Source organism: Salminus brasiliensis, chromosome 5 (genome assembly GCF_030463535.1).
Source record: "Salminus brasiliensis chromosome 5, fSalBra1.hap2, whole genome shotgun sequence".
In the NCBI taxonomy this organism is placed as follows: domain Eukaryota; kingdom Metazoa; phylum Chordata; class Actinopteri; order Characiformes; family Bryconidae; genus Salminus; species Salminus brasiliensis.
In genome coordinates this window covers 19808098-19943379 of record NC_132882.1, presented here as the reverse complement: position 1 = coordinate 19943379, position 135282 = coordinate 19808098, and the positions used below count along the sequence as shown (strand labels likewise).

At 41.2% G+C, this 135282-nt stretch overlaps 4 protein-coding genes across 11 annotated transcripts; 3 read left to right on the top strand and 1 right to left on the bottom strand.

Annotated features, from left to right (window-relative positions):
• Nucleotides 1-2708: 2708 nt before the first annotated feature.
• cited4b (Cbp/p300-interacting transactivator, with Glu/Asp-rich carboxy-terminal domain, 4b) lies at nucleotides 2709-5166 on the top strand. Its single transcript, XM_072679776.1, has 2 exons — nucleotides 2709-2878; nucleotides 3724-5166. The coding sequence occupies exon 2, from the start codon at nucleotides 3733-3735 to the stop codon at nucleotides 4477-4479; it is 747 nt and encodes a 248-aa protein (XP_072535877.1). The 5' UTR covers nucleotides 2709-2878; nucleotides 3724-3732; the 3' UTR covers nucleotides 4480-5166.
• Nucleotides 5167-14206: 9040 nt separating this feature from the next.
• Nucleotides 14207-29376, bottom strand: scmh1 (Scm polycomb group protein homolog 1). Of its 3 annotated transcripts, none has more exons than XM_072679773.1 (17): nucleotides 29298-29376; nucleotides 28524-28665; nucleotides 27611-27660; nucleotides 27369-27446; nucleotides 26958-27028; nucleotides 26513-26747; nucleotides 25696-25784; nucleotides 24275-24521; nucleotides 20428-20681; nucleotides 20156-20314; nucleotides 19876-20002; nucleotides 19330-19530; nucleotides 18113-18280; nucleotides 17428-17544; nucleotides 17152-17286; nucleotides 15162-15304; nucleotides 14207-15057 (listed from the first exon to the last, which is right to left on the bottom strand). In XM_072679773.1, exons 3-17 carry the CDS (start codon nucleotides 27633-27635, stop codon nucleotides 14935-14937), a joined length of 2172 nt encoding a protein of 723 aa, XP_072535874.1. In that variant the 5' UTR covers nucleotides 27636-27660; nucleotides 28524-28665; nucleotides 29298-29376; the 3' UTR covers nucleotides 14207-14934. The 3 variants fall into 3 exon arrangements, with proteins under 3 accessions (XP_072535874.1, XP_072535876.1, XP_072535875.1); XM_072679775.1 differs by having other exon boundaries at nucleotides 24275-24518; XM_072679774.1 differs by having other exon boundaries at nucleotides 28524-29365.
• Nucleotides 29377-31858: 2482 nt separating this feature from the next.
• Nucleotides 31859-52874, top strand: LOC140556169 (mitogen-activated protein kinase kinase kinase 5). 3 transcript variants are annotated; one of them, XM_072679772.1, is made up of 28 exons: nucleotides 31859-32334; nucleotides 32431-32570; nucleotides 33800-33987; nucleotides 34524-34692; nucleotides 35075-35181; nucleotides 35409-35579; nucleotides 36665-36777; nucleotides 37112-37271; nucleotides 37693-37843; nucleotides 39112-39216; nucleotides 40389-40438; nucleotides 41375-41392; nucleotides 41764-41848; nucleotides 42921-43054; nucleotides 43912-44039; nucleotides 44353-44489; nucleotides 44591-44696; nucleotides 45887-46044; nucleotides 46170-46371; nucleotides 46514-46670; nucleotides 46780-46945; nucleotides 47048-47230; nucleotides 47590-47695; nucleotides 47784-48024; nucleotides 48639-48757; nucleotides 49799-49887; nucleotides 50009-50085; nucleotides 50899-52874. In XM_072679772.1, the coding sequence occupies exons 1-28, from the start codon at nucleotides 32004-32006 to the stop codon at nucleotides 50993-50995; spliced, it is 3888 nt and encodes a 1295-aa protein (XP_072535873.1). In that variant the 5' UTR covers nucleotides 31859-32003; the 3' UTR covers nucleotides 50996-52874. The 3 variants fall into 3 exon arrangements, with proteins under 3 accessions (XP_072535873.1, XP_072535872.1, XP_072535871.1); XM_072679771.1 differs by having other exon boundaries at nucleotides 41297-41392; nucleotides 46517-46670; XM_072679770.1 differs by having other exon boundaries at nucleotides 41297-41392.
• An 11122-nt stretch (nucleotides 52875-63996) lies between these two features.
• map7d1a (MAP7 domain containing 1a) lies at nucleotides 63997-103004 on the top strand. 4 transcript variants are annotated; one of them, XM_072679765.1, is made up of 19 exons: nucleotides 63997-64384; nucleotides 79430-79630; nucleotides 82978-83046; nucleotides 85347-85367; nucleotides 88289-88452; nucleotides 88582-88693; nucleotides 89810-89914; nucleotides 91611-91733; nucleotides 92087-92229; nucleotides 92351-92481; nucleotides 93089-93336; nucleotides 93872-94151; nucleotides 95413-95593; nucleotides 97411-97515; nucleotides 98357-98407; nucleotides 98498-98570; nucleotides 99484-99547; nucleotides 99923-100158; nucleotides 102467-103004. In XM_072679765.1, the coding sequence occupies exons 1-19, from the start codon at nucleotides 64324-64326 to the stop codon at nucleotides 102475-102477; spliced, it is 2379 nt and encodes a 792-aa protein (XP_072535866.1). In that variant the 5' UTR covers nucleotides 63997-64323; the 3' UTR covers nucleotides 102478-103004. The 4 variants fall into 4 exon arrangements, with proteins under 4 accessions (XP_072535866.1, XP_072535867.1, XP_072535868.1 ...); XM_072679766.1 differs by lacking the exon at nucleotides 85347-85367; XM_072679767.1 differs by lacking the exon at nucleotides 89810-89914.
• Nucleotides 103005-135282: the final 32278 nt, after the last annotated feature.

Below are 135282 nucleotides of genomic sequence, written 5' to 3'. Positions count from 1 at the left end.
AGGCAATCAAATGTTGAAATTATTTATATCAATAGACACTGGGCCTGATCTTCCTTATATATGCCTATATCCCTGTAGGGGACTGAAATATTAGGTAAATAAAGAACGCCTATTGTTTAATTTCCCATGGACCAGGCCCATGTCCTTAGAAGTAACACGTCCAATGTCATAACACTGCAGAAAACGCCTTTTTTATGATGCTTAAGTCCTAGTTTGACAACTGAGCAGGGCAGGAGTTATACGTCTTAAGAGAGCTAGCAATGTTTTACTATGTCTCTTTGGAAAATGGTTGTAACTAAACACAGTTTTACTTGCAGAGCTGTGAACACTAAAATAGGCATAGCACTGTAAATGCCTATATTACCTTTTGTGTTTGACTGTTGCTTGCTTTAGCTTGCCTCAGCATGGTTTGAAAAAGTGCTGGGGGTTAGCCTGATCTGGTTGATAATAAACCTGTGACTTCTTTTTGAAAATCCGCCGCATGATGAGATTACAAAAAAAAAAACAAATGCTGACTGTGTTAGAACATGACTCGACAGCAGCAGACCTGCTGTATGGGATGGTTTTCACCAAGGGCCGAACACACTGTCATGCAAATTAGGGCACAAGCCTGCAGAATGCAGATGCTAATTTGTGTGAGACATAATGCACTTTGGAGGAGGCGGCACTCCTTTAACCAGCGTTGAGCTTTCAGTAAACACCGAGCCATCAAGCCCACACAGAGGATGTTGATTCCTTGTGGTCCCAAACAGACAGGCTGAACAACTTACTAAATGCCTCTCTAATGGAGGCTATTCTCACTGTTTTAATCCAACATGCTCAAGAGCATCGGGCAGAAAGTTTGATCCAGTCATCTCAGTTTGTTTTGTTTTGTGTTGGTTGGAGCACTGGTTTCTAGAGTTGCTGCTAAATTGCACGTGCAGCCGCTGCCTACACAGTTAGTCCTACCACTGCAGCCGGTGGCCCAGAATAGCACCAGCACTCCACCCCCTTCCCTCCCCTCTCCCCCTCATCCCTTCCCCACATCACACACACATATACACACTGCACAACACAGCCCTGGGTCACATGGACTTCCACTGAGCTGCCAAATTTTTCTCTCTCGCTCTCTCAAACTCAAAAATACGCACAGTCGTTCTTGATAAATGGAAAACAAAAGGGCTGAAGCATACATGAACACGTCTAGAGACTGCTGAGACACTGCTGAGCCTGTCACTCAAATCTAATCCTCTACCTTAGCAATGTGGGCAGGCTGGTTCTTTGTTAATTAAACTTCATGCACTTTTTTCTTAGTTCTTTGTTTCACAACTTTCTAAAAGGTTAGAAGATTATTGGACTAAATTCTGGATCGGATGTCAGAAGGAAAAAAAAGAATGACTCTGATACAATCTTGCCTGACGCAGCACACACTCTCATACTGTGTGATGTGATGTTGTTAGCTGTGTGTTTCTTCCTGTGGGGTACTAGAGTGTAAAAGTAGTGTAAATACACTTGCACATATTTGTCTTAAGTGGTAAAGTTCTCCAATTAAAAGTAGCTCCGTTTTAAGCTTAGTTGTTCTGTACACTCTTAAAAATGGTGATTTCTTGGCATCAAGAATCACTTTTGCTTGACTCTATTACAAACATGGTTCTTTATGGAATCAAAAGTGCTTCTTCTATGAAATCACTCAATAAACAGTTAAAACACATATTTTAAAGTGTGTAAGCATCTATAATGTGAATCAAAATGTTGAGTATTGATATTGGCTGATACTCAATATTTTGGTATCTATCTATCTACGGAAGACAAGCATTCAGGCTTTTTTCTGTCCTGGCACCGAAGTGGTGTAACAAACTTCCCCTGGGAGTCGCTCACTGAATTCAAATGTCAACTGAAGACCCTTCTCTTCCAAGAGTATTTGGGCAAAGTCTAGAGTCGAGTGTTGTGGTCTTCACACTTACTTTTGTGTTTAGTAGTATCTAAGCTCAGGTATTTTTCTGAGTAAACAGTAAAGCACTTTTGTAAGTTGCTCTGGATCTATCTATCTAGGTAGCTATCTTTCTATCTACATAACTATATATCTATATATATATATATATACCTATCTATCTACCTATCAATCTATCCATCTATCTATCTACCTATCTATCTATCTATCTATCTATCTATCTATGCAGCCTTCTTTCTATCTACATATCTAGCTATATTTCTATCTAGCTATATAGTTCTATGTATAGATCTATTGTTCTTTCTAGGTATCTAGCTATATTTCTATCTAGCTATATTTCTATCTATCTACTGATATATCTGTTGATCTATCGGTCTATCTATGTAGCAATCTTTCTATCTGCATATCTATCTGTCTATCTGTCTATGTAGCTATCTATCTATCTGCATATCTATCTAGCTATATATATATATATATATCTATCTATAGATCTACTGTTCTTTCTAGGTAGTTATCTATTTATCTTTCTTTCTATCTAAGCTTTCTATGTTAGTAATGTTACTAAATGTTACTTAGAAAACCGTAGAAAAAAACTACAACTGCCTGCAGTGAGAAACAATCCACTGGTTCGTGGTTTTTAATTGGGTCTCTCTCGGCACACAAACACTATTCGGAGCCAATCATAATCCTGGTTTGAGCGTTGTTGCACCGGTCCCTCCTCCCCTCCCCTCCCCTGCTGAGCTCTCCATAAAACCTCCACACTCCTCCACTGCACACACACACACGCACGCACACGATCTCCTAGAGCGCCGCGGATTCAGCATGCAGCTCAGCCCTCTGGAATATAAACTGTAATCTCGCCGAGGCTCGTCGTCGCGCTGCTGAAGTAAACCTGGTTGTGTCTTGACACGGGCAAGTTGCAGAGTTTGGAGAGCCTCAGGACTCAGGGTAAGGATGAATTGTGACTATGAAGCGTTGTGCGGCTCTGGGCTGCTGGCTCCATTGTTCCTCTCGCTGCTACTTTCTTACCCTTCCAGGCTAGCATAACGTTAGCGTCAGTTCAGAGGTGTAACGGGGACGCTTCTGTGCGGCTAACCTCGGTTCAAGTGGGCTCGCGCTGCTGTTCTCTTTGTTGCCGCGGCCGCTTTGAGCACAGCGCGCGCTGTAAAGCAGCGGACTTATTGTTTTGATGGGCAGTTGTGTAATCTTAATCAGGGCAACTGCAAAGAGGTCTGGATTTGCATCAGTGATATTTTTCAGTGGTGGTGGCACTTGAGTGGCAATCATGGGTAACCAGCTGGATTAAAAGAAAAGAGAGAAAGAAGGCGAGAGAGAGAGAGAGAGAGAGAGAGAGAGAGAGAAGGGGGGAGAGACACCATGGCTATACTCCTGTGGTAAAAGTCAATGCTTATTGAGGAGGAACCTTGCAGATCTTTGTGTTGCCACAAGCAGGCGTCTCGGAGGACTGAGTTTGTTTAACCGCAGCCCTGACTGTTAAAGCAACTGAGCAATATCCGCCTGTCCAAACTGTAGCCTTCAGTCGTCCATATTGAAGCCTAACATCTGTCAACAGCTTAGCATTATTTGTCGTCTCACGTCTTAAATGCCCGTTAGTGTCACCTACTCTAGCCTGGCAGTGGTGCATTCTGGTGTTTGCTTGGTATTCTTGGTCTTGCTTGCATGCTCAGCACATTCTGAGTAGGTTTAAATGGTCCTTAATAGCTGCAGGTGTGGTAGCAAACCAACAGTGATTGTTCTGAATCTAATGCCGTCTTGCCTTGTTTTAAATAAAGGGAGAAGCCATGGCAGAGCACATGATGATGCCCATGAGCCACGGCCAGGCCAACAACGGCCTCCACGGGTACCGGATGGGCATGAATAGCCAGCAACACGGACCCCAGCCTGGCCTAAGAGCTATGCCCAATGGACAGATGATGCACTACGGCCCTCAGGGAGCCATGGAGGCCGGCCCAACATGGCAGCAGCGGGCCAACATGGTGGGCCCTATGAACGGGCAGATGAATGGAGCACCGATGGGTCACCACCAGATGCAGTCAGCCAACATGATGTACAGTAACCAGGGCCAGCATCAGCAGCAGCATCAGCAGCAGCAGCAGCATCAGCATCAGAATCATCACATGCACCAGCAGCAGCAGGGACAGCACCAGCATCCAGGCCAGCAGCAGCAGCAGTACATGGCTGGAGGCCTAACTTCACAGCAGCTGATGGCCAGCATGCACCTGCAGAAACTCAACACCCAGTACCACGGACACCCACTCGGAGTCATGAACGGGAACCACATGGGGAATGGAGCACAGTTCCGCATGGGTCCTGCTCAGCTGGCCAATAGGCAGCATATGGCTGGCCCTGCGCTCAGTCTCAATGGCATGGACACTGACCTGATCGACGAGGAGGTTCTCACGTCATTGGTCATGGAGTTGGGACTAGACAGGGTGCAGGAGCTTCCTGAACTGTTCTTGGGACAGAATGAGTTTGACTTCATACCAGACTTTGTCAGCAAACAGCAGCCCAGCACAGTCAGTTGCTGAGATGCGGACAGTGAGAAACACTGAAAGGGTGGACATGTGGCAACCAGGTGATGATTACCCTGTTCTTGGTCCTGGAGAGCAAAGACGAACAGCCAGATGTTTCTCTGGTCCACTGCTGAAAGAATGGTGGAGCTCCAGCCAGAGTTGTATCTCTGTGTGAGGAGGGAGTACTAAATAATGCTCCTGGCCCCTCCAGACATGAATGTAATGACCTTGCAGAACATCATTTGAGCTCGGTGCAATGTGAAGTGCTCACGGCCCTTCAGGCAGTTCACCTATAACTTATGATGTTTCCTCAAAAACCAATGTAGATCACATGAACAGTGTAAAAACCTCATTAGGGACAGTTTCATGTTGCAGTTGCGATAGAGGGAGAGAATTTCTGAAATTTGTTACTGTCTGATGGTTTGGTCTCAATGTCCATTTGGGATGGACTTCTCAGCGACTGCATGTTGATATCTTCAGCTCTGTATGTTGTGCTGAGCTACAGAAACCAAGCAAACTCATTTAGATATCTTCCAATATCTACTGTGGAGTATGCCATCACAGCTGTTCTGCTTAAGCTGTAGAACTGCCTTAAATCACAGCTTTTATTTATTTGTTCCTAGTTGTCAAGGAGGGTTAAATGTGTGACAGACCTCTATTGTTTAATAAAGATGGCCGGGTTTTAACTGTGGCCTGATTTAATGTTTTCATCTCTGAATTTACTGGACCAACAAAGAATGCTGCTCAACAAATGGGTCATGGGTTTCCATCTTGCATAATCGTGGGTAGAGCTTAAATTAATTATTATTTATTTTTAGACCAGGCAAGATTATAAAAATGATAAAGCTATTAAAAGAGAAGGCTCGAGTCAACAAGGGTAAAAGGAGCTCTCTTGTTCAGATGGTTACAGGCCAACACCAGCAAACACAGTGTGGCAGCGACTTCCACCTCCCATGATCCTCTTCCAGGCTAGTCTAATTTAAAAAGCTTAAACCTGAAGGGTCAACCTTGCCCATGTGTCTTTGCTATGGTACGCTGTTCGTAATCAAAGAGGGTTGGCTTGTTTATTAGCTGTCTTCACTTCATGCCCAATACCCAAACAGATTGCAGCAGATGTAATGCCTTTTTAGTGTTGAACAAGTGGTGAGTGTGTGTTTTGTTGGGTGGGGGTGGGGTTGGTGGATACAGGCCAGGTTAATCTCTGCTTACCTTGACAACCTAGGAGTCTTCAAGCCTGCCGGTTTTGTGCCTGGGAACCGAAAGCTTGGGCCCCATTTATGGACACAGGCTTGCTGGGCTTCTGAAGGGGGGTTGCAATGGCAAGCCGTTAACGCTTCATTGTCATTTCCTCTTGCTCAGAGAGGGCGGAGGAAGGGCAGGGGGGTCAGCAGGACAGGAGGTAATGTAGATGGCTACCAAGACCATGGTTCTGTAAGGAGACCATGTGAGCAAACTAAAGCTGGTGTCTCTAAGAACCTCATGTTTTTGGAGTGCGCCCTCTGTTTACTCTGCTCAGGGCCTGTTGGTCAGCCTTTTTACGCTGTGCTGGAAGACCGAGCAGTAGTCCTGTCATACTGCACATGTACATATAGTCATTTTTACCAGTGTCTACTTTTTACTTTCCCTGTCTTGATGATTGTAGTTTCTGCTTGGATGGCTTTTGGAAGCTGAGCTGACCCCCCCCCCCTCTCTTGGCTACCCAGATGTCGGGGTGGACACGTTTCCTCATCTTTCCTTTTCTCTCTGGCTTCTATTTGAAGAAAAATGTATTTATTTTAAGCAATAATAAACTATTTTATTTATGGAGCAAAACTTGGAGTTGTGTTTTGTTTTACTTGCAGCTTTACAGATTGAATTTCTGAAAAGAAACCAGAGCCTCTTAAACATCATTAAAAGAAGTGTAGTTGTAATGACTGTTGTTCAGGACAGAGTTTCATTAATTAGGCTCCTGAGGTCTGCACTAGACTGAGGAACTCAAGAACTGAATGGAGGGGGTTTTTCTACACAAAGCTGCATCACCAATTTCAGCACCCTCTGGGGATTTCAGCTGGCGCTTCTTTTTTTTTTTGGCTTAGATCTGCAATTTGAAGCGTGTGTGTGTGTATGCGTGTCTAGTGAAACGTGCAGCAAGGGTGTGTGAGAAGGAGCTGGCTGGGCAGGGCTTTGTAACGGCTGTTTGTGTTTTTGCTCAAATCTAAGACGACCCCCCCCCCCCTGCCCCTGCCTCCCCAATCAAAAACACAGATTGTCTGCTAGATAGGAAATGGGCGTGAACAATTCCGACACTTTGCACTAGTTTGCACAGTGTAATGCTTGGGTAACACTGCTGAGACCAGTATGAATGCAGTGGCTATAATCCTTATCCACCCTTTAGAGGCATCATCTGACTGTCTGACTGCCCCATCTGAAAGGGCTCTATTGCTATTGCCTGTTCCTGAATGTGTCGTTTTTCCACGCAGGAGCCAGACTAGACATACGCTAAGCAGGGTGTGACAAGATATTTACACTTAACCAGTGTCTGTTTTTCTCTTTCTCCTTCTCTCTCAGGCCACCCACAACAACCACTACACACATGCACAGTTCTTCCTGTCTGAGCGTTCAGCTTTCTCAGTCGAAATCAGCAGCCTTAAACCCACCACAGCGAGACACGCCGAGGCCTTTGAGAACAGTGAGAAAGCTCTCGATCATGGAGGAAAGCTGAAAAGTGAAATCACAAATGACTGACATAAACATCAGAAGGTCTCTTTTTCTCTTTCTCTGGGGATTTCTCCTTGGGGTTTACCCAGGAGTTTCACAGGATCCCAGAGAGACCACCCCTTAAAGGCCACTGTAGTTTTACAAGCACACAGCAGTCACTTCCTCTCACTGTGCTCGATTTCCAGGCAGTACAGCCGATGCTGCTGCTTGGTCTGATGTACGTCTGGTAAGTGAGGTCAGCCTGTTTTCCCGTCTGCCCACTCGTCTCTACGTACGAAGGAAGGCTGACCACTACCATTACACAAAATGTGCACTAGCAATTACGACAGAGTGTGATGTTGGATCTCCCCAGCAATAGCAACATGAGTGCTCTTTTTAAAAGCTTATTCAGTCTTTGAGTATCACTGTTATTTACATCCACAAAACATCTGTACTTAGGTGAAAAGGGAGACTATTGGTCAGACAATACAGGAGTACAAATAGGAGCTATCTGCCTACATTTCTACTTGGGTTGACTGTTGAATGTACTTACAAGCCAAAAGTAATTATGTACTGCAGCTGTCCAAATGATAAATATGATTTTCACTGAACTAAGACACAGTAGACACACATAGAAGACTTTTCTGAAGTAATATTTTATTAAGAGTGTTTCTACTTTCACTAGAGTACCCTAGGTTTGTACTCTGTCCACCACTGATGGAATGAACTGCAGTCTATCCCAATTGGTTCTATCACTTTTCCAAATTGCTATCCCAGCATTATCCAGAAAAGCACAGCTCTTGATTAATGTGTTGAAACCAATAAAAATAAATCATTTAGAAGGTTTAAATATAACTACACTATATGGACAAATGTTTTAGGACACTTGCTCGTTTTATTCTTCTGAAATCAAGGGAACTGAAAAAAGCATTTATCCTGCTTTTGTTGGAGTAACTGTCTCTACTGTCCAGGGACGGCTTTCTACTATATTCTGGAGCATTGCTGTGAGAATGTGATTGCATTCAGCCCAAAGAGCATCAGTGAGGAAGTTGAAGGATCACCACCACCCCTCATCCCTAACCCCCCAACTCATTCCAGAGGAGCATGGTGTGGGGGGGGGGGGGTTATACCCCTCTAGCCCACACCTGGCATTAGGCATGGTGCCAATGGGTTCATGTTTATCTGCTCCAGAGAGTCCTATTCTATTAGCAGTACTATCTCTACAGGGACTAGACTCTGTGTGAGCAATGGGTGCAACTTTAAGAAGTGAAATGTATTCATTAGAAGGGTAAAAAAGTAGTGTATTTCAATTCTCACTGTCCTTGATGAACATAATCTTTGTTTTTTTTTACATAATTCAGATCATATCTTTAAGTGAGCTTTTTAAGACATTCATTCCTATAGCCTGTCTAGTCTATCCAGTCACAACAATTTTTGATTATAGGGATGAACACATAAAGTATTATAAAAACATTCTTAAAATGGATTATAATATTGCACTGAAAGATCTTACATGTGCTTCAATCTTATATACATCATATGTATATAAGATTCTAAATATAACATACGATCTTGGTCCTAGAGGCACCCTGTCTTACACGTTTACACGTCTGTAGAATAGAATAGCAGCGAGTGTGTTAAAGCAGGGGGTTCACTATGCGTGCAGAGCAAGGTGCCTCCTGGACCAGGATTGGGAAACACTCCACTCTATACATAGAGACTAACATACCCTCTTAATGTGACACATATATGGGTTATTGTCACATACGTTGAATTGGCATTTTCCCTGTTTAGTCTGAGAACCTTCAGCAGCTTCTGATAACAACACTGAACAGCTTCTACAAGAGGCTTTGTCTTCCCAAGAGTGTCATGTAGTGTAGGTCGTGTTTAGAGCTTCACTCTCACATACTGGAAAAGTGTTTGCTGTTAACGCATGTAAAGGCATGGCCTGGGTACATGTATCAACATGTTTCACCTTTTGCTTGTGAAAAACGTGTTCTGCACTGGGAATAGACAGATGTCTGTACCCCTCATCCTCCGTTCATGCACAGATGGAAGGAATTGATTTTGAGTGATCTGCACTTCCTGATCTTTTTGCCTGGGTGCAACAGTGCATCTTTAGTCATATGGATCACCAGCCAGCTGAATGACGGATGAACATGTTCAGATCCTGCTATCAGCAAAGCCTCCCATCCATCAGGCAGCATTGTAGCCTATTCTGCCACATTCGGAGCAGTTACATAATGAGCAGCAGTGATGGACAACATAAGATTACAGCTTTTAAATATGTATATCTATGTAGTGTTGTAATAGTTATGCACATGGAATATTGTTTTGCATGTGGAATGCATAAATTGCTTAGCAGTGCATCCAGGGACACGTCGGCTGCTTGTGAAATTTTATATTCTAAAGCTTTCTATAGCTTTCAGTTAAGCAAAAAACAAACGTACAGTCAGGTCCCTCAGTACCGGCCTTTCTGCCTTTGTACATCACCTCAATAGATCTGAAATGAAGATGTACTGTGAAGCACCATCGCATCAAATGAATAGCTCTAGACTTCAAATTTAATCCTTCTGCTTCTATCAATAGTCACATCATCAATAAACACCAGTGATCCAATTCTATTGACAGCCATACACCAATCAGTCATAAAATTAGCACCACTGACAGGTGTAGTGAAAAATATATTGATCATCTTCATCTACAGGGCCATCTGTCCCGGGGTGGATACGCTAGGCAGCAAGCAAACAGTCAGTTCTCAAAGGTGATGTGTTAAAAGCTGGAGAAATGGGCAAGCACTAGGACCTCAGCCACTAAGACAAGGGACAGTTTTTGTTGACTAGACGACTGGGTCAGAGCATCTCTAAAACATCAGGCAGGTCTTGTGGGGTGTTCCTGGTATGCAGTGGTCAGTAGTACTTAAAAGTGGTGAACCGGTAACAGGGTCATAGGCACCCAAGGCTTATCAATGCGATCCACGGAAGCCCATCCTCACAACTTACAGGACTTAAAGGATCTGCTGTAAAGTCGTCTTAGTGCCCTATACCACATAATACCTTCAGAGGTCTATGCCTTGAATGGTCAGATCTGTTATGGCAGCACAAGGGGGACCTACTCAATATTTGGCAGACATTCCTAATCTTATGGCTGAATGTTGTTCTCTGCCATTTTATATTGGTGACTGAAAATGTAGTGCCAAATTTTCTGTGCACTGTAACGATCCCACAACGCATCATAATACATAGTATACAAACCATAAACACTAAACGGACATGGAATACCCATAATCCACGTGCAGTTTCTCTGAGAAAGACCGACGCTTATACAACACAATCTGCTGCAGTGAGCTTACGCACATGAAACGGCATGTCCGGAATAGTTTTACCACCTTGCCGAATCCTGTTTCCTGTATTAGTGCCCTGCATATTGATTTTGATTATTTTCATGTAGGAGACACAGCGATGGTGTTGCTGAGCTTGTCAGTGCATTCCTAAATAGTGTACCAAATTGTTGATTAGGCGACTGAACATGTCTGCTCTCTCTCTGATTGGTTTGTTTTGGGGGTTGTTTCAGCCTCTTTCATTTACATCTTTACCTCTTTGGACTACATAGTGAGAGTTCCCATGAGCAAATGCAAAACACTTGGAATCAACTCCAAACCTTTTATCTCCTTAATGTGTCATGAAATAATGAGGGAACAGGCCACACCTGGTTATTAAACTGTTTATCAGGCAATTGTACAAGTACTTTTGAGCCTGTGAAAACAAAGGAACTGTAATTCCTAAACAAATAATGCAATGTTTGTTAAACCCCTTAAATAAAAGCTGAATATCGATCGCTTCATTTCTAATCCATTGAGGTAGAAATTGCAAAAACTGTCTCTCTGTATAAATCCTCATAAACCTGACAATATCCTAAAATACTTTGGATAGTACTCTATTGGCTTTATGTTATGTGTCTTCTTTAGAATAAAGAGCAAGTTTTGTCTAAGTAATGATGACTGATGCAACAGTTTTCTGCTTAAAACACATGTTGCAGGTCTTCCATCCCAAACTGCTTGGGAAAAATGTGCTCATTTGCTTTTAAAACATATTAGAAAGCCAGGCGTCCCCAAAACATTTGATGGGCAGAATATGAAGATGTGTCACTTACATAGGAAGGCCATGGTACAAAGAGAGTGTTTGTGGAGGCTTTTTTTCCCCACCAGAGACCCCCCTTCCACGTTTATTGCTGCAGGCCTTTGATGTTAAGGGCAATGTGTAAATTATTCATTTTCCTGTGTGAAGCGTAGCCCATGGCCAGCTAGAACAGGTTGAGGCAGGAGAGGCAAGGTTTGTTGCTGTTTATATATGTGTGTGTGTGTGTGTATGTGTGTGCATGTCACTCCACTGTCTTGATAGGGCACGCTCTAAGCTTCTGTGTGGCTTAATCTGATCAGCACATGGCTGCAGAGAGCCAGCTCCAAGTGTGGTCAACTCTTGGCTTCTGGGCTTTGTTCTAAGAGTCATTTGCTGTATGTGTCCAGCAAGCAGGAACAATCCAAGTCAGGTCAGCAGAAATGAGCACACTCCAAATGTCTCCCAAACACTATTTTGGCAGGCTAAGGCAGAGCAGATTGAGTGGGCTTGATTTCACCTGTCGGAGATAACTATCACGCTGACATATGACGTGCAGTGCCATCATTTCTGCAACGTCATGGCAAGCTCTCGCAGGGCCATCTGTGGATGAAATCTGCAGCAGTGCTAGTATGTGGGACATGCTGCCATAGCTTATGGAAGTGGCTCTACACAGCAGAAATTACCCCAGTTCCTTGCTGCATGATGAACGTGCTGCCAGTCAATGCAGGCACAGAACTGTGGCTTAGGGAGGCTCGTAAGGACACGTCGTATTGGTTGACTGACACTGGGCCTAGCCATCCTCCCTGCAGGATTCCACTTAGTCCTGAATTAATCAGAAATGGAGCTGGCAATGAATATCTGAACAATTCTGAGCACTACTTTAGGTGGCTGGAAACACTCTCCGAAGTGGATTTTCTTGGGAAGAAGTTTTCAGTGTTTTTCGTGTGGACAGGCAAAAGACAGCTTTTTAAAAAACATCACTATGTTAACATACCCATGGTTGGTGCCAACGAATGACTAGATTTACTTCTTTATTTACTGTTTTCTGTGAGAGAGTCTGGGTTAGGGAGGGCTGTTGTTTGAACAACACAGCAATAAAGTAGGTAGAATTCATGCTTCATCCTTGCCAGGTCTATTATGTGCACTATGCTTTCTTCTTTAAGGAATTTGGCATCAAATTTCACAAATATAACCAGATACGTGTTGACAGGGCCTGACTTTTCAAACCTGCTAAACCCAGCAACCATGGGCTCATTTATGCAGCTGGCTGAGAATCTTAAAATGAAACAGGACAGGCTATCGAGGTGCTTCCAGCTCAGAATGTCCACTGTCCAGAATGTCATTAAGACACTGCAGTTAAGGGGAACTCTGAAAGTCAAGGCAGCATCTGGAAAACCAAGAAAACTCTCAGACAGACCTGCTCATATGCTGACTAGAAAGGCAAAGCAAATCCTCACATGACAGCAAATGGCACGCAGAAAGGTTTAACTGGAGTAAATCTTAAAAATGCTGTGCATGCAAGACAACCTAACAAATACTGCAGAACTAGGAGCATTCTCAGAGCTTTCAAAAGGGTCGATTGAACCTGATACCTGATACAATAATAATTCATTCATATTTTTATTAAAATATAAAGTAACTGTGGATTAACTTAATCAAATATTGTTTGAAATGGCTTGTTGAAGAGTTTGTGCTTTTTTACTGCAAAAATCAACAAAAAAAGGGGTGCTTAAACAGATTCTGTTTCGTTCTGTATTAAAGACCTGTATCAGAATTTTAAATGTGGATCATCATACAAAATTGCATCTAAGCATTACCAATTCACAAGTGGTTCTATTTAAATTTTTTTTGGTATCAAATAATCAGGTTTAATCAAGTAATCCTGACCGCCCTGAATACATAATTGCTCTACAAATTTAATACACGCTACTGAAAGGATTGCAGCGGAGATGTGTGTTAGGAGATGCAACAGTATGTATTCAGATGACTTCCCCTATTACTCTTGATTATTTCCACTGGCAGAATGTAAATGACTCCCACACGTCTCATGTCTCAAGTTTTGGCTCAGACTTGTCTAAATTTTTGAGCTAATTACATTAGAAAAATAGAGTAATACAATATGGCCTTGTATCAGTATAGAACAGGATACTGTGGAACATTTCTGGTCAGAGGGCTTTCCCAGTGGATCCACTGCTGAAAGACGAAAGTGCATCATGTGACAGACTTGCACAAGTTACTATGGAGTACATACACATACACACACTCTGTGGGTTAGGTCAGTTAACTGATCTCTTAGCAGTTCCTTCCTGTTTGCCGTGAGGATGTGGTAAGATTTACAATATGTTGCATCTCTCTTTGCAGTCTACATGCACATTTGCCACCAAGTGAAGGTCACGTGCCAACACAGAGTACACAAGTTCAGATGAAGATCTGGTGAAATTGTAAACAGGCTGATTATTACTGAGGACGTATCTAGCGGTTCAGAAATGCCTCATCATGCAAGGCTAGATGCCTAATGACTGATATTGGCACTTGATGTTTGGGTTTCAGCCATTAAGAAACAATGAGTTTCTAACAACAGTGTTTGAAAATGCTTCTATGCAAGTGTGGATTTGGTAAAAACGACCAACCCAGGTTAAGTTGTATAGAACAAATGTAATCACACCTAAGTTTGTGTGAGTGTTCTCTATTAACACACTGTCTCCGGACTGCTGATGTTCAGAGTTAGGAAGTGTCATTATTTCAACACATCGCTAAACAGCCTCATAGACCCAATCCCTGAGATACATAACCAAACGATTTGGTGCCCCCTAGTGTTGATTTGAGACTAACGCCCAGGTTGAGACCTCTGGGCAGTTTTGGGGTATTAAAAGGCTGGTTCAGTCCTGAATGAATCACAGAGCCTAAACAAAGCAACAAAAATGAAAGAAAATACTGCAGAAGACTTGTTATTTTATTACAGTCTTACTGAGTATAATGTTCACAATGTATGAACTCTAACAAATATAGTATAAAACTTTTTAAAAGTACAAATAACAAACACCATGTAAACATCAAGACAATACAAAAGACACAGTTTATCATGGCAGTAATTGCAAGGTATGTGTTATGTATAAAGTACAGTATTAAGTATGAAAAACAGTCTCTGATGGAGACATCAGTCAGAGCCAATCCCAAAGTTTGTTGGGAGAGATCTAGTGTTGAACTGAAGTTTATCAAAGAAAATTGATTTGTATAGAAAAACGAAATCCAAGTCCTTGTGGACTGAGGCTGTCATCCATGAAAAATATAAACATGTTTAAGAAACTGAGGCCCGAAATTGGCCTAGATACTGTCCACAAGGCTCTGATCCTGCATAACTTTAAGACCTTGGCAGAAACTTGAAAACATGTAACATTCAGGATGGAACAGCGTGAACAGAACTGTGCGTGAGTCAGCTGACCCTAGCATGAGACAGGGGCAAAGTGTGCTACATGTAATAGGCACCAAAACGTACAAGAAAGACAAAGAGAAACGTAGGCAACAACAGACAAAGGGAAACAAGCTCAGAAACGGCCAGGCTTTCAGCCTGCTGAGCGCTGCTACAATTTGCTTCAGTATGCTTTCTTTGGGCATGGGTTTCCAGAATGCCCTGTGCTTTCTAGGATTTAGGAGACCGCCCTGATGCCTCTCAAGATCAGCGAACCTGTTTGAGTTTGTCGATATGGAAGGTGAGCTTGAGGGCAGGACCAAGCTTCAAGCCCATGTATTTCATCATCATGTCGCTGCGTAGAAGGAGGAGAGCCTTCCCATCAATCTCCTAGACCATGGCAATAGCAATGGATAAGAAAGCAGCACAAAATCAGCATCACAATAAAATTGTGTAGAAGTGTTAGCATCTGCACTATGCACTCCTATACATACATGTTTGCGGAACAGGTCTGCATGCGGGCCCAGCTGAGGGTCCACATCCCTGATAAACTGCATGACGTCCTCCACTGTCCACAGGTTTGGGTCCTGGCCACTGGGTCGGGGGCTTTCCCTGGAGTTCAGGAAACGCTCTGAACCTGCACACAGTATAGGTAAAAGTTATTGAATAATTTGCATACTTGTATAATGGCGAACCAAGTAGCACAAAGGTTTGTGCAGACTGTAGCTAAAAGTTTGCTATGGTATTTCGCAAGCACTTGGTGAAGATACTCAGATAGGGGGCAAATCATTCTAATGTGCCCACATGTATGTGCATAAGCACTTGTGAAAAATATTGGACACTTTACAGAGTCATCCACTTTGAAAGAAATCACAGCTTCCAAACACCAGGAGCATTTCAGTTCTTGTAGACAGATTTTTCCTTTTTTAAAATACAATACATGTCTAAATGTGGACACCCCTTCTAATGAATGCATTCAGCTACCAAGGGCCCTATCCTACATCCTGCGCAAGGCACATCACAATGCTCATTGCTATCTTATACCCCACCAACTATTTTCATGCCTTCTGCCTGCGTTAATTTAATAGCAACGGTGCTTGCGAATATATGTACGCCGATTGGTGTGGTGGTTTCAAAATGAGATGTGTTTAGGTAAATTTCTGGCGTATTGCTATCTTGGCGAAAACACAGGTGCGCCACTGACTGAAAACAATCTAGCTAGACGTCAGCAGTCAGACGTTCATTGCTATCTTGGCAGTGAATTTTCAACATAGGCACGTGCCCAACGTAAGTACACCCCTGCTTGTTATGCACACATGGACACGCAAATCCATAGTGCGTACCAGTTGGCAGCTATGCAAACTTTTACATCCACATTATATTCCTGCTCTTCCCATAAATGACCTGCTCACCACACCTTCCCAGCATAAATGAGCAGGTCAGTTTCCTCTGCTGAGAAGTGTTATACAAGTCCAGGTAGCTGCGCCATGGAAATAGCAATCCGCCAAAGTCAGACAGCATCTGGCTCTTAATGTCAGATGACATGCTGATTGGTTTATTAAACACTACACCCAAAACACACATGATTAATTAAGAGACTTAGTACATGCCTTTGCACATTTGCAAGGCACATTGAAAGGCGTACTTTTCACGTCCTTACGAAAGCAAAGACACACTGACTTGCCCAAACCAACAGTGTGCGGTTGACGGCTCACCTAAAATGATCACTAAAATAAGGCCCTTTGAGTTGTACTTATTACTGCCAATAGAATTAAACTCTCTGAAGCAGATAAACATGAACCTATTGCCGCCATTCCTAATGCCAGAAGTGGACTAGAGGGGCCCCCAGCACTGAACTGTGGAGCAGTGGAACTGTATTCTCTGTAATGATGTTGCTCCATTCAATACTTCTGGAATGGTTTGGGAAGTTGTGAATGAAGTGGGGTGGTGATCGACCAACATCCTGACCTCACTAATGCCATGGTCAATAAATGCAAATTCTCACAGCAATGCTCCAACATATAGTAGAAAACCTTCCCTGGACAGTAGAGACAGTTACTCCTGGGTTTGCTGATATTTTGTGGAATCAATTTTTTCATCCACCCATGCCATAATGCCAGTGCCACTGGTGTGCTAACCCAAAAACATTATGGATCCATCCCCATGCTTAACAGTTGGCAAGGCATGTCTTTCCAGATTGTGGTTAAGGAGTTTTTTTTACCACCACTCTTGATTTAGCTTATCTATCATGCAGGTTCTCGGCAGCCATATAAGGGTTTAATTTGTCTTATTATATTACTAGCAGTTTTCTCAGAAAACTGTTTTTGGCGACAGAAAGGAGGGGGTTGTGCTCGGAGTCATTTGTCAAACAAAGTGGAAGCAATGTATTAATTGTGTGACTTCCAAATACAACAATTAGTACAAGTACACTAAGAAGAACAAAAAAGTAAGTAATGCAAAATCTGAAATATTTTTTGCACCCACCTGCAGAGCCTAAGCGGTGAAGCCGGCTGGGGGAGCTTCTGCTTTGTGGATGATGATGCAGACCCAGATTCTTACCAGGGGACAGTGGAGTTTTTTCCAAGTGCTCTGAACCTCCATTCTCCAATGTAAAAAGATCTGCCCACAAACACACATAAATTGATATTGTGTGTAAAACTGAGATAATGAGAGTGTGTGTACAGTGCGTGTATTGCCCTGCATACCCTGGAATGAACATAAGAAATAATGGCAAGAACATCCAGCTAATGAGGGGAGTACCTTCAGAGGAGAGGCGATGGCTTTTTGCAATTTTGTTGGGCAGTAGGCTGCTGTTGAATGATTCCTGAAGAAATCTTTTAGAGCCTCGACCAGGTCCTGAATTTAGGTCCCTCCTCTCTGACAAACAAGGGGCATGAGAACACACATTAACATTTACTCATATATGTGCAACATACAGTACTCACTATGCTCCATTTGATTTGGCCAGCCAGAAAGGTACTATAAGCACACCCCTCACCCAATGACAGAAAAATATGCACTATATGGACAAAAGTATCGGGACACCTGCACATTCAATGTTTCAATCAAAGGTCAATCAAGGGTATTTATAAAAAAACAAACAAAAAAAATCCAAACAAACAAAAAAAACCTAACTGTCCAGGGATGGCTTTGCACTACATTTTGGAGCACTGCTGTGAGGATTTGATTGCACTGAGGTCAGGATAACCAACTCATTCCCATACTCCCCAACTCATCCCAAAAATACTTAATGGAGCACCATCCAATGCTCAATGCTGGGGGGCTTTAATTTCCGCTAGCACACACCTGACATTAGGCATTGTGCTAGTCATATTTGTCAGCAATGGGTGCAACTTCAAGTAGCTGAATGCATTCATTAGAAGGGGTGTCCACAAACATTTGGGCATATAGTGTAGCATCTGTATGTGTGTATAGGAGAGCACACCTGTGTAGGTATGGCTATCATAGTGGACGCCTCCGAGAGGCACAGGCTGGCTGCCAAACAGCGGGTCGCAGTGCAGGTTGTGGCAGAGCTTCTCTAGGAAGCGCAGCACATAAGTCACGCTGTTCACTGCTGGCAAGGTCAATGTGTGCTGCTGCTGGTCAAAGTGGGCTGCAGAGCAAATGGCCAGAGGTCAGAGAAAAACAGTCAAGTCATTTAAAAAATCACTTTGTGACTCTGATTGTACTGTGTGTATCACTTCTGACTTTTTCCTTCTGTTTTAATAAAAAAAGACAAAACAGCAAAAATGAATTCAGCATGTGATCGACTGAAGTTCACAATCAATAGTTTGTTTAATGAGAGCTGGTGAGTGACAATGAATAAAAAATATAACATTTAATTTAAAACTGTGGTGTATCATTTTTATTGTGGTGTATTTTAGTTGTTAGTAGCCATGCAGCCTAACAAGCGTGCTAACTAACTAACTAAAGCTGGCACAGAAGAGTAATTAAGCTATATCAGCGGCTCCTTACACAGAGAAGTTTCCAACCTAAAGCCCAGAAAAATGTTTTTTTTATTATTAAGCTTTTAAAAGCATTTATGGCTTATAAACCCCTACCAGCATTTGTCTGAAAAGAGAAATGCGAAAATGATCAGCTAGTAATGAAATGGCCCTTAAGGCTTGTCCTGACCTATTCATGGATGCGGACGTGCCATAGTGACGTAATTGCAGACGTGCCATAGTGATGTAATTGTGGACGAAACAGACAGGCACAGAGAAGTTGTCCTTGTGACTTCACCTTTATCCAGTTATATACACAATCTTAAAATTCCTTTACAAATAAGCATTTGTTTCCTTTGTTCCTTTGGTACTGTGCGGGAGGAAATTTGTAAAGGAATTTTGAGATTGCATTTATAACTGGATCATAGCTGATCACTGTCGCATTTTTCTCACAGGTTTTCAGCTTCGTGCTTCAACATCTTTGCACTACAGTGCTACACCAGTTCTGGCACCACAGTACGTTGCTACCAGGGATGGTGGCACACGAGGTATGAACATCAAGCAAAACTAGGTGGACAGCATCAGGACGGTATAAGGGACTCCACGAAGGGCAAACAGAGAGGCTAAGTGGAAGAGGGAATGTAAAAACACTATTGGATGAAAAGACACTGAGAAACTAGGAAAGCTACAGTGCAGACCTGTGTGTCTATATACCAACCTGAGATGAGCTCTCCTCCATGCCCTGGTTTAAGGCAGTTGAAGACGATACTCTGATTGTGGGCACAGTCCACACAAGCCTGTACACACTGCTGCAGCACTGAGGATGCCCGGCCAGGACCAAAGTGATCAGGCAGAGTCTGCACCCGTCGTGCATCCAGGTGAGGACCAACTTTCCCATGCTTGTTCAGGTACACACACACTAAAATGCACACACAGTCAGAACAAGAGGAGGAGACATTAGACAGCATTACATAGCTGTTTAATCAGCAATTTATTAATCAAAGTTGATTCTCTTTTTTTGATTGTGAAATGTAAAGAACCAAATCAACAACATGATAGTAGTACTGAAGACATCTACACTACTTGGACAAAAGTATTGGGACACCTGCAAATTCATAGTTTCTTCTAAAATCAAGAGTATTAGCAATAATGTATCCAGCTTTGGGGGGGGGGGGGAAATCCCATCAAGCATTTTAAATGCTTGATGGGATTTCCACAAACATTTGGGCATATAGAGGACATTATAAAATTAAGCTTTTAGTACCTGTTGGAGCCTGCAGGGCAGCGCTGGGAATGGTGGCATTATCCAACGGCACAGAACTGGTGTCTGGCTCTGGAGTGCTGCTTGTTGGGGAGGTGGGCACTGGGTCAGGTACCACACGTGGTTTCCTCTGTTTAATAGGAAGGATTACACACATATGAATACGGCACATCCAATCAGTCATTAATATTCATAGAACTATTTAAATCTGGATGCCACAGATGATGAAGGACACAGGTTAAGGTGACATTATTAAATGCTGCATTATAGAAGTTAGAGAGACCTTGCTGCCAGGTTTTGGACCTCTCTTTTTTGGAATCTTGATGGGCTCCATCTCCCGCTGTTGCAGTCTCTGAGCCCAGCTGGCTGGCAGTCGGCCTCTGGGTCTACCAGGACCTGCCATTGCTCCCTCTAGCCATGCAGACTGCTTAGCCCAGCCCAGCTACATCACACACACACAAAAAAGAGATAGATATAATAGGCAGACCTAAGCCAAACAAGAAAGATTCAAATCTAAAAAATGCTTGTGTCCCAGTACCCTTGTCCCTGGTGTACCTTGCTCCCAGGCTTGGGGCCTCTCTTCTTGGGGACTTTCACTGGTTCCAGTCCTTTTTCAGACTGATCTACCGGAATCCCCACAGTGGCTGTAGTTCCCTTCTGGCTCCAGGGGTTGGTCAGCTTACTTTTCCTGCGGCCAGGCTTTCGTCCCTTCTGGGCTGGAGGCCTGGCGGGCGTTGGGGGCATGCCTGTGCCTTCCACACCACCGTCAGGCAGGGAGCTTAAAGCACCCAGCTGCTTCTGTAACCCCACTGAGAGGAGAGAAGAAGACGCAAGTAAATTGTGGATTAATCGAAAGTTATTTCATAACAGTGGGGAATGCAGCCGTACTGCCACTGTTACTTTTAACAGCTGCAGTGAAAACTTACAGACCGTGCAGCTGTTGGTCACATGAACGAAGTGTGTGGGGGAAAAAACTACAGTTTGTAAATACTGAGCTACAAAAGCTATAAGGCAACACACAGAGAAAGGCCACACATCTGCAGCAACATCACTCTGGTGTGTGAGTGGAGATCACAGGCAAGGTAGTCAGATATGGACTCCACTCCCAACTTATTTAATGTGCAAAGACAGAGGCAATTGCTTTAGTCAACTGCTACATCCCAAACCGTGTCAAAATAAAAGTCACTGATACAAACAAACAAACAGGCTGTGTCAAACTAAGCCATCAAACAGGCAGGGTCAAAATAAAAGTCACTAATACAAACATAGCAGTAGGACAAAACTTTCAAACTATAAAGGTAAGATTACTTTCTGAAAAAGAAGATTTCTGAAAAAAGATCCAGGACTCAAAAAACAGTCCAAACCGTGAGTTTTGTGATGCATTACACCACTAGGTGTTTAGGTGCTGTACCAAGTACAATACTTCATTACTAAAGTTAAGACACAGATTTTAGACAGACAAGATAAAAGCGTATGTCCACTGCAAACGATTTTAGTATGATACACCAGACATTTCATTGACAAGACAAGCATCTCAGCAATGGCCAAAACAAACATACAGCAGACAGCACTGCAGGGCTTTTGTTTTCAAAGCCAGTGACCCATTTTGCTTTGAGCCACTGAACAAAGCCACGAGTTGTGTTACACTTTCCTGATGCCAGTACCCCCTTTAACACAGGGTGAATGAGTTTGAGAGAGAGCGAGAAAGAGACATAAATGAGGAAGAACTACTCACAAAGCAAGGTTACCACACAGACAGAAAATGATATCAATGCCTAATGTTAAAAATATGAAAAACACTCAATCAAGGAACATAGGTAACACTAAAAACACAAACACATATACACATCCTTCAGCTTACACAGTGCAGGAGCTGTACGCACCTGTACAGGCAGCCAGTTCTGCAGTTTACACCACGCTGAGGAGCACCGGAGAGCTTTACACACCGCTCAACTCAAAGTGAGAGAGACAGACAGAGAGACAGACAGACAGACAGACACACACACACACACACACTGTCTGCAGAACGGCCTGACCTAAAGTTGGTGTGTATGTGCGAGTGCAAATGTGTGATTGGGGTGTTACAGGCTCTACTTACTTCCTTCCTGCCCTCAGTTTCGATCTACTTGTGAAGACCTTGCAAAACAAACCTGGGAGAAGGTGATGGCCTTAGGGTTACTGATTTTCCCCTTTAGTCCTGGGAGAGATTCATACCCACCAGCAGTGTGCTAATATATGTCAATGCAGAGATGCAAAGCAATAGATACAGTGCCTTTCAAACAGCTGGCACAACTGCTTGTTTTCTTTCTCCACCATCTATACCTCACAGGGGCCCCTTCACTTACACACCCAATTTGCATGCCACCCACACCATCTACTTACAAGGTACAACTCTGAAGCTTTGTATGGTCATACACACTTAAGACAAAAAGTGTCTGATCTGGTCTTATCTGCTAATCAGAGTTTTTTTAAGAGCAATGGATTCAAATGAACTTCAACATGCAACGCTTGGCTCCCAGGGCAGAGACATCTAAGCGCTGACCCTATGATCATCATGATGTGGCGATGCCACAGCCATCCATAGCTGGGAGTCCCAGAGAGCATAAATTGCCTCACTTTCTCCCACCTTCTCCCTCCATTAATCTGCACATTGCTAGTCACTGTTAGCTTATGCAACAGTAACTGGCAGTCAGTGTTCTACTCCAAGCGTGTTCAGCTGTTGCACTAGCAGCAGTTTAAAAAGATGGCTGGCATCCTCCCAGCATTGGTAGCATTGTGTTATGGGGGGAGTCCTAGTCACTGGGTGGATATGGGAAATTAAATTGAAAAATATATATTTTTAGAAAAAATATCCTGCAACATTTTTCAAAGACTCTTTGAGTAGCCAATAATCAGCAAGAATGTTTACAATTATTGCCATTATGTGTCCATAAAAATGCATAAAAGTTCTGTTTTTTCCTTTATGAGAAGGGTTTCATTTAATGTCATTCAAATTGTTACAATTACATATTCATATATATATATATATATATATATATATATATATATATATATATATATATATATTCATACATATAGTTACTTTAATTAATAATTACTAGTTTCTTCAATTGGATTGTAATTGAGTAATTGTTATTACACTATACAGTCAGTCAGTCAGTCAGTCAGTCTCTCTCTCTCTCTCTTTCTCTCTCTCTCTCTCTCTCTCTCTCTCTCTCACACACACACACACACACACACACACACACACACACACACACACACACACACACACACACAGCTTCTAATGGCTCTAAATCTTTAAATCTGCAGTGTCATGCATTCAATGTGTCTTGACCAAGCAACAAAACCAGCACACAGCTTACCACAGCTAGGTCCGTTCCAGAGTGATGTGAGGTCCTTGGCTTGCTTTTCATGAGCCTAATGGAGTCTCTCTCCCTCTCTCTCAGCTGAAACTTGATGGCCCCATGGCCTCTCTTTCACCCTCTTATCCACAGTCCCACCCAAAAAGTTGTGCCACTCCTTCCTTCACTTCCTTCCTTCTCTGACGTGACACAGTACACCCACATAATCAGTAACCCTCTCACTCTCTCTTCCTTTTATGCTCCTCTTAACTCTATTCTCCCAGTGTCTGGGAAGACCCCGGGAGCAGGTGCCAAGGTGAGGCCCACTGCTGGGTATTGAGTGTCAAATTAGGGCTTTGGTGCCAGCTGGGCAGATGCCAAGAGTTTATAAGGCACAAAACAAACAAAAATAGAAAATAAAAATAAAAAAGGTCTACAAAAAGTACCTGTTCACTGGAAACAAGCTTCTTTCTGTTAAGCTTTAACAGCCTTAATTTCTTGCTCCAAACAACTACAGCAGAGGCAGTCTGCCACTGAACTGTTACAGCACTACTACAGCACTGTTTTGGTTTTCATGCCGTCCCAAAAAACAAAAGTGAAAGTCTGTTCCAAACAAAGCTAGGGGGAGGACAGTGTGTGGGAGCAGTAGCTACATTCCCAGTCTAGCCCATATAGAGCTAACCAGCTGGCCAACATGAAGTTGCTCTGTGACACACATACAAAATGCAAGCAATTTTTGTAATGTTCATATCAAACAAAAGCAGATTATTTTTAGCTGTCTGGCTGGCTACCCATCAGCACAAGCTGTGCTGTGACATTTTAATCATGGTTTTCTCTGTCAGGTGTTTGTGGTGTGGGAGTGCCAGACACTGATGAGAGTAGGTTACTGATTTCAGTGCTCTCGTTTCTTGGTTACGAATTCTACTTTTTAAAACATTGGGCCTTAATTGGATGCAACAGAGTCTGAATGCTAGCAAAAGGACCAAGCGCTTAATCAGATGCCACAAATTCACAGTGGAACAGACAGACAGACTGACTAGACAGAGACAGACAGAAACCTTTAGTGCCAGGTGGCTGCAGATTGTCTCCAGTAAGTGCACACCAGCCCACTGGAAAGATGTCTCTGGAGTCGTAACGGCAATAGTAGTCGAAGGCGCCCCTCCAGCCGTCGAAGGTGACCAGCACCTCCACGCCTCGCAGCGCCCCCACTGTGGCGGGGCAGATGAAGTGCGGGTTCTTCCTATCCACTGCTTCCAGCTTCATACCCACCTGGAAACAATTCTGCTCTGGAGAGGGAGGCTCCTGCTGAGGAAGCAGAGGTGGTGTAAGGAAAGACAGAGGACACAGAACGAAAATCACCATGAGAAATAGAGCCAGCCCACCCTAAAGAGATTAACTTTAGATCTTCTCTGTTTTTTACTGAATTCAACTGTGGTAAATTCAGTTGGTAATTCAGTCTTCAGATTTAAACAATGCAGTCCCTTCTTTCCTAAATAAAAATACAGTATTTATCAACAGTATCTGAAAGCTTCAGCAGCCACTAATACCAGCAATAAAATTCTCCATAACACTGGTCATATGTGTATCATTAATAGGAGTGGGAGGAGCAAAAATCTCTACAGAGGGAAATGCAACATGAACGTTTCATGTGGTCTTTAGGTTGTTGTAGTTTCAAGTTGAACATTATTTTGGGCATCTTCTCATATTTCCAAAGCAATGTCATTTGAGAATGTTCTCAGTAATCAGACATATTTCATAAGATTCACCTTGTAGACCAGAGGTCACTAATAGACAAATTGTGGTCCTGACTCAAACACTGTCCAATCTAGACCTACAACCAAACAAACGATCAAGAAATATTTCATTTTGATGGAGTATTTATTTTAAGCGGTACCACCTTTCTAGCCTTTACAATACAGGTTTAGCGGTGACAAAATAGTCCATACCCTACTCTCTCCTACCTAAAATTGATAAAACACTGAACAATTTATTTAGCACGCTAGTATGGTATCACTGACCCTAGTTTTTAAACACAAGACCAGTACCAAGCCAAAAAAAGTCACCAAGTAGTTCACCAAGTAGTGCTGGAAACAAACAAATTTGGACACTTCCTCATCAACATTTTCAGCACTAGTTGTATAAGAACACTCGTGAGTGGCTGAGCGGTGTTAAAAATCATTGTATAACATGTCCTTATACACATGAATTCAATTCTGAGTCAAAAGTTAGTAAAGCTTTATCCTGTTCAGGGAGTAAACAACTGTTTACGGCTCTTCTACGTAAGCCTACTATTAACAACTACATGGGAAAATGTCTAAAATTCACAGTGTCTTGTAACAATCACGTGGTCATATGAGCAAATGTTGGCTCCTTCTTTCATTCCTCTTTTGGTATAGTAGTTTCATTGTATATTAGGCACTCATGCAAGGAGTATCTCTGACAAAAAACATGTTTGTTGTTTGGAATTTCCGACAGGTACCTTATGAAAGATGCGTGTTGGTGCCATCTCAGCACCGTTGAGTGTTTTTAGTAAGAACATGGGCCAGGACGATGCATTCAGGCGGAACCCTAGAAGACATCATTCACACTGAGAAATCATTCAATAGCAGCGTATTTCCTCACTTCAAAGGTAGATGTTAATGCACTGAGGCAGCATTACTAAGCACATAAAAAAGGCAGAGTACAAGGCAACTTCTAATCAACTGAACCAAATTACCATGTGGCTAGCAATGACTGCCTGACATGGATAAAATTCCATATTGCAATTACAGTGTTAGGTTGCAACATGCCTTACAATACATTAATAACATAGTAGCACATGAATAGGATTGGCCTCCGTTATGGTGACATAGATTTGTTCCTCGGGTTTATTTGCAGACAGCAGCCTTCTGCAATATCAGTACTGCCATGCAATAAAGAAAAATCGAATCTTGGTCTGTCATCTAGGTAAGTAGAGACAGCCAGAGAACGGGCTTTACTAAAGGCTTCAAACACAAGACTACTGCACTAAAGCTGATAAAACTTGCAGATGTTTTTGTTTTAAGAGACAAAAAAGCAAAACAAACTATTTCTACTCTCACCACCATCTGCAAAAGATCACCAAAAAAAAAAAAAAAAAGAGATAAATACAACACTACAATGAACTCCAATGTCTTATTCCCACTGTTTCTTAGACTGCAAGTAAAAACATGTGCACAACATATTTATTGACTGTAATTGTGCATCTGATCAGAATTTTGTGCTGATTAATTAAATACTGTAAACCTGGAAATTTGAAAACTGTGTGTTCTGCTCACCTAACGGTGGCTGCAACATTCCTCCGCTCTTCTCACAGCTGCCGATGGGCTGGATCTCGGACGAGTCCACCAGCCGCCAGAAGTCATTCTTGTTGTCACTCCCGTCCAGGCGTAGCCGAAGGCGTGATCCGGTCAGTCCCACAACCGTGGCGATGCAGGTTGACGTGGTGTTTCTGGGATCCTGGGCCTCCAGCTTCATTCCTGCCTTGAACTCATTTGCTGGGGGTGTAGTGCTCTGTGGAAGATGAAAAGTACTGCATTCGTACTCTTACAATGATTACAACAGCAATACTATCACTTTCACATGATGATGAGAAATGGTATTACACAATCCACCACGACAGTCAGTGCAAGCTGTTCAATACACACCAGGTGTGCTATCCAACTAAGCTGCTAAACATATTCATTGTTTCAAAGTTGTGTCTGTAAATAAGAGAACACTCACTTGTTTGAAGCAGTGGGCAGGAGCAGCTATAGAACCAGTCTCTTTCAGATACTTCTCCCAGCTGAAGTGCCCTGAAAGAGGAACAGTTAGAAAACATTCCCACCTGCTGTGTGCTTTCTATGATACAGCAGTAGTACACATGCAGTCTTATGTTTAACCCCTCAGCAGAGGGTCTGGCTGTACCCTATATGTCGCACACATGGGTAATAAAGTTTAAAATAGAAAATCTAAATGCCAGCTTTCACCCTCCCGTCGAATTTCTGAAGATTGTAGCCTCATGGGCAAGAATTTAGTTTTCTGAATTTTCTGAAATTCTTCTCATTAGGTGCACTGCAGATGTCAGCGCTAATTAAGGGAGGGAAACCTTAAGATGAGTCGTGAAGTTCAACCAAATATAAACTAAATAGGTACCTTGATACTGTGATGGAACACGCGACGGCCGCCCACTGCGAGGGTGCTTGATACGCTTTGCATCTTTCCATTCAATAGCTAAAGGAGAAAGAAGCACATCATATACCGTTCTGCTTGCTGAGGAAAATCAACAGCTTACTGAGCAAAGCTATATCAGAGAAAGGACAGAGTACAGAGATTTGATAAAATAGTGTTATTCCTTAAATTGCACACAGCTCCAAAGACACATGGCATCACCATACCTTTGTGTAGCACAGGTTTTCTCATGATCCTGCTGTATTTCGAGCTCCCTCTTTAGAAGAACACACAATGTTTTACAGAGTATTAGTGGAATTTAAGCACCTGCTAGGCATACAGTAACCCTGACCTTGAACTACAAGATTCAGAAAAACAGGCTGAGATTGTTTTTACTTAATAATACATGCATCCAGTAAAGGATGGGCCATCTTCCTTGGGGAGACACCAATGGATCATCCCAAGTATCACGGTAGAAAAATAAAGCGTTAAAACATGATTTTAAATTCTTTGATTTAATACAGATCAGTCCCACAATTGAATGCATTTTGTCTAAAAAAAAAAAAAAAGTTATAAAAAAATCCATTCTCTATATTTAATAAATTAGTCCCTCGTTTTAACTAAAGTGTCCCCTCTACACTTAGGGAGCAACTTATTCTAATGAGAAAACGGATTATGTCCAAATATTATTTTTCTACCTTAATGCTCCATGCTCATCAACTTAGGACTGAGCAAAATGTTTCTAAGGAGCAAACAAAGCTGTCAATTACACGTTGTCGTTTTGTGTGGACCGTTAACTATGATCCAAGACCAATATGCCCCAGGACTTTCCTCAAAGACACTTCACCTGAGGGTCGCAGGGTCAGAGGACGAGGTCAGAGTGAAGTGGGAAACGGTTACATCAGGCACTTAGAGAAGTAGCTAGTAGGTTAACGGTAGTGCTAAATAAAGCTGAGAGGCTTGGGAAAAAGGCACCTCTGGCTAAAATAACGCCCATGGTTTCAGCATATGTTTAACGACACTGATATCTGATCCGTTTCTAGTAGCTCCCGCTGATTACTACAATGTAGAGAGTTGAAAACATGTAGTTTAGCTAAAATACTGCAGAGTCCGAGAAACAGCAATAACATGCACGTTTACCTTAGGTCTGCATTAGTGTCCTGGAAAACTGGCTCCTTCAGTTAGACTGCTGTTTTCTTCTTTCTTTCAAAAGAAGTGCGCCTTTTTGCGCCAAGAGGATGGCGTGAAAAAGCAGGCGACCAGTCCCTCCTCCTTCCCCTGCCTTCGCAAAATGACAGCAGCAACGTTATTTTCCCGGGACACACAGCGAGCTAGCAGCAGCACACGCTCTGGGAGAGAGCTGGTATAGCTAGCTAGCAAAGTTACCTGCTCGCTACCTGACCACTTCACGAAAACCAAAAACCGCCACCAGTAAAAGCTGACCACAGAGCCTGACCTATGGTCAGACCACAGCGATCGATAAATAAATAAGCCAGCTCTGTGGCGAGGCGAGCAGCTAGCTACCGTGAACGTTCCCCGTGTCTAACCGTAATAAGGCACGGCTTGCTTTTAGGGCACTTCTGCTCAGCGCTAGCTGCCTAACACGTGGGTCTTCAATAGCTGCTCCTTTCACCTCAACGGCAAGCTCCAGCATTAAACACGCGTGGCAGTGGTGTCCAGCTGAATGGTGGTGTGAGTGAGTGGCAGTGGATGTGTGCTGGTCCACGGCAGGCTAGCCAGGCTAACAACAACAACAGCGTCTATCAGCTTAGCTTAGCAACCGAGAATAGCAACGTGGAGACAGTTCAGTCAGCCCTCTTTCCACCAGCTCACTAAAGCTGTGTTCACAGACCGAGTCCTTGTTCTGAAACAGCGAGGAAATCTGAGCGTATGCGTGTAAACATGGCTGTTTACCTTGTTCGGAAAGGTTTGTGTTAATGTCTCAAACGTGATGTTAGTCCGCCATGTTTTCTAGTGCGCATGTTACATTAGTCTGGTTTTAGTGAGGGGCGGGTGAGAGTGGAGTGGAGCTGGACGGAGGAGACCCTCACACACACGCACACACACACACACGCACGCACAGCAGAAACTGCCTCTACTAGAAAGATGTGTAGTAATGCTATAATAAACATCTATACGATTCCTGTTTGAGTATGTCCTGCAGTACTGCGATGGGAAGCTGAAATCCTCATGTGGTAAACTGTTGTTCACACTGATTACTAAACCAAAAGCTGTGGATTTGTTTAGCATTGCTATTTATCTGTTTTTATTTAGGTCTGGGGGAACAACAAGACCACCTTCCTTCAAGCTATATTAATAAACATTAAACTGATTTTTTTTTTTTTATCAGTTTACCATTACATCAAAAGAAAATAGGTGAACTCATAAGATCATATTTTTTCAGGTAAAAAAAGATAAATTAGAAAGCTTATTAGGGCAGTTATATACATATACATGATACGGACAAAAGTACTTGGACACATACACATAGTACACCTATTGGAGCTTTTATTACATCCCAATTCTAAATTTATGGGCAAAAAAAAGGGGTTGGTCCCCCCTTCCGCCTTTGCAGGCCAGCCAAGTTCCTCCACACCAAACTCACGTAACCATAATTTAATGGACATTGCTTCGTGCACTGGAGCACAGTCATGATGGCATGCTTCTTCAAATTGTTTCCATACATTTTGAAGCATACAATTGTCCAAAATATCTTGGTTTGCTAAAGCAAATTAAGTTTTCTCTTCATTTAGGAGCCTAGGCCAAGCCCTGATATACAACCCCATAGCATTATCCCTCCTCCACCAAATGTTGCAATTGGCACAATGCGATCAGGCAGGTAACATTCTGACAGATACAGAAGCGTGATTCTTCACTCCACACGCTCCAGAGTCCACTGGCTGTGTGTTTTACACCACTACATCCGACCGGTGCTTTGTGGTGTAAGGCCTGCGTGCAGCTGCTCGGCCATAGGAATGCCATGAAGCTCCTGGTGGACAGTTGTGGTGCTGAAGTTAATGCCTGAAGAGGTTTGGAACTCAGCAGTCATTAAGTCAGCAGAGCATTGGTGACTTGTGTCCCCTATGTTCCTCAGCACTCTGTGACCCCAACCCCATAACGTTATGTGGCCTGTCGCTTTATGGTCTGAGTTGCTGTGATTCCTAAATGCTTCTGCATTTCAATAATACCACTCACAGTTGATCATGGAATATCTGAGAGAGAAGATGTGTCACCCAACTGGCTGATTGTATCTGTATCTTTCTATTACAGTACCATGCTATAATTCAATGAACTCAATGTTCAATTCAATGATTTTATACACCCGTGCCAACAGGGCTGAATTCAGTGATGAAGAGGTGTGTCCCAGTAATTTTGTCCATATAGTGTATGTTTGTTGACTACTTGTTTTAAGCTCAGTAAGATAAAACATATAGATCTGATGATAATCTTCTGGCATGGATTTTTATTATTACAGTCATAGCCAAAAATATTGCACCATTGTCACAATCACAAATGCTTTAGTATTTAAATGTTCATTTCTTTTGTTTGCATTGAAACAACATAGAAAAGCTCAGGAAAACAGATTGGTATCTGTTATTATTTCACACTGAACTCAGAAACACAGAAATGAACAGGACTGGAATATTGTCACATTTTCTAAATTGCAAGAAAAGATTTTTAATTATGTAATGTTTCATGATAACATCAAACTGTGATACAATAATAATAATAATAATAACAATACAAAAATGTGTGTTTTTATTTTTAAGCTGCAGAAGAAATGAGAGAAATAAAAAGTAATCTTGCTTAAAATAATAAAGAAATGTAATCTTTAACTTTACACATGTTTTGTAAATCAGTTCATCATGTTCTTGCTATTACCTGTTTACAGTAGCAGATATTTGGACCAGCAGTATCCAGACTTTATCATGCATTTCTATTGGTCCAATCATCATGAATATTTGACACAATGTAAAGAACAACTGTTAGATTCACATTATGTCGAAAAGTAACAATAAAATGCAAAAATATGGAGATTTCTTGGAGCAAGGTTTTGCGTAACACTGACGATGTGCTCTTAAACAGATCAGTAGCCAAAGTAGCCTCTAATGTTGGGACCTCGGTATTCTCAGCCCGGAGAACAAGCCTTTTTAGGCCACCATGGGATGTTTGAGCAACGGTGTGAGACAGTTTTACAATCGATATTCATAACAATTTTCAAACAAACAGAGATTATATATATGTGTGTGTCTGTGTGTCTGTGTGTGTGTGTGTGTGCGCGCGTGTCGGTGTGTTTCCGTCAGAACGCTACAGAAAGCCGTTGCGGCGGTCAGGGTGGGCGTGGCCATGGTGCAGCCAATAGGCTTCAGAGCACGCGCCCACTTCTCTCACCTGGGAAATTCCTGAAGGCGAGTTTCGCCACAGTTTGACAGAAGCCGCAGGGCGGTCTGCTCTCTCCCTTCTCTCACCACAAACACAAAAGAAAGAGGAGGAGAAGGAGGAGCTTCTCTCCACTACACTCTCCACAGAGAGAGGCTAGTTCCTCCGCACTCTCCGCAGAGGAAGTTTCTCCACGTTTTTTTCCACAGAGAAAGTTTCTGACCAGTGACTCTGAACGCGATGTACACGACGGAGCGCAGGCGCATGAGCCTGCACGAAGTCAAGCGGAAAGACCCTGTCCGAGTTTCGGCTGGATGTTTATGGCAGGACCCTCTGGCTATCGAGTTGAGCTCTACGAGTAAAACCTCGGTTTCGCCCCGCAGCCGGAGCCGAGCCCTGTCGGTGGTGTATATCGCCGTGGAGGACTCGTCATTGGCCCAAACGGAGGAGAACCTGTCCCTGCGCTGCCTGAGGGAAGCCTGCGCAGACTCGCACGCGCTCCTGCACACACTCCCCTTTGCCTGCATAGCACTGGGCACCACGGACACACTGGATGATTTCTACAACGCAGGCAAGTGCAAACATGCTGGGAGCTTCCCATCTGTCCCTGTTAAGGCCTTCTCTGGACTGTAGGTCCGCTAAAAGTCTCTTCACTTGTGTGTTCCAGATGTTGCAGTTGTTGAAATGAGTGACTCTTTTCGGCAGCCTTCACTCTTCTATCACCTCGGCGTGAGAGAGAGTTTCAGCATGACCAATAACATAATACTGTACTGCAACAAGCAAGAGAACGACCTTCAAGTGCTTAAGGTGGGTGGTTTGAAACTTTCTTGGTGCCGTGCTGAACTGACATGGATAAGAACAGTTTTTTAAAAAGAGTTTCAGCACCTTCTTAGTGTGTGTGTGTGTGTGTGTGTGTGTACTTTCACAGATATGAGACTGGATTCTGGATTTCTTTTCTAAGTCCACTCAGTAAATATCTCTAGGTAGTGTGAATAGACTAGCGTCCTGAGAAACTTTTGAGCGCAGACACTGCAAAATACAAAGTCAGTATGATTAGATTGCAAAAGAGGAACAATACCCAACAGCTAGATACACACAATGCACTACACCCAAATATCATATGAATAAAAACAATCACAAGGCTTTAATAACTGCAGAATCAGGGCTGAGTGTAGCACTCCTGAAACAGATGGGTTTCCAGCCAGTGCTTAAACTGAGCTGAGCTGAGCTGGGGAGGTTTAAATACAGGGGAGGTTCATCCCACCACTTTTGCACCAGGACGAAAAAAAAAACCCTGGATGCTTGTCTTACGTTCATCTTGAAGGATTGTGTGTCAAGCCAAGACATATTGAAGCTCAAAGGGCTCTACGTACATTTTGTTACTGTCATGCCAAAACCTTGTATCTCCAAAACAGCAATTTTACAAAGGAAGTTTACAGTTGACATAATGTAAAGAACAACTGCCAGATTCACATTATGTCAAAAAGTAAACAATTAAAAAAATGGAGATACAGAATTTTTTCTAACATGGCAATATGAGGATTTCTGGGCCGTTTGTGGGCCAGCATCAGTGTTATGACTGATGCAGTTAGCTACAGGAAGCCAGTGAAGAAAATGCAGTAAAGGACTGGTATTGCAAAACGTAGGAAGTCATAAGACATGCTGCTCGGTTCTGGATCAGTTGCAAGGGCCTGACGGCACACATAGGAGAGACTTGCAGTTGTCAAACCTTGACAGGGGCTTGAACAGGCACTTGAGCACCCTTCTTATAGAGAAAGGGTTAAATTCTCCATATTTTGCAGAGGGGAATGATAACTGGTCATCCACAACTATGCCAAGGCTTTGTGCTTCTGAAGCTGTAGTGACCAGGAAGTTTATGTGGGGAAATGGCTTGATCAAGCTCAGTCTTGTTGAGGTTGAGCTTCAGGTGACTCACTGACTGTAATTCATGAGATCATGCTAAGCTTCGAGTAGAAACCTTTTTTTCCACACAATTCAATAGAAATTGATTGATTTAATCAACCATGTTCCAACAGGAGCAGTGTGGGAGCTATACCTTCATCCCATACATGGTGTCTCCTCAAGGAAAGGTGTTTGCTTGTGATGCAAATCTTATGCGGGGGATCAAGGAGCTTTTGCAGCCAAGCTTTACCATCGAACCCCTGCTGACCCCTTTAGTGGACCGCTTGGTAAAGCTATTGGAGAGCGTGCATATCCACGCAAGGTTAGTAGTTGTCTATGTGCATTCCTCTTTCATTCGTCGGGTGACTGACACAAAACAATCTGATTCCTGATCTGTGGATGGGAGAATGCTTCCTGGCCCACTTCTTTCCATCCACTGTTCATTCGTTTTTGAACAATGCCCCCAACTAAGACTTTTCAGAGTCAAATAAACCTCAAAATAAAGTGAAACTAAAGGGTAAAAAATTTGACCATACAGCTCAACATTAGTTTGCACGTAAATGGAAGCGCTTATGTTACTATTTGAGAATGTTCCATATGTTCCATATGTGGTTGGTGTGGCACAACAGATAACACCACTACCTGCCAGTGAGCTACCACACCATGTGGGAGACTGGGGTTCGAGTCCTGATCTGGGTGACTATGCTGCGCTACACCAATAAGAGTCCTTGGGCAAGACTCCTAACACTACATTGGCCCACCTCTGTATTACCAGTAACATTGTAAGTCGCTTTGGATATGAGTGTCAGCTAAATGCCATAAATGTAAATGAATTGAAAGACTGGGCTTTTTTTGCAGCGAGTACTTCCATGAGTCTATCCGACGGGACATCCGCATGGCACGGGAGCGTTTCAGTGGGCAGGCCCTGAGCCAAGAGCTTGGACGTATCCAGAAGCGTCTGGACACTGTAGAGCTCCTCAGCGCGGACGTTGTCATGAGCCTTCTGCTGTCGTACCGTGACATCCAGGTGAGAGTGTAAAATATGGCCAAACAGGACGTGGGACCGCTACACTGCTAATTTAATTGCCTCTTGCTAGCAGACACTTTCCTAGTAATAAATCAGTTGAGACTCTCGCCACGCTGACATGTCATGTTATGATGTAATAAATGTGCATTGTGTACATATCCTCACTGTGAGTTAGACATACACTTACTTGTGCCTGCACTGGTGCTGTTTTTGTTGGGTTTGTTGCTATGATTGAGAAAAAAACAACAACCTGATTTATGAACTCATGCAGAATTATATTAAATTCTGTTATCTTGTTATCAAGTGGTAAACATATCAGTGTCTACGTCCTTCGCTTGTAGAACATGTAAATAATGAAATGTAATTTAATCCCTCACCGCAGGACTACGAGTCTATAATTAATCTGGTGGAAACCCTGAATAACCTGCCAATGTGCATGGTGGCAGCACAGCCAAACATCAAATTTCAGTACATATTTGCTCTGAACAGGTAACCTTTTTCTATTGACTGATTCATTGAAGTTACAGTTGTAGCTAGGACTGTGGACTGTTTTTTAACTGGCAATGGGCAGTGTGTTCTGGAGCTTCATAGTGTTTTGTAGGTTTACAGTGTAGTTCATCTTTGTAGATTTTTATACATTCTGATTAAAATGTGGTTATTATAAACACTGTAAACATGTGATCCTGCATCCTGTTTACTGTGACTAATCTTTCCAGGAGAAATTGCCCTGGAGACCGTGCCAAAGCCTTATCAGTCATTCTGCCCTTAGTCGAGTCAGGAGAACAGGTGGCATCAGATGTGTACTGCCTCTGTGGACGCATTTACAAGGACATGTTTATGAGTTCTGGCTTCTTGGACATACACAGCCGTGACCAGGCCTGCTACTGGTGAGATACCACACTCTTGTGCTCACTGTCCCTGGTCTCTCTTCTCAAAAGGGAAATGCAGAAATCAAGTAGAATCGTACAAAATCTTTCATAAGGCTCAAACAAACAACATATCTATTGTGTACAAAAAAAAGGATATAATTGCTTTCAGAACGATCCCCTTGTTTCTCCAACATGTTAAGTTTACATGATAGGAATGAAATCCCAATGATATTTATGTATTAGCTTATTATGGATCATGAGATATTGACAAAATGTAAACATTTACATTTACATTTATGGCATTTAGCTGACACTCTTATTCAAAACGACTTCCAGGGTTACTCATGTAACCCTGAAAACGATAAACAATAGCTTATCGTTTCAAATAATGAGAAAAATGTTAGAAAGACAAATAGGGATACAAGGTTTAGTTCCCACAGAGATCATGTGTTTTACCTAACAGAGCCATGCAGGCATTCTCTTCTTCCCCTGGCCCATTGTTTGTAAGTCTGTAGAGTGACTTCTTGTTTTGCCTGCACCCTTGTCACCCAGTATGTTTTCTTCAAGACAGTCTCTTAGTACTGTTACAGAAGGTGACCTGGGATCCTCTAGAATGGCCTGGGCAATGTATGAGTTCTTTTTGGAAAGGAACTACGCTAGCAAACTAGAGTTTTCTGCTGGTGCTCATGATCAGGGACTGGCTGTATTTTCTCCTTTTATAGAAATAATGTAAATGAGTACATTAAAGACAAGGTGACTCTGCTGTAAAAGATAAAAGCACTGTAAAACCACAAATGGGCTCATGATTACAGAATAAATGCACTGCCATAATGACTTCTGCATAATGAGGACTTGAGTTGGTTGTCAGATAGTAGATAAGTATCATTGAGTTCTGTCTGTTAATGTGAGGTGAAAAAGGGTGGCTGAGGGAGTCCAGTTGATTGATGTTTTATATGTTCTGTTGGTAGAGAAGCTACCAGTGACAGACTGTAGTAGTAGAAGTCAGTAACGTTTCTATTGAACGTCTTGAAAGAAAGTTTCTTTTTGACACAAAGATGCAAACTGGAATCACGTCTTGTTTATATTAATGTATTTTGTCCCAGGTATGGTAAAGCCTTTGAGATGGAGCCTGCTCTTCACTCAGGCATCAACATTGTTGTCATCCTCATGGCTGCCGGCCATGAATTTGATACCTCTATTGAGCTGCGCAAGATCGGTATGTTTGTGTAATTCTTACCCTACACGTCAATTCCCTGCCCTATATATTCAAGGAAACGACACCAGTTTTGGTTGAATTGTTATTGTTCCCCTTTATCTGCGCATGTTGTGAAGTTATATTGTCAGCCTTATACACTCATGCCCTACTCTTGCATCACGTAGCTCTCAGCAGATTTTCTTGTTCAGTTAATACAGGGGTGATACAGTGAGTGAGTGAGTGAGTAGTGTTTAAGTTCTCAGGTTAACTAATGCTGTAATTAAACTGGCTTGTGTGATTTCGGTATTAGCTAACCTCACTGTTTTTGTTGTCTTTGTTTTGTCCATGGAGTCAGGCGTCACTCTAAGTAGTCTGCTTGGCCGGAAAGGCAGCTTGGAGAAGATGCAAGACTACTGGGATGTTGGCTTCTACCTCGGGGCTGGGATTCTGGCCAATGAGCACAAGAAGGTCATAGAGGCCTCTGAGAAACTCTACCGACTCAATGCCCCAATGTGGTGAGTGTTCCAGTTTACATGATGGCCCTTATTCATCACCGTTATGTAGATACCAGCCCATGTTCCAAGGAAGACTAAGTTTGACATATTGTGTGCTAGAACTGTTTATCAATGTATTTATACAACTCAGCCGAAGGGCAAAATCTCATGAGCTAATAAACATACATCTTCCACATTCTTTTTACTTCAGAACCTACAATTTTTGCTTAAATATTCAAACTAAATGATCTTCAGTTTTACTGATGTTAATGATTTTGATGACAAAAAAACAAAAAAACTAAAGCATGTTTTAAAAAAAAACTGCTCAGATTTCCTCACACTTAGACCACCTGAAATCGTACAGGAAACCCTTCATCTATTTAAGACTTATTTAGTTTTGCTTTACTTGGCCTTGATTTCTTCAGTGTGGGCATTGTTTTAGGTATCTGGGTTCGGTCATGGAGACGTATATCCTGTACAAGCAGTTTGCCAAACCACCAGAAGTAAGGCACCCCAAGCAGGACATGGTGGACTTTTGGATGGAGCTAATGGTTCAAGCATGCAAGCCTACTGTGTCCACCGCCCACTGCCCTGTAAGTGAGTGTAAAGATGAGAATCTACAGATGAGAAGCTACAGCATTACCATAGAGCACTGGTCAGCAACCTGTATCGTGTGGATTTACACTTTGTGTATTTTCATTTCTACCTATTTTTTGTGTACTACTTAGACTTTTTCTTTAGCTCAGTCAGTTTAGACAGGTGTGGTCACTCCTCTGTGCATGGCACTGCTGTACTGTTTTAACATTTGACTCTTGTTTGACAGCACAAATGAATAATAATTAATAAAATAATAGTGAAAAACATTGTATTTTGGCACATGTACCAAGAACATATTTTTCTCAACCCTGGTACTGGAGACACCCTGCCCTGAACATGTATTGATTACCCTTTGAGACACCTGAGTCAACTAACCGGTTAATTAAGTCTTTTCAAAGTTGCAGTGGGTGTGTTAAGGCAGGGAAACCACTAAAATGTGCAGGACAGGGAGCCTCTAGGACTGGGCCTAAGAGTAAGAATAGGAAAACGGGTCTTTTTTGTCTCTTTTGGAAGCAATCTTAGAAGTAAAAGCGCTTGTATCCCTGACAAATGTATGACCAGATGATCAGAAAACATCCACCTGAATGATTTGCTGCTCTTTAGCTAATGCAATGTTATGAAAGTCTAATCTTTGGTATAGATTTGATATATAGCAAACAACCTATGTGTGAAAACTGCTTTAAGCTACGTTCACACGGCAGATAAAAGTGACCTGAATTTGATCTTTTTCATAAATGACCCACATTTGTTACTTGCATGGCAGTGTGAACAACAAAAAACACACTGACATTTTTTACAATATGACATTTTTGATTCAAATTTGAACTACTTTATATGCAGTACTGAAATCCAGTTCAACCACGTTCAATTCATTCTTACTCTACAAAAATGCTGCTTTTTCACTTAGTTTAAGACCTTTTTCAGTATGCTGCTTACATACGTCTCATTCAGTATGTATCTCTGTTCTCTTAGAGCTTTGTGTCTTTGCTAGAATTCTTCATGGCAGGTAAAAGAAAGAAATGGAGATTCGGTTCTCTGTTTGATCATCTTCCCCAGTTAAACATAGAAACCTCCTTTTTTGTCTTATAGTTTTGGGTTTTAGCTACTCTTGCCCTAATCAGTGTTTTTACTACCAGGTGTTATTTGATTGAATTTGACAGAAAGATCAACAAAAAAGATCAACAAAAAGGAGGGTTGGTGAGCACTGGAATTAGTGTGCATTGGAGTCAATAATAAGTAGCGTATCTACTATCTGTGATTCCAGGTCCTAATCTTGGAGCCTACTAAGGTATTCCAGCCCAGTATTGTAAGTGTGAATGAGGAGGATCAAAGCCGCACAGTGCAACTGAGACATGTTGCTCCATTGAAGGTACGCAACAGTGTTTCTGCTCTGCTCTTGTCTACTTTTGCTCTTAATACTATCTCCGATCTACACTGTTGTCTCATACACTGCCCACTGCCCCTGGGTTGTGGTTTCCAGCTAAATAACGCTGGTGATGTCACTGCTGGGCATTTCTTCAATGCATTGCTGAATTATTAATATGGCGCTTATCTATTAAACGATAGGGAGGATTGTCTGAGTCAATGTGTAATGCTTGTTCAGCTTGGGTTTGGTTTCACAGTTTCACAGCACTGTAATTTGATGCAACGGTGTGAAGTTTACACACTGTTGTGTACTGAAGCAGAACCAGCACTGTGGCTGAAGGTTGTTTTGCTGCAGTAGATTTGCATTGAGTTTCAGTAAGGTAGGACAAAGCTTCAGTGTTCACAGGCCAGCACACAATTCCAATTATCACAGTTTTGGTTGTAGAGGGATGTTGATCTTGTTTAACTTTGCTAAAACCATATCACTATGTAGACAGTATTTGTGCATGTGTATTAGTGGTGCATGATTCAGTCGGCCAAGATCAAGATGCTTAATTTATTTTTTGATTCTAAGTTGCAGTTGTTTATTACTTATAGCTCTTTTATTACATGCTTTTGTTTACTTCATTATTTTTGCTGTGACTTTGACTAATAGGACTGCAAATGTGCTAGTGTGTTTAATGTCTCCTTATTCATATCATCAAGTGTCAGGTTGAAAAGAAAAAGGCTAATAAAAGTCTATTTCATTGTGAAGAAATTAGAATTGTGATTGTATTTGCATTCATTGGTACACTGTTTGGTGATTTCCCTCCTTCTAGTGTTTTTTGTTTTTGTTTTTAAATTTCTATAATAACCTAAGCCCAAACCTGTCTAATAGGACATGAGTTAAAGGCTATCAACTTAAATTGAACAGTCTTCAACTTTGAGCTTAAGCTCTTTAGTTAACTGAGGAATCCTGCTTTGTGAAATACTCCCCTGGTTTTACCTTACCTTACCTCTATTTTTTATGAAAATGAAAATCCCTTTGATCCCGTTCCCTTTTTCCCCTTCTCCACCCACTTTACCTAGTTTTGATCTCTGACCATGGTTTTCACAAAAACCACAAAAAGCAAGACCCTTGGCAATTGTTTTTTCCGCCTCTAATGGTCATATTTTGTTTTGTCTTGACTCATGTAGAAAGGTCTCCATAAGTGGACTTTCCCTGCATCAGCGATTCGTGGAGTGAGGTATGAAGAATGCCACATCTCTCTCTCTCTCTTTCTTTCTCTCTCTCTCTCTCTCTCTCTCTCTCTCTCTCTCTCTCTCTCTCTCTCTCTCTCTCTCTCTCTCTCTCTCTCTGCCCAATAGAGATGACAGGATTATGCAGAAGTGTATGTCCAGATGCCTACTGTGTCTTTTCCTGATTCCATCGCCTTTTTCTCTGTTATTTTTACAACTTCCTCCTTTGCCTCCTTTGGGCATGGCTTCAGTCGTGACTGCTGCATTGGCTTCAGCAATTTTGGCTGCACGCCGAAGGCACAGTGTACTTTCCCCTTGTCTTCACTTCAGACCACTTCAGTGGGCGACTTGTTTTCCGAGCATATGTTAGCAAAATGAATCACTTACTGAATTTGGTGGCGTGTTGCCACAGATCAGATCTGATCAGCACATTCTGCAAAATAGGGCTGTTGGTTACTCTTCATTCATATCCAGCCTTATTTGTTTATTTATTTATTTATTTATTTATTATTGTCCTAGCACTTATATGTACAATGACATCATTGTCTTGACTTTTTAAATGACTGCTTACTGCATATGTTTGCTTCGGTGGAAATATTGTATAACTGTTATTTGGCCGGATACACTTCTCTCTCTCCCACATAAAAATAACACAAAACAACAGAGACGTATTGTGTAGTAATGTGAACAAACCTTATTGAACACTACGAGGATTTGTATAGATAGGTTTGGTTTATGCCTCTGGATGACACATATTCAGACAGACCTGGAAGTTTAGATTGCTTGTTGTATAATAGGTAGATAAGATAAGTATCAGCCTATGTTCTGTCTTTGTCTGCTGAATGTTGTGTAACAATCTCCATTAGCATTTCGAAATTTGATGAGCGGAGCTGCTTCCTATATGTCCTTTACAACTCTGATGATTTCCAGCTGTGCTTTCCCAGTGATCTGCACTGCAATGGGTGAGTGATGCACACTTGCCACACATTCAGCTGGCCAAATAGAAAAAGGTGTGGTGTGGAAATGTCTTGTTACGTGTATGCTATAACCGAGATAAAAAAGGGGGTTATTTTTTTATTTTTTTATTTTTTTTAAGCTAGCAGCTAGCTGCATTTGCTCTTCACTGACTGTTCAATCTGTTCAGATTTTAATTTAGATCTGTTTGTTTAGGATTTTAAATAATGATTATAAAAGAACTGTTGTACGTTTGACTCATGGCTGGTCTGTTGTTATGGTTATCTCCTTTATCTGTGTGTGGGCTTTTAAATACAAAATGAATACAAAATTTTCCATTCCACCCATCACTCATGTGAATGTAACACTGTTCCCTTAGATTCTGTGAGCTAGTGAGTTCTCTGATAGGTCAGAGTGAAGCTTCAGTGGATGACCCTGGCCCTGACAGTGGAGGGGTGTTAGAGGTAAGTGCACTGAGGACAGAGGTCATTAGGACAGAAACAGATTACATAATCCCATTTACATGATGTCATTGCTGAGAACTCAATACATTAACACTGACAAAATGATTGGGTAAGCCAGTGCTACGAACCCCATAACCAGTCGAGTCACCTCTAGAGACGTTACCTTTGAGATAGTAACACATTTACTTAATGAACACAGAGAATACTTACCTGAGATCCATCCTGTGGCCGTGGGTGGGGTGGCGCAGAGAGCAGGTGCCGTTCTAAACTCTGTTGGGAGGATCCACCGACTGGGGGATGGGAGGGTTTTAGTAGCGAAGGAGATGTAATGACGATGATGTTATACCATGGTGTATACAGTATACAGTACACAGTATACAGTACCGGGGCTTACTGTTCCAATGCCCTGGGGAGCTAGTTGTTGGAGGAACACCTGAACTCTCTGAACTATCTGTCTATAGTAGTGAGAGTGTCAGTGTGTGATTGTGATAGTGAGGTTTCAGTTTTGCAGCTGCACCTCTGTCCTAAGTTTCTGCTTGAGCCAGGATGTGTTGTAAATAGTGTATATACTTCTCCTTATCGTTGCACCTTACCTTTACAGTTGTTTCCAAATTAATGCTCGACTCACACTCTGAGTCCCTGTCTACTTCGCCTCACGTAAATCCATCTAACCATCTAACAATTGGTCAAACGGTTTCCACCCATTGAAGAAGGTTAAATCAAAGTTTAACCCCTGACTGTATCTCCATTACAATCTCTCAGTTTGTTTCCTGGGAATAAACATTTCTCGAGTTGTCAGCAATGCATAGAAGAATTAATTGGGGGTGTAAAGGGTTCAAAATATAGTTAGTTGAGGAATTATTATAGAATGCCGTAATGTGGCCATGTGTAAATCATTCCATCATATGTACTGTCACATTTGTTCTCCTTGGTTTTCTTCTCTGTCACTGTGTCCTAGATGAAAGCTCTTTTTGGGTTTCTCACTGAAGATATGTTTGAGGGTGATACCTTCCACCACTAAAACACAGATCTCTGGGGTCTAGTCTCTGATGTGTCTCTGTAATTCTTTCAGTACATATATGAAAAAGGGGAGAATGGAGAGAAGGTGGTGCTCGGGAGAGGCACTTACGGAGTTGTGTATGCTGGGAGAGACCCGAACAATCAAGTGCGCATTGCCATCAAGGAGATCCCAGAGAAGGACAGCACGTATGGACACCTTTTTGCTTTGATTCTCTGTCCATCTTTCCTATTCTTTGTGTTTCATTGTGTTTCATGTGTTTTAGAGTTGGCTTTTCCTATTTGATGCTGTAACATCCACAACAAAAACATAGCTTTGGATTTATGACCCTCTTCCAGTCAACTCATCCTGAACACACCAGAGCAGCCTTCCTGCAAGGTCTCTGCAAGGGATGTAGACTGTATAGACTTTATAGTCCATGTTTGTTGTAAACGCATGCTGCAACTGCTGCCTCGGCTGCATGTGAGCTGCCAAACTTCATCTTGGCCATAAATGATCAAAACAATAATTGTAATTTGAGATGTACAATTTAGGAGAATAACATACATCTAACTGATCTTTTGCAGTTTTATATTGTGAATATCTTGTAATATTAATGCATCTTCAAAGTAGCCAAAGTTACCAGGCATATCATTAGCTATTCAATAATTTTTTAATCTGAAAGCAGTCAGAGATCCAGAACTGTTGTTTGAAAAACACTGTTCTAATACACTACACTGAACCATGGCTGATTTAGTCTATGCTCACACAAGCTGATCTATGTTTTTTTTTCCAAAGATGTTTACTCTTTTCTGTTAAACTGGAAGAAGCATTCAGCTCACTGGATATATTTAGAGGTCCCAAGGGCATGAAAGTGTTCATCCTCTAGAGAGACTGTTTAGACATTTTCCACTCTGCATTTACTAGTCTCTCTACTTTAGGTTATTTCTGTCAACACAAATGGCTTAAGAACCTTAAAACATGCAACATAATTGCATCATTGATCATTTCACTCGAGTAGAATTACAGTACAAAGATTTTACAAGTTTCTGTCTTTGAATTGTAGGTACTCCCAGCCGCTTCATGAAGAGATAGCCTTACACAAGAGGCTGAAACACCGCAACATTGTCCAGTACCTGGGTTCGGTCAGCGAAGGTGGCTTCATCAAGATTTTCATGGAGGAAGTGCCTGGAGGTGTGCTGCAGTACTGCCCTACATCTTTGTCTAACTCTGCCCCATTTGTTCAACTGTACAAGCAGTGCCACTTGTATTTTCCACACAGTATGGTGTAGAAAACCTCTCATCATTCTCTTATTGTCTTCAGTCCTTTATGGCTGGAAGTGTGTATGTGGATGGATGTGTGATAGATAGCTTTTGGATGAATGCTCATTATCCACCTAGGCAACACCAGTAAAAGTTTGCCTGATAGAATAATGCCAATGCTTGTTCTTGTTATCTTAACTGTGCCAAAAGAACATTGAGCCACGTGGCTATATTCTTTCCACAGGAAGCCTGTCCTCACTCTTAAGGTCACAGTGGGGTCCTCTGAAGGATAATGAGCCCACTATTGTCTTCTACACCAAGCAGATCCTGGAAGGACTGAAATACCTCCATGATAATCAGATTGTTCACAGAGATATCAAGGTACGGCTCGATCATTTCATTCAGCTGTAGTACCTAGCCATAATAAATCTGAATAAACATTTTTGTTTTGTTTATTCTTATTGCTTTACATATCTCTCCAGGGTGACAATGTCCTGATTAACACATACAGTGGCGTACTCAAGATATCTGACTTTGGAACATCTAAAAGACTAGCAGGAATCAACCCTTGTACAGAGACGTTCACAGGTGAACTTTGTCCTAAAGTGACTTTATTAGCACTTCTCACGCTCACTGATTTTGTGTGTTTGTGTGTGATGGGTGTCAATAAAGCTGTTTTTTTCTCTTGGACAAATTTACTTGCATGCTCACGCCTCATTTGACATTAATCTGGTCTGTCTGTACATGCCAGGTTTGTGTAATTACAGTTAACAAATACAAGAGTGGGCAGTGGGCAGTGGTGGCTCAGTGGTTAGAGCACTGGGCTATTGATTACAGGGTTGTGGGTTCAACACCCGGGCTCTGCAAGCTGCCACTGTTGTGCCCATGAGCAAGGCCCTTAACACTCTCTGCTTCCTCTCTCCTCACACACACCACTCTCGGTGTGTGTGTTTGCTCACTGCCCCTAGTTCACTAGTGTGTGTGTGTGTGTGTGTGTGTGTGTGTGTTCACTACCCACTACAGATGGGTAAAATGTAAAGGACACATTTGCTGTACATAGTACAGTGACAAATATGTGCACCTTTGTCTCTTTCTTTCTGTTTCTGTTGGTTTCTTACTCTCTTTAGTATGGATGTTATTACCAGAATACCAAATCATTTTCAGTATCAGTATCAGTTTGTTTTTTATTTGGGGAAAAACAAACACAGTTTTTGGAATGAAGTCTTTTGTTATTTCACTTCTAGGTAGTTGGACATACCTTTATTCACCAAAAAATGACAAAATGTTACAGGAGGCTGTAACACGTTATATTCAGGAGATCCTAGGTTACTAAACTTACTAACCTAGTACTAACTAACTAACTAACTTACTTAATCTCTTCTTTTGAGATGTACATATTAACATAATTAGTTAATTCTAGTTTTGTTTGCTTGTAAAGATTATAAAAAATAGTTAACATCCCATTAATCTTGTTAGAAATTGATAATATGAGTGTTTTTAAGCTTATTATTTATTATATAAAAGTTATTTGTATGATGGTTGATGTTTGACAAGCATAATTATAATTAGTTTTTCCCTTATTATTAATTTTGGTATCTACTTATTAGTGTTATTTTCTGAGCCAAGTACCGTCCTCTTTTGGAATGGAGTTGGTACCGGAGTATTGTTTTTTATGACCTCCATATTCTTTAGTATGTTTCACTTTTTGAAAAAAGTGGGAGAATGCTACTTACACAGATCACACGTTTTAATGATTTTTATCACTGGTGTGTGTGAAGGTACTCTGCAGTACATGGCTCCAGAGATTATAGACCAGGGCCCACGGGGATACGGAAAGCCAGCTGATATCTGGTCTTTGGGCTGTACGATTATTGAGATGGCCACTGGGAAAACCCCCTTTCATGAGTTGGGAAGCCCACAGGCTGCAATGTTTAAGGTACTGCTCTTAAACAGGGCTATTCATGTCTAAATGCTGTTGCTTTCTGATAAACTGTAAAAACATTTACATTACACACATTAGCAATGTCTAATGACTAAGCCTATATTGTGAATATATTGCAGGTGGGCATGTTTAAGATCCACCCCAGTGTGCCAGAGTCCATGTCGGTGGAGGCCAAAACTTTCATAATGTGCTGCTTCGAGCCTAACCCAGACAAGAGGGCCACAGCCTCTGAGCTGCTGAAGAATGCCTTCCTTAAGGGCAGTCCCAGGAAAAGGACCAAGCTCATGCCAGACTCAGCTGGGTCTGAGACTATCTCATCTGGTAAACTAGCAGACCTTACTGATGCTACAACACAGATGGCTCTGTTATTTGTATATCTTAGCGTTTCTCACTAACTGTTAATATGAATCATTATATGCAAGTATAGAACTTATATAAACTAATTTGGTTTTGTTGCTCATAGTAGAGTACCAGAGGAGCATGTCTGTGCCAATAGTGGTGCAAGACATGGACAACACCAGGACTGACCTGTCCAGCTCCCTTGACCTGAGGAGAACCACGTCCCATGTCAGAGGAGGTGACATCTCAGAGAGCCCTCCCAGCAGCAACAGCTTTTTGGCGTGAGCTTCAGTGCTACTAAACCACCACACATCTTTTTTACACAGGCAGTAGAGAGTGGAATTGAAGTGATAGTGTCTGTGTGTTTGTGTTTGTGTATATGTCCACCAGTGTGCCAGAGGAGCCTCCGGCGGATACAGCGAGTTCTGCTGTGTCGGGAGAGAACCTAGGCCTTTTCTTGCTGAGGAAGGACAGTGAGAGGAGAGACACTCTGCACAGGGTCCTTACTGACCACATCAGCCTTGTAGTGGGCCACATGCAGGAGTCATTGCCGCAGGTATGTATACATCTGTATGTGTCGCTGTATTGTGCAGTATGGAATATGTTGCCTTGAAATTAGGTCTACTGCCTGAATGTTTTTAACTATTCCCTCCTGCAGACTGAAGAACCTTCTATTACCTCAGAGCACATCAAACAACTGATTGGCTGTCTTAGAGAGAATATCCGATCGCCAGACAAAAAACAGCTCACCAACAGACTCCTGAAACTGCGCTCCAGTCTGCATACTGACGCAGTGCCTCTCAGCAGCCTGCAGGCAGCGCTCTTCAGCTTCCAGGATGCTGTATGTGGTACAGTTTGTGCAATGAGCACTGTGGGGGAGATGTAAAAATGTGGCAAAGCAGAGCACAAAGCTCTTATCCCAATGCACACCCTGAAATCCCAACAGCTTTTCAGATGCTGACATTTTAACAGACAAAGAATTGTGGAAAACTATTTGGGTTGTTATATATGTTTTCTTCATAATCTTCAAGCTTTTTCAGCCAGAAAACATCATATTGGAGCCTGTAACTTACTATAAACATATTGTTGAAAAATAACTAATACAGTAATGCAGCTGTAGAAGGATAATATGCAATCAGCACCTGTATTTTGTTTATTTAATTGTGTCATAACGAGAGCTGTGCTGTGGTCTCTTTGTAGGTAAAGAAGGTGCTGCGACAGCGGCAGGTGAAGCCTCATTGGATGTTTGCTCTGGATAACCTTCTCAGACAGGCTGTGCATGATGCTATCAATGTGCTGCTGCCAGGTATACTCCATCCACAGTCACCATGCTCATACTGTCCACCATCTAGCCACTTTCCATCATCCTCACACCTCTCTGTTGTGTTTCTCAGAGCTAAAACTGCAGCTGCAGTCATCTTTTGAGATGGAGGAGGGATCTCCTGATTCAGAAAAACCCAGAAAGAGCACTCAGGAACCAGCTGGAGGGTCCCACCACACTGAGGGCAAGGACCTGTCCAAGCACCCAGAGAAGCAGGGAGTGGAGGCCACAAGTCCCAGTCTGTCCAATGGCCTCCTCAGCAGTTGCAGCCCACTCGTACAAGAATTTACCCAGTTATGCCAGGAGACCAGAAGGTACCCAGAGCAGAGCTCAGTGCTCATTGTTGGTCTGTGGGTAGAGTTTTTATTATCTACATTTATTATACCATCTGAAATTAAGGAGGGCTGCTCAAAGAATACATTTTGATTCGTCCTGCCCAAAAGTTATCCTAACCCCAGCCTCTCCCTCAGTGAGAGAGTATTATATGTGCTTTTTTTTATTTTTTTATTTATTAATAACATAATGTAATTTATTATTATATACACAATTGTAAATTACCTTCTTTATTTGTATTGTAATGTATTTGTCATTTGTTGCCTTTGTGGCACCACAAACATTGCCTTTTGGTTCCACAAGACAAAAAGTACCACCCAAAAGAATACTTCAGCTTTTGTCAAAGAAATCTTTACATGCCCTATTTTACAGTTCATTACTACAGGCTGTAATTGTCTATGTAATTATCTAGTATCTATGTTTTTGATGTATTAACCTTTAGAAAACAGGCACAAATGCACAATTAGCAGCTCATAGCTCATGTTTCCTTAGACAGTTATTCTCTCGGTTCTTTATAAATGGCCAGAAGGTGGCAGTGTCTGAATAAGGAAGTCCTGAATGAACCTTCAAGCCTTGCTTTATTTTTGTTTTACAGGTTGCTGACTCAGCTGAGCGAGAAGGAGAAAGAATACCAGGAGCTTCTGAGGAACTCCATGCAAAGTAAACAGGAGGAGATAGATGCCCTAAAGGTCAAGGCTGCATTAGAGAGCAATGGTAACATCATCTTTTTCTTGTCTCCTTGGCTGTGTGGCATATTCCTTTCCCAAAATCTTCATTCTTTCATTTAATGGCCACACTTTTGTTCAGACTATTTAAATTCTACATTCTACATGTTGATGTCTGATTTGTCTGTGTGTCAATGAAAGCTCTTGCCTGAGTCAGCTGAAGGGTGTGACAGAGGTGTGGTGCTATCACCCTCACTTGCTGATGCATGTCTACAATACTGACTTGTACAGCTGTGGGAAAAGTGTGGGGTTTTGCCATAATCATTAGACAGTCACACCTAGTCAAGATCCAAGCCAAACCCTTAGGGTTTGCGTTTTCTGCCATCGGTGATTAGAGTTGTTGAAACAGCCCTGTGTCACTGTTGGGTGTAACCCATGACTGTAGGATTATTTGCTTTGATTAGTATGGCGGAATGTCTAACAGTTTAGGAGGCAATCATATAACTACGAAGATTCTGCATTTTTGCTGTTGTACTACATCTTACATCCTGAAATCCATTCATGAAATGTTCACAAAAGAAGGGTTTAACTGAGGGCTCTGTCCAGCAAACGGTCTTGTAGGAGAATACTTTGCCTGCATTGCATTCAAAACATCACCTTTTCCTCCTGATCTGATCTGTAATGTCGCTCAGCTTGTCACCACTCTATTAAACAAATAATAAAAATACCACCAGATTCATCTTGCACAGTTGGCTAGCATTTTAGATTTTGACCTTCTGATTTGGTGGCTTGTTTACATTGCCATTTTGATTCCACTGCCATCTGATTTGATTCATCAGCTTTATTATATAAATGTATATTGAATATACCAGTGGTAAATGCTTATTCTATGGCATATCTTTTTGGACATTAATATTAGTATAGTAAAATAATCTGCTTGTTGATATGATGTTATAAAATAGATATGGTTTCTGTCTGTGTAAATCTGTCAATTCAAGTCAGCATCCTGTGATGCAGAACAGTGATAGACCCCACCTAGTCAAGAGAAGACCGTGTTAATGTGTTTTACTGTGTCATTATTACCCCATAGGTAATAAGCTTGTGTGCCAGAATGCTCAGACCCTGCCCATGGTGCGCTGGCTGAGAGCAGTACCAGTGGATGAGCACACCATAAGCACAGTAAGTGCAGATGTGTTGCATTACACTCAGCACTGACATGCTGTATATACAGAGGTTTTAACAGGGCTTATAGATCTCATCATTACTGTCTGAAGATGAAACCATGTATATTGTCCTGCAGCTTCTGGCTCATGGGTTCACCCTGGACAGCCTGCTGCACATGGCCTGCAAAGATGATCTGAGATACTGTGGCATCAAGTAAGCATGTGTTTACACTATCAGTCATATTTTCTAAGATAATTACTTTTTCCAAAATCAAGGGTATTCAAAAATAGTCTATCCTGCTTTTGTTGGAATAACTGTCTCTAGAGAAGGCTTTCTGCAAGCTTTTGGAGCATTGCTGTGAGGTTCTGATTGCATTTACTGACAAGAGCTTTAGTGAGGCCACCTCACCCCACCTCATCCCCAACTCTCCAGCTCATCCCAAATGAATTAGATTAAGCACCATCATTCCAGAAAACACAGTTCCATTGCTACACAGCTCAGTGCTGGGGGGCTTTATAACCATCTAGCCCATGCCTGGCATTAGGCATTGTTAAAATAGGTTCATGTTTATCTGCTCCAGAGAGTCCTATGCTATTGATAATACTTCTATACAGGTACTAGACAAGTTATAGTTCTTATATAATTCTTGCTCTAAAATCTGATTGACTGAGTGACATTCAAAGCCTTTAAAACATTGATAAACAGATGACTACACAGATCAGTTTCAATCTGTGATATGTCAAGTTTTTAAGAAAATAAAGTAATAATGGTATAATCTGTAACCATTAGTAGGCCAAACCCAAGCCATTTGTTTATGAATTACGTTACTTTGTGAAGAATTGTTCATTTTGATTACTAATAGGAAGTACATTTTTCTATTGATTGTGTTTGTTATTGTTGTATATATTTAACCATATTGTGTTTGATTGTTTTTTTTTTTTATAAAATATCACAGTCAAAAAAAACATTAAAGGAGTATAACCTCTGGCAAATCATGATGATAATAATCTTAAACTGTTCTCACAGAGGCGGGATGTTGTGTCGTTTATGGAGAACCATCTCCACACAGAGGACGTCTCACCTGAGCTCGGTGTCTGAGGAAAGTGAAGAAACCATATTGTAACAGCAGAAAAAAACATAGCTGATCATATGAGCTCAATGAGCTTACAATATTTGCGCCTTTTATCTGGCACAGTTATTTATTTCTTCCATTTCTTTTGAGACAGGTATTTATTTCTTCCATTTCTTTTGAGACAGTTATTTATTTCTTGTTGGGACAGCAGTTATTAAGATAAACTTATTGACTTCTGAAAAATATTCTCCTATTCATGTGAATTTTTAACCCAGCACAGTTTCAGTCATAATTTCACAAGTTCATTTTTATGTTAAACTTGTGTATACAGTCAATTCCAGCATTATTGGCAGGCATATATATTGATTCAGACCTTCCTCATAAATGTAAAATCCTTAGCATTTATATCATATACATTATAATATTCTTACACAAATGGTGTTTAATTTAAACAATAATATATTTTTTTACATAACATATGGGGCAATGTCATCAGCAACACTAAGGAAATTGTGGATCTGCACAGATTAGAAAAATTAAAAAATTGGTTAAAAGTTAAAATTAGGGTTGCAGCGGTATACCGTTGTTAGGTGAAAATGAATGGTTATCATACTATGTAAATGTTTCTTAGTACTGTTATTGGGGAAAATAATCAGCACATTAAATCATAATGAAAATAATCACTAACTGGAAACCAAATAGTTGTAGTGCAGTTTTTTTTTAACGAAAGGGAGACATTTTACATATGCTTTATACCTTCATTAATAAATTGTCTTTAACTACAGTAATATGTAACTATAGTTCAACCAAAAAATATCCCTTTATTCCTAAAAGTCACTGTATAATAAGAGGATGAATTGTGATACTGTGATGGTTTCTGAGACAGTTATCATACCATGAAAAACCCACACCATTGCAACCCTAGTTAATAACCCTAGATCCATTACACAAAGGATTGCCAGGAAGAGGACACATGAGAACACTAGTAAAGAGAGGCAAAGATAAAGCCAAAGATCAATTTCAGAACTACACAGTTTAGTTTAATCTTGTTTTTGTTTTGTTTTTTGAAGTTTCCAAATCCAGACACACACACACCCCTTCATGCTTAAAAGCTTTTTCAAACAGCTCCCGAAACAAAGCCTTTCCAAAGGAGCAAGCCGCAAAAATGCAGCAGCTGAACTTCATTGGAACTATAGATGGAATTGTGTGATGTGGTCAGATGTGTTTGGACATGCACACTATAGTCATGTGCCATGATAAAAAGGGACTGCATGGAAAAAAACACTATAAATATGGTGGATCATTTATGCTTTGGGTGTGTTTTGCTGCTAGTAGTTCCAGGGGCTCTTGTGAAACTCACTGACAATGAAAATAAGTCCTTTAAACACTAGGAGATCAGAAAGCTGAAACTTTGCTGTGGGTGGACCTTTCAGCTAGATATTGACCCCGAACACAATGCAATGACCCTCTCAGTGTCCAAATTTGAACTGAAAAGGAAAACATTTACTGAAGGGAGCAGTTCAGAAGACTCAAAAAAACAATTCTACATAGTGGTCCAAGAGCCCTCAAGTTAACAGACTTGCTCTAAATGCATTGCGTAACAAGTGCCATCTCCCCAAATAATGGAGATCTAGTTTTAGAACCTATACCTCCTCTCTCCTGCAAAACATTACCCAGTTTAATATTCTGATTTCAACTTTTCATAAAGGGCACCAATAACTCTGGAGCTGATCAAGTTTAGCAAACTGCCATGTTCTTATGTCCCCCAACAATCCCAGTCAACGAAAAACAAATTTACCCATCAACAACCATTTCAGCATGGTCTCGCCCCACTTGAGGTCCTACTTTTGCTGAACACACTCTTCTCTGTAATGAGTATGTGTAAATGTTTGTTCAATAACATGGTCATTAAAACATGCAATCTGTGTGATTCATCCTTTTGTTTTTACATGCCGCATAACCTGGTGTGAGGGTCACAAACCCCACCTGTGGTTTGGGGTACTGTTGGAACATGTGGCATTATTTGTTTGGAAGAGTGTGAGGAGCAGAAAAGCATTTATTAAAAAGAGCTATAGCATTAAAACCTCACGCAAAAAGCCATGTTAACTAATACCAGAGAGTCAAACCAAAGTAGTCAGCACCAAAGAAAGGAACAGAACAGAACCATGCTCTCCTGCTCAGAGACTGTATATACTTCACTAGTTGCTAGCTGGTTAATAATCCAAAATGTGTGTTCCTCTAATCTAGAAAACTAAAACTGAACACAGCAGAGTCCCACATGAGGTGAATATATAGGTACTCTTATCTTACCTGTTTAATACCCAGGTGGCTCAAATAATCAAATCTCGCTTTTAAGAACAGAGTTGAGGTGTGTTTAAAATTTGCTAGACATAAGCACACCCAACACGAGTTGCAATCTACTGTAAAACTAAACTAATATTGTTTTACTGGAATTATACTTAATAATCTTTTTATTTTAGGTATTTTACCAATAATTTAGGTTTTTAAGTGATTTCCTCTTGTGTTGGAGTGTGCTTTAGTTTGGGTACATTATCAGCAACACACTCCAACACAAGAGGACATAAAAAAAAACCTGACTTATTGGTAAAATACCTAAAAAAGATGTAAAACAACATTACAGAATGGGCAAGAAAAAACACACAGACTAAAAGGGTCCCAGCATAAGAGCCTAAACCCACAGCATATAACAAACTACTCCCTTAAGCCTACTTGGCTCCTGCCTTTAAAGAGTATGCTTTCCCCCCCAATTACTCTAGCCAGGACTCTCATTGGTCAGTGGTCATCGTGTCTGTGTGATTTAGGTGGCTAAGCAGGTACATGTCTGAAAGAGAAGCCTGAGGAATACATACACAAATGCCAAACCTATGTGGTTCATGTTAACAGGGGTAGCTATTGCATTTGTAGGGTATTGATTAGAACCCATTGGGTGCTCTGCCTCTCACTGCTGACTAAGTAACACTTCTGACACACCCATTGAACAAGAGAAAACACCTCAGATCCTGTTGCACATCGTTTTGCTCCATTTTGACGAAACATTTCATTCAAGCTGAAAACCGTAGCAAAGTGTTGCACAACAGTTTATGATAGAACTTTTTAGATTTTTTTTTTTCAGTTAAACTAAAATAGACATACATTTATGATACAACTTTAATATTGTGAAATGTAATATGTCCTCTTCATAGTTGCTGTTTTAGGTAACCCCCCCCCCCCCGATGTAAAGGTATTTTATCATCTTAAAATGTGCTTCACACTGAAATCTCTATCACAAACATGGTTCTTCATGGAACCAAACTGACACATTATACCTTTAGTACTGTGAGAAAAGCTTTAATTGAACTCTAACATTAACTGAAGTACATATGAAACATTACAATCCAAATAACCAAACAAGATACACCTGTCATCAGTGATACTTAATTCACAATATGTATGTCTTAATATGGCATTGTTCTCCTCCACAATATGATAGTGGTCTCCAAACCTTCCTGTAGGTCAACTCCCCATTCAGCCAGTGAAGGACATCTGATGGCAGTAATTAGCTAGATCAGAAAGGCTGATTACTAGGGTTGGGTCCAAAATCTGTGAGTAACTGTCCATGACCAAGGTTGTAGACCACTGCAACATGGCATATAGTTCATTCAGAGCTTGATAGTAAGAGGAAGAGAGCTGTTGTGTGTGTGTGTGTGTGTGTGTGTGTGTGTGTGTGTGTGTGTTCACTGGCTCATGTGGAAGAAATGATGGTGTTCTGAACATTCTGACCATGCCACCTCATGTTTTCATGCTGTTGACTTCACCATGGCAACATCTGTTTGTCTCTGCTATCCCAGACTGTCCCGTCTGCTCTCTCTGTCTGTCGCTCTCTCTTTCTCTCTCTCTGCTGCTAAATTTCCATTAGTTCAGGGTAGGGCTCAGTCACTCTTACCTCATTCACTGTTAGGATGTGATGTAATTGTGATAGTGGGCTTGTCCAAGTCAAGTCCATTCTTGTCTGTTCACTGAAGGAAACAGTAAAGACATTAGGAAAAAGGCCTGACAGCTTCTCCAGCTTCTGAGGGCTGCTCATTCCACACTGTTTCTATGTGCTTGTTTACTTCTTTCTCTGTTTCCTATTAGTTTTGCTTAACTGTCTATTGCCATGCACCACCAGCAGAGGGTGCACAGTAACACAGTTGACAAATAGGCCACGTTTTGTTTAGATTCTGTCAGCTAGAGGCAGTCATTTTGCGGGACAGTCATCCTAACTTTTCACTTGTTACTGTGTTTACAGTCAGAACGATTGTATCGTATTTGTGTGTGTGTGTGTGTGTGTGAGTGTGTCTATGCTCTCTTCATGTGTATTGAGGCAGGCTAGATAGGAGTTCCCTTTTAAATGAAACCTTGATCATGCCTCCCTGTCTCATTCCGGTGGGCTGTGTTTGGAATGCAGTCTCTGTATCTGGCTGGCCTGCATTCTTGCTGTTCTCCATTCAGCAACGTCATCGCTCAGCTGACAGTGTGTAGGAAGGTGTCGCAAAACCTCAGTGGTGAGGTGGGGGCGTGGGGTATTTTGAGGATGGGATTGAGCAGCTTTGTCATTTAACAGCCATGAGACAAAATGGTTGTGTATCTGGTGGAATGTGTCGGCTGGGTTTGGCCGCTGAGTCAGCTCTGCTTACAAGACACCTGCAAAGACGCCCACTGTGGTAGTTTGTTGGTACAACAGGGCTGGTCAGATTTTAGTTTTGGCTATTAGTTGTTTTTTTATTTAGTTATTTATTTATTTGAGGTGGGATGACGGCTATAGTTAATGAATGGGGCAGAGCTATGAATCTGGATCAATACAAAGCAAACCTGTAGAATTAATCTAAAAGGCCTTTGTGGAAAGGAATAGACAGCCTACTGTATATCATACCAGTGTGGTGGGCATTACAATGAGGAGAGGGTTTGGACACTCTCACAGGATTTGAAACAAGCTTTGTTGATAATTTATCATGACCTTAATTCCCTTTTGTCTGTCCAGTAATCCAAAAAGCTCTGTAATCCAACGATCCCATACATTTAACCAAATCATTTAAAGCAGTCAATGATGTGAAATAACCTCTACCAGTTTATTTAGTGCCTTTGGGTGAATTGGCTCCTTTGAACATTTCGCAAAGCTGGCTTTGTTGGAGCTTGTGTAGGAGGCTGTTGGAGGAGGTTCTGAGACTTGGTAAAGAACTTGGTTGTGGCCTGTTCGAGGGTGCCTGTTTTTGCTGATATATTGGCAAAGCATACAGTCCAAACACTCTTTGACTTGAACAACATGCATCCAAATTGAACACAAATCAAACACAGTGCTCTGGGTCCCATACTATTATAAGCTCATGCCTTCAGGCAACTTGCCCTGCATGCTAGTATGTTTCTTTTTACCATCAAATGGATCCCCCCCTCATCTGGTCAAAGTGAAAAGGTTGATGGCAGTGAATTCAGAGAGTCTGAGCACTTCATCGATTGTGTCTGCCTGAGAAAATGGGAATTCGAAGACTTTGCACATTTAATAGCTGCTGGAGCGTTTCTTGTAGTGGAAATCTGACATTAGTCCAAATGGTTTTTCCAGGCCCAGTGTTCCTAAACGCTGATGGTGATGCACCTGCTACATACAGTATTTCCATAGGTAAACAAACATTGATCTACCTCAAAAGTCCTCCATTTTGCTCCACCTCTGCTGCAAGCCTTCTAGCTCATTGTGTAGGCAGGAGGTATTCCTAATCCATTAAGTGAGGAATAATGTGGATTTGTGTAAGGGTCTCTGCAGGAAGGGGATTTCATGAAAAGGAGAAAAAGCATGAGGAGAAAAAGACAAATCAAAGTGTAGCCATGAAAACGTGGACGTGGACATGTCTGAGTCCATAGACTGATTAACGTTGGTGTCTAGCACATGAGGTGTGGTCCTATAATTCTGCTTTTAATGCTCAGCACAGTCTGGGGGGAGGGGCTTGGGGTGTCAATGCTGCTGTGTTGTAAACATATTAAGGCTAGTCCTGAATTGATGTGTGCTGTAGTTCTGTAGATTGATGTATATTTCTATGCAGTTATCATGGAGCAATGGCAGAGATGGCTTTTGTTCATAGATGTAGTAATCATCTGGGCTGTATACCAGGTTCACACCTGACTTTGGAAGCAGTTTAGCTCAAACTTACACTTACACCTGATAGGTCGAATCGAGGTGAGATCACGTTCTTACTACAAATAAAGTGTTTCAGAGTTTGTTTGGGACCGAACTGAAACCACCTCCTCACAAAGGTCTTGTGGAACCAGAGTCCAATTTAACCAAACTAATTCACCATGAAAGATGAACAAAATGTAAAGAACAGGTTCGATTATTTTTTTATACCTTATAGCTTTAGCATGTAGAAATCATAGCACTTTTTATAGTCATCATAATGTTTGGGGCATACAGATTCAGAGGTGTTTGTGATTATTTTTAGCATCTACAGTAATTAGGCACCTTTAGAGTTTCCTTTTGCTGTTTGTCAAAATGCTTCCTTATATTTAGCTGATAAACCATAATAAAACTGTAAGAGACACTGGCCAAACCCCCACTGTACTAAGAAAAAGGATAGAATTGACGAGCTTAGCAGCCATAGAGGAATTAGTAGGCCTGCACAGTTTATGAATTCCCACCATAATGTAGAAAAAAACATTTGTCCAATAAATGAGAAATTACTCTTTGGGACACTGGTGTGGATTTGTTAATGACTACTGAACATGGACAACAGTGTAGAGCCTTATGTTTGCTTGGGTGGTGAACTGAACCCCGGGCTGCCACGTGGATAGCAGGGGTAGTACCCACTACACAGCAGTGTAATTTGTCAGGTGGTTGATGAGACTAAGCTGGAGAGGTTATTTTCTGCAGGGTTTAAGCATACTTCACTCAGCTGCCTGTATGAAGAACTTGGCTGTTGCTGTGCTTTAGTGTAAATCTGGGTGGGTGCCCATCATCATCTCTGAGACTGACCTACTGATGTTTGCTTGTGTGCTATATGCAGGAAAATGCACATTGTTGAAAGAGCAGACACTGCTGCCCCAATATGAATGATGACCTGTATTCCAGGTTTCACTGCAGAGGCCCGAGATGTAATGAAATTTAGATTTATGTGGCACAAACCAGTTGACTGTTGCATGTGCTTGTTTGAAGCTTGAGGATTTTGCTGTGTCCGCCAGCGTCCTTTTATGTGCATGTTTGACCGTGTTTACATCACTAAGAGAGTGTGTCTTAGTATTAGCTGTATGTCAGAGAGAAAGAGTGATGAAGCAGAACTGATACTCGACCTTTTCACCCGGGATTATCTTAACCTGCTGAGCCTGTGTGTGTGTGTGTGTGTCCTGCTGACACTCCTTCATCCATCTAATGTTAAATAAAAAGCAGTTTTTCTAAGCTCCGGAACCCACTATTTACATGTAAGTTCAGCTTGACAGTGTCTGCTACAAGTGGTCTTAAGTTCTTACGTGCACAGGAAGGCCTTATTTTATCAGAAAATGAAATCTCTCTAAAAACTGCTATTCTTATTTTTCACTGTAATCATTTATTTTTTTTTAAATATTGTTAAACTGAAATAAGAAAAAAATCAGGATTTGTAGGAATTATGTCAAGAGGTTGAGGAGGGGGGGGTCATTTGTCCGTTTCCCTCTATTTTTCTTTGCCCTCTCACTCGTCCCTTTATCATGGTAATAAGTGAGGCTAGAAGGGGAGGATCTTAAGCTGGAGGAGATGAGGGCGGGGGCCTGCACATAGAACTGCCAGCCCAGCTCTAAAACACCCCTATGTGGGGCCTCAAGCACATCAAGACACTTTCTCTGTTCTATTGAAGTTATGTGTAAATGTGTGTGTGTGAGGGAGAGAGAGCGGGAAAGACTCTTGGGTGTGTCTTCAGGCTGAGTGTGAACTATTTCATCAGCGTTCATCAGTGTTTAATGGTTTCCATTTGATCTTTTTTGAAAACCAGTCGATTGTGTGTTTCATTTAGCAAGCGCTGCTATTGTAGGACTAGGATATTAAATTACCGGTTTTATTACCCCTCATTTTTGCTATCAGAAATGTCATTTCATTCAATTGCAGACCTTACTATTAAAGATGTATTAAAATGTGTTTAAAAAAATCAATAACCAAAAAAGAATTTACTGTAGTAAAATATCCCAAATCTGTAATGAATGAATAGACTTGAGGACAAGTGTTCTGCAACCTAACAACTCTGCTGCATTTTTAAAACCTGTGACTATGTTCCTTCACACTGAATTAGACTCTGCTGTGGACTCAAATAGGGAGAGAGCCCATGTAGAAACATTCTGGCATTCCTGCCATTGTGTTTTCATTACGGGGCCATGGGTGACCCTGGTCAGTATGAAAAGCTGCCCCTTAGCCTCAGAGACAATAGGCAGGCTTCTTGAGCTAGACCGTGTTAAACCCCAGAACTGAGAGCTTCAGCACTTATGTCCAAGGTTTGAGCTCTTTCATAATTTACAAATATGTTAGGTATGTTTGCATATTAGGTGCAACTGAACTGAGGAAAGGTTTAGTTCAGCTGTTACAAGTCTAATAAAGTGTTGAGTTTTATATTCATAACTATTTCTTCAAAGTATCTGAGAACATGCAGAAACCATTCTCCGTACAGATCCATTTCAGTTCCATATACTGAAAATGAACTGCGAAGCCCAGGCACAGGATAAACTGTATCATTTTTCAAAGAAGCTTCAACTTCTGAAAGTTTGTGGTGAAACTACGCACTAACACTTTTTCTCCCCAGTCAGTGGCAATCTTTAGCCAGGGGTGTTTTCAGGACACTTCCCTGGTTTCCCCTTCTTTTCTGTGTGTGGCGCATGCTGTCCACTGAACTGCTTGTGGCCGCTCCACTGCTGATGTGATTACATCAGTGCTCTATTGTGAGTGTGTGTGTCTGTGTGTGTGTTTACTCCCAGCCCAGTTCTCTTTTCCTCAGTATTCAGCTTCAGGCTTGTACATACTCACTTTATAAAATCTGCAGAGTTCTCAATAAAAGAATGTGTTAATGATTGTAGACAAGGACATACACACATAGGTCACACTTGTGTTCCCTGGGTCTGTGTCAGAAAGAAGGAAGGAAAGAAAGACAGAAAGAGAGAGAGAGAGAGATCGAGAGAGAGTGCTTGAAGAGGAGTGGCACAGCTGCCGCTTGTAAATGAAGCCTCTTTCTCTCACTCTCAAACAGAGGGGGACTCTTTTCCTGTGCCCCCGTGTTTGGATGGACACTTAATGGACTCCCTCCTGTCTCACTCTCCTTCCTCTTGTGTTCTTAACATATAGACCCAGGGTGCGAAATACAGGGGCGTCCTGGGGGTCCAGGAACACCTAATTATTCTGAAGGATCCCTAAAACACGTATTGTGATATTATACTGATATATTTGCCCATTAAATAGATGCTGAAATACAAATTCAGCAACGAATTCTTACAATATTTTATTTTAGCTGGTTTTATCCTCAAAATGATGGTTCTGAGTGGCACAGTTGCTCTAGACTTTATCCGAATGGTGAGCGCCAGTTCTGCAGACGGAAACACCTTGTTGAGAGGTCAACATAAAATGGCCAGACTGGTTCAAGCTAACAGACAGGCTACAAGTAGCTCAGATGTCCATGCTGTGTCCAACTGTGGCAAGCAGAAAAACATCTCAGAATGCAAAACTTGAGGAAAATGGGCTACAAAAGCAAGTGACCACATCTGGTTCTACTTCTGTCAGCCAAGAAGGGAAAGGTGAGGCTGCAGTGGGAATAGGTTCACCAACACTGGGACAGTTTAAGACTCTAAAAACATAGCCTGGTCTGAGGAAGCTCAATTTCTGCCCAAGCACACAGATGGTAGGGTTAAAGTTTGGTACCAACTTAATGAATCCATGGACCCAACCTGCCTTGTGTGGACAGTGCATGCTGGTGGAGGTGTTTTAATGGTGTAGGAAATATTTTATATATTTTATAATATATTTCACACATTCTGGGCATTTAAATACCAGTTATTGCTTTAAATATTGCTGACATTTGCATCTCTTGACCACAATTTACTCATCTTCTAATGGCTACGTCCAGCATGATACGCACCATAATCATAAAGTCATAAAGCAAACGTTGCCTCAAAATAGTGTCATGAACATGACAATGACTTCAGTGTTCTTCAGTGGCCTTCCCTGTCACCAGACCCATGAACCTGAGAAATCTGTTGGAATGCAATCGTCAACCCAGACCAGAAAGTCAAAGGAATGGTTGCAACATCTTGTGGAATCCATACCATCAAGAGTTGAGGCTTTTGAAAGCAATGGGTGGCTCTACCCATTATTAATGTAGTGTTACTAGTACACAGTGCATATGAGTATATATATATATATTATATTATATTCTTTATTTGACCATTGCCACATACTATTAAGCTTACCCAGTTCAGTATCTCCAAAGACTAACAGCCTATAAAACACTAACAGAAAGATGCTGCAAGTAACCAACTGTGGATCCCATCTAATGTTGTTGTTTATTAAAGAAATATACAGCCTTCTAAGAGGCTGTTTGGAATGCATTTTATCATCACCCACAAACATGATATTTCCTGCAATGTATTTTTAAGTGTCAGGAGGTGTGGTTTCATATTCATTTTGCAACTCTGTAACCTGTAAATATGACCTGCTATGAGGCCTTGTCAGCATGATGTAATACCATGACAACATATGATCATCATTAGATATGAATAGAGTTTCTTTATAGAGTCTAGTGTTTAACTCATAGAAAACCCAAACCCAATAGAGCTCAGTAACCATTAACAATGTGGGTGTTACTGTGTGAGACATGGTGTCCTGAAAAGGTGTTTCAATGAATTTAGAAGCACAGCTATGATAATGTCTGGAGTATCTAGATAGACGAGATAGGGAGACACAAAAAAAGTATTCATAGAGTGAATACAGGAGCTACATTCAGGATATTTACTAAGTACTGTTACAGTAGTGTTACTGTTACTGTAGATACAGGGTAGTATACATGCTTACCTTCTTTAATACCTCTTTGAATGCTATTCCATGCTCATGTGTCAGTCTATTGTACTTTATACTGCAAATGCCATAAATCAGCTGTTGGAGCTTTCTCTTGTTGATCCTACTGGTTTAAAGAAGAAGGGTCAGCAACTCAACATTGGCTGCCATGCCCTCAAACATTAGTGCAGTACCTAGGCTTGACTTGCCAATGTTAAAAGTAGACCAACCTAAAGTCTACACCTCCATAATATTCTACTAGTCCTTACAGATTGATGGTACTGTCTGTTATATTAGGTTTTAATTGCATTTCCATCTCCAGATAATGAATGTTCATCCATTAACAGCTGGAGCTAAATTTAGTTTAATTTTCATCATTTGTATCACAGATTTGTCCATATGTCAGTTTCTTTCATTTAGTGGTACCCAGCATTAGACTGTGGAGATTTAGATGGCAAATTTATTTTTATTTCATCAACTGAATTTTTCTTTATTTTTCTCTCCTTAAAAAAATACAGCTCTGTGCTGAGTCTGTTCTATCAGCCTCTCAGTCCCAGTGCTTTCACTAAGTCTAAGTGGTCTTCTCCAGGTCTGTTGTTTAGGGCTCCTATGTGCCTGCCCCCAGTCCCCCCTATTCCTCCTTTTCTGCGTGCAGCGGCAGTGACAGGTGGCTCTTGGGGTTTTGTGCAAGCGCGGGGCCAACAGCTGCACAAAGAAGCCCCACTGGGCCTTTTTTGGGGGGACGGGATGTCCTCTCTCAAGCGTGCCGTTTACCACCCCACCCCCCATTCGATCGCATTTATGTCCACTCTCAAGCAGATGCTAGCTGTGGTCTACAGGTGGCAAGCAGCTTCACGATTCACTTTGATTTTGGTGGAGCGTCTGTTTTTATTCAGACTCATGGTTCCACAGCAGACGAACCTGATGTTTGCTCACTGCTCAGACAATTACACTTGAACATCCTGGTCAAAATAGCTATAAATACAAGCAGGATGTCAAAAGTTTCTGGCCCTACGTTCAACCAAATTATATTGATGTGGGTTATTATATTTTTGAAATGTAACAGACGACTTTGTTAGGGCAGCTATTTGAATAGCTTTACATCTGAACCTGAAGTATTCTTGTGTCTATTCTTGTGAGGGGAAAACCGCTGTGCAAGAATGAAGAATGAAGGTTAAAGCAAAGGTTTCCAAAGCAAGTCCTGGGGGCCCACATGCCCTTTTCCCCATTTCCTTAATATAGCACACCTGACTGGAAGATACTGTTCATTGGTTAGTAAGTATGCATAGAGATGTGTGTAGTGTGATGTATACAACATGAATTGTACAATATTTATATATTAATTTATTAATATGCTTTCCATGTTTTAATGCTAATGTTGATCAAAGTAAATGTAAAAAAAAATATGATGTTCTATTTTGCCTTACAATGTCCTGCAAGTACCTCCCCTCCATTAATATATATTAAAAAGGCCTGAAGGTTTGAGAAGGTCACAGGTTTGATCCCCTGAACCAACAGTGCTTCCTGGGCATTGCCGGTAGGGATACTCACTGTACCCCTCACCAGTGTGTGTTATCCTGGTGTGTTTTCTTCACACCCTTCCCCTATCATCTCTACAGTCAGCAGTGATGCAGCTTTTCTTTATAGTAACGCACTCTGCTCTACTCTGCTCACCTCTGGACATCAGGAACCCCTGGTTTAAAGGGCCAGGCCCCAGTGAGCCGCCACTGCAACCAGCTGAAAGCACAACTGTTTGAATGTTAGACTAACGGGTAGAGTCCATTTCACAGAGAGAGACGGCAGGTATTGGGATAACGACAACAACGTGAATCATAGGTTGAGACTATTTTCACGCCCAAATATTAGAGCCATTTCAGCGTAGAAGAAATGTGTGTATGGTTGGGTTGTAAACAGCGGCAAAAAGAAAAGGCAGCATAGCAAACACAACCTGCGTGAACCCCTCTAAGCGCCAGTGGTACAGTCGAGGCTTGCGGGCAAGCGGGGACGGTCGACAGAGCAGGCAGTATCTGTCTCAGCTGGAGCGGTGGGGCTGAGCTGTGTGCCCAAGTTACCTCAGTTTTAGCACCCACGAGGCCGGGGGTAGTCTCGGTTTTGAGGTCTGGGGACTAAAGTTACATTCTCTCACACTTTCCTCTCCTTCCTCACCGGGCTGGGCTGCTCGGGGTTAAGCGGAGAGCGAGAGAGAGAGAGAGAGAGAGAGAGAGAGAGAGAGAGAGAGAGAGAGAGAGAGAGAGAGAGAGAGAGCGAGCGGACCGGATTCCCCCCCGTTTTAATCCAGGAGGAATGAGGATTCGGTCTGAGAGGAGATCACGACCATCCGCCTGACCGAGAGGACAACATGGAGTGTACAGATTTGAGCTCTGGCCTGGATAAAAACGCCCTGCGCCCTGCAGAGGACCGTAAGTGTGTTTATTTGTGTGAGTGGATCTAACGTTCATGTGACTTTGGCTCGGTGCTTCAGTGACTGCTGATTCACAACCGCTGAGGGAGTCAGTCCGCCTGTCCTCCTCACTACAGCTTCCAGCTGCTTTTCAGAAAAACGAATTGAGGCCTGTATTACGAAAGTTAACATCCAGCATGTTTAAAATGACAAACCCAGACCGAGCCTAAATCAAACACAGGTCCACAGTCATCCATGTTGTCGGGTTAGTTTTTTTTTCCGTCCCCAAACCAAACTGATTCAGAGCTGATGAGGGACACGTTGAAGTGACTCTCCCTCCAGGCGAACCCACTCACCGCACAGGCGGATGGGGGGTAAATGAGAGAACCATCAAATCGAGACTAACACAGGAGAGCAGGTTAACCTAGCTGGCTATTTTATGCTGGTCTCATATTTCCCTCTCATGATGCTGAAGGCTGAGTGAGTGAGGGTCTGTCTGGTGTCATCTACAGGGGTCGTGGGTTACGATGCACAGTGCAGTGCTCTTTCCCCCTTCTTCAGACTTCACTGGAGCAGCAGAGCTCTGTTTTTGTTTACCAGCAACCTGTAGGCCAGATAATATATAAAAAATATATTAATAATAAGAATGCTGCTAATGATAATAATAATAATAATAATAATAAAATATGAAGATTTTGTTTTAACTATTAACACCTGACTATTCAACTAACAAGCTGAAAATCATTGACAGTAAGCTTATGATGATGGCATTGATGGTTTCTATGAAGGACAGCTTGGAAGAGACTGAGGGGTGAAATTTCACTACGCTATTAAACTTTTCCATTCAGTGGTTTGCAGGGCATCTAAACATCTTCAGCTAGCTTTCAGGCCAGCACCCATTTCTCCGAGTTCTTAAATACAGTATGTTCTCAGAGTGCAGGTTCACTGACTGATGGTTTCCACTAGGGAAGCGCTGTCTTGCTGTGCCCAGTACTGAACAGTAGGCATGCAGCAGTGTCCTAATCTGAGAGAGAGAGAGAGAGATAAACATCTCCACTGGTTATGTGCTTAAACAAATGACTTTCTCTGTGATGTGCCTTGAGGTGCATTATTTGGTCAGGCAAATCTGTGGTACTGGTGCAGAGACGTACAGTGGATGCCTTGGACACGTATGTTTTTGGCCCGTTAACTTGTGGAACACTTAACCGTGAAGAGAAAGACAAGGCTGACCGTGCCAGCAGTGCAGTTTTATCACACTTAACGTGATCATTTCCCAGTCGTTTGCATATGATAAGCTTTTCTGATTTGAATGCATTGCAGTGTGTCCGTGCCTCCCTCCATGCCTGAATACAGAGCTGTAGGGGAAGGGTTGCTGCAGTGGTATGTTCAGAGCAAAACCTCCCCTGCATTGTGTTGCCCTCCACCCTTGTTCTGAAAATAAGGGTTTTGTCTCTGTGAAGCCTTTTCTGTGGACAGCAGAAGACTTCCTTCCTCTTGCTTGGGGGTGTGGAGGGGCTTCTGGCCCAGATTCTGGCAAGGAGAGGCTGAAAACCCCACCCTGGATGTGGGAATGTTAACACATAGGGATGGAGTTTTATAGAGTAGACATGACTGAGTCCTGAATTATTTGAACTTGTGTAGAGAAAGACAACTGACAACCAGTGGGAACTGGCAGCTGTACAGCGCACAGATCTCCAAGCCCAGAGGCCAGACATTTGGGGTGGGTTCTATTGAAGAACGCATGGATGTATTTGCCAGCCCATGCTAGTACAGTCCTACCTGGTCATCCTTTCTGTCGACTGGTTTGGTCTGTGTCTTTCTCCAGGGGCAAACTACAACGTTTGAGGCTGAATGAGATTCTGCATGATCTTCTCCTTCATTGAGAATCTGGTCCGAATGGTTGTCAGCTTTGAGTGAGCATTGAGTCAATAATTTCTACAGAGTTTATTAAAAGAAAAATACAAGCCAAAACAACCACCAAAATCATCACCCCCTAAGAAGAGGAGGTCTTGGTCTGGTCCCGAATGAACTCTAGAGCGGGGAGAACTGGATCTGACCTTAGATCTGACTCAACTATCAGGTGTACTCTGCAGGTTTGAGTTAAACGGCTCCTACAGCCAGGTGTTAACATGGTATGTCCTCCATGTTCTCTGCCATTGCTCTCTGCTAACTATGTTAACTGCACAGAAATATGCACCTGTTCAGAGCACAGGACCATCTTCCTGTATTTACTTTCTTGCCCCCGCTCCAGACATGTCTGACCAAAGAACTGAGAGAACGGCCTTATGTACTTTGTTGTGGCTTAGTTTGGTTCACTTGACTATTTCCCTGTGCAAAAGCAAACCTAACAAAATGTTTCAAGTTTACAAACTCTGATGGGAACAAGACCAAACCAACTATATGTGTATAATAATAATAATAATAATAATAATAATAATAAATAATAAAAAATATTAGTATGACAGAAGGTGCAAAACCAACCAACAAACGAACCTTACAAGGTAGTTGGAGTATTGTTTTTGTAAGCTAATTCTTCAAAAATGTGCCATTGCATTTATGTGTGTGATCGATAATCTCATAATCAAACCTAATGTTACCGACCACACACACAAAATATAGTCTGGCTACCGTAGAGAAAAATGTTTTAGAGGCTCTCATGTACATTACATTTTTCCAACATTACCTTGGAGTTCAGCTTCTCACTTCAGCCAACATTTTTCTTTTTTATTAGATTAAAATCAAGCTACCTAAAGAGCACATGATGAGAGTTTGACTGTGGTTTTAGTGTCTTAGTTATTCATCCCGCTGAGCTCCTGCTGTGAATGCAGTGTGTGTTCTCTACACATAAGCAATCTGTCGTGTCTGGTGAGCTCAGTTTTACTCAATTCACAGGAATTTGCCTTGACTTGGCATTTGCCTTATTTTTGACTTGGCTTGGCCCTGCACTGCAGTCTTAGCTATCTGTACTTTCTTTTAACTAAGTGTTATCATTAGTGTAAATAATCTACTGTTGCTGTTTTTAAATTGGAATTCATTGAATTGTTGGAGTCATTTGCTCTACCCAGTCATCAGATTGTTAAATTGTGCTGTGACACTTTTGTTTCCCCCCTAAAACACTTGCTGTTGATGTAGTGTAGCGGGTAACAACACAGTGGATTGCTCCACTGGCCAGGAAAGCACACCGCACTTCACCAAGAACAGTCCTTGGACAAGACTCCCTACTCTACGTTCACCTACATGTGTAGCTATAACAGCTAAATGCCATGAATCAGCTAAATACCATGAATGTACTGAGGACTGGTAGTAAGTCCAGAACAAAAGTGAATATCTTGATCGTTTTTTAGCATGTTGATTATTAACATTAGGGCAGTGTTTAGCTGTTGTATATATGATTCTCAGTATGTAGGCCTTTGTCTGTCTTGCTCTGCCTTATGTGAATTCAGCAAATAACAGTGACTAGTCTTTTCTCCCAGTGAGCTGTTTTAGAGATCCATGTCACATACCTTCAGCACGATGAGCAGCATTCTCGACAAGTTTTAGCTCTAACTCGGATCATGCTTTACTGTGAAACTAGCTTCCTGCGTGTGCATTTCTAAGATCTGCCCTGCCCTGAAAACCTCTGGATGCTACGTTTTGAATAAGTTAAGATTTTATTCATATTTATGAAGGCCTGTTTTTTTTTTTTTTTTTTTTTTTTTTTAAAGCTCTGTAGACCTAATCACTCATTTACATGAATTGTAAACTAGCGATAGACATATTTATATGGGGCTGCTATTATATATGTATATGTATTTTTAAGCTCACTGCAACAACAGTCTACTTTGTATGCATGTGGAGGTCAACAGTCTACTTTGTATGTGGGGCTGAGCTTGGACTACCTCTGGAGTTTTGCCCTGTCAGGACGTTTGAAGAACATCATCTAATCTCTTTTCTTTTGATTTGCATTAGGCATGAGCTCTGCTGAGTGGTCCCTCCCCCGAAACTTCCTTTCACGCCTGTGGATTTGCCACTATTTTGTTCTCTCCTTTAATCCCCCTCTGCTAACCTGAGATTGCAAGCTCAGTGAGCTGGAATCAATAAGGCCATTTCATCCCTCAATAGAGGTCTGCCTTCGACCCCTCATCAAGTACCCCTGAAATCACTCACAGGTTCCCCAGTGGTCTTAGATTGTTTTGACAGTGTGGAGATCTGATCTGCACAACTTTTGACATGCTTCACCCAGGAGAAAAGACCATAAGGAAATGGAAACCTAAATTGGGAGGAAAACACTTTTTATGCTCTCATAGCAAGGTGTGCTATATGGACAAAAGTATTGGGACACCTGCTTATTCAGTGTTTCCTCTGAAATCAAGGGTATTATTTGATTGTTTTCAGCAACAGGAGCGTTAGTGAGGTTAGGGTGTTGGATGATCACCACCCCACCTCATCCCCAACCCCCCAACGCATCCCAAAAGTAATGGATGGAGCACCAACCATCATTCCAGAGAAGTTCTCTTACTGCTCCATAGCTCAATGCTGCAGGGCTTTAAATCCCTCTAGCCTAGCCCGGGCCTGGCATGAGGCATGGTGCCAATAGGTTCATGTTTATCTGCTCCAGAGAGTCCTATTCGATTGACAACATTTCTCAACAGAGACTAGAAAAGCTGTGTATGTGCATTTGCACATCTGTGCCAGCAATAGGTACAATTTAAAGTAGCTGAAATTCTTTAAAACTGGTGTCCACAAATCCAAATTTCTAAATGGAAGAGGACTGTTGGACTATCGTCCTGTTGTTGTTTTTTTTACCCTAGCTTACCGCGTTTCACCTTCTTCACGTTCCAAAGCCTGGCATGCAAATACAGTAAACACACAGTGCCTGTTTTAATGCCAGTTGTTAAAGGCCCCTTCATATTTAATGCTGTAGTCAAAATATTGGTTCCTTGAGGCTCCTTCTTTGCTTTTAACCACCTTCCAATGCTGACCTGTACTACTGTACCAGAGCCTGAGCTTACAGTCCCCAATGCTATAACGGTCAATAAAAACCATTAAGCCTTGGTCACAGGTGCCCTGCTTGGCAAATAAACGTCTCCATGAAAGACTAGAAGGTCAAGATAGGCAAACTACATGACATGCTGCTAGTAGATACGATGGACTGTGCGTTGCTACAGGGTGTGTTGGGGTGTTTGAGTAGCAGTACTGATGGCGAGATGGTAAGTGGAGGAGACAGCCTGGCGGGGGTCAGCTTCTGTTGTATAACGTGCTGTGCCCCCCCCCCCCCCCCCCCCCTTACCACCTTCCTTCTGTCATGCCAGTGGGACAGTATCGTTCAGCTCCACAGTCCCCAAGCTGACCATAGAGATCTTATGTAATGAGCAGCAAGTGTGTGCACTAATTTCCTGTATTTTGTGGGAAGATGGAGGTAATGGAAACCTGAGCTTTGAAATATGCGGCAGATTTTTAAAGACCTGTGAGTAACGTCACTGTTTAAGGAGCCAATTAAGGAGATACAGCTGTTTTATTTAGCATGGTGTAACTAGGAGGTATGCACACCTTAACCACAGTTAATGACATTTCACATTTACAGCAGTACAGTTTCTCTCAGTAAACGCCATCAACAAATCCAGTTTTCTTGACAAGGATTAAGCCTAGTCCTGGAGTATACAGCATTCGGAACAGAGATCCTCCACTGAACGGATTAATTAGTACAGGACTAGGCTTAATTTCTGTCCAGGAGACTGACCTGTGTATTTTAGAATCTAGCGATACTACTAATGCAGAATTTCCTAGCTATTAAACTAACAGGTAAATAATAAATCCAATGCTAATCATCCTTACTGAATATGTTAAATACTCGTTCATAATTTACAAAGTATCCTGAGTGTATGATGTCATTGTGCTATTTTTATTCTTGTGGTTGTATAAGACTGAAGTCAGTTTTGCAGTTCTGTGCCCTGTGGATGCTTATGGGAACAAATGTGTCTTTCTAGAGCTAGAATAATTAGGCTAATCCCCTCAATTTGCTGGCTGAGCCAAAAAGAAGGAAGGAAAAACTGTAGTCTATGAGCTATTTTGATGGAAGCCAGGATGGAGCCCTAAGCCATGAGCATGCCTTAATCTCTTACCTACATTAAAAAACCTCCTTATATTTTTCTTTATAGGACAAAGAAGCTTTGCTCTCCATAATCCAGTTAATTCGTGAATGATGTGATCTTCACTACAAGAATATGTGACAAATCAAATGTCTTTTCCCTGCATGCAGCGGTAGGCCTAATCCATGTTGTGTTTCACAAGGCACATAAGTTTACAGGAGAAAAGGATTACATAAATCCTCTCTCCAGCAGCAGTTCAAAAACATATTCTTTCCGCTGGTGAACAAATACATAGATTACAGTTCATAAACTGTACAGAACTGTGTCCTATGCTTCCTACAAATATAAATGTGCTATGTGTTGGTTAAGCCAGAAACTGATTTAGCCACCAGCCATGGTCTGCATTTTGTAGTGTGTGTGTGTGTGTGTGTGTGTGTGTGTGTGTGTGTGTGTGTGTGTGTGTGTGTGTGTGTGTGTGTGTTAATTGAAAACTATTTTTGGCGTTAGTAATTAGCGATTTGCCTGATGCTGATTATGTTTAAAGTAATTCTGCTGGTGTCTCTGTAGCAAAGCTGATAGACATGCTTACCTAGCAGCATCCTTTTACCACACTCAAATACATTTTATAGATCAGGAACATATTCTTGAGCATTTTAAGTTATTGTGCCATTAAACCCTATTTGCATAATCAATTGTTTTTTTAGTGTGCTTACAATACAATCATTCCCTCTGCAATCTCTCTCTGAATACCTGATTTCCATTCCTCAAGAGAGGCTAATCAGATAGAGAGGGGGAGGGTAATGATTACGAGAGATAACGAATGAATGAATTAAGAGAAAGATAGAGCAGGGTGAAGAAAAGAGCAGCAATACCATTCTAGGGGTTGAGTGTGTGTGTGCGTGCATGTACAGATAACATCACACCAGCGCAGGCCTTGTCTTCAGCATGCAGATGGAATGAATCAAATGCCGTCAGACACCGAGAACTTGCACTACACGTAGGCCTCTCGCTGCTCTCTCAGTGGAGAGAAAGATAAACACAGTCTAGGCCTGTAAAATGAACCACAACATGGGGCATGCTGTAATTGCTGCTTAAACAATATTAGTGTTTCTCAGGTCGCGTAGTCTGCACTGCACTGTTCCATGTGCTTTTAGCTAATTATATACTGCATCCAAAGGCAAACCAGCCAGGACTTAATATATATCCACACCTAATCTACATGAACTGGTAGATGTAGATTGGGCAGAACAAGTAGGACAACTGGCGGTCTTGTTTACAGTAGAGATAACAATACTTCTTGATCACTGTAATTCCATTAAGCAGAATTAGTACTAAGAGATGATTAGAACCAGTCGCCAGAATTTGATTCATTATGTTTAATTATGAACTACAGAGCAATTATTCATGTTCTATCTTTGTACGTTACTCAGTTTTTTGTTTTTTTTAATGCTTATGATAAGTTGGTGGGTCAGGCCCCTGTGAAACCATAAATCATTTCCCTCACAAATCGCTGGGAGTTTCCCAGTGCACCATCAGAGAGGAAAGACATGAACTGAGCCTAATGTTTTCTTACGTCTAGACTTTTTCTTAAGAAGCAGAAGCACTGGCCAACAGGTATGTTGCATTTTACAGTAAAATGTAGGTCATGTGTGGATCTCTCTCAAAACATACAGTACCTTAAAAAAAGTATCCAACCTCCTTAAGGCATTAGAATTGTCTGGACTACAAATTATGCATTGTTGTAGGCAGTACTTTTACTGCAAATAAAAGTACTTGACATGCTCTTTTTGAAAATTCAGTAGTTGTCAGCAGATATTGACCTGGTATTGGTACTGGCGCTGGGCAATATGGTAAAAAAAATCCTATATCGCGATATTTAAAGACGTTTTTACGATACACAATTCATCACAATGCAGGTAATCACAGACTAAATACATCAGTATCAACAGATTCTTAACAGCTACCATTTTGATTCTCTCCCACACCGAGTAGTATTTTTTTTATTCAACGTGTGCTGCACTGTTTGTAATGAAACCTGCAGTTGGTCAGTGTTCTTTAAGCCCTAATAAGATCCTTGATATGCTTAGAAGAGCATATTGTGTATTACAATAACAAAAGTTCTCGTGTCACGATAAAATCTTGTCATATTGCCCAGCCCTATATTCAGCACTTTCACACTAGAACTTGGAAATCCATGTTTGCTGCAGTTGTAGACTTACAACTATAGCCTTACAACGTGTTAGGGTAAGGCTATACCCCAACCCCTTCCTGGTAGTTTTGCTTGAGGTTGTTTGAACTACACCATTTTCAAATGGTAGAACATTGAGCTTTTTGTTGACCTGTATTGCTGTGGCTGTGTGCTAGAACTCACCGTCCGGCTGAAAGGTGAGGTATCTTTAGCTTTGCAGGTTTTCCTGAAGCACCGGCCTGTATTTTGCACCTCCAATTCTCCAGTTTTAACAAGATGTCCAGTCTCTGCTAAAGAAACACATCCCCACAGCATGATGCTACCACCCCCATACTTCACTTTTGGGATGGTGTTTGTTGAAGAATGAGCAGTGTTTTGTGTGCACTGAACATGGCTGTTTGAATATGAAATATGGAATATGTTTTGAAGAAGCCATGCTGAGTTTTGAGGGTGGCCTTGCCTAGACAGGGCCTGGGTGGTATGATGTAGCTTCCATTTCCTCACCGGTGCTCACTGGAATATCCAAACACTTAATATTGGATACGCATATCATTTTGGTCTTCAGTTTTACAGCTTTCCCTCAGATTCACAGTCTGGCCAATGATGCTTGAACTGTGGTGATCTTTTTCAGCTGTCACCCAAGTTTACCATAATTATTCACAGGTAGAGGCTTGTTGTAAGCCAGTTGTGTCCTCAATTGGGCAATATCTTTGGTTTTGTGGAAATGTGGAATCTCCGTCTGAATACTTATGAACAAAAGCATTTTTCAGTTAGTAGTTTTTCACTGTATGAAGCCTGTTCCTCTGGCATTCCTGCATCTCTCTGATTTTCTGTTTTTCCTCTCCTCCTTCCTCTGCGCATGTCTGCAGGTCCTCTGATTTCATGACCTCATGCTTTTGGCCTGAGTCAGCCTTGAGCAGCTGTACTCCACTTCTGACCTGGCAGAACAGAGGGAGGGGAAATTCACAAGCATGTGTATTTTAAGAGTGGTCTGGAAGTAGGAAAGTCATACCATGAGGTAGACAGACTTTAGACAGTCAGCAGACCTCTAATATTAGAGGCAGTCGGGTGCAGCTGAAGGCCTCTGTTATGGTCCACGGCTATGCTGTCTGTGTGTGTCTGTATCTGTAGCTACTTGTTCTGTTTAAAAGGGGCTGCAGTTCATCATGTATAACTACATGATTTATGTTTTTCATGCATTTACACAGTTTGTTTGCATTTTATAACTTACTGAAATCTGTTGACGCTTGCACAGAGATTCTTTCCCCCAGATTTGCTTGTATTCATAACTGCATAAAGGAAGCTATGGTGCTGCATTCTGGAGCCCTGTATGTGCTCCTCCCTCCGGTGCTTGTTAAAGTGCAGAAAAGTTCAATATGGCCTCAGATGATGATGATGAAGTCAATCCATTAAATTATGTTTTCATAAACTCTTTTTAAACCCAGTTTCTTATCTGATTGCTGAGCTCATGGTCTCTAGTTGAGGGTCAGGGCCATGTCTTTAGCTCCCAGTGGTCGACTGTTAACAACTGAAGCAAAGTAGCTGTGTGAGTAGTGCTTCAACTTTGCAGCTGGGCGAGCTCCTGCTGAACCCGTAATTAGGCTTAACGTTCTAGGATGGCCACTGGACAACTGGGTGGGGCTGTAGACCAAAGCATGTTATTCAGGAAGATCCCTGTACTCCATGCAATTACATGTTGTGTGTTCACATGAAGCATATTGGCGTTTGCTTGTTTACTTTGCATTTTCTTGTATACTTGCTGACAGGGTCTGCCAGTCCCCTCTTTTTATTTTTGCAACATTAATATTAGTGTTCTGTTGAAATCAGAATGTATTTACACTCTGGTGTAAATGGTGTGGCACAATACTAAGACCTCTATTTAGTGTTTTTTAGCTGTTATGAGCTTAGTCCGGTGCCCACTCCTACAGTAGCCCTTCCCTGCACATATTGGTGTTTTCCCTGCTTTAGCACCCCAACTTTAACTCAGGAAGAGCTTGTTAGCCAGGTAGGTGGGTCTAACCCAAAGACGTTGGGGGTGCACTGGAGCGGCAGCATGGGTATTTTGGGAGGTGTTTTTTTTTTTGCTACTCCTTTAGACACTCTTCAGGATGGTTCAGATATGTGTATTTGGCCCATATCTCTTATTAAAGTGCCCATAACTTTGCACTGAACCCACCTGAATGCACCCACTGAAATCAGCCAAAGAGTGCTTGCTCTGAACAACCCAGGAGCTGTTCGATTTTGACAAGAAATCAAGATACAGATGCATTGCCTTTAGTCATGGTTGGTGAAGTTGCCAGCACTGAATGTTGACTGTAAGACGAAAATGCATGGTTGAGGTGGCCATAATCACATGTCCTAGATCAGACACACATCTGATCTGTGGCTCACATGTAAAAATGTCCCTGATCTGATTTAAGAAGTCTTTTTTTATTTTCAAACAGCTCTAATTAGAGAAAGTAAAGAAGACACTAATTAAAGAAGGCACATTTTATAATGAAAACCCTTGAATATGCAAAGAAATGAGTATTCCAGGTCCGGATTTTGGGAGCCAGCCCTTGCTGCTGGAACATTTCCATTGAAGACCTTCTGTTCTGAGTTCACTGAGTTCTGGTTATAGCGGATTGATCATTTTTAAATGTAGTTTTTGTTGATGACAATATTTATAGTCCCTTTTTAACACAAAATAGCTGCTGAGTCATTCATAGCTACACAACATACTAGGGTTTGCTTGAAGTTTTATTAATTTTGTAAATGTAAATGTGGTTGAAGGGACCTTCTGGACAATTTTTAAAACACACACACACACACACACACACACACACACACACACACACACACACAGGGCATGCACACACAGGGTGGCTAATGTAAGTTAATGCCAATCGCAATCATGTAACTGTGGCAGCAAATATTTATTACAAGCAAGAGATTGAGCACCACATGGATTCACTATGACAGCATCACATATGTATGTTGCATGCTGGGTATAGTAGGGAATAAATGTCAGTTGCATGATACGTTAGTGTTTTCTGTCACTTTATGCTGAACAGAGGAACCCTGCTTAACAGTTTGGTACAGTTCATTATGCTGCTCATGGGTGATGGAGTGGAAAGGTGGCAGAGAATGAATGTCAACTAATGCTGCCCATAAACATTTGTTTGTGCGTGTGCATGTGCATGTGCATGTGCGTGTGCGTGTGCGTGTGCGTGTATAGCACTCATCCCAGTTGATCACTCGGACTCCTTCTGCCTGGAGGTTTGCAGTGGCCGTCACATTAGCTGGTAATCTTACTGCTATATAGAGATAAATGGTGGCATTTGTGATGACCATGTGAAACCTGGGAAAGACAAAATGTAGCCATATTTAGTTAAAGATGTTGAGTGTGTATTGTTCAGTTTATAAAACAGGCTCATTAGGAGGTTTATGAAGAGGCTCCTCCTCTGTTGCAGACTCTCCGCATGGTCAGCATGAGCCGGGTGGTCTGAGCTGACGTATTCAGGCTTGATGTTTCTCAACTGTGGAGCAGATTCACACCGCAGCCAGACAGTGGCTCCTTCTGAACCGCACACACCCTCTTCTGCAATTTCTTTCTCTCAGACATTCATATACACCCATGTTCCAGGTGCCAAAACACACTCCTTGGCTAGATAAAACTCTTCCCAAAAGTTACTAAGACCTTACAAAAGGTTACTTTTTGTTACTTACAGTTACAAAAACTTTGCAATTTTCTTATTCAACACTGAAATGATGTGCCTGTGCAGAGGGATTACCTTCTTATTTTCTTATTGTTTTGATCCAGATAAGCTGTGTTTTTTTGTATTTTGACTTATTTCTTGCATTACAATTACAGCACAGTATGTTTTTAATTGAGTGTTCCAAGGTCATTCTTCTAGATTTATTGCACCACAGATAAAACAATGATGAATATGATGAAATGATGAATAACCAGAATGAATAACTGTAGAACGGGAGCTGCATCTAATTGATTCCTGTAATCCTGACGTGGTGAGTATACCCAGAATCACTGGGCACAAGGCAGGACAGAAACAGGCCTCAACTAAAACATATGGTCAGGTGTTTTAAATAAATAAATAATATTCCATATGCATGTGGACTAACAGTGTTAGCAGCCCTGAGAACTTATCAAGTAGCTTTTAGCTGTACAGCTTAGACCAAAATACAGCTCATTCTCTCAGCCGACAGCTTTTATTGTTTTCACTACAGTAAAACTGAACTGAAAAGACAAGACTCTGCAGTGCTGTCTCTGTCAGTCTGTATTTTGGTGTTTTCAGTCATGTGGTGTAAATGGGACCCACAAATGTCGCCAAGCCAGCTAATCAACCTACAATTTCTTATTGTTGATTACAATTAGATACAATTAGTTATTGTTGATTAGTTGTTGCAGCTCTAAACAAAACTGTCTGTGGAATTTAATACTTATTTTCACTGATCAGATTTAACTGTATGAATAAGGGCCACTGTTGTTTTTCGCCACTGCTTACACTCTCTCTCACTCTCTTTCTCTCTCACGCTTTCTCACTCATTCTCTCTCTCGGCTCTGATCCAGTAGCTGCTGTTTACCCTGGGCCTCCAGCTAGTTTGCTCCTGTCTTTCTCTCCCCACCCCCTCTCATGAGGAGCACCCTTCCTCCTTACATCATCCATCCGGGGTGAGGGGTGTGGAGTGGGGGATGAGGTCATTCATTACCCTCTCAGTACTGCTGAAATGAGATGCAGTGCTAAATTTCCTCTCTGGCCCCTATTCAATAGCCCCTCCTTTTGTCTAATCTTTGTTTTCACTGACAGTACTTAATGCCATTCTGCCATTTCTGACCTCCTTTTGGTCTCATTTCTATTTTATAAAGAGAATATATATATATATATATATATATATATATATATATATATATATATATATATATATACTAAATGGATGTAGATATATAATAGCCTAGAAGCCACCAGTCATTTTCCCACTGTCTTCTTTTACAATTCCTCCTCATTATGAATGTTTTTAATTTTCAGTTGGTTTTTGACCTCCCAGCTAAATCTCAGTGTCACTCTCATTTTGCTCAAGCAGACTCACCTTTTTTTTTATTCTGTAAATTTGTTGATTGCATTTTGGTGGTGGTGGTGTGTTTTTTTTTTTTTTTTTTTTTTTTTTTTTTTTTCTTTCTTTCTTTTGTCTTTTTGTAGTAATACACTGTGATCTGTTACCAAGTAAGCAATTCTAAAATAAAGACTTGGTTTTAGTGTAACCCCTTGAAAAAGCCTATGGGGCATCGGCGGACTGAAAGTCTTATTACAAACTTCTATTACTGAAGAATAGCCCCACCAGTTTACTTACTGAGTAATACGTCCTAGTTTAGTAATAAGCCTTGCTGTTTCAAGGGGTTGAAGGCGCTAATATGACATCTTTTAGGGGTTACAATAAAATGAAATTATAGCTAATTAAAATGCAGTGTGGGCATTGCTGAAAACTGTAATATGCCCAGTTTCATTCTTGTACTGAAATGATAAAAGTAATGACATGACAGTTATTAAATACATTAAAGGCATTTACATTTTGTGTGCTTTACCTGCTTATACATGCTGCTTAGTTGTAGTAGAGGTCCATAATGGACTTAATGTAACTGTGTCCAGGCTGCATAAATGTAAAGTGAGTTGTTTTGTTTTTTTTGCTGTCTGATCTGTTAAGAAATGGTACAGGAACCCCTGATCTTAATGGCTTGAGCAGTTCTGACACTGCAGTGTCTGAAGTCAAATGGACCCCAGGGTGTTCTCACATCTCTTACAACTGAGCTTGAGCTGGAGTGGCAAGTGCTGTCTGCCAAAAGCGAGCCATGTCTGTCTTGATGAGACTCCCTTTCCCCAAATCATATTCTTTAATGCCAAGAGACTTCTACAAATAATTAGAAGAACTGTAAACTGAAAAAACGGAATCTACAGCACTGTAGTCTGGTGTATTTCAGGACTAAAAATCTGGTTGCCTCCAGATTGCTCGACAGTATATGTAGACATACAGCAACTACAGCAACTAACTGAAACCATAGATGCTGGTTTAAAAATGCTCTTTACAGACATAGTATTGACATTTGGTCCATGTATTTCTGCACAGTATCTTACTTGTACCTTCCTTTAAATTCCTCATTTCTTTACATTAAATGAAATTGAACTGAATTTCCTGTATTTTCAAATGTTATACCATATGGGGTGATAGCCCACAGTCAAGCAGTCACAAGGTGCCGTTTATTTTGCATATTCCACTAGCCTAAATGATGATGCAGTTGGCTTTAAACGCTGTGTGAGCTGGCACAAAATTGAACGGGCACTTACATTTACTTGTTTACCATTAGACAGGCTCTCTGCTCTCCTTGAAAATAATTGACTCAGGTCACTTTATCATGAGAAAGACATCTTCATCTATCATGCTTTTTTTTTTCTTCTTCTCTTGCTCTGCTGAATCAATGACTTTTTAAAGAAGGATAAGCAAGCCAAGTCTGCTGTTATTATCTTTTTGACTACTAGGCCATCCTTTTTGCTGTAAATATTGAATAGTCCTCTTAGCAAGTATCGATAGTAAGTACAAGGTAGTCTTATTGAGAATTGAGGCATGCTCTCAATATTGAAAAGCAGAATCAAGCAGTTTATTGATGTTGGTTCTCCTCAGCCATACCGCCATACGTCCTACCCGGGCCTTGATGTTTACATGTGTATAATGCACTTGTATTTGTATGTATAGCTGTAATAATTCAGTGTCTTTCTGTGGCAGTTGGTTATATTGTCTTGCTCATTATCATTGTCAGATCCCCCAGCATCTCCAGAGGTGCACCCCACTACAGCCAACACTGAGGAGGAGAAGACCCCCTCAAAAGCAGATGCTAGTACGCCTGTTAAAAAGGATGCTGAACATGGGGCCAATACTTCAGCACCAAGACCGGATGTTGTTCCAAAGTCTCCAGCAACACCCACCCCACGGGCAAATGCCAGTCCTCAAACAAAAAAAGGTAGGCATGCACTCTACAAGCAGTAAGTTGTGGTCAAACGCTGTTTGAATATCGTTATATTATTGACATTATGAAAGACTGTTATGGAAATGTGGTAAGGGAACAAGTGCGATAAGGCTGAGTAAAGCAATAGCTATCTCAGTTACATATGTACCTGCTCTCTCCACCTGGCCCCAACAAGTCTTTAGACCCAACATTACTTCCATTAAAAAAAAATGAAAAGAGGTCAGTGCAGAGTTCTACAGTAAAATGTAATTTTCTGATTGAATGTAGAGAAGGCAAATGCGTAGTTTGGGTAACAAACCAGTAGTATGGAACATTTGATCCTCTTACTGAGGTGAATGGTGGATGCTTAATGCGAGTCGGCAGATACAGGTAGCACCTAGCTCGTAATGTCCTTCAGTCTTTTGGGAATGAGCAGTGAAACCTGACAGGGCAACACATTTCACTCTACTGTGCCAACAGGCAGGATTTATGACCCTGTGCTTCTGTCACGTTTGTTGTACAATAGCTACACTTGTTCAAACCCATACTAATGCAGAGAGTATTATTTAGGCTTTAGAGAACAATCTACGTTTTCTTCTGTGTCCACCTTATTTTAACCTCCAAGTCCATTGACTGTAATAAGGTATTTTGAGTGAGCAAGCTTATGCAAATCTCTTCACTTTAGCTAGGTTTTAGGATCAGCACTGGTGTATGGTAGGACTTTCATTTATCATGTTCTTACCATGGAATGCTATATTAGCTTTAAGCCAGATATTATAGCCCCCCATCTTCAAAATTTGCACACTTCCAAAAAGATCCACATTATTCCAAAAGACTTGGAGGGGTCACCCAGGTGTTTTTTTTTTTTTTTTTTTTGGTGGTTGGCTACTTTGCAACATTTTTAACTAGTCTTGTTCTAATAGTATATAATAAAAAAAATGTATTAATGACCCGTGCACCCACGCTCAAATGATCTTTTAATCTGCATATCCAAAAACGTTTGGCAATGAACTACACTAATGACCCGAAACATCAGATCCAGCAAGAGAGTTTTGATGGAGGGTAATAAGAGTGTTTGATTTAAAGAGGGCAGTAATTGACCTTGATGCTGCTGCTTGTGGTAGCTGGCAGAGTGCAGCATGTCCTTGTGCACTGTACAGAAGCCTGCATGTCCGGATAGCCCTACAGAGAGAACACATGATCCACTGCGCTTCTGCTGCTACAGTCGCTCACTGGTGTTTCACCCGTGCTCATGGAACCAGTGATGGTTGCTATAGAGACATGGTTAGCACTGGTGCTGGATGGCCTGGATTTCCTCTGAAAATAGGAGCCTTGTTGCACAAAATATTCCCTTCCTGTAGTCAAGCGCGTGTGTTGCTGTTAATTACAGGAGTTGCTGTTTTGGTGCTGTGTTGGCTGCCATTTGGTCTCATGGTTTATGTACTATGTTTCAGTCCGCATCCTATATTGTAATAAGCTAACTTTTCTTTTTTTTTTTTTTTTTTTGCTGCTGTGCCCTGTAATTAGCCATAATCACATAATTAGCATCTTCAGCAGAGAGTGCCTAGCAATTGTTCAGTGTATCTTCTGCATATTTACCATACATTAGGATCACTGTTTAAGTAATACTGTTCATCATGCAACAACCTTGCATCTTCACAAACTTTACAAAAGAATGATGTTTAATTAAGATCATTGTATGAAGATTTAATTCATATTTTGGAGCATTTCTATTGATTCTTTTTATCATTGTGTTATCATGGACACAATGTAAAGAACAACTTCCAGTAATCACATTATGTTAAAAAGTGAAAAACAGCAAATATTGGCATAAGATTTTGCATGACAATGGTGTTATACCACATCTAGTATTAAGTATAAACATAATCACATCAGCCTATCACATCGACCAAAGCAGGACCCCCTATCTTTAAAATTGTGTGAATATTGCAAAAGAATGTATTACATTACAACTTATACGAGATTTACACATGTTAATATAGATATAATATATGTTATATAATCTTATTCTTGGTAGACTTTGATATGATATAAACGATGAGGATCCTAAAGGTCCAGAACACAGTAATTATTATGGTTCTGCAGAAGGAAGTGGTGACGCCACTGCAGGTGCTTCTGCAGCACAGATCTGCTGCTCCTCTCAGTCCATGAACTGTTTCTGGGTCAACCTGCTGCTTTTTCTAGCTTGGACCGAGTGACTCATCAAGATGAACATGGGCTGCTCATCAGCTCCGGCGGCCCGTGGGACTCGGCACTTCAGCTTTCTGACAGCTATAAATACCTGTGCCGGAGTGGAGCGTGGGCCACCAAGCAGCAGCCTGCTGCCAACATCTAACTTGATGAGTTTACTTCACTTTGCTGTGCAAAAGTGATTTAAATAACATTTGGTTATATAGTGCTAAAGGTCCATGAAGACAACAGTCCCCCAAATGTATTACTGGACACCTAGGTTATTGTCTTCCCATAACCAGTGTCTGCCATCGACTGGGAGAAAGTTTTTCTCACTCCTATATTCAGAATTCTTTTAGCTGTGTGACGATTTAAGGGATCTCTTGCATGCAAATTACCCCACAGCATCTCAATATGATTAAAATCCAGGGTTTGACTTGGCAATTCCAGAACTCCTTTCCTTTATTTGCGCTATTCCTTGGTGGATATAGTGGAATGATTTGGGTCATTGTCATGTTGCATGGTCCGTCTTCGAAATCACATGTGTCTGAAATCACTGTGTCTTTGTTTATTTATAAGAATATACATCATTAATGCCACACATTACATTTTTTTCCCCTTGTGGTAATTTCCATGGTTAGCCATTACCATCCAAATGCAACAGAAAAACAAAAGCGTCACATTAGGAGAAGCTTATCTGATGCCTTATTTAAATTCCTGATGCAAATGCCATTATAAGTTCAGATCCATAAATTCAAATGAACCCCCCCCCCCCCCAAACACACACACAATGACATGGTCTAGCATAATAATATTAAATTTGTTGTATCAAAGCAACTCTGGGGCTGCATTTGCACATTTGACCTGGAATGATGGGAACGCTCTGCAGCACACATTCTCACAGCTCTCTAACAAGTAAACCATTTTAAACCAGAGATTTCATTTAAAGTCAACACTTTAGTCTAAATTGTGGCGACTCAATGTTCTACTTCTCTGGATAAATGTGATGTGAATGACTCAGAGCCTGCGTCTGCTCAAGGAGTCTGTAGCTGCTGCCAGTTTGCAGTGTTTTATAGCACTGCAGATGTGAACTTGGGTTTGCCGCACAATAACTCCTCTTATCTCTCTCTCTCTCGCTCACTCTCTCCCACTCTCTCACTCTCTTTCTGTAGATGCAGTAAAGTCAGAGGACAGGCAGAAACTGGCCAAGGAAAGAAGAGAGGAAAGAGCTAAATATCTTGGTAAGTGAATGCAGGGTTTTAAGGAAGACAGTGCCTCCTGCTGGTTGGGTTGCTTGTGTGTACAGAAAGTGAAGACCTTTGCACATTTTGCTGGTGAATATTGTCACTGTCATGCAGAAATCTTGTCTCCACATTTGCCTGTTTTTACTTTTCACATTGTGAATCGAGCAGGTGTTGGCCAGATGGACCAATAGAAATAAAATTTTGTTGACTTCTATTGAAAACGAAGAAGGTTTTTTTTCTTTTTTTTTTTTTTCTCCTCCTGTAACGTTACAGTATTGGAGATACAAGGATTTTGCATGACCTCGACAATGTTTGCAAAGCCTACAGAGTAACTGCATCTGTTTAGTCTATTCATATTCTTGTTATTAAATGCTGTTGGCTCAACCTGAAACCATCCCATTCTCATAGACATCTCAGGTTGTACCTTATTTTTTTAGTCATCCAAAATTGTATCCTAACAAAGATTGTCTAATGTGGTGGTGTTTTTTGTTCCTATAGAGAAAACAGGACACTGTGGTGCACAGAAATCTTCCAAAACTGATTTGATCTATCATATGTACAAATATCTATTAAATGTGAAAGCTCTGAATTTTTAAATAGTAGTCAAAATTGCTACGTCTGTTGCGTAGTCAAAAGATGAGTAGTGCTACATACATGTTACAAGTGATCTAACACTCCTGCGCATGTAATTGATAAGTAGCGAACCTCTACCGTAAACTTGGAGGACAAATGGCAAACACTGAAACAACCAATGGTGAACCATATGTTTAGGTTAGGGTTAGGTGTTTCCCCACTGTTATAACTTAGAAAGAACTCAGCCAGTTTCCATTGCTTTACATGTAGTTACTGATCAGTAATCCTCTGGGTGTGATAAATGTCACAGAGCATAAGGAACTGGAAAGGGAGAATGGTGAGTTTCTCTGCTGGTTTAAATTGCGATCAATCAGTCAAATTGAGGAAAGAAGCACATTTTTCTTTTGTTTACATTTGTCTATAATAAGAAATGTTAGTTAGGGGACTCAAAAAGCAAAACATGGGTTCAGCATGTTCACTGGATAAAAGGTCTGGTCTGCGTTAAGTTCCATTGATGTGTTTGCATCCTGGTTTTGATGAGCTGTGTTAAATAGCTTGTCAGACAACATGATGCATGTTACTCTACTGTTTAATGCAAGACACAAAGATGTTTTGATGGAACCAGATGTTTTGAATATGTTGTTATAAGGAATCTGTTCCTGTGTGAAGTTATGATGAAGATTGATGTAGATTGACATGGAAGCTGCATGAATTGAAAGTTGCTTTAAAATAAGCCTGCTACTATAAATATACACAACCTCAGTACTGTTAAAGCACCACTAGCTACTAACACACTTGATGAGGTCTGCGGGGTTGATGCTGATGTTGCTAGTATTTTTTCTATGTTAGTTATATGTGCTGGAGTGTTAGCTTACACATAGCATGTTGTTTCTGACGTTCGAAAGCCTTAACTTTCATTGGAAGTCAATGTAAAAAGATTCTAGTACAAGTCATTTTGGGGCTTTCTCTATTGGCCTATTCATCAGTAAATTCTGACACATTATCAATGTGCAAGGGCCAAAATGGAGAGACCATATTGTCTCTGTCCAATGAAAAACCTGTATGTTCAAAATAGTGACTTTATAGGAAAAGGCAAAGATGTTCCTAACCTTACATTTCTATTGGTCTGTTCATCCAGAATTATTTACACCGCAAAAATGGTGATGCATGTTTTTCATTGGACAGCAGTGATATACAGTATGAAGCAATATTTAAGACTATTTAGATTTTTACTTAATGATCTTGTAATTTAAATGACTGATTATGAAAGTACTGGAAGCTTGATTGGCGTGACTTATTTGCTATTTCACCATAGACCAAAAATGCTTAGACTCAGGACTTGTTTGGATGCTAATGATGAACTACAAAATAAGGACATGTCCTCACAGATCTCTGTCCAGTCCGTCTCATTTGCTTAACTCTGCAAATGAGTAAATCCATGCCACAGAACGTAACCAACAGCTGTTCCTCTTCAGTGTAAACCACCCGCACAGTAGTTTTAAATCATGTCTTCCTTTTATAATCAGTTAACTAAGCTGTGAACTGTCAGAATGTGTTGCTGTATTTTTAACACACCTAGATTTAAGACTATCTGTCTTGGACTTGTATAGAAACCTCTCACAGCGGTTTATTGTGTGTTTGCTCTGCTGCTCATGGCTGTACACATGCCTGCACTGCTTTGCATGATTGACAGGCACTCTTGTCTTCTGTCTCACTCCCTATAGAAGAGCGCAGCCAGCTTCAAGGTAAGCCCTTCTCTAAGTGTCTGTGGTGAGGGTACTGACATTTGTTGTATGTGGTCATCAACTATCAAAGCACTAAACCATTTCTTCTGTCTATTTCTTTTCTAATTGACTGTTTCAATGTTTAGTTTTCTCTCTTCCCTTTTCCATTCTTGTAATTTGGATTACATTGGATTCCCTTTTCTCTATCCTCTTGTCCACCCTCTCCTGGGAAATGGGGAAATTCATGGGCATCTGGAAATGGGGGTTGGGGACATGAATCTTGTCATTCTATTTCATTACTAATTTAGCTGTTTGTCTCTGGGTTGCGTGCTCTGCTGTGAGGGTAATGGTATGTAACCCAAACATCAATTGGTTGAGTTTCAATTTAAATGACGTTAATTGAAATATCATCTGCAGCTCCTTTTCCTTTAATATTTAGGTTTCGGTTTACTGTGAAGAAACGTGCATAAAGACGTCTTGCACCCAATCCAGTCTTAACTATAACGGCTGTTCATTTTATTCAAATAGAATATCCATAGTTGGGTTGCTTAGGCCTTATTTCTCTTATTTCTATTGATTTTGGGTCAACAATACACAAAGTAGGGTCAGTAGCGGGTCACAGCCGTAAGCAAACCTTATGTGAATTCCTTACCACAAAACGCCACTGCTCATTATGTTTAGTGTGTTTGTTATTGTTTTGTATTGTAACTGTGTGAAAGACTCTATAATTACCAAATGACTTTAGTCTTGGAAAACACACAGTCACACCCAGACTAGCGTGGCTGGGAACAGGTCATAAGTTTTGTTTTGTTTGTTTTTGATCCTGGCTAAAGAAAGAAAATAACTTGTAAGTATTCATTCCAGCCACACGAGTGCACTGTAAAGACATAACTTCCAGCTTCATGTTTGGTGCATATGGAGACATTTGACATTTCATTATTATCACAGTGAAACTATAATTATTATATATCTGCAATTCTTCAACTTTTTTGCCTTGAGGTATGTTTATTTGGTTGTAGCCCTGTTCCTGAGACCTTGCCAGTGCAAGTAATGGTGAAAATATTTGTCATTAAAGTAAAATCCAAGGATTTATTCTGATGCCTTCATTTTACGTTTGGAAAATGAGTAGGAAATAAGTGTTATGAAAGGTTTTGTCTAAAGCTGGACTGTCAGAATCTCATGCAGCTTTTTTTTCTGGCTGCTGCTCTCTCTGGCGGATTATGAATTCTTAATGGAGAAAGACACTTTGGCCCACTCAGGCCATGGCTAATTCATAGCCCTGTAGTCCAGAGGCAGAGCTTCACATCTGACACATCCGGCTCAGGGGACGTGGATGGTCCCAGGCGAGGGCCTGTCTGATTTTCTAGAGATGCTGATGACCAGAAAAATCATTTCCATGGTCTTAGTATGGTAGAACTACATACCTTTCACAGATTCAGAAATTTAGAACCAGATTTGGGTTCCACATTTAAATAGTTCTAGATAGCTAACTGAGCAGCCGATGTGCACAGTTGTCACCTTCTTACTGACTCACAGAAACACAGTGTATAAGCTGCTGGTAGACATTGGTTACTGAGTTTGTAATTAAAGAAGCTTTCTGCTTTGCGCTTGAATTCCCTGGGTTTGGTCTTATACTTTAGGATTCTTTGCTTTTGCTTTTAGGCTTTTTATATTTATTAGATCTTTGCTTGTGTGCCACTGAATGTTGTACAGAGACTAAGCATGCAGTGTGGTATTGCACCAGGACTGCCCCACTAGGAACAATACATGGGCCATGGTCATTTAAGCATTACATGCAGTTAGAATCCGTTTATGGATAACTAACTAGAGTCTGGAGGCAATGTGCTGCTCTCCTGTGTTACAAGTTTCAGCATCACCATATTCTTCCATAAAGCTTTTGCTAGTATAATATTTGGGGGCATAAATGAAATAATTAAAAATTGTTATGTAACAGTTGGCATGTTTAAGAACCGCCTGTTTTTACAACCTTATTACTCAATTTTGCCAAAGAAAACACTTTTCTGTTCTAGAGAACCTTCAAGAAAAGAGAACTATTCTATAACATGCAGTCACAAAGTATCTTTGCTTAAAAGTTTGAAGTCAGAGCAGTTCTAAGTTGCTCTTTCAGCAGTCCTTGGAGAGTAGGGTGCTTAGCATATGAAAGACCCATGTTTATTTGAAGAGACAGAAGGGCTTGATGCGATACTGAGGTTTAAAATATCAGTCGAAAAGTATTAGAGAAACTTGGATGTCTCTTTGATGTCTCTTTGAATCTTTTGGTAATTCAGTTTCTCTGTGTGGGAAATTGAATGCCACAGTAAAGAACAGGTTTTACAGCCACACTCTGTTGGCGGATTTGAACAAATGAATAGGGCATGTTTTTTTTTTATTTATTGAAGTGTAATAGGCTTTGTAATCTGGAGCAGTTGGTTTAAACAGAATCAAGCACAACATCTACTCAACGCGATGGCTCATAGGTTGGCAAGTCAGGTCATCTTGATACAGGTCTAATGAGGTCTGCAAGGCCGTCTTGACCTAGAACTGCATGCTGTGGCAAAGAGAAGAATTGCAGTGCTGCTACACCAATATACCATATATTTTAAACCTGTGTAAACACTCTTGTGCTGATTCCAGTGTGGTGGTAGAGTATAGGACTTAATGTGAGGATGTTGTGTGTAAAAAGCAGGTTAACAAATAAAAAAAGGTGAAGAAATGGGGGGTTATGGGACTCAGCATGTGACAAGGTGTTGGAATGCTGTCATCATGCATAGGACTTTGTGACTCTAGGACTTCATTTCAAATGAACATCTTCATTTGTGATGTTGTTTAGAGGAATGCCTGACTGCTCATTAGTAGCACTAATTAGTAGTACTATTATTAATTATGTTGTCTCTCTTTCTCTGTCTCCCTCTCTCCGCTCCTCCCTGGTTCTACCTCTGAAGCTACTAAGAAGTCAGAATGGCTGGAAAAGGAGGAACGGGCTCGACAGTTGCGGGAGCAGCAGCTGCAGGAGCGCAAGAGGAAGCTGGAGGAGCAGAGGATAAAGGCAGAGAAACGCAGGGCTGCTCTGGAGGAAAGACAGAAACAGAAACTGGAGAAGAACAAGGTGAACCACAAATACTCCAAATTGCCACCAAAATGCAACGACACCCCGTCATACAGTAATTCAGCATCATTACAACCGATTGATATTTGCCAGACTTTTCCGAATCTAAGCAAGTCTGTTTGTGGTTAGGAGCGCTACGAAGCAGCCATCCAGAGGTCTGCAAAGAAGACATGGGCTGAGATCCGCCAGCAGAGATGGTCCTGGGCTGGAGGGCTGAGCGCCAACTCAAGTCAGAGCCAAAGTGAGTAGCGCAGCTGCGTTCGTGTTTAAGAAATATGCACAATCATGGTATAATATTTTTTGTTCTTAGGCAGAAAATGGCTGTCTTATTGGGCCCTCACTTATTATTGTGTTATAAATGAATTCCCTATAACACACAAGGATTTTTAGATGGCCAGCTTCCACAGTCAGGTCATGAACTCTTCTTGTTCAGTTCTTCTATCTTTTATGACTGAAAGCCACAGTGTTTGTTTACTCAGCAGTGCATGACCTGAGTAACACAAGATTGTTGTGGGTATATTTTTAGACTTTATTGATTTCTGACATTGGATATGTCGTTTGAGGGGTTTTCTCCTAAACGGAATACCTGTGTTTTAAGCCCATCACACAAAGGTATTCATCTGTAGTTCTCTAGCAATACTATATATTCATATGCATAAATTAGACCAAATTAGAATTGTTATTATCAAATATATTATTACTTTGAGCTTGGCTAGATTGACCTCTTGTTACGTGCCATTGTTAGTTTGCTAAATTATCATAAACTAGTATAGTGAATCTTACGTTACAGTCAGAATCAGCCACTGCTGTGTTTTAAGAAACAGTGAGCATTCTGGGGGATTATGCTAAATTGCTGCTGCTGTGCACGGTTCATGCTGAGGTGTCGTCTCCTGGGCCTTATGACCTCATTTTCAGATTTATGAGGGTTCTTGTCTCCCAGGAAATTCTCAAGTCAAAAATAATTGAATTTATTTTTTACCCTAGAATTGTGCTCTATAATAGCATTATGAAAAAGCGGCTAAGCTCAGTAACAGACATAAGATATATGGTCCCATAAAGCTTGGGACCATAAACAATTGCCTTATAAAACACCATCTGAAAACTGATGATATTCTCTTTAATTTATTATTTATCTATTTATTTTTTCTGTGTGAAATACTGGTATAAAACAAATTGTTTAATTCCCATTTGTTTGTAGTAGGTGTTTTTCCTGATGAGGGAGAGTCTTTTTATGGCAGGTTTTGTGAACAGCTGTAGTTTAGGAATGCTTTCTTCGTTTATAAAATGTTTGATCCATGGGCCATTATAGCTCCTTTCCGGCACTTCAAGCCTCCGCGACATTCTCTGGGTTTTACAGGCCGATGCTCTATGTCTGCGGTCAACCTGCCAAAACACGTGGACTCTGTTCTAAACAAGCGCCTCTCCAAATCCTCCGCCACCCTCTGGAACTCTCCCAGCAGAAGTAAGGCCCTGCCCACTGGACTCGCTCCCTCTCCCTCGCCGTCTCCGGCTCCGTCCCTTCACATTTTATGATTTCCGTTTTCCCTCATTTGATCCTCTTTTGGTCTCCAATCGTCTGTTTTCCCCCAGCACTCTCAGCATCATGTCTCCCCTGCCCCACCTCTCCACCTGATTTTGGTCTTGAGTTTGTTCAAACCTGGCATTCATATGTTCATATGCTGGTATGGATGTGTGAATTTCATTCCTTCATGTTTTCTTCCCTTTTCCATGAAAGGGGGCTGGTCACAGCTGAGTTCCTTTGGTCTGAATGGTTCATTTTTGGTGGTGGCTGTTTCTGTCTCCTTTTCTTTCTGTTTTGCATCATGGTCTAAATGTCAGATGAACTTGTTTCAGTGTTTTTAGTCCACTCATTTTCACACATGATTTTGATGTGAAGTTTTTCTTTGGTGCCAAAAAATGTCACAAAATGCTGACCAGCCCAGTTTTAACCTTTTATAATACATAGCATAACCGCACCCATGACTCAAGGCAGGTTTGTAAGCCATAGCTGTGTGAGTTATTTTTTCATTCATTAAGTAGGCCAGTTTATCTAGTGCATGTGCTGAGACTAAGAATAGAACCTTTCCAAATGAGTTGAGAAAAAGTGTGTTGTGTTTGCTGTTCTTTAAAAAAAAAAAAAAAGAAAAAGGCATTTTTAACTCTCTCGATCTCTGCAGTTTGGCTAATATACACTCATTGACAAAACATGTGCACCAAGAAGGAAAGCTTTATATGTTTTATTATCCATTTACTGGAGAAAACTGTTCAATAGTAAGAATTATCGCTATACATTTCCAGTCCATAGCAGTACAGGTTTCTTGTTATGACACCATTACAAACAAAGGTAACGGTGGCTGGCTGTCAATGACATAACACGTGATGTGATGCGTGACCCCAAATTTCCTTCTACTAAGTGCCTGGACACTCTGCCCGAGCAGAGACAGAGATGTAAGGTTTCACCTGTGACTAAATGGTGGATAAGGAAACTGTGGGAGCTGCTTGTGCCTGTCAGCAGATCAAATTGGTCCCCTCTACTGGTGGTCTATCTTGGCCATCCGGAGCCTGTTTGCTGCTTCTCTCAGTCCAGTGATGCGCCCCCTCTCAAAGCCTGTCAACTATGTAACATGTCTTCAGGTGTGTCGTAGAGTCATATCAACAGTCAATGATCTTCCAAAAGCCTTTTTATAGGTAAGCGAGGGAAGCACTTTTACGCCCTCTTGTGGCAAGACCAAGTGTCAGACCACACCTTTAATCACTTGTGTATCTCCCTGAGACGTAACTGCATGTCCAACATTTCTACGTGGGTGTGTTATTTTTTTTTTTGTCATTGAGTGTATATACTGTATGACAGCAGTCTAGTAGCAGCTTTGCCATTTGTTTGACCAAGCTTGTTTGAAAATCTTATTAGCAGATATATTTTATTCTCCTTTTTGATGGATTTGTTATTTTGTACATGGCATAATTTAAACACAGTTCATTAAAAGCTTAACTTTAAGAAAGCTTTCTCATCAGTGTTTTTTCTGGATGTACCGGTTCTGGACATACTGTTTTAATACAAGCGGATGAATCGCCATGAGTTAAAAAAGAAAACAGAAAAGAGGCACCCATGCAGTGTCTGAGGTTCTGCTTTTGGTGAATGCTAATTATCCCTCCTGCAGCCCGTAGGTTGGAGTTGAGTCCTTGGGAGAGTAGCATTGTGGACCGACTGATGACACCCACTCTTTCTTTTCTGGCACGGAGCCGCAGTGCTGCCAGCGTGCTCAACAACAGCAAAGACTCTCGTGAGTACAAGATCTACATGCAAGCCTGTACCTGTGTTTAAATGAATGATTTTGTTGCTGTTTCCTGTTTACTGAAGTAGAAAGGACAGAATTGATTTTTAACATTGTTATAAAATGACTATTAACAAGAAAATAAAGACAAAAGCTACCTATTAGTTTAAGGTGGCAAAAGAAAATCATGAAAATCATGACACCATGAAATATACTACTGTTGTTAGGGTATGTACAAAGGGTACAATGATGCACTGAGAATATACCGTTGTGTGTGTGTGTGTGTGTGTGTGTGTGTGTGTGTGTGTGTGTGTGTGTGTGTGTGTGTGTGTGTGTGTGTGTGTGCGCGCTCCCCCTTCCAGAATCACCAGTGTGTCCTCGGTCAGCCTCAGCTAGTCCACTCACACTGTGTTCTCACCGGCCCCACCGATGCTCTGAACGCTGGAGAGTAACAACCAGCACCCCCGACATCACCCAGCGCAACCGCAGACGAGACTCCACACCTGTATGTCTGTCACACACACATGCTCAGTCTGCCTGTCCATCACAAAAGCAGTTATTTATAATTAAATATATATTTTTAAATAATATTTGTTTAAATTTGTGTTCATTTTGTTTCTTGACAGATTGATAAGAAGAAGAAAGAGAAGAAAGACAAAGAGCGAGAGAATGAAAAGGAAAAGAGTGCCATCACCAAAGAGAAGGTGCTGAAGAAGAGACAGTCTTTGCCCTCAATGAAAACCAGAACCGAGTCCAGGTAACACCTGCATGACCATTATTTACTGATTGATAGTAAGATGTTTCTAATTTGTTGTGTTGTGTTAAAAAGAGCTCATATTATAGTAAATATGCTCATGTTGTAGAAGATCTGTAGAAGTCTTTAACAGAAAAACTATTAAAGCAAGTAAACACTTTTGAAACGTGCCAGTCACTGTCTTGTCTGTACAGCACATAAACTAAAGTATTTACATCTCTGCTTAAAATTTTAAGGAGATTTCAGTCTGGACTGCTCTTTGAATTAGACATATAATACATTGCAGCCAAACAGAACAGATATCTGTTACATATTTCTGTCTTAAAGGCACAGTGGCTGTTTAATTCTAAGGCTGGGGTATTTCATTACTGTATTGTTCATGTACTGTAAAGACTAGAAAAGTCATGCAAGTATAGTACTCTCTCTTATTATATGCACACATTATAGGGGAGACCAGTGAACTGAAAGCCAGCTTCCAATGCAGTTTGCTTACAGTGTTAATCAGCTAACAGTGCTGTTAAATTGGGTCCCTTTCAGCAGGACTGTCACTAAAAAAGAATAACAACCAGACTTGGTCTATCCTGTAATAAGTATCCTATGTTGTTTCCAGTCCTAGTCCCTTATCAAGGCGGGCCGCCTCTCCCATCACACCTAAAAGCAAGACTGCCTCTCCCATCACACCCAAAGGCAGGGCTGCCTCTCCCCGACCTCCATCAGCCCAAGCCAGCCCCAGCACTCCGAAAGCTCGACCCAAGAGGGCACGGACACCCGCCCGGGTGGAGGCACGCACCCACTCTCCTGCTGCTGTGGCGCGAGCCCAAGATAGTCATGGAGCACCCAGGCCTGACAACACCAAAGGTAAATGGGCACTTTCTTATCTCAGAATCTCCATTAGGTTTTGTGACCCATAGCCAGTGTGTTGTCTGACAGTAGTGTCCACCTTTCTTTCAGTCACATTGATAGAGGCTAGACATTTGAATGATGTGTACTGTGTGTATCTTTGTGTTTGTAAGACAGTACAGTAACGGGAATGTGGCTGTTAAGTAGGCATGAAAGCCAATCTAACTCATTAAATTCCCTCCACCGCTAGCTGCACTAATTACCCAGTCACTGCACTCTAATCTCAGCCTGCTGTTCACTAATTTATGTAGAGCTCACATCCAGCACTAGAACACCGCCTCAGGAACTTCTTTCCCTTAATAGTGGGAAGAGGTCTGTGTTACATATTCATTTGAGTCTGTGTTGTATGTTGAGACAGTTGAAGACTCAGTTATAGAGTAGTTGAAGTCATTCAGCCTCTTCACAGTGTACATTTTATTCTTTCTTCTTTTGGTCTAGATTTAGTTTAAATTGTTCAAAGAATGTAAATATTGCCTTTCTGTCTGTTTTCCAGCTCCCTCTCCAATCCCTTCGGTTGTTTTATCAGCCGTTCTGGACACACCCCCCTCCAAGAGCGCACCTGTCACAGCAACTGGTGCTTCCTCTGTCTCTGAGAAACCCGTGGCCAACTCGAGCATTCCACTAACCTCTCCGGCCCCCTCCCCTGCCAAGCCCATGGCTGGGACTAGTGACCCAGAGGAGGCTGCCCGTATTTTGGCAGAGAAGAGGCGGCAGGCAAGGGAGCAGAGGGAGCGTGAGGAGCAGGAACGGAGGGAGCAGGAGGAGAAAGAGAGGTCTGCTTGACGAACGTACAAATTTTGGCGTTTTTGGAATTTTGGTATTAATGAAATGTCTCTATGCTCAATCAACTTGGCTTCCATGTCCAGTGGTTTTGATTTTCAAGGTTTATTGGAGGGTGATGCAGTAGGTATTATTGTATCCATGTGGACCACATTGTGGACCATGTAACATTACTGTTCATTTGAACACTGACTAACTAACCACATGTTTTATTAGAAAGAGTTTTTGATGAAACTTAAGTTGCATAGCTTTGGTTTTCTATACTATTGTCCCAACAATCCCAAACCAGAATTGGTCCTATTGGATTTTTGGGATACTTTTACTTTTGCTGCAGTTTGTAAAAATTGAAAAAGTACTGTGCAATTATATTTTCCACATATTGCACAACAAACAAGAAAGCACAAACCTAAAATAGATTTGTTTTGTGCCTTCCAAAACATCCAACATATGCAAGCAGTTTTAGTGTAAACTGGAGGTTTGGCATCTCTTGCACCCACATCTGAAATTAACAATATACCCGTACACAAGAGGCTCACATGTCACATACAAGGTCTGCTATGAGGCATAAGAAGTTATCCTATGTGTACAATGTTATTGCCTGTGGTGAGGAACTGTTGATGTTTAAAGCAACCAGCTCTGCTCTTCGTGACAGACTTTATGAGCTCAGAAGACCTTTCTGGACTGTAATAAGAGTTCCAGCCTGTTGTGGCCCTGCCTCACTTGTGACTCTAAGCCATGTTGTTTTAGCCACAGCAGTTGAGAGGCATACTCTGTGCCTACATCAGTTTCACAGATTATACCCTTAAGATAGAATCAAGGATTCCAAAGTGGACAAAGGCATGTTACACCTTAAGAACACTGCACCAGCTGTTAAGGTGGAATCATTCATGATTGCAGAAAGTAAACATAAATAGCATGCCTTATAATGCAACACTGTATAATTTTACCTTAAAACAGCAGCTTTCAAAATCATTGTGATGCTCCACTGACAATATGTGATCAAGAGAATAGCGTCACTCTACTCCAGGCTTGGCAAGCTGCCAACTGTCATATGCATAACCCTTTTAAGAACAGTCTAATGCTGCCAATTCGGAGTCATATTATTTTCCTTTAGTGGTGTTGCACTTTCTGACTGCAGGGGGAACCCTGGAGCAATAAATGCCAGTTTTCCATAGTGTACCTTTAAATAGAAATGACTGAATAAACCCCATATGTGCAGGTTTTGTCTTAAACGATTGTGTGAATGTCTCACAGGCTTGAGCGGGAGGAGCGGTTAGTGCGAGAGGCTGAGGAAAGGAGGTGCAGGGAGGAGGAGGCACGACTCATGGCAGAGCAGCAACGGCTGAGAGACGAAGCCCAGAGGCTGCAGCAGGAGAAAGAAGCACAGGAGAGAGCAAGGGCAGAACAGGAGGAGAATGAGCGCCTCCAAAGACAGGTACAACTACTCAAAAAAAGATCCCATGTGTAAGCATCCAGTCTTGCCTGTGATGGAAGAAACATTACTGGCTTTTGTTTCACAACACGGGCACAGATTTAATCTCTCAGCAAATAGGATTATTAAATTGTTTACAAAGCCGCAGTAGCTGCCTGTATTACTAGTATTTGATTGATATTGATTTGCATTGATATTTCTTCTAAATGTTGAAGGGCATTGACCAGAAACAGTACTTACTTTAACCGTGAAAACCAAATAATTGAATGATGTGAAGAAGCATTTCTTCAGTCTTGGTCACTCACACCACAACCCCAGAGCACAAATCAAGTGCAGACATGAAGTCACCTGGGATTTTGTTTTTGCTGAGTGTTCACATTTTCCAATTTCCATTGTTCAAGTGCAGCTGTGCTGTCTCAGCTCATTGGACCACAGGGACAGCATGTGCTATACATATATATGAACACATACAAGCTGCACAAACTAAGCTGTATTAGAGCAGTATTAGATCAGCGCTGTCTCTTGTTCTACTGCCACCACCTTGTGTTAAACAGCAAAAAATGCATGTTAGGATATCGACATATCAACATATCAAGCGTGTGGAGGTGGGGCTTAGTGAGGAGCTGGAAAGGTAGAAATAAGCCAATCAGAGGAAGTGGCAAAAATCAGAAAGGTTGACCACCACCACCACCTAATAGATGTACGTTTTTCATTTACTTGCACTTTAGGTTACCAGCCATTCAAGGATAAGTACACAGTATACACTTTACTCAACCTAATTTCCTGGAGGCCATTTTTAAAACGAACCCCAAAAAACACATCCTGCAACTGGTGCAATTTTAGTGTGAAAAGCTTTACACTACCAAACAACTTACAACATTACCTGTCACATACAAACCAGTTGCCATTTCAGTGGCACTAGATGGTCTAGTTGTTGGTCTTTTTCCATTTAGCTGTCTATACATGTCAAGTTCCAGTCTAGTGAACATGCCGGCCTTACACCCATCAATAACCCATGTGGCTTGACAAGGTATGATGTATTTTCCTGTTGCACAAGGTTCTAGACATGTAATTTTTCACTCTTGCCTCTAATCTTCATCAGTGGTTATAATGTACAAGACTAAAACATCATGTATTTGCTTATTTTGTCAAACATTGTGTAAGTTCTGAAACAAAGGCCTGAACTGGTGGACTTGCAGTGTCCGTGACTAGGGAAATGAGAGAATTCTTGAAAGACACACACACACTTCCTCTTGTGAATTCATTTTTAGAAGCAGCACTGGCCCCTTACACAGCTTTACATTGCTTTACCTAAACGACAGTTTACGCTTCTGCCAATATCCAGTACTTGTCATTTAAATATTTCCACCTAGATGATCAATACTTGGAAATGTGGCCGGACAGGTTTGTGTTGACAGAAAGGATACGGCAAGTCAAATAACCACTCTGTAACCACGGTAACCACTGTGTGATCAGAAACAGCATATCAGAATGCAGAGGCAGATGGGCTACAACAGAAGGGGTCACGTCTGGATCCCCTTCTAGCAGTGAAGAACAGAAAGTTGAGGCTGCCATGAGAACAGGCTAACTAAAACTGGGTTGTAAAGTGCAGTCATTTTGTGCAGAATTTTACAATAAATGCTTCAGATATTAGAAATCTAAGAAATCTAAACTTGCTGATCATTTCTTTGCATATGTCAATGGTTGTGAAATCTTTATAAATCCACTTTCAGACTGATTAATAATAATAGATCAATGTATTTCTAGACTATTAAAAAAGTAACTCTTGCATCTGTTCTGTGTGTCTGTGTGCGTCGCAGAAGGAGGAAGCTGAGGCAAAGGCCCGGGAGGAAGCAGAGCGGCAGCGTCTGGAGAGAGAAAAGCACTTCCAGAAGGAGGAGCAGGAGAGGCTGGAGAGGAAGAAGGTAGGAGGGAGATCCACTCATGCATACACAGAAGTGCCTCATGGCCTTCACTCTGACCTTGCTATTTCTCTTTTAGACCTCAGCCATGAGCAGATGTTTTAAACACACGTTGTGTAAACATGGCACTTTACAGTCATGACACATTTATCACATTTATGCTTCCTCCTGACTGGAGCTCACACACATCCTTCAACAGCACTGGCACGGCTTTGCAGGGCTAACTCTCAAAGGTCTGCTAATTGCTGGGTGTGAGCAGGGGGCTGTGACGCCGGTGTGCCACCCACAGAGGCACTCACTTGCTTTCCAGCCCCACTGAACAAGAAGTGTGTTTACAAAGGAGAGGCTGCACACTCTCCCTGTGACCATGCTGCCCACAGTGCTATTAACCCACTAGAACACCACAAGTTCTTTTTTTATTTTTAAAGAGTCACTCGTTGTCAACAGCCCTTAACCTTCCTTGTGTTTTTTGTTTTTCTTCCATCACATGGTTCCACTCTTTACCATGACTTAATGTTCAGTTTATTGCTGTACCACACCTGCCGTCTCTCCCTATGGATGACTTGTTGTTGTAGTTCTTCCTGTATTTATGTATTACCTGTACTGTTATATTTACTTTTATAGCATCTGGCTTTAATCATATTACACAAACATTAAACATTTTAAAAGGCTTTTATTGGTGTCTCATGGTGTACTTGCCTGACCAGGAAATTGAACCCTGGCACATAGGAGATGGTGTTGCCCACTCTGCTATACTAAACACTTAACCAAACCAATTAAATTATTATGATATTTATGCATTTGGATGATTTTTGTTTATTTTATTTTTTGCCCCCCTCACCAGCGCCTGGAAGAGATCATGAAAAGGACACGCAAAACAGACCCAGGAGAAAAGGTATGGTTCTGATTTGAAGCTGCTTTCCTGCATGGGGGGACCATAACCTCCATCTCTAATTCTGTTTCCACTTCCTTCCTCCCCCTACAGAAGGACATAAAATCTTCCACTCCTTCCCAGGTCAATGGTGGAAACTCCAAACCCGAATCGGAGAGCATAAAAGGTAAACAAGTGGAATTTTATCATTTATGATAATGGTTGTGAAGGCCATTCATTTATATGGGTGACTGAAAGTTTGTTGCGACTAGGTAGCATCGCTCCTTCTGACTTATTGCTTTCTGACTCATGGCTTGCTATCCACTGGCAGGCTAGAGTCTGAAGAGGCTTTTCCTTTGTTATGCAACCTATAAATGCTGAGAACAAGAGTTGCTATTCTGAAGAAATGTATCTCTATCTACCTGTGTGGCATTCAAACCTCTTGTAATGCCAGTGACATTGTATCTGGAGTACTGAGCAGGGTTAAGTTGATCCATGATTTCCATGGATTACGGCCTGTTTAGTCAGTAGGATGTATTAAAGATCTCTCGTTATAGAGGCTCATGCATAATACAAGCTCACAATTGTTCTTCATCATTCTCACATCATAGCTACATTTGGTCTGTGGTTACGCTTGCAAAGAACTGTGTTCTCAGAGCTTCTTACGTAAAGTAGAGCCAGAGCAGGAGTACAGAGTGGCGTCTGTTACAGGGCATTGTTACAGTGCTAAGAACCAGACTATTGGGTCAGACCTTTTTCCTACAATCAGGCATCTGAATGGATTTCTCTAAACAAAGCCACTGACCGTGGTCCATGGGATGGATAATACACACAGCCTGTTCAGCTTTTCGGTTTGGGCTGTTCTGTCCAAAATCAGTAGTATTGCTCATTGCTTGTCCATTTTTTTTAATCATTTGTAATTATGGTTGTATACTAAGATCTGTCATCGACTAGCCAATACAACGAGTGCTTTCATGATCTCATAAATGATTCCAGATGGTGGAAATGTTTATTTTGACAAGCTTACTGTATAACAAAGCGGAAAAGAAATAGAATTAGGGTTCCTTTTCTGAGAGTCTAATTAAAATATTTTCTCACAGCATCAGCTGAACACCAGCCAGAGTTGAAGCAGAAAAGCCCATCACAAAGTGGAATGAAAGAGAGGTAAATTAAAACATGCTTTTTCATTGTTTAACCCCTAAAATGTATCTTGTGTAACTTGTGTATTAGTTTTGTAATAGGGGCTAAAAATAAATCTGCAGTTGAAGAAGTTTAAACCTTTGTGATTTCCATTGATAAATACCTTCCTTTCAGACTGATCTATTTAAAGCATGTGCATGACTAAGCTCTTAAAAATAAGTGCTTCAAATAGTTCCTTTCACTTTCCTTTCACGTTTCTTCACACTTTAGAATAGTAGAGAACTGGTCATGCTTTTGATTTTCTGACCCATTAGAATACAACAGATTGTGAACTGGCTGGACTGGGAACCTTAAGGTAGCGTGTCCAAATTTTTGATTTTTTCCCCCTCCCCTGTTCAGTTCTTCATGCCTTGTGATGAATGGTGTCCAACCCTCCAAACATGAGAATGGCCTGTCCTCAGGGGGCGAGACATCCCACTTTGAAGAGATCATCCAGCTCTCAAATCACAGCAGCACTAGCGGTGGTGGGCGGGAGAAGTCAGAGACTGATCTTCCTGATGAGCCAATTGTGGCCTTTGATGATGGGAAGTCATTCTTGAAGAAGACAGGCTCTATGAAGCCTCAGCATGTTGCAGGTGAGACTACGTATCAGGACTGCTATAGTGTGTCAACTGTATACAACCAATAGAAACACCTTTCAGTGTATATGTATTTCAATAATAAGGCATTTGAGCATCCCTGGTGTTTCCTGAACAGTTATACAGTTACTGTGTTTCTTTTTATTGGGGACATTCTTCAAGACTAGGCCCACTTTCATACTGGGTGTGTTGGGAGTAGGCAGTGTGGGCTGAATACTTCCTTTGGCTTTCTCAGAAGTAAAACCTATCCAGATGTACAAACAAAAAGTAAAAGATGACTCATTGTGCAGTATTTCTTGCATCTGCCTGTCCTTGTTAAAGGGTCTCAGCTTTCAACCACGGATCCTTTTTGCTTCGTACATATTTTCCATCTTTTAAACTAGAATAGAATTAGACTAAATTGAATTCTTTTGAATTAGAAATTGTGGAAACATTGTTTTCAGCATGGTTACCATTTACACAGCTTCTGTTATTTGGGCACTTCATCTTTCATGATTTGCTTATCAGTGTTTTCGCCTACATATATTTTAAATGCTGTTGTTTCTGCCGCTACTTTAGAATTTTATGAAATTGCAGTTATAAAAACTGTTTTTAAAAAGCAGAGGGCTTTTAATTTGAATTTGTTTGACAATCTTGCATTTTCTGCCAAAATGTGTATAAGTAATTAGAGAATACTAATTAGAAAAAGCTTTACAGTTTGCTGACTAACCCACAGCAGGTTGAATAATGCATTTACAGTTCATCTTAAGATTACCAGTCATTTGTCATTGTTATCACTGTAGGCCGCAGTGTCATTAACTAGTAGACTGAGTAGTAGCAGCTGCGTTGCATGGGACACCCTCTTTACATTTGACGCCTTACATTTTGGGCTGGGTTTCCAAGGCGCCATTAAACTAGCACCACACATTAGAAGTTAGTTTTGTCTCAGAGGAATTGCTGGGCTTCTTTCTGTTCATATCCCCTAGCTTTTTTAACCAAGAATTGTGGGCTACCTCAGACGTGGATGTCCCAGCGGGTGTATGTGTGAGGTTTAATTCTCAGAGGCGCTGAGCCCACCAGGAGCTCTTTATATGCATCGCTGGCACTCAAGACTGGAAACTGGACCCTGCTTCTGGTATGCCCCCTCTGCCCCCGCTCTCTGGCATGGTCAGCGTTACTACCAACCAGCCGCCCCCCCAACAGGAAAGATCCCCACCTGCTATCCTGTGGACAGGCCGGGACCATAAATTGCCCCCAAAGCAAACATGGGGAGGTCACATCACTGCCAGCTTTGATTAACCAGTGTTTCAATCTGCTTATATATGCAGCTGGTCTTTGTATCGTTGTAATGAATATAGTCTAAAATAAATGTCAGTCCATCTGAGAACTGCCTGAATATGGCCAAATATTCTAACATGCATACAGTCTTATGCAGAAGTTTGGACACCCTTGGCCAAATAACCCATTTAGATATTTTTTTAAGTGAAAATAAGTAAACATAGTTACACAGTGTCTCTCTGTTAAATTAATCAAATAACCAGTTAAATGCTTTGTAATGTGCTGAAGCGTCCAGGAGAGACTACTCTGATGTAATGCTGCCACACAAGCTGTGCTGAAGCACAGAAACTGTTCGTGTTTGTCCTCGTTGGTGAAACTCCAGACTGAATTCCAATATTCTTCTGGAAGCCCAAAACCTGTTAATTTGGAGACTCTTGGATTGGATTGCCATGTGAACCTTGGCTGGAGTGACCTGAAGCATGTTGCCATTGAACTCTGGAGCAATGGCACTGTTCACAGTGATGAAACATGCCTTTCCATCTTTCAGTCTGACGGATGAATTTGGCTTTGGTAGATGCCGGGAGAACACTGCCTGCTTAAATTTGTAGTGGCGACTGTAAAGTTTGGTGGAGGAGGAATAATGCACATGGCCTGTTTTTCTTGGTTTGGGCTCCTTTGTTCTTGTGGAGGAATATGTAAACACTACAGCATGCAGTGTGGTTCTTGAAAATGATTGGCTTCTAACTTTGTGGAAACTTTGAGAGAAGAGCCTTTCCTGTTTCAGTATTAGGAGGCCGAACTATACCAGTTGGCTAATGATAGCTGCCAATTTTGACATCTGATACTATTATCAGTACTACAAAAACACCACAGATAATACAGTGGTAATTATAGCTCTTTTCCCTCTCTGCCATTGGCATCATTTAAACTCCGAAATGCCTGCTGATGGATCTGCCACTGGGAAACCCAATTAGTGTCACCTCAACACAAAGCACTTCTGTGTTCTGTGTTTTTTAATCAGTGCTGTTCATTTTTCTGTCTCTTCCAGAGGTCCTTTGAGAAACACTGCTGTTAAACGGAGACGAGCCTTATCTGCCTGGCTCCAACGCGCTGCCTGAGGATCCTTGTGTGATGAAGCACAGCCTGGCAAGAGCCAAGCCGACCTAATCACTAACTGCTGTTTAGATTGTACTGAGCATTGCCTCCGCTGGGCAAAAAGGGGTGTGATTACAAGAAGCTGCTCCACAGTCAAGCTTATCTAAACAAACCTTCACCTCCCACCAAGGTGTATCTGCGTCACTATTTATGAAGAACCCACTCAGAAGTCTTGCACCTTATGGCAGACAGCTTCATGCATCTTAGTAATCACCACAAAAAAGATATACACACGTGACAAAAACAAAACAAAACATGGCTGTCTTTCTTATCATCATGAGTTAAAATGAGAAGTGCTTTGCCTATTTTGTTTTTAATGTTTAGTTATTTAATGTGATGAGAATTGTAACTACTGGGTACAACTGTATGTGAATAATGTAAATTGGAGTACAGGAGGAGGCGGTTTGTGGAATAAAACTGAATGAAAGGGAGTGCCGTGTCTCAGTTCTGTTTTTGTGGGTGTTTAGGGTGTGTTTATGGAAACGAAAACCACAGAAAATATGTTCCAGGGATGTTATAGCAGGGTTTGTCAGTTCATTTAAGGGAAAATCATTAACTGGGCACTCCAAGGCCGGTCTAGAATGTCTAAATGACCCCACTCCTGGCCATGTATAGTGACCTTACTGCATTATGGCTTCTGCACAGTATTGAAGCAACATGAAGTAGCACTTTTACCTCAAAATAGATTCAAAATGGTGCACTGATTGTCTCTGGTCATTGTCCGTGGTGTCTCTGTCATTTTCAGTCTGGGGTTTGGAATGCCAGCTACTGCACTGTGTAGCCTTGGTGGGGCTGCACAAGACCTCTTGTGAGAACTACATTAACAAAGTGCAGTGTGTGTTGATTATTGTGGTATACATACTTACTTTTGTGTTTAGTAGTATATATTTTTGCATCCTAGCCTATACAAACCAGCTAGGGGGGTTTTCTGAGTAAACAGTGAGGTACTTTTGCAAGTCACTCTGGATAAGACCGCCTGATATGTGCCTTAAATGTAAATGTTAAACTCCTTCAATTCATCCCATTTTAGTGCTAATTACATCAGTTTATAAGTGACCTCAGCACCAACCATTTATAGACAATTCAAAAGTTATAGTACTATTGTGAATTATATAAATAAATATATAAATACAATATAATACAAAATATCTAAAATACAAGAAGCTCATAGCATGTTCATCAGTTGTATTTGCTTGTGGGATGCAGTATTGGTTCCTGGTGGGTTTTTTTGTGCTTTGTGTTTCTGCGTTTTGTTCTGTGTGACCTGATGTACCTGTTCCTGATTATGTATTTGTCTTTGCCAAAAGTCTGTGGTTTGACCCCAGTTATGTAATACGGGTCTGCTTGGTGAGAAAATCCATCGTAAACATACTTTGCACATGCGTCCTTCCGTCTCAGGCTTGTTAAACCAATCGATTTACTGAAGAAATGGCCTGTGCTTAAAAGATTCTGTCCCAGTTTGATATTAAATAATTTGGGCCAAAGATTTGACATGCAGTGTGTATCCTGTTTGGCTGTCTTGTGCGTAAATCTACTCTCAAGTACCGCAGCTGAAGCTCAAACTGTCCTCCTATTTCCCCACAAAGGCATTTGGTGGGGTCATACCCCTCCTCCCAATCCACCCCAACTCCCCTGGCAACTGTGTGTTCCCACTGGGCATTGGACAGAGCCACCTCAACACCATGGCTGCCAAAATGAATGTCCTAGAGTGTGTCTCATGCTTTCCCTTCTCAAATCATGTCTGCTGTATCTTCTTTTGCAGCTTTATACTTACTTTCATGACTTCCAACAGGCCTACATCTTCAGTGTGGTGGAATAGTGTGCTTGCGGTTTTGAAGAAGAAGGCCCACGTGGGTACTCCGCTGTGATTGCTTTCACAGATGGCTCCAAATACATCGTTGCAGTTGAGTGTCCGGCCGTAAGTTAATGAACCCATCTTGGTCTATGCATGGGTGAAGGAGTCTTTTCTTTTTCTTAACTGTCCCCTGTTTTAGGTGTATAGACCTTTTTGGTGGCATGAAGACCTCAGTTGGATGCTATGTGTCAAAGGTTAATGTCTATTAATGGCTGCTTATGTGTCCTCTACTGAATTGCCGCACAGCAGAGGGCAGCACTACCACAACAACGCTAGGTCCCAGATCAGATTTCTCTCACGTCAAACCAATGAGAGTGGCTGCCAGCATTTATTTTTCTTTACCAATCCCATTTCAAAGAAGAATTTTAAGTATGGGCCCTGGTTATTTTTGTAAGTATAGCTTAGCAGATTTACTTACTGCAGACTATTATAATGTTGTGTCTGCCATGTGCGCCTGTAGAGCTGTCCCTGAGAAGGTAAATGAAGGGCTAATTTTAGGAGAAGGGTGTCAGTGGCTGAATGATAGCGAAGAGGCAGTGCCAAGACATTGCATTAATGCAAAAAGAATTGGGGGGTGGGGGTGAAGGGTGTAGAGATATACAATTTATAAGGCTCTGACAGATATACAACAGGACAAAGGTCCTGTCACTCTAGTGAGGACCTGCCACTCAAACAGTCCTGGAATGGTGACACGTTGAATATTGAGACGCAGTACTTTGATCTGCAGCTTATTATCTCCTCTGGGCTTACCAAGCTCATAGATCGTTGTATTTATTCTGCCAGGAAGTTTAAAGTGTCCTTCCAACTGGATTCTTCTCACAGGCCAAGGGAGCATTATATAGATTATGTTTGTATTCTTGACTTGCCATTGAAATTCTATTGTAAATCCATTTCCCGTTACAGGTGGTAACTCCCATTCAACCACTACATGATTGGGATTTTTTTTTTTTTCTTGTATCCAGGGACTAGTTGCAACAGCAGGGTTTTTGCCTGTGCACAAGTTTCGTCTATCAAAGCTTTCAGGGGATAACTTGTAAGACCATTGCATCAACTGGTTGTAAATGAATTCATCACTAAGGCCAGTCCTAATCAAGACAATGAACAATCCACGCCAGATGCAACTGTGATCTTGCAATTGTCCCCTGGGCACAATCGTCTTTGGAGAGCTCCAACAAAAACATGTATTAAATAAACTTCTCTGAAAAGTGAGACTTGTGTTTATGTGCCCTTTGAGCAATGCTGGATATTTATTTGTTTAGAAATAAACAAAATCATCCTTGTTAATATCATATTGTGTACATTGTAAAATTTAGTGTAAGTTCTGTAAAACTGATTTTATGTTAAAGGACAGTGACCTTGACCTATTTAGTAGCTAAAACCCAGGTCTTAGTGAGAATTTGTTAGTGCAATTGGCTATATATTTTACATTTACATTTACATTTAAGGCATTTAGCTGACGCTCTTATCCAGAGTGACTTACAAAAATGCTTTTGTTAAAGGGGACACATAACGACACTCACATTTCAGAGCTTGTGCAAATACATTTGAATATCAGGAATATCTACCAACCCACAAACTGTCAGTTTTTTGTGGGCTGCCTAGAAGAGATAACGGCGCTTCCAGTAGCTGTTTAGATTTGGCTCAGCTTCCCATAGCACGAATCAAGCCATCGAATAGCATCCTGAGAGTATATTGATCTTGATTTGAGTAGCTGGAGACCTAAGGCCAGACAGGCAGATACAGCAGACTATAGCTGCAGGATAAAGAGACATTGTATTTACAGCAGGAGAGCGACCAAGTGAGGATGTGTGTCTATACATTTGTATATGTATGTGCTGCGGGGGAGAAATGTGAACTCAAGGTGAAGTAAACATTAGCATTAGAATAAACAGGGACAAATGTGAAAAAACTTATTAAGGTCTAAGAAAGGGGTTGGATGAGCAGTGTAATTATCATGTAAAGGAACAGGCACTTAAACCGGCTGTTCTGAACAGGGGCTGTTTAGACAGGGTGAGAAGGGTGCTGTGGTCTGTGATCCTTATGGCATTTAGACCAAAGCATGTCAGAGACATTTCAATACGACCCCAGGGAACTGTGTTAACTTGTGGAAAAGGCCTACTATTTAAAACCTAAGTAAAAAGTCATCATGTGTAAAAATGATCCTTTGGCACTATGGTTTACGTTGGGCCTATGTTTACATTTCTTGGAAAGCCGCACACAGTGTTTATCCTGGCCCCTCATAACTCTTTGACCTCAAACCTTAGAGAACGGCTGATGTTTGTACTTTTAACAAGATATAAGCAGTTGAAGTCTGCGCTCATGCTATGGACAGAGACAGCTGGGGACGAAGGTGCATTGCAAGTGTCAGCACCACCAATCTGTTGCCCCAACCTCCAAATCACACTCTCACTCACACTCACTCTTGCCCTTATCTTCCAAACAACAGGCCCCCTTTCCACAGCTGTTATCTGATGGCCGGCATATTAATGGGAGGCCACAGAATGGCTGGCACTCAAAATAAACCTGCTGGACATTGTTGTTGGCTCTCTGTCTATGCTCAGTTCTTTCCGATCAGGGATGTTTTCTAGCTGTGTTAAGATTTCAGCTGTCATCCTGGGGCCCGTGTGGTTCTTAGTTATGGCCTTTCCTTTAAAAAGTTAAGCCCTGTTGTGAGTGGTCCCCTTAATAAATAAATGAATAAGAACATGTTAACTAACATCAGAATACCTCCACCTTTGGGACAGGGCAGGGAGACCAAGAAGTCACAGTTTGTAGGGGGTGATTGTGGCCATTGAGCAGCTGGTGTTAAATGGGCAGCAGCTGGATAGCAACTTCAGCTTGATGATGTTCTTTTCATTTGGAGAAAGCTGGGCTTTTTGAAGTCGTACCTTGTGGCCAGTGTTGTGAAGGCTTCAGCCATTGATCAATAGCTGGATTTTGACAACAAGGTCGATGTTAATCTTGTGTGTTTAGCCTTGTGCCTGAAAGCAAGTTCGTTTGTTTCCCAGACCTAGGGTTAGGGAAAGGCTGCTGTGTGTCATTCTACACACATCTACATGTGTGCAGGTTTTGCCTTGTGACTCATTCACAGTGACCCGTAATCTTGGCTCTGGTGGTCAAACAAGGCTAAATGAAGAGTTATCTGTCAAGCAGCTCTTCATGTGCTTGGCTTAATCGCAGACGTCATACAAACAGTTCAATTGATTGGGCTTCAACATTCCTAAATTCAGCCATGTCACTCCACTGCTGTGTTCTATTCACTGGCTTCCTGTAGCTGCTTCCCGCATCAGATTCAAAACCCTGATGCTGGCCTACAAAGCCAAGAACGGACCAGCCCCTCCGTACTTGATGGCAATGGTCAAAAGCCGATCCGCACCAAGAGCCCTTTGAGCTTCAAGTACAGCTCGGCTCGACCCGCCATCCCTCAAAATCCATGGAAGACAAGCGCCCAGGCTTTTTTCTGTCCTGGCCCCAAAGTGGTGGAACAAACTTCCCCTGGGTGTCCAAACAGCAGAGCTGCTCGCTGTCTTCAAACGCAGACTGAAAACCCACCTCTTCCGAGAATACTTTGGGCAAATAGCAGAGTGGTCTCCTTACTGACTTGTGTTTAGCAGTGTCTAAACTTAGAGGTATCTTTGAATTATTAGCCTATTCAAACTAGCTGAGGTTTTTTCTTGGGTAAATAGCAAAGCACTTTTGTAAGTCGCTCTGGATAAGAGCCTCTGCTAAATGCTGTAAATATAAATGTAATGTAAATGTTGTGGATGATATGAACAAATCGAACAATTTTAGTTAAAGTGAAAACCAGATATCAACAAGATGGTGGACTCCACCCGCTCCTCTCCATGAGTGGCTTTTTGTGTTCAATCTTTTCATGAAAAATGATTTGGCTCTAAATAAGCCATTTTCAAAAAGAAAGGAAGGGGGAGAAGGACGGGCAGGGATGAAGGGCAGTGATGAAAAGAGGACAGAAAGTGAGAGAGGGGATTACGGAGAGGAAATTGAAGAAGGGGCAGCTGGGGATAGGCGTGCGAGGAGTTGTTCTCCTCCCACAGCTATTTCAAACACTGAAGTGCTTTCACAGATGAACTTGGGCTGCATGTCCTTGGCATGTGCCACATGTCTCAGATGCAGCCTATGACACACAGTTTTGCTTTGCTGGATGTGTTTGTCTCTTAATTTTGAAGCTGACTGAGGACTGAGCCACCCACTAGCAGCCCTGTTAGCTGTGGTTGTGCCAGCTTGCAGGTTGGTTATTTACAGAGCTGTAGGGCTGGCTTCTGAACAAGCTCACAGCACATCATTAGTAGGCCTGCAATGGCAAGGCTTTCATAATAAATCTTCTCTTTTGTAATCTCCACTAAGAGGTGGTGGGACCCAGATACACAGCAGAAAATAGTTCTTGTATGGCAAAGAATTGTTGCTGCTGTCCAGTACCATGCATTTTCATTATCAACAGATGATCTGCAAAAACAGCTTCAACCACTGAGGACCATGCTATTGTTTGTCTGGAGATAATGATCAGTTAAATGTCAGTGTTGCATTTTGTACTGTAAAATGACTGACAAAGCACTGCGAAGCAGAGTGAAGTGTATAACCAGGATCCAGTAAACTGTAAAACCTAACTGTATTACTCATTCAATTAAGTTCAAATACATATGAGAGAAAGATGGGATAACCTAAGCCAATTAAGTCAAACTTCCCAAAAACAAGACAACCATATTTACCATTGGTGTTGGACACAGATGTAATTTAGCCTCTGCTGTTAACCTATCTGTGCAGTGAACACACATACACACTAGTGATCAAACACACACACAGTGACAGTGAGCACATGTGCCCGTAGTGGTGAGCCTTGCTCAAGGACCCAACAGTGGCAGCTTGCTGAGCCCTCTCACCAATAGCCCAGTGCTCTAACCACTGAGCCACCACTGCCGCAAAGAAAATGTATGTTTCTGCCTGGTTGAATAGATTGAGATACACACTCAGTTCATCGTGTAAATTTAACATCAGCATTTCCAATTAAAGTGAATTTATTCAGTTGAGCACTGACTAACAGTGCAGCCTTGATGAGTAAAACACTCACCTTTTCCACTGGTTCCTGGCTTCATCTATTTACTCACTGGGTGTGTCTTCTGCCCCGTAACTCACCATTATTGTGTGGTCATCCCCCCCAGGCTACATTTCCCCATGTGGCCAGTTGTAATCTATATTGGAGCCTGGTTTCAGTGTTGAGGAAAGCTAGTTATTACTTTCTTTACTGATGAGCGTGGCTTTATATTGGGTACATTCTACAGCATCAACGGATGCACTAATGATTGTAGTTGTTAGTGTGAAGCTTGGTAAAAATCTGGGATATAAAAACTTTGGCAAGTATGGTCCCACCAGTGGGATTTGCCGTGGCTGGTCCCTTATTGCTACAGTCCCACTAATGGAATTATAATGTTCAGCTTCAAATAGTTCCAACCTGCTTTCCTAGCCCACAGCGTGTCTCTACAAAAAACACAACACCTGAGTTAATCATTGTAGGTTTTAAGCTCTGTGTGCTCATTAATAGACAAAGTAGTATGTTTGAAATGCTGGTTTAAACTTTGAGCTCAAGATAGGCTCAAATGATGTTTCCCTCGTTATTTGCTAAAACATTTAAAATGTTATTTGCAAAAAAGTAACCACCGCATCACATAGCCTCAGTGGAACATTTCTGATGTAAAAAAATCAGTGCCAATTTATGACAATGTAAACAAACATGGCTGCCTTCATAAGGATAGAGTTATTCCCTGGCTTCTAACTGGAATTTTCTGTTCCACTTTAAATGGTACAGAAGCTATGGGGCTGGAATGTAACAGCAGTGCTGTTTTAAGGTGGAATGAACACGTGGTGAACATTGTGTTGTTAAAATCTTTAGCATTTAGATCCAATCGTCATGATATCATGAAACATCACTGCTTTATAAAAATGGGCAAAAAAAAACCTATAACATAAAAATACTACATTATTTATGATCTGGTCTTGTCTGCACAGTTACTGCCTGTTGATTCCCCACACACACACGTTCTACAGACGATGTACAGCTGAGTTGCTGAGTAACGGCCACATTCTCGAACTCCCCACTGCATTACTGCCAAAAGACCTCACTTTGTGCAGGCCATCACAGAGAGCCAGAACTCTCTTGCAAAAGGTTTAACTGGCAGTAGCTCACTGTCTCACATGGAAGCAACTGTTCTTAAATCCAGGGGTGGCCAATTCTGGTCCTAAAGGGCTGGATTCCTGTACAGTTCCGTGCTGTCCCTGCTCACCTGTTAATTGGCAGGTGAAGTAGGTCTGCTAGAGCAGGGAATCAGTAAACTGCACTGGACTCTGGCCCCTGTTGCCCTCCCCTGCAATACAATTGTGAAGACATCTGAGTAATATCAGCTTAAACAGAGTAAGCACAACTCACTTAATTTATTAACCTCCTTAAACCCACACCTAAGTTCACAGTTTGTACTCAGTTCAGGGTGCTATTTAAGCTCAAATGATTAGTTACCAAACCAAAAGTGTTCAAGGCAATCATTTTCTCAAGCCATTTGACTTTAAATAACTCTTCAGTTTTTAGAGTGTAGAACCTAATAATGGACTACAAATACTGTGAAGTGGGAGACCTCAAACAAACGATTTCCTGTGGAATGGAGAAGTGGAACCATGCTGCATACCCCTGTGAAACAGTAGCATTAGCAGGCTAGCATCACTGTGTGACGGAAGAAGTGTGAGACACTTGAGAACAGACGCTCCGGGACCTTGAGAGCGAGAAAGCTAAGAAGCAGGAGTGTGTGTTGGAATTCTCGCTGCCATCCACCAAGTGATGACACTCGGATCTACCGCAGTGAACACGGGATAGGACAGAGAGGGAGACGATGATAGAGGGTGCTTTAAGGGCCACTTCATCATCATCATGAAATTCAAACTTGACATGAAACCATTAACCTTATAGTTGTGTCGTGTCCTTTTTCTCTCTCTTACAAAATTCTGATGTTTCCTCTAAGGCAAGACCAATCCAAATCTATTCCAGATTTCCTTTGTCGTCTCAGTGGAGATACAGGGTTGAATGGGGCACCAGATGTTGATATTTCTCATTCATTCTTGACTAATATCCTTTAAAGTCATAGAGCCTCTGCAGCTGTGTCCCTCGGGCCTAAACTTGAAAGCCCTGACATGTGGGCATGAATCACACAGCATCATGCTAACATGTGAGTGTGTGTTTATGTTAAATATTTTTGACACAGTTTTTTTTTTTTTTCATCAGCAGACAGAATGAGGTTCAATGCTTCAGTACAATGCCACAGTGATTGGATGAAGGCAGAGTTCATCAGTTTCTGCATCTGTCAAGGGGTGGGATATAGTGAAGGGAAGCAAGTGAACATTCAGTTCCTAAAGGTGATGTGTTACAGCAGTAAAAATGGCCAAGCATAAAGATCTGAACCACTGTGACAAGGACCAAACTGTGATGACTAGACGAGTATCCAGTGGTCACTACCTTTTAAAAAGTGGTGCAGGAAAGGACAACCCAAATAGTGAACCGGCAACAGGGTCATGGGCTCATTTATGATATCCATGGAGGCCCTGCCTCACAACTTAAAGACCTTACAGGGTCTTGGTGCCAGTGGTGGCACAAGGGGGCACTACCTCATTTTAGGAGGTGGTGCTACTGGTATGGACGATCACTATACACACCTACTAAATCCTTTAAATGAACAGAAGAGTGGCAACACTCAAAGTGTTCTAGCAGGGAAATCACCAAAATATGCTGGACATCAGCCCTTTAGGACCAGAATTGAAAACCCCTGTCATAACGTAACAGGAAAATGAAATAAAACCTTCCTTAAGATTCATAATTTCATCCATATGAAATTAAATTAAATTAAATTAAAACAAAAAATGGCAAATCTTCATCTACTTCAGCTAATTAGTCTTTTATCAAGACTAACGATCAAGAAGGCTTTCATTAGTTCTGTCATTCTAATTCACTGCTCAATGCAGATGGTTTCAGTTCGGGAAAAAAATGTTCTTTGCACATTTTCTAGTCATCCTTTGACACCCTGCCTCATCTCATTTTTAACCCACCCTCTTTCGCTTTGAGAGGAAACCAGCAAGATAATGAATCTTTCTCTGAGACTGGGCCTTGGAACCTTGCGGCCTCACCATATGCAGTTTTGTGCAAAGCATAATAATTTATCACATCTACATTCATGGTCCAATAAGTTACATAAATGCCTCTTGTATGTTGTCAATTAGTTGTCCACAGCAGCACATCAGCAATCAAAAGGTTACTCAAGAAATTGCAGTGGAAAATGTAGCCACTTTATCTTTACCTTTCGTTTCCACCATCCCGTAGCTATACACATTGTTCACATATGTGCATGACGTTGGACCAGAAATGAGACACCACATTTAGACAGCAGTATATTTGAATGGACTAGCCTATGGCTCACCGCTAAAGTGATGCAAACAGATACAATAAATGAGAGCAGGTGAACTCTGACAGTTTTATGACAGGTTAGTCAGACCGATTTTCATGGCATCTTTTATCTTTGTAGACACAAGAAGACAGTGTGAATAGAAGGATACAGAAGCTGTACATACATTTGGAAGTATTATATATTACATTCCCAGGTTCCAGGAGTTCTGTAATGGGCACATTGGGAAGTGTAAAGTCTGGCATGACCACCATTATAGATGGACTCAATGGAATTTCACCTGTTGATCTGTCACTTAGGATTGCAGAACATCAAGCTGGCTGTAAACATGGATGCAATAGAAAGCAGATGGATATGTGTGGTATAGCTATGGGTAAAGGCTCCCCATCTCCTTCTCAAGTCTTTGGAAGCTGTCAAATTTTCTTCCTCATAGTCCTGGCATGCCACAGCCTATTATAAATAAACTGTCTTCTGAACACCCACTGCGGTAACAAGGTCCCAGGCCGCGAGTCAGGTTTCTATCCCAGGCTGAAGAAATGCTAGACTGTCTCTACTGTGTTAGTCAGCAGTCAATAGGGAGAACTTTAGTTTCTCACACCTTCTTTTTTCAGCCGTCCACAGCCATGTGTCTTAAGTGTCCTCGTGAGCTTCATCCTTTCATCACCATTTCACCTGTTGTCTTGGCTAACTTCACAATGTCTAATGCTCTCCCCTGGGTAGTGGAAGTGAGTGAGAGTGAGCTGGCAATGTGGGAATGCCTGCAACATTCTGTTGATCACTTGTAAAAAAGGTGTCCATGTTAACCTGCAGCTTTAAAGAACTGTCCATTGAAAGGTCATATAAGGACCTAAAAGCTCTCTGCACTCTTAAAAGAGGGATCTTTGGCCATTCTTTAATGATGGCAATGGTTCTATACAACCATGACAAGTCAAAGAACTATTTGAATGCTTATATGGTTATTTGCTTAGTGAAATAGGTCTCCATATACGAAGGAACCCTCTATAGAACCCTTTTTGGCATGTTTATTTCAGAGTGCAGGACTAGACTAGACTGTTACATAAGTATGTTCTAAGCACGACATTTCACCTTTAAATCACGATTTTGCATCTCAGAGCCAGTCCTGTGAATTCTCCTGCCAAGCTATTAAAAAGTTGCCAGTGCTTGGCATGGATTGTTGTTGAAGGTGGTTGGCTATAGAAAGGTATGTGGGCAGAATTCTGCTGGCCTCTGTAGATGATTCAATCCATGAGTGAGCATAAGTGTCTCATCTCCACAATGATTCAGCCAAGTGTTTAGCCCTTTAAAAGTGGTCAGGGTAACCATTACCAAACAGAGCATGGAACAGTAAATGGACACTGCAGCATGGGATTCGTGAAGCATGATCTGTCACTTTTCTGTCCGGATGTTATATGATACACTAATTTTGTTCATTTCTGTGTTTTGTTTCCTCTAGGGAAGCGTAAATTAGAACAGGCGGGTCCATGTAGCAGAACAAGGACTCTGTTAGCAATTACAGCATCAAAAGCACTTATTACTAATGAAACCCAATTTACTGCTTTTAAATGTGCAGCCTACACCTTAAACCAAACCAAATACATGTCCGCCCTGTGTTTTGCCATTGAGCCTCATGCTTGACTTCAGAAGAATCACCTTTCCTCCAGCTGTCTGTTTGGGAAAGAAATTAGCTAATTTGAGCGATTGATAATCTCTATTGTTTTGCCCTCTGCTCATGCCATGAGGAAAACAGGAGAGAGAAACAGAGTGAAATGAGATTCAGAGGTCCAGACCATGTGGTCCTCATCTGGTGCTTAGCAGGCTATGAGAAGAAAACCCATAAGCGTATCTTCAGTTCTCTGTAAAGGACATAAACATGCAGGGCATCAGAATTCACCAGCTGCATCCCTAGAGCAATTGGGCAGTGCGTCAAATGAATACACAGCCAATCTCCTCTGCACACAGGAACAATAAAAGCCAGTGCAACTGGTCACTGCTATAGAGCTTTTAGCTGACAAACTGACAATTTCGCCAAGAGACATATAAGCATAGATGGCTAACTGTAAAAGTTGACTAACTTTAGAATTAGATACACTTTACAGACATTGCACAACAGCACAAGCTCTGCATTTAACCCAGCTGTGGCAGTGAGCAAATACATTAGACCCCGTTTATACCTGGTCACTTTATTGACTAGTATCTTTATATATGTGTATCTTGATAAGAAAACACCTACATGTATTAACATGGTAGTCAGATGCGCCTCTGGTCTGTCAGTCTGAAACTCATGTGTTTATTTAATTATGACTGGTGTTTCAGTTGTACTGGGAGGGATTTTGGTTGTTGAACGAGACGAATGTGTTTACATTGCTATAACGTGCCTCACAATGCGTCTCAAACCACCTCCTGAAGTGGTTTGAATGATGGGATTGTATCTGTTTTCAGTGTGTCTTGGGTACTTTTACACTTGCATTTTTTAGTGACTTGGCCTTATCCAGAATAAAGCATGAAGTGACCAGGTGTAAGTAGAGGCTTAGTGAATAGGGCAACGCCAATGCAGGGAGCAACTGGGGGTTTGGTGCCTAGTTTAAGGACACCACAGTTGTGAATGTTAGAGAAAGGGAAAGCAGTCACCCCCTCAATCTCACTTCCTGACGTTCCAGGGGATCAAACCTGCAGCCTTCTGGACCCAAACCCACTTTCTTAACCTTTACATTATGGCTGTTCCTAAAAGTTGCTCTGGAAAATGTCATCTATAAACAAAAGTGTTGTCTTAAATGACATAAACAAGCTACCACTTGAGTTTTAGTTGAACTCATTTTTTCACTGATCATACTACTATAAAAAAAGTAAATCCATATGTAAAAAAACAACAACAACATTTGAGACAGGAGGTATATTAAAATCTCTGCACAACATCGCTAGGCCAGCTGATCAAACGGATTTTTCAGATTCAGCCCTGTGAAGAATTCCTTAATTAAAAAGTAATTGAGCGGAGAGCACAAATGGACCGTAGGCATGCTGGAGGTGGGCTGCTCAGGACTGAGCTAAGGAGCTGATCATATGAGAAAGGAGAGTGATAAGTATGGGAGAGAGCGAAGATATTTGGCCTCTGATTGAACTTGGTGTCAAGTCCTCATCCACAGCTTAAGGATATTTTATGAGAGACATTCTAGAGTACCCCTCCCTGCTCATACAGTGGTGTCGTTTGTCTGTATGGCTATTTTGGAAAGTTGGGTGCTTTTGAGTTCCACATTTACTTGACGGCCACCTTCCTTTCTCCTTTGGCCTGCTGCAAGTCAGTGCACAGACGTCAAATGGAAATTGGGAGTGTTTGCTTTTTGAAATTAGATCTGTCAAAATATGCCGTGTGTACTGAGAGAGAGAGCGAGAGAGCGGTAGTGTGGGTCTAAAAGTTTGAATGGCTCTCTGCAGTGGTGTGTGTGTTTGCGTGGGAGAAGGTGTTGGTAAGGAATTTAGGAAACGCTGTTTTACTTAGCTTTGGAAGGCAACCAAAAGCTGTAAGAACAACTCTGGAAGCCGAGTTGCGGACTCGTTGTGGAACGCCGAGTGAAGCAGAACAGTGGGCCTATTCAAACCAACAATTTTCCCTGGCACCATTTTTAAAATGGTAAAAAAAATGAGATCACTCGTTGTTGCAGTTGAAAACTCAAGTCAAACGTAAAAGAGAAAGTCTTTCCCTTCCAAGACAGCAGCAGAGATTTTCACTTTTGCTTCAGCTTAACCTCTTTGGGGGAGAAAGTGGGCTCTGAGTTATTGTCATTTCCCAGAGACCAGTTTAATCTCTCAGGGCTTTTATTAATTCCCTCTGTCTCTGTTGGACTGTGGGAATGAAGGAGTCATTAAGCATTTCTATTACTATGGCGTGCGACTGTTCTGTGGACAGAAACCAGTGTGCTTTACATTCTGACCCTCCCATTAGAGAGGTAGTCCTCCAGCCCACAAACTGGAAATCATTGATGGTTTAAATGGTGTGAAGTCCCACATTTATCAAAGTGTAACAGAGAGTCTTGTCATTCTGCAAACTAATGATTTGTTTCAAAGCGGATATGATAACTAACACACAATCTGATAGGAATGATTACCTTATGAGGCTTTGACCATGTGCTCCAGATCGAGTGAGAAGCTTTAGGGAAATGATTATTTTCACTTAAGTAACTGAATGTGGCTAGGAATGAAATCCAGATGGGCTTTCTGAAAGTTGCTGCCAGAGCTGGGTTTTGGCTATATCTGCAAGATCCAAGTAGCACATTATAAAGACCAAAAAAATGGTAGATGTCTCAACTGTTGCATAACCCCAGTCTTCTAATGATGTGTCCATAGAGGAAAACCTTTATAGAGCTACAAAAGGAAAAGGAATCGGAATGTACTCATAGTGTGAAGCTTATATACTTACTAGTAGCAAACCTTCTTTCAACAGTTCAAATACGGCTTTCTTCTTTCCTTTAAACACAGCTGGGCGTCTGCTATTTTATTTTCTCCTCCTTTTATGTCAATAGAGTGTGTCAATAGTGTATACACACAAACACGCCCTCCACCCTGTGCTAGCGCATGTGAGGGATTTTGGAGGACCTGTGCATCTTGTCTTTGTGAGAGCATTCAAATTAGAACCACTCTGATTTCATGCCATTTGGTTTGGGGATCACAGCCCACACTGCTGCTCCTTTCACTTTACATTCTCTGTGTTTCATGGTAGTAACTGTGACATGTGCACTACTGAGGTTCTTGTAAGGAAAGCAGTCCATGTGGTATCACTTGTTCCTGCTTTATGGTGCATGAGAGCCCATATTTGTCAGGTACTCTGTTCGACTATTTTCTGTTCTGCTAGAGCTCTGTAAGTTTCAGTGTAGGATTTCTATTTGTTCTACGTTCATTAAAAACCTTGGTTGCCCTTGTTTTTAAGCCTGTCAGCATGTGTACGCATTAAAGCAGTTGGTTTCACAGTGTCAATTACCAATCCACTGCCAACACACAAGCAGCAAATTATGTTTACAATTGCAGCACAAGGCAAACAATTGTAACAACTGTGCTGCATTGTCTCGGTGGGAATATGTGAGCAAATGCACCGAACCCAGTACATTTAAATTGTGCCACACATGAGCACTATGCACTTTATACAATGCCATTTAGAGGTGTTACTTCCAAAAGCATTAAATTGCACTAAAATATCCTGCTTGCTAATCAAGGTACTTTTGCTGGGAGTTTTTTCTACTAGAGGTAAGCACAAACACCTCAGTTTTGTCAGGTAAAGAGAATACAACATTTGATTGCTTCTTCGAACAATGAAAATGATTTTAAAAGTTTTAGTCCAGATTCAAGAAGCAAAGAGGCGGTAAGCACAACAACGCCGGAGCATCTTTTTTCTCTTTAGATTCGCCTTCCATTCCTGGCCATTATTACAAAGCACACCTATAAAATCTCTTTTTCCAGAGAGAATTATGGTCTAATCACGCTCCCCACATACTCTACAAATTCCGCTTGGTATAGTGGTGGCGCTTAGCCAGAGTGGGTCACGTGTGGGACATGATGGTGTTAGTATTTTACCTTGATATGTGGTGTGAAAATCTTTTAATAATTTTATTACCAAAGTAAATTCAGAAAAAATTGTATGTTTAAATAAATGCTCCAATTCTTAAGTTTGGAAAAAAGTTCATGGCACATTCATTAAATATTACTTATTAGTGTGATATTAGCATAATTCTATTTCTTGTATTATTGTATTGTATTATATCGTACTATATTTTATTCAATGTTTTGGGAAAGTTACATTAACATTATTTCTGTAACACCACAGGTTAACATTTCTTGAACCTTAGAAAAAGAAAAAAAACATTAATAAATGTTTCTATAACAATATTCCTCTGCTAGCTGAGGATGCTATGACTTGCAATTATCAGCTGCTGTGAGGATAACCTATTGTATTAGTTGGCTAATATTTATTTGCAATAAGCCCTCATGAGTTTATCAGTCACTACCTGTGTTAGCTTTGTTAGTGGCACTTGTATTAGATATGTTTCTCTAAAGGGGTTCACCCAAAGCTTTACTTCACTGAGTCTGTCACTTAAAAAATCAGTGTATTATATAGATTTACAGCCTTCATATACCTCTAGCATTGCTAATTTTGCATCCAAATTTATTTCTGTCACGTCCAATGTTCAGCATGTTTTTTTTTGCGGCACAGCATGCTACTTTTTTGGGGTTTTGTTTTTGCTCACATTGATACAGGACACTGGCCTGTTTCCTCCATGTCATTTTAGCTCAACAGACAGAGATGGGGGTGGAGTAATGGGTCTCTGAAGAGTGTCTCATACAGACTGACAATAGATCAGTGTAAACACACATAAGATTCGACGTGGGGTTTTCGCAGGCACCTAACATACATGTACCATTGCTAACATGATCATTGTTTTTTCTGCATACTGTTCTGCATATTTCAGTTTTAAATTAGTAGCAAAGGGAAGAAAAAAATCATCTTATGCTCCTTTAAGGCTCCAGCACTTTTTGGAAACGCAGATGCAAGCTATTCGGCAAGCCTATTTAGCCACATGCTTTTGATTCAGCACAGAACATAGTGCACTCAAAGTTAAAAGCTGCAAGGCTAACTCCAGCAAAGTGACTCAGTCTAGATGTTCGACGTATGCTCACTCGAGTGTGCTTAGACATTAAAAAAAAGTCCAAGTGGTACATCTCATCATATCATTTTAGTGCTTTGTTTTTTGCATGGTGACTGTGTGACATGGTGAGTCAGGCACTGCTTGATAGCAACAGGCATCTGACTTTGGTTACACTGAGCAATACAGTGCTTCTATTAAAGTGTGCCCAGGGAATAGCAGCCAGCTTTTAGCTGGAAACTGTGACTCCACTGAATGCCCTTCAGAGACAACACCTCTGCAGTGCACATCCATCCCTACATGGCAGTTTTCCACTGTGTACCACTGCGGAGCATTTTAATACTCAGTGGAGCAGCCTATTTAGTAAACAAGTTTATCCAACTGTCAATAACGTCACCTTAGTTACAACGTCAAGGTGCTCCCAATTACCAACATGTTTTTTATGATACACTGTATATATACTGTATATATACATTTTATGCATTACAAAAAACTAATAGTGCTCTGTCAACTAGACTGTTAAGTCTTATTAAGTATTGTCTTAACATTGCATGCAGATATAGTAATATATTACCACAATCATTGCATTGCAGTCTCAATCTTGCAGCAACACATTTCTGACTGTTTTGACTAAAAGCAGTGAAGTCACTCTGCTTTTTGATGTAGGGTGGAAAATGTGTTCTCTTGGAAATTTAATTAAGGAAGAAAACATGTATTCAGCTTCAGTTATGTGCAAAGTAAATGTTCTAAAATAGCAGTTAAAGCAGCATTATGCTACTGCACTCCCCCTGCAGCTGGGTAGTGTAGGTCACTTTTACACCATTGCCATAAATGCTGTAAATTCCTCCCCCTTATGGATAGCTGTACATATTCATTTGTTGACAAGCTGAAGGATACTCTGCATGGTAGACAAATATTAAAGAATTTGACAGGAATTATCTCACGCAACTCAGTTTTCCACCAAAGTTACACTGTGCAGTAGCAGCATTCCGGGTCCAGAGATACCATTTTTCTTATTACAGGTCTGTGTACCATCAGAATTAAGGTTTAAAGTTTTAAGGTAAAATTGCTACATAATATTGCTTTAATTACAGTATCGTATTAGAATTGTGCCCTTACTCATTATATTGTCCTGCCCTGGTTACATTACGTTTATGACAATGTCTAGTTGTCCACTTGAATAGAGAATCATCTTAATTATGTATTTATTTATTTCCACTGTCTGAATTGTTCACCTAAACTGAACATTTAATCCCAAGCGGCCCAACAGAAATGGTTTAAAATGACTTTGAATAAAATCCAAGTTAAGAATTTTCCTCTATTATTACTATTTTGGAGATACAGGGAGAGCATATACACAGCCATGCGTACAGAGATGCTGATCAGTCCAACCGTTTCTCAGACTCCAGTAAACGCAGACAGTGCTGAAATGATATGTTGCCATTGTAGTTCATGCTATCAAATTACATCCAGTCCATTCAATCTCTGATGCCTTGTGGTCATGTGAATCTCCAAGCAAGAATGCGGTCTCCACTTTTACGTGTCTGAGGTTAAGGTCTTGGCTTCTCTGAGTTTCTCCTCTCATCAGACTCCATCTTGTGCAATTTAGCACTGATTCACAGCAGCTCCATGCTTTATGCTCTGTGGGTCTCTCTGGCTCTAAAGGCCCATGCAGCAGGAGCAGTCTGGAGAGGAAGCAGCTTGTGCCCAGGCCCCCACCTCACCCTACCCCACAGCAAGAGTGCCAAGAACGGCTTGTTCCTAAAGCTACACATGTCGCACCACAACTATGACAATTGGCTGGAGCCTCGAGCTAAATCCCGAAGCCGGACATTGCTTTCATAAAACCGCTAGTGTCAGCGACCACCCATCACAACTCTGTTCCTTCAGATTCAAACGCAAATGAAGATAGGTCCCTGTCCCAAGCAGTTCTCAAAGTTCTCAGAGCAATGCAAACCAGAGTATCGTGCTATGGTTAGGAGGACTGTTTTCATTTTCACTTTACTAACATCCTCATTATTGCTCCGGCTCCTGCGGCTCTGCCTGAGATGCTGCCTTTTTTCGGAGAGAATGGCGACGGAGGCTGGGCTTGAGACGTGACCAGGAGTGACTCATTGTGGTTGCAGACTGGATTCCTCTTTGAAACTCCTGAATGAAACAACTGTTTTGTATCTCAGATTAAGAGCAGCAGAAAGAGAGAGAGAAGAAAATCCACAGCAGAACATTTGATGCCACAAATCTATTCTCAAGTTTTGGGGGCATATTGCTTTGGAACTAAACCTGTGCCAAGTATTGTTAAACACATCTGTGCCTTATTTGATGCCATTTTGCAAAAGGTTGCTTGGGTTTATTTATTAATTTATTTTAAGTTCCTTTAATTCTCTGAAGGCTTTGTTTAGTTTGTGTCCTGCTGTTAAACCGTCGTGATTGGGATGCATCTGAAACCTGCCTTTGTTTTTTCTTCTTTTCTCTAACTACGTATTGCTCAGGTGCTGCTCAACTTCGTTTAGTAGGCATCACCATGTTTTTGGCCTGAAGTGTCAAGTAATGAAGTACAAATACTTTTTTACCTTACTTAAGTAGAAATTTTGGTTATCTATACTTTACTGGTAATTTTTTTTCAGATGACTTTTTACTTCTGTACTCCTTACATTTTAAAAATAGCCTCATCAATCCCTTTTCATTTTGGTTTGTTTTCATTCCAGCTTGTCATCGTTCAAAAAAACAAGCCTCCCCAAAAAATAACAATCCAGATCATTTGCGCCATCCGGAATGTGTGAATTTGATTGTGGTGGATGAGAAGTATAAACATATACCATTCTGACACCTTATTGGTTTGTAAGTGATCCATCACACCTGCACATGTCACGTCACACTCCAGCAAGGACACAGCAGACGTATGTAGCCTAGTATGAAGATGTCTGTGGCAGAGACTCAAGAGAACTCGAATGAAATGTCCCGACTAAGCCACACATCTACCTTCCAATAAAGGTTATTGATCACAGGCCTCTGAAGTTTGACTTTTTGCACCAGTACTATACTTATAGACAACTACTCCCCATATTGTCCGCTCCATGAAACGCATGTTAATGCTCAGCAATTCACATAGATGCTCCTTTAATATATTTGATATTACCAAAATACATTTTTAAAGGGCAGATATGCAGCTGAAACAGGTAGCCTAGTGCATCCCACCATTGTTCAAAATTACCATTTTAATATAACATTACAGTCATTATGGCTTTCAGAAAATGGCTTTTATGTTTTTTGGGGTGGTGGGGTAGTGCACTATGAGCCCCTGTGGCGCTACCTGAGCTTTTGTTTTCTGGCATTTGTTTTCCTTACATTACTTTTACTTTTTACTTTATGTATAAAAATACTTTTACACTTTTACTTGCGTAAAAAGCTTAAGTTGATACTTAAAAAAGAAGTCTTTTAAAACTCTAGTATCTACTCTTCTACCTGAGTAATATATGTGAATGCTTTTGACACCTTTGGTTTTGGCCCATCAAGATAAAGTTTGAATGAAGTTTGTGAACAATACCTTGATATTTAGGTCAACATCAAGGAGATTGCACTTGTTATTGCAATCAAAGAACACAATGGAATTGTTATTATTTGTTTCCTTTTTAGGGCCTCCTAGTGACATACAAGAAAAGAGCAAGGCTTCCTGGATACCACAGTGGCCAGGACCTAGACAGAGCTGGGCAGAATATTCAGAACTAAGGTCTAATGTATTAGAATGACCAACAACTCAATTAGAAACGGACAGAGGAATCAAACATGTCCTGATTTTCAGTTTTTGGGATTGTTTTGCCTGAAAATAAGTCAAATTCTAAATATGTCACTGACTAAATGCGAGCGGAGGCCTCACCAGGATTAAGTCAGTTGTTGGAAAACAGCAGCAGCAGGCATGTGCCAGCTCTCTTTGCTAAGAGTCACTGTTACACTGCACAAAAAAGAAATACTGTAAATGTGTTAATGTCCGTTACAATCCTCGAATCAAACATGCATTGTCTTCCTCAAGCTTCAAATGTTCATGTGCATTGCTGTTGGCTTAGTGCCAAAATACTGCTATCAGTCTATGTTCACAAACACAAAGTAACATCATTGTAAATGTGTGTCTTTTTTCCTTATTTTTACCAGTTTTTACATAATGTAAAACAAATTTCAAATTTCACGATGAAGAGATAAATATGGTCCTTCCATTGAACTTCCACTGAAAAGTCAAAAAGGTTTATTTCCTTCTCCTGTAAAGTTGCCAATATACTGAAAAAGGGTTCACTGGCTCAAAAGAGTATTTGTCTCATTCTTTTTGTCTTTAACTTCGTCCAAGACACTGACACTGCTACTGCTTTTCAAAATTAAACTTGAACTGAATACAGATGATTTATTTCTGTATTCTGAATATAAATGTTCAATACTTGGACATGCACTAAACTACACAACCCAGAGGAAAGAAAATGTTCAAGTTAAGATCTCCTCTTAGTTAATTATCTCTTCTGGACTTGGTTACATCTTGTTTAAGACCAATGTGAGATTTAAACAAGCTGCTGCTCCTGAAATTTAGCTCCTGAGAAACAATGGATTTTCTCACTTTGATCAAACAAATGTCTCACTTAATCTCGTTGTGGTCTGAGTGATTTGGTCAGTCTCAGCTGAATAGGAGAAGGACATAAAGAACACAACAAATAAAGGACACAGTTTCTACAGGAAGCCCCATCATGACCTGTAAGTGTTACAAGTGGCCTGCTGTGTTACAAGTAAAATTGAGCCTGCTTTGTTAGCATTAGTGACACATGGCCTAAAGGCGGCCTCCTGTAAACAGACACCAGGATGTGGAAGCTCACACATGAAGCTGAATAAGATTCATTTAAGACAAGTGTAAGATCAGCGCTGATACTGATCTCCTCTTCTTTCCAATGTGGGGTAGGGGAGCTGAGGACATACAATTTTGAGGCAATCTGAGAGCTTTATTTAACTGCTGATATCTGCATTATTTCTCCTCAGACATTCTTTCCTTTTGGTAAATTCTAATGTAGTGAGTACACAACACTACAAAACCCAAAATCCAATAATAAATATGATAAATATAAAAGAAAAGACAGGTAGTAAAATCAATAAATGTAAGTAGTGAAAAGGAGTAGGCTACAGCTGTGGGTAAATAAATTCTGCAAATTATATGTAAATCAAGTGATAACTACTCCAAAACGACAGCGGCATAGTAATGCATTATACCATTAATGTAATGAACAGGCCCTACGGGTTAAATGTGGACAGACTATCGTAATAAAGTGGCTACTACATGGGAGATTGTGTGTTAAAGCTGATTTAATGAAAGTATAGGTGTTTGGCGATTGAAAGAAGAAAGGTCAAGTGAAGAGCTTTCTGTAAGAGAAGGACATAACATTTTGTGGAAACAAATAAAGGACACAGTTCCTCCAGGATGCTCTATCATGACCTGTACGTGTTACAAGTGGCCTGCTGTGTTACAAGTGAGGCTGAGCCTGCTTTATTAGCATTAGTGACACATGGCGGCCCGCTGTAAACAGACGCCAGGACCTGGAAGCTCACACATGAAGCCAAGGTCTAGAGTTCATAACACTGACATAAATAACAGTCTACAACTTTTTATTACTGGTATTATGTTTCAGCTAAAGAGATGGCCTTTGGAAACCATTTCGACCAATAAAAGAAGGAGGAAAGGATCAGCAAGTAATGGTGATTTACTCACCACCTCAGACACCCAAGAAAGTACATGAGCATGAAAAAAATGAAACTCCCTCATTTTACCTCCCTCTTATTTTAAGTTCTAGACCTACTATTTGGTGTCATAGCTGCTAATGAGAGAGCGTGTTTGACTACAGATCCACCCAACATCTTTCATTTAGACTGAAAAATCTTAATTTTAGTTCTCTAAACCATAAAACCTCATTTTATCATGCAAAGGATGGAGGGCTTACCACAATACAAAGAAAAGAGAGAGTCTGTGAGGACCCTGAATGTGTTTTATGATGGAAACCCAATCAGCACTAAGCTTTCTCCTTTGGCCTATGTATTGCTCCTTCTCTAGAATTACCAGTGATATGCTGGAACGCTAACTGTAAGTGAGACCGTTAACAGCCTGCAATGCTGACTGACAGTGCTGTGAGAGAGGACATGTGGGGAGGGGGATTTGCACAGGCACTAAATTTACCCCTCACACAGGGGACAGACATTGACTGCCACCTGTGCGAAGAGCTGAGATGTGCTTGAATGGCTGCAGAGGTTGAGAGGGAGCATGTTTGTGTGATTTCACCTCAGCCGTACAGAGACCTGTTTACTGCAACCGCCTGAGAGATCCTGCTTATAATTTTCTTTATTGAAATAACAGCTCACAAGCTCCCTGCTATGGGACTGAAGCATGGGCTGGGTTTGCAGCTTGGCGAGTTAACTCTTGTCTGGGGAGCAGAGAGCAGCTGCCCTCTTCGCTCACTAACTCTTCCCTTTGAGCTTCCATCTCTCTCTGGGACGTCTCACCAGAGAATGGCAGCTGTGTTTGCCCTTCTGCATGTGTTGCCTACAGGCACACACATTGCTGTTGCAAACACACTCCCTGCCTGTCTTTATCAGGGCCACAGCTAAATCTCATTGTGCAGCAGAGCCAACTGCTCTTTATCATGCCTGAGATTCATTAATGTCTTCTCAGTCCTCACTGGAAAGAATGCATACCCAAACCAATTAGCATTGCTGTCGACTTTGTCAGTTACTTTCTTGTGTAACTGATGTGCACAACTTGCCTACAAAGGACTTTGTACTGGAATTAGGAGCACTGCTATTCCCAATTGAAGACATACACACCAGATTCTAACAATCAGTAGTATCTGAATTTAACTGGGATCAGCCGTTGCTTGAGTGTGTATTGTGACAATTTTGGAGAAGATCTTGGTTTCTCAGCATATAAAAGGGACAAATGTGATGTGTCAGCTGCTGAAAATGCAAAATCCTTTCACATCTGTGCAATATTACCTCTGTGATGACTGGATACACCTCCCTGAAGATTCTAAATGTGTGAGCTAACAATTATGCAATTATGCATTTTTTTTATCAAGCATGCCTGAGCACTATAAGTGACACATTGGTAAAAATATAATTCTATTTGCCTAAATTTAACCCTTTGAATCTTAGGACTGTTATACAGTTCATAAGAGTCATTTATTAGGAACACCATACTAATACCGGCTCGGGATGCCCACTGCATCCAGCCTTCTGTTCTTGGCAGACAGAAGTGGAACCCCATTTGCTTTTCTGCTGTTGTAGCCCATTCACCTCAAGGATTGACGTGTTGTGCATTAAGAGATGCTTTTCTGCTCACCACAATTGTACAAATTAGTTATCTGAGTTAACCAAACCTTTCTGTCAGCTCAAACTAGTCTGGCCATTCTCCGTTGACCTCTCTCATTAGACGTTTCCGTCAGCAGAACTGTTGCTCACTGGATGTTTTTGAGTGAATACTAGAGACTTTTGTGCAGAAAATCTTAGACGATCAGCAGTTATAGATATACCTCAAACCAGCTGGCCAGTGGTGACTCAGTGGTTAGAGCACTGGATTATTAATGACAGGGTTGTGGGCCTTGATCAAGGCTTAACCGTAACCCTTTTTGCTCCATGGGCGCTGCAGCAATGGCTGCTTACCGCTTTAGGCATGTGTGCTCACTGTATCATTGTGTGTGTATGTTTGTGTTTAATGCATGCATGGGCGGAGGCTGAATTCCACCTGTGTCTAACACAAATGGTGAATGTGGTTGTCTTTGTCTTAAGAATCATGCCATGCTCAAAATCACTGAGATCCCATTCATCCCAATTCTGATGGTTGATGTGAACCCTATCCGAAGCTGCTGGCTTGTATCTACTTGTTTTTATGCACTGCACTGCTGCCACATGATTGGCAGATTAAATAATTGCATGAATGAGTTGGTGTACAGGCTTTCCTAATAAACTGCTCAGTGAGTGTATATATTTTAATGTTCTATTCTTATGCGCAATGTTTTTCAAGAGCTCACTCAAGCTTTTCTTCAGTGTTTGTTCCAGTGGCTGTTTTTTCCTGTTGAAAAGAATTATGACCCAAACAAAGTCATAAACAAACAGTAAATCCAAGCTTATTAGTGGATAATTCACACAAGCTAGCATTCCTCCACCTTCCTCTTTCAAGCTGTCAGATTGAGAGTCGTATGCCTCAAATATCTGAGACACAATTTTAGTTCAAGGCTTCCCCATGGGAATACTACAGATACCGATTCATCAAAAACCCATTCGTGGAATCCCCCCGTCAGGCCCTTGACGCAGAAACTGCTCTTTAGCAGTAACTCCACCTGACCCAGCTGCTGTGAGTGAGTCTCAAAGGGACAGCTCCTCTTTTATGAGCACACCACACTTGCATTATACCAAGAGTCTATTTAGGTCTGCATGGTTGGCAAGGAGCTGTAAGTAGGGGCTTACGAACTAAAGTTAGCCCATGCCAGAGGCCTAGTTAGGATCAGGGCAGAGGGTTTTCTAAACAGAAGAGGCACAGCAATGGCCACTATTATTTGCCTCTGCGATAGCAGCCCTTGTTCTTTTGCATATTGTTCTGTTTTGTTGATGCGTAAATGATTACCAGGAGGATCCAGGTTTCCACAGAAGAGTAGAAGGATGTAAGTTCATGTTGTATGAGTATTCAAAGCATTCAAAACATGCGAGTACTCATTTGATGAAAAGACCTATAATAATGTATTCAGAGAAATGAAAGGACTATCAGTGTATTGCATGCACCATCTTTTGGAGTGTATGCTCTGAAAAACGTTTCAATAGGTGGTTATATAAAAGGTACAGAAGGTATATGGAATGTTTTCTCATATAAACATACTGTTTTTCCTTTATGGTGGGCTTCTGAATAGTTGAGCTTTGCTTTGATTGGCCAGTTATACCTGCTCTGTATAGATAAGCTGTTAGCCTAGAGCCCGTGGCCATTCCTCAAGAGGCACTTTCCCGACAGAATTTCCCCAAGCTAGGGTAGCTTCGGGCTTAGCATAGATACCCACTCTCTTCCCTGGCCTTAGCTTCCTGCCAAGGCCAAGCCCACCTTTTGTGGACCCTGGCAAACCATTTTCTAATACCAAGCAGAGCCTGGTGGTGATGTGCTGCTATCCAGTGTTGCACTGATGCACAATCATGGTAAAGATGATAGAAAACCAACTACTAGCTTTTCCAGTTTAGACAAGTTAGCAGGACTTTCACTAGAAGGCTGGATTTATCTAAATATTGGGGCATAAATATTAAGTCAAGACTGTCATGAAACAATGTTGGGGGTTGGAAGTTCTCATTTTGAGGCCCTGTTGGGGTTAAGCTGTAGTTTCTTTTCCCAGTATGTCACTTACCTGTAGCGAACCCTTTTTTCTCAACTATGCCAAGACAGACAACTTTCCATTCTAGTACACCTTTAAAGAACAGCCAAATTTCTTCTTTTCCAGCTTTTTCCCCCATGTGTTTCCAATCATTCCAAGAGAACATCTTAACCTCTCTGTACAAGCATTTTTTTTTTTTACTTATTTAGGAATTCATACAAATACCTCAGACTGAAAACAGAAGCAACATTAATGTCAGGAAAAACATTCCACACAGCTGCTGACAGAAGAAAGTTTGAAACAGTCCCTAGTGGAACACCCTAAGTGCTTATTTTAGCACTACTGTTATATATTAATCCACATTTGTGTATCTAAAACACTGAATTGTGGACTTTCCACCTGTTCAGCTGGGTATAATATTATAGGTTCATTTTTTCTGTGCTGTCTTGCCTCACATTTGGCAAACTGCTGTCTTTCTTTTATACATGCCAAACTCAAAAACCTCAGAACTACTTATCAAAGTTGCCTGCAGTTTCAAAGTTTCAGTTAAAACCCTCACACTCACATCATTTACATTGCTCAAATCAATGACGCATCGTTTTAGCCAATATTTGCTCTGTGTCCACAGCACAAACTTCCTGGTACAATATAGAACATATTTGAACAGGTGAGCACAACGTTTGGGGAATTCAGCCAAATAGTATTTGATAAAATTTGTTATTATACAGCAATGCTTGTTCATGACAGTCTTTAGTACAGCATTAGTCTCAAATATCTCACATCATGTCACATTAAGTGTTGGGTTGTGCAGTAAGTATACAAAGTAAAGAAATCATTTGGCAGAGGAATGTTGACTGGTCATTACCGTTGAGTCTTTGGGAACATTCCAGACAAATACAGCACAGGGAAAACAGTAACTTGGCAGTCAATCTTTTTAATAGCATTCACAGGTGAACTCTCTAATTCAGGATGCTGGCAAGGTAATAAAGTCTTCATAGGCATGTGTTTACTTTGGCAAATGTCAGGTTTGATTTCAACAAGTGTAAAGCACAGCAGTGTTGTACTGATGTGCACTGTATTTATCTCAAAATGATGATATGCAAAACTTATTGTACTGAACTGATCAAATACAAGCCACACCCAGGTAGCAACCGGATGCAGCAAAGCTGAAACAGTGCCTGTGGGGTTTGGGAATGTTTTCGGACTGTGTCTGACTTTTCCACAGGCCCTAAGAATTGCCATGTGTAATGACAATCACCCGGACAGCCTGTTAAAAGAAGATTTGGTGAATAGCATCATATATCAGTGAGGTTTAATACAGCATAGATGATCTAAAATGTGGGTATTTAGATAGGTACAAACTGTTTATACTGTCCATGTTGCTGGGGAGTTTTACATTAATTCCAGGCTACCCCTTTCATTTGTTGTTTTCGTTGGTCGTGTTGCAGTATGCCTTGATAAAAGTTTGATATATTGATACATTCAGTCATCACTCGGGTCTGATGACTCTAATTACACACTGATTAAAACCTCCAGATTGTGGCACCTTCTCAGGTTCCACTCGCCATCCTACTCAGTGCTGACACAGGTTGGTGTGGATGAATGAGGTTCATGCCCTATGGACACATCTAGAAGGTGGTAATAGACTCAAAGCAGCTGCATTAAACTTTCTGGTGTCCTGAGCAGCTAAGTCCTCCGCTAAATTTGCTTTGTCCTGAAAGACAAAGAGTCTTCTGTAAGATTTGTATGTGCACAGTAAACAAGCATAGACTACTAATGTGCTAATCGTAAAATCGTAAGTTCGTCTTTCAAATGCAAATCAAAGCATAGTTTTTCAAAGCACAGATGGCAGCTGAATATGTTTACAGCTTTAACTATCATGGGTATTTACTATGTTAATTTGGTTTATATGTTGTAAACTCTATTCAACCATCAACCAAATAACAATTTAATGTGTTTGCTGATGTCACTGACCGTAGAGATTTGCCTCGGTGATGCAAAATGTTTTTAAATGTTTGAATATTTTCCAGATGTAAATAATGCATGGATGATATGCAAAAGACATTCAGTCTCTAGTGTACTTGAGAGGATGACAATGTATCATAAATAAACTACTAGCAACTACCAAGAATGAAGTAGAACCACTTTTTTTAACTTTAAAAATCACACAGATGAGGCAGAACATTATGATATGCCGTTGGTCTTCAATGTGCTGCCAAAACAGCTCTGACTCATCAAGACATGGGCTCTACATCTAAGAAAAAGCACAATAATAATAAAAAAAAGTCCTGTGAGTTGAGTGGAGTGGAGCCATGCTCAATCTGATTAAATCTGAGGAGTTTGGAGGCCAGAGCAACACCTTATACTTTCTTTATGTCACGCTCCTCAAACCATTTATCCTGGCATTATCCTGGTTGTTTGTCCCTTGTTGGTACTCACCAGGAGCACCCCACAAGCCTTGCTGTTTTGCTGTTACTCTGTTATGTGCCCATAATGATCAGGTCTTTGACAAAGTCACACAGGTCTTCACGTCTACCTGTTTCACCCACATCCAACAAGTTGACAAGGTGAACCGACTGTTCGCGTGCCATCTAAATGACCCCCATCCTTGATATACAGCACTATTTTGAGATATTCAATGTTATTGCTTTGTATTATTATCCAGTGTCGACCTGAGGAGGATGGGTTCCCCTTTTGAGTCTTGGTTCCTCTCAAGGTTTCTTCCTCTCGACCCGAGGACGTTTTTCCTTGCTACTGTTGCCCCTAGCTTGCTCAAAAGAGGCTCAGGCTTGTAAAAAATGCTATAGAAATAAAATTGAATTGAATTGAACTGAATGCACTTCAATCTGTGGGTGGTTATAATGTTGTAGCTTATAAGTGTACCATTCAAAAGTTGGAATTTCATCTATTCTATAACATTGCTGCTGTTCACTACTAATTTGTGCACTACTACTGATTTTACAGCATTCTGAAGACCATCTTGCAGCCTTAACATACACAGTCCACTAGGAACTGCAGGTGTCCTAAATATAAGTCATTGGCCTTTTGTGCTCCCTGAATGCAAATCCGTTTTTATGCTTTTAATTTCCACAGGCAGCCCTTTGCAGAACTCAGCCTTGCAGAACTCTGTGGCTGCAGTTCAGGGCTATGCATGAAGGCCTGTAATGGAATATCAGTGTTCTGTGTTGAGCGAACAGGTGCCACGGATGCTGGGCTTATGATGGCAGGCCGGCTGCAATAAGCAGTGGTTACTGGGCAGAAGAAGAGAGCGTGTGTTTGTCCACGACTTCAGGCAGAAAATATTGCTAGAAGGAGATGTGTATATTTAGCACGTCAATCTAACTCTGCTCTCCGTCAAGATGACCAGCATGCACGTTATTTCTAAGCGTTATCTCTTCTTGCAGTTTCTTTACTGTATATTGCGTTTAGCTGAACTTGAGTGACTGTTGGTGCAACAGTTTAACTATAACGAATGTTACATAACAGCATACGCTCCTTGTTATGTCAGTGTAGTAAGAACATCTATCTTTCAATGTGTGATGCAGCAAGAAACCAGAAACACACTTGACCTTTAATATACTTCTGATGACATTTCACAACAGTACCAACATGATCGCATTTACAAGTTTGGAGTCCTCTGGTTTCCTTGCTCCAAAACAGCCCTCGAAGAGCAGTCCCGTCCAACAAAAGACAAAATACACCCCTGAGGGAGGGGAATAAAATGAATCAGACCAGAAATGGAAAAAGCGGTTCCAAAAGGTTCTCACAATGCTTCTTTACAATGCAGGTGTCATGTACAGTATGCATATGATTTAATGTGCATACAGTGTCTCACTTAGATGCTTTTGCACACAGCATTGATTCATACACAAAGACATGTTGCAAAATGCTGGTGAAAAGATTTCGTACTGAGGTAAATTATAAAAAAAAAAAAAAAGAAATAAGTCATTTTTTTCTTAAAATGTTTGTTATATGTATTATTCTTTTGTTTTGATAATCAATATTGTAAATGAGTCAAATCCAAAAAGCTTAAATGGAAAAAAAGAAAACAATGGGACGTTGTGTAGTGCTGTATTGGCTTTCACTCCAAACTGATGTAACAGTTAACAGATGGTCAAAGACGCTATAAAACCACAATTGTGCAAAAAATCCTGGCAGTGGGAAAATACTACAAATCAAAAAGTGGCTGGGAAAACAACTCTGGCTTTAAACCTCCGTTGTCCTTGACGATACTTTGTCCACTGAAGTGTTGTGAAATAACTCTTGCAGCCAGCAGAATGCCCTCAATGATAAAGAACATGCTGCCATTACCAGCTATAATGAGAAGAACATTACATAATGATAGGAATAAATTTGACTTGAAAATGAGTGTGAAGTCTGACATAGGAAATTTGCTGAGACACACAATATCAGATTTCTCTTCACTGTGCAAATGTGTCATGCTCTGTTTTCACTGTACAGTGCAATGTTAAAAAATGCTGGACCTGTCTGCCCTAATCTGATAAAGGTAAAGGTGCACGTATTTATCACTGTACAGTGTGGACTGTACAGCGAAATGTGTCCTCCGCATTTAACCCATCTGGTAGTGAACACACACTCACACACACATGTGTTAGGGGCAGTGAGTACACACACACACCCAGAGCGGTGGGCAGCTAACTCCAGCGCCCGGGGAGCAAAGAGGGTAAAGAGGGTAAAGGGCCTTGCTCAAGGGCCCAACAGTGGCAGCTTGCCGAGCCCGGGAATCGAACCCACAACCCTGTTATCGATATCTCGGTGCTCTAACCGCTGAGCCACCACTGATCATGGTGTTCCAGTGATTCACTTCTCTGTGTGCTCTAACCTAGAGCAAAGTACACTGTATTAAAAATAATGATGAGACTTAAAATGATTAAGTAACTGATTACAGAGCATTTTGGTGCTTCCTATTCTTAGACTCCATTAAGGGCTATGGTGCTGAAGGAATGTGGACTTTTGATGTCCCCTTTCTTGACAAGCAGGAAGTTAGACAGTTGCCCCGCTCTACAGCTGTGAAGCCACATCATTGCTATTACGCAAATTCTCTATTTTTGTCATTGAGATTATAACTGCAATCAATCCCAATTGCAATACCCAATGTAGTTCCCCCAACAGTTCACCTATAAACAGTAAACAGTAATGAAACTTTCACAAAAAGAACTATGTTTAGATCATTACTCTCTATTCTCATCTGGACATCGCTGGAGACTTTAGTAATTAGCTCACTGGCAAATTCTGCTTAATTCTGTCTGGGCTCATTACTGCTTAGGACTCTAGGACTCTACAACTGTTTCCTCCCCTTCCTCTGCAGAATATGCTAAGCATGTGTCCTGCTTTTACTACCATTCTCATTCTCTCTACTTAACCCATGGCTTATCCTCACACTGGCACTGTTCTCCATTATTTTGCTTTCTTTTGTTTTACTTCTATCCTGTAATTAGACTTGCTTTCTTGTATTTACTGTTGTGTTGACCAGAGAAAAATGTGTGTTTGGACCCAGAGGTTTGCAGATTTCTGTAAAGCTGCTTTTGTGACAGCGCTGAAAGCTGTTGTGAAAAGCGGTGTACAAATCCAATTACATTTAAATTGAATAATCACAATGCGAAATACACATTACACTAAACATTCAGGGCTTAGTGACTAATGCAGTTCACCAAATTGGAGCCACATATAATTTATGAGAGCCTACAGCCTAAAATCCCCTTTTCTGAAATCCAGGTCAGACTGCTAAATGTGGCCAGTTCCTAAAACAGCTGCAGCACCGGTCTAAAGTCTATTGCAAGTGATGCCTGACATGCTAACTAATGTTAGCATAATATCCTAGAAATGCAATTTGGAGAGTCTATTCAGGCACTGTCTTGTTTCTAGTGGCTTTTTTTAATCCATTTAACACTGATGTCATCACTGACTTCCTAGTGTTTGTCAAATTTACTCATGCTCATGTTCATGCTGCCATCATTTTTTAGAACAGCGTTCTTTATTGCACCATATAAACATGATAACCTTTGTTAAGATAAAATGCATAAAAATGAGTGCATAAAAAAGCCGAGTTGCCATGAGGGCCATCTTTTGAAATGTGTGATCTGGCCTTTACAGTTATTTCCTTGCTTTCTGCTTTTTAATCTGTGCTTTAGATGTTCATATTTATTTAAATATTCCTTAATATTCTTAAAATGTATTAATCAGAGCTTATTTGTTCCTGCAGTGCGGGGCATTAGGACATTAGGACATTTGACTAAAATCATATGCAACCTTTTCAAGAACTTGATGTGAATGTATAGCACATTTTTAAAACTTAAATAAAAAATTAAATAGCCACTGCCCTTTATTGACATATATACATAACTATAAACTGTATATTTAGTGTAATAAATGTGTGCTGAAATTAGCTTCAT

Excerpts from the sequence above, each read along its gene's own strand:
- scmh1 (XM_072679773.1), bottom strand. The coding sequence starts at position 27,635 with ATGAGAAAACCTGTGCTACACAAAG. Across the intron at positions 24,522-25,695 it reads CAACACGCATCTTTCATAAG|CAGGAGCCTCCCTCTCCAGA; the intron begins GTACCTGTCGGA and ends CTGCTTCCTCAG. Across the intron at positions 15,305-17,151 it reads TCACCGCTTAGGCTCTGCAG|GTTCAGAGCGTTTCCTGAAC; the intron begins GTGGGTGCAAAA and ends TACTGTGTGCAG.
- cited4b (XM_072679776.1), top strand. The coding sequence starts at position 3,733 with ATGGCAGAGCACATGATGATGCCCATGAGCCACGGCCAGGCCAACAAC.
- LOC140556169 (XM_072679770.1), top strand. The coding sequence starts at position 32,004 with ATGTACACGACGGAGCGCAGGCGCATGAGCCTGCACGAAGTCAAGCGG. Across the intron at positions 33,988-34,523 it reads AGCGTGCATATCCACGCAAG|CGAGTACTTCCATGAGTCTA; the intron begins GTTAGTAGTTGT and ends CTTTTTTTGCAG. Across the intron at positions 40,439-41,296 it reads TCAGCGATTCGTGGAGTGAG|CATTTCGAAATTTGATGAGC; the intron begins GTATGAAGAATG and ends AATCTCCATTAG.
- map7d1a (XM_072679765.1), top strand. The coding sequence starts at position 64,324 with ATGGAGTGTACAGATTTGAGCTCTGGCCTGGATAAAAACGCCCTGCGC. Across the intron at positions 88,453-88,581 it reads AGAAACTGGAGAAGAACAAG|GAGCGCTACGAAGCAGCCAT; the intron begins GTGAACCACAAA and ends GTTTGTGGTTAG. Across the intron at positions 89,915-91,610 it reads CTGGAACTCTCCCAGCAGAA|CCCGTAGGTTGGAGTTGAGT; the intron begins GTAAGGCCCTGC and ends TCCCTCCTGCAG.